This window comes from Myxine glutinosa, chromosome 5, assembly GCF_964187855.1.
Source record: "Myxine glutinosa chromosome 5, kmMyxGlut1.1, whole genome shotgun sequence".
Classification (NCBI taxonomy): Eukaryota; Metazoa; Chordata; class Myxini; order Myxiniformes; family Myxinidae; genus Myxine; species Myxine glutinosa.
Window position 1 is genome coordinate 139,375,636 of NC_136265.1, and position 144,179 is coordinate 139,519,814.

A 144,179-nucleotide genomic window follows, 5' to 3' on the forward strand; every position below is an offset into this window, starting at 1 on the left:
GGTGTTCCTGGACTCAGCTGCCATCATCAATTGAAAGTTGGAGAGACTCTTCCTGGAATCACCAGTGAAGAACGACTGTCATACCAACCTCAGAAAACGCAACACAGCTGTTTGCCTAATACACTCCTTTCGGCGAAATGGGAAATAGGGCCTGTCAGGGTCGAAAAGTTGAACCAGATATTCCACGAAAAGGTACTTGTACATATTATATGTACAACCATTATGGTGTAGAGGCCATTAGGGAGGTTGAGAATTGGTATTTGTGGACAAAGGGACATGCCAAGGAGTTTCCAAGAGATGGTACATTTGAACCAAGTCTATTGGATAGATTAGGACAAGAACTGAAAGCTAGGAAGAGACAGAACCTAACGGTAGACTGGCTGGCATTCCATCATTGGGATGTCGAATCCAGTAAATGGGAACAGCAAGAAAGGATAATGGACCTATAACTTAAACTAAAAAGGATACAGGATACACTGAAGGAGATAAATGCACAACTGCCCTCGAATGTAGGAATAAAAGTGACAGTTGTCCCACCTGATACTCATTTTTCTCCCCAAAAAGAACAGTACAGAGAATTCTTATGATCCAAGGGAAAATCAGAGACCTAATCGACAAGGAAGTAACAGGATAGGTAGCCCTGAAAGAACAGGCAATGACAAGGACAGGTGTTTTAATTGTGGAAATATGGGCCACTGGAGACGACGTTGTCCATATTCAAATAGGAGACTAGTTCATAGAGAAAAACCAAGATCAAGGGTACCAGTGTTTACCGGTACCTCAGACAACGATTAGGCCTTCATTGCTGCAGATCCCAAATGATGATTGGCCTCAACAGATTAGATCACTAGACCAACATGAGTAACTGTCGACGCTTCTTGTGTCTGAAAAGTTTTCGGAGCAAGAATTATTCATTTTTTGCTTATTAGCAAAATAAGAATTAATTGATCAAATGCCGAAATTGGACACTTTTTGGAACATAGAATTAAAAGATCAAGGATTAGAGTTCATTCTGGAAGCCTCATATTTGCCAATAATAAATGTGGTTTTAGGGAGCATTTTGGGCAAAACAATTTTTGAATTTACAGAGTTTGGAACAATTGCTTTGCAAATTCTTTTTTTGGGAACCAAGTGACGAGATTCACATGATGATCAGGTCGGAATTTTGGACGATTGTTTTGCATGATTGATAGGTCAGTGGTCGACTGACATGTACACGGGTGTGTTTTCAAATTTGGATGTTATTGTGGGAAACAAAAGGGTGATTTCAATGTGGACATTATAGGGCTTTTCTAAGAATTTTTTTTTTTGTCTGTGTATCTGCGTTTCTAAAAATTGAGGGACAAATTTTATGAAATTGGCACCCATCTTGATCTGCAAATAATGGTTCCAACGCAAACGAATATATATAATGCATGAGTTTGTGTATTTTTTTTCGCTTAAAAGATTGCTGAAACCGACAGTGTGCCTGTCTTGAAATAGATAGTTTGATGTGGATGGGATCAAATATCCAGAAAATCCAAAAAATAAACAATGTTATTTGATTAGGATGATTATCTCTTTTGTCAAGGCAGATGGAATACAAAGATTTGATGTGCTGAGTTACAAGCCGCCATTAATTAATAGTAAGAAATTGTGAGTAACCTTGGGATTCCATTTTTGATAAAACTTATATGAGGATAAAGCTATTTATGGATATGAGCTTAAAAAAAAAAAATGTGGGAGTACAAAATTAGCCAAATTTGTAAGAGATCTTACATGGATTTATCAGAATACTCTGTTCACGGATTTTTGATATATATATCAACTTGAATTTTATCAGCATATAAATTGTGTTGTATGTATGTGTATTAGGCGTAGATGATATGGGAAAAAAAGATTAGTAAAGAAAATCTTGCTGAAATTGATACCGAAAAATGTAGCACCAGATTTTAACGAATATTGATTTTCACAAAACAATGAATCTATAAATGAATGTGACAGGGATAATATCCTCAATTTGTATTAATTAATTAATTGTGGGTAAAGGAATTAATTTATCGCAGTGGATTGTTAACAGCAGCCTGAAATGTCCTGAGAGTGTGCATCCATATAATTAGAAATCCCAGATTTTAAAAATTTGGTGGAGGTCTTATGTGGAAGAATACTTGCTTGGTAGATAAAAAGGTATTGCATGTTGGCAGCCACTTCTGCGGCCATTCAGGCCAAACAAATTGGGAGAAACTAATTGAATACGTAATTTACAGATGAGTATTTGGAAAGTAAAAAGGGAATTTATTAATTTGGGAGACATTTTTCGAAGGTTTATTAAAGTGTTAGAATATGACAGTTGGCAAGGAAAACTATTGGATGAAAATTAGATCTGTTTATAAAATGAATTTGTTGACCCTTTGAAGTTAATTCTTCTAATTGTTGTTTAACTAGTATTTTGAGTTCAAATTGGAAATAGTTTGGTAGAGGCTTGGTTAAAACCCTTGGTTACAGTGTGTTGGAACAAATTGATAAATCATAGGATGTTGATGAGAATAGAAACAAATGTGGAACCAAGATAGAAAGACTTTTATGATGATATGAACACAGAGATAAAAAGATTGAATCAAGTGATGTTACAAATGAGTACAGTAGAGATAAAGATAATGCCATAACGAAAATGTTATGAATTGTGTCAGTTTTACAAAATCAGTGAACTCATATCACCACAAGCTACACACCATGAAAATTAAAGTGATGAAGGTACATGCTAGTAGTTAACACAATAAGATTAATTTTTCTTTTTTCTTTTTTAAAGGGGGGAGGAACTATGATAATGGATGCATTATGCGTAGTTTGCTTGTTTGCAAAATTTGATGGGAATTAGATATTCCTGTTTGTCATTGTAATAATATGTACTCATTATTAATGCATTTATTTTCTTTGAGTAGTGTTAAAAAAAAACTGCATGAGTTTAATTTTCAAACTATATTAACCTGAAAGCAATTGTAAATGCTATTCTTAGTTTAGTAGTGTAAAATACATACCTGATTTGTATATTATTCGTGTGAAGCATATAAATGAATATAACTTTTTGAATGTTTTGAGGAAAACAACAAATTGTCAAATGTGAAGCTGTTATAATATATACATGATTATGGTAATGTCATGTCAAGATGTACCCTATCTGATTCAGTGTGTGTGTAAAGCAGATATAGATGTGGCTGAGTGAAGAAAAAGGCCAGATCACATCTCAAATGGAGTGATAACGGCATTGGGAAGAAGTTCGGGAAAGAAAATTTGTGGCTAAAAATGAAGTTAATCTTGGCATACACCCTCTTTCTCAAAGAATGATGAAGGCATTCTCCTTTGCAAGATTGGAGATGGATGTTTAGCTTCACCAAGGAAAATTTATGTGACCATTTGCCTGGATCACACTGCAGCGTATGGAAGAAAGGCGATCACTTACTTTTGTTTGAATGCCTCGAACATTCATCACGTCAGCAGCAATTGCAGGACGACGACATTTTACCTGCAACTTCTACTGGATGCGGTGACGTGTGTCATTCCTCCACCAACTTCCAGGGAACCAGCGCGGAGCTGTAAGTGGATGGCTGTGTTTCTTCCTCGACAACGGCTGTGCACGATTCTGCTGGTTGCTACTGGTATGGACCATTAATAACTTGAACACCATGGTCCTAACATCGTTGTGGATGCATCTGGCATCTCTGTTCCACATCTTGCTGGTCAACCAACATCACATCAACACTTGCTGCCCACTCATGATGAGTGAGGAGGCAAGTCAACTACAACTGGACGAAGGCCTTGTTTAAGAACTACTATGGCTCACAGCAAGAGTGTCAAGGATGCTACATGCAGAGCAGGGTCAATTTATGACTCCGCCCAGTTATCACAACAGCGGAAAATCCGATGCGAAATAGTGTAGGTGCTATGAAGACATCAGAAGAAAATGTTTCATACTTGAATTTCAAACACAAGTGATCAGCCTCTTCTTTTCAAATGGAAAGTCAACATTTGTTCTGAAGCAAAACGTATTTTCGAAGAATAATTACCAAATGTTGCAGATGCTTTATTATTTTGGAAAGAAATGTTTTATGATCAGATTCTTCCAGGATGACGGTGTATGCCTTAGGTATTGAAAATTGGATTACGAAAATTTGTGGTTTGAGTATTTTGAAGGTAGTTGTTTAAATTAATTGTTTTAATTTAACAAGAGAAAAAAAATTGAGGAACTAGAGAAGATTTCTATATTTTTTAGGGTTGGCGAGTTATGCAGATAGTTAAATTGTACTTCAATGTGAATTTTGTTCTTAAAGCATGCAAGGAAATGTGCAAAGAACTTCGACCAAGCAGTCAACCATCTGTGAGATGACCCAGTGGCCTCCAAAGATGTAAACGCAGAGTTGGAATGTGTCCCTCCATTAGTGGGACTTGGGGAGGGATTTTATCAGTTCTTTGTGTCATCCGTAATGATAAACATATGGAGTTTGGTGCCGGAAAGGCTGGCGTTAAGTGACTTCGGAATTCCAATGGAGCGAGATCAAAACAGCTGAGATCGATTTAACGGAACACTCCGAGGCTTCGTGGGAGAATTCTCCCATGGAACGACGCGTCGTATTTTTGTCTGTAAAGTACAACTGTATTTTCGTGTAAATACTCTCTGCAAGATTAGTAATAAATCTCGATTTAAACTGAGTGAGTCTCGTGAAGTCTGATTGAGTTTTGTTAAGAAAGGTGTCCAAAAGATGCCACAACAATGTAAAAACAGAACCAAAAGGAGTGCCGGTTACCTGCAATTATCAAACGGGTCATTTTCCTTGAACCAAGTGTGGTTCACAATCTCCTGCAAAACAATGGATGTGTTGGAATCAAATATGAACACTATCAGGAAACACCTCCACTGGTGAGCAATTGCATTTTGATCCACAATAATAGGAGGTCAGTTACCCCAGCATGTGTGAACATTATTGTTCATGCAAATAAAACTGCAGATGAAAACTGCATCAATCCCTCACCGTCATAGTGAGCCTCTCCATTGGATCCTCCCGAAGCATCGCAGCCAGAAGGGAAACCAAAATTTCCCTTGCAAAGGTTGGTGGACTGTTTTCCACATTGGTCATTTTATAAAATCTCAGATCCGAATATTCACCAAAATTTGATCCTTGTCACACACTCAAACCCTCCACAAAATTTCTCCGAATCCATCCACAATTCTTTGAGATCCACAAAATGCAATTGCTGACATCCAGGCAGATGAAAGATAACATGAGACACGGCAGCGTTAGCTTCAATTTCCTTAAAGGAATACCATTTCTATTGTGATCAGAAGGGATATTTTTCTGAAGGGATATTTTCTCTTACTTACAAGGTATGCTATCCGTAAAGAATGGTTTACCATGGGAGTTGTTGTATGCAGATGATCTGGTGTTGATTGCGGAGAGTATGGATGGACTGAAGGAGAAGATGAACAAGTGGAAGGAATGCATGGAGGCGAAAGGTCTAAAGGTGAATATCGGAAAGACGAAGGTGATGGCAAGAGGTAAAGCATGTGGTGAGGTGGAAAGAACTGGAAAGTGGCCATGTGCTGTGTGCAGGAAAGGTGTCAGAGTGAACTCCATTCAATGTACAATGTGCGCTGAGTGGGTTCATCGAAAATGTTGTGGTCTGAGAAGGTCATTAGTGTGGCAGCTACATTGAAGTGTAAGGTGTGCACAGAGGGAGCTGCAGATGGAGGAAATGTTGAGTTGGATCTTGGAGACCGCATGAAGGTGGGAGGTGTGAAATCATTTTGCTATCTATGAGACATGCTGAATGGAGAAGGTGGATCAGACTCAGCGACAGTTGCGAGAGTGAGATGTGCATGGAAGAAGTTTCGGAAACTGAGTGGCGTGCTGACGAGGAGGGGAGTATCGTTGAAGCTGAAGAGAAAGGTGTATGCAGCATGTTTGAGAAGTATTATGATTTATGGGAGCGAGACATTGGTAATGAACGTAGAGCAGCAAAGAAGGCTGGAAAGGGTGGAAATGCGAATGGTTCGGTGGATGTGTGGAGTATAGTTGAGAGAGAGGAAGACAAATTATGAATTGTGAAAGATGATGGGAATAGAGCCTGTGATGGATGCTGTGAAGAGCAGCAGGTTGAGATGGTTTGGTCATGTGTTGAGGAAGGATGAAAGTGACTGGTTGAGGAGAGTGACGGAAATGAATGTGGAAGGAAGTAGAGGACGGGGAAGACCGAGAAAGACTTGGCTAAAGGTGGACAAAATGGAGAAGATTGTCATGGGTCCCGCAAGGCTAACCCCAGCCACAGCAGGGAAAATGGCCTTAAAATGCCTGTTGTTGTTTGTTGTACTTACAAGATATGCTCAGTGTCACGACAAGGCTTCTTCTTCTGATCATGTTTGATGAACCTGTGCCTAAGTTGAAAAGGATTGAAAAGTCAGTTTCTTCTGCATTTATTGCAGGGGATATATCCAAAAACAAGTTACAAAAAGTCAACAGGAAGAAAATAAAATTATTTACTTCAGACTTAATCCAAAGAGTAGGTTTCTTTGGTTTGGTAGATGGTGATGACTGGTACACATGCGAAAGCTGGTTTGGAATGTCTTGTGAAGCAGGAGACTCATTCATCTTTGGCTCCCTGAAAAAGAACAGAACACAGAAATCCACAACTGAATACAAATGTGCTGAACCAGATATCATATAATACATTCTCCATTTCAACAACTGACACCACACTGTCCCCTCCACTAAATATCACATAAAATAAACTAGAACGGCACTCAGTAGAGAGCATACCACAGCCAGGTGAACAGTTTACGTTTTGTATCCCTCCGGTAGGTTGTATCTGGATCCAGACCTGAACCAAAATATCATCAGCTTGTTCTCGTCACCCAACGAATTTATACACCTAGTTTTGTCATAACTCATCCACGTCAGAAATCATCCATAACTTTTTAAGATATCCTGCTCTGTATCGTTTTTGGCCATATCTCCCAATGGTGAAGAATCACTTTCAAAATTCTACTTGCCAGATCCGAATCCGGATCTTCACCAAAATTTAATAATTTCGTCATTCTCACAAACACTAGCTCTCCACAAAATTTCGTCCGCATCAATCAACAACTTTTTGAGATATCTTGTGCACAGACAGACATACAAACAGACAGACAGGAGTGAAAACAACCTCCATCCACTACAAAATGTGGTCTTCATTTCCTTTCGGAAATACCATTTATATCGGTAGTACGTTTGATGTCATGACATTTCAAAGGGATATTTTCTCTCACTCACATGTTATGTTCAAGAAAGCCACAAGGTGTCTTGTTCTTTTTATCACGTTTCAGATTTGGAAAAGACCCCGCAGAGTTACATCCAACACATAACATAACCCTAGAGTTCAGATATTTCCAGTTATTGCTTCGTTAGGTTACCCACCCTCGTACCAGGGGAAAGGGAGATACGTTGTGATTGTGGTTTGAACCTTCCCCATTGTTCTCTTCTGCATTCCCAATCCTTCATTTCCTTCAATCCTCTTTCCCAAACCTTCATTTACCTTCAATCCTCATTCCCAAACCTTCATTTTTCCTCTCCATATTCGAACCTCATTTCCAAACTCGAATTTACTGACACCTGTACTTGAACTGATGCCATTTTCAAACCAATATTTCCTGACACCTGGATTCGAACCCATGTGCCCAAAGGAATATTTTCTCTTACTTACACGCCATGTGCATTGTCACCACAACACTTGTTCTTCTTGTCATGTGTGGTAAACTTTTGCCTAAGTTGAAAAAGATTGAAAAGTCAGTTTATTGTACATTTGTTGTGGTAGATATATCCAAAAACAAATTCAAAAAGTCAAGAGGAGAAAATAAAATTATTTATCTTCAGACGCTTCCAACAACTAATTTTCTTTGTCGTGGATGGTAAAGACTTGTTCATCTTTGGTTCCCTGCAAAAGAACATAACTCTTCATCCACAACCGAGTATAAATGTGCGAAATCGGATATCATACACATTGTCATGGAAGTGAGATGTGCATGGAAGCAGTTTCGGCAACTGAGTGGCGGGCTGACGAGGAAGGCAGTGTCGTTGAAGCTGAAGAGAAAGGTGTATGCTACATGTGTGAGAAGTGTTATGATTTATGGGTGCGAGCCATGGGTAATGAATGTAGAGCAGCAACAAAGGCTGGAAAGGGTGGAAATGTGAATGGTTCGGTGGATGTGCGGAGTATCGTTGAGAGAGAGGAAGACAAATTATGAATTGCGAAAGATGATGGGAATGGAGCTTGTGATGGATTTTGTGAGGAGAAACAGGTTGAGATGGTTTTGTCATGTGTTGAGGAAGGATGAAAGTGACTGGTTGAGGAGAGTGATGGAAATGAATGTGGAAGGAAGTAGAGGACGGGGAAGACCGAGAAAGACTTGGCCAAAGGTGGTGGAAGAAGAAATGCGGGCAAGGGGGTCAACAAGGAGAGATGCAGAAAATAGGGCAAAATGGAGAAGATTGTCATGGGGCCCGCAAGGCTAACCCCCACTCTAGCAGGGAAAATGGCCTTAAAATGCCTGTTGTTGTTTGTTGTACTTACAAGGTATGCTCAGTGTTGCGACAAGGCTTCTTCTTCTGATCATGTTTGATGAACTTGTGCCTAAGTTGAAAAGAATTTAAAAGTCAGTTTCGTGTGCAGGAGATATATCCAAAAACAAGTTTTAAATAGTCAACAGGAGGAAAATTAAATTCTTTACTTCAGACTTTTCCAAAGAGTAGGTTTCTTTGGTTTGGTGGACGGTGATGACTGGTTCACATGCGAAAGCTGGATTGGAACGTACATACGTTTTGTATGTACGTTCCAAACCGAACGAACGTTTTGGAAGGATAAACATACATACAGACAGACAAACACTGTGCCAGACGACTTTGCCCTGCACCGTAAAAACTGGTGTGTTCGTGGGGACTCAGGTTTTCATTTTGTTAATGTTTAAAAGTTCCGTGTTTGAGGCCTCACGAAGCGAAAGCATTTTGGGCTCTTCCCAAAATGATTGTTATGATGTCATTGTTATGATGTCATTGTTTTGCGATATCATTTATGACTTCTGCTGACAAAGTACGAGACTCGACTCGATGAAATCCCGAGAAAATCGGAAAACGTTTGACTTTTTAAACAGAAATTAAGAAGAAAAAAAAAATCGCACCAGTCCGAAAGAAGCGGTTCAGCTTGGCATTTTTAATATGAAATTGGCAAAGCCGAGAAACGCCAAAATCCGTTAAAATTACTCTTAACCTGAAAGAACCAGCCTTTTGAACCCTTTAGAATTACCCTTTTGAATCTATTAGAATTATCCTTTGGATACCTTTTGAATTGCACCTTAGAACCAATTAAAATTACCCTTTGGAACCTCCAGAATGAAAAAGATTCTTCTTCTTCCTTTAGGCTTACGAACAGAGCCATCTATATTGAAGCAGCTTTACTGCTTAAAAACAGTGGTGACTTGATTTTGAAGCCCCTTACTGAACGGACAGACAAACAGACTGGCGGAGAATAGATAAATAGACTAGAAAGGGCATTGGGAAGAGCCAATACTTCTGCAAGGTTCAGCAGTTTATGTTTTGTATCCCAACAATCGGCCGGATCCCATTCCAGACGTGAACCAAAATCGAATTGGCTTGTGTTTGACACCTATGCAAATCATGCACCGAGTTTTGCTATAACTCGTCCACAATATCATGCAATATTTAGTTTTTCGCCCTGTTATGTATTGCATGGGATAACAGTTTCTGTTTCTCAAGTTCTGAATTCACTGAATTCACCCGCCTCAATGGTATAATTCACAAGTTTGTGAGCCCATACCATCAAGCTTCAAATGGACTATCTGAAAGCCCTGTGAGTTTTGTCAAGTCTGGTCTAAGTAAGATACCCGGCGGAAGCCTTCAGACCAGATTATCACGTGTGCTTTTTGCTCACCACATCACTCCCCACACAACGACAGGAGTGACACCGGCTGAGCTGCTGATGAAACGACGTTTGCGTACACGACTGGATTGTCTAAGACCAGATGTGGTGTTGGTTGTGTATCAAAATCAGTGGAAACAGAGACTTCACCATGACAAACATGCTGTACAGCACTCTATAAAGGTCGGGGACCCGGTGTTTGTGAGAAACTTTGGTCGCGGAATGGTTTGGTTACTAGGGCGGGTTCACAAAAATGAGGGACCGTTGTCCTACGTCATCAAACAAGAGGACAATCGAGTCGTCCAGAGGCACCTTGATCATGTCCGGTATCGGTCCTGTGATCCTGTCACTTTCACAAAGGATATCTCGCCACTTCCTGAACCTGTGCACAGCGACTTTGTTGCCGCAGCTAGTACTGCACTGCTCCCTGAGGCTGAACCCCATAACGCTGTTGCAGCACCACCAGTGGAGCCATGTGGCGGCTTTGAACCACTCCCTGAGGCTGAACCCCATAACGCTGTTGCAGCACCACCAGTGGAGCCGTGTGGCGGCTTTGCACCCCGACGATCATCCAGAGTTCGAAAGGCGCCTCCTCGCCTTGACTTGTAGCTAATATTCTTGTATGCATTTCGCATTCAATTTTGCATTTGCAATTTCGTATGTCTGTATTTTTGTATGCATTGGTATGGTTTTCACTGTTATTTTCACATTGGTATTTTCACTGTTAATGGGAGGGGGAGGGGGGGAGATGTTATGTATTGCATGTGATTAAACCGGAAGGCGGATATAAAAGAGGCGGGGCATATGGCTTGGCAGAGGAAGCTGGGCCTACGCTGGGCGCTTGTGGTTTTCCCGGCTGCGTCATAAACGACCGATGGTGCACTCAAACTGTCTTCCCAGCCTGATACTTTACACGCCTCATCACTCAATGGTAAGAAATCACTTGAACTTGAAAAATTCTCGTATTAGTATTCGGATATTCATCAAATTTGAATCAATTCTACAATATATATGATTTAGCACGAGCTGATCACTCAACGGTGAGGAATCACTTCATTTAATCTCAGATCCGAATCTTCACCAAAATTTCATCCTTGTCACCCACTCAAACCCTCCACCAAATTACTCCAAATCCATCCACAACTCTTTGAGATATCCAGTTCACAGACAAACAAAAAATATACAGACAGGAGTGAAATTCCATAACCTGTGCCCACCGATGATCGCAGAGATACAAGCATGGAGAGACAACGGATCTGGTCTGAACACCAAGCTTTAATAAACTTGAAGGACACATGGCACGATTCAAGCCATGAAGAGTGTGGTGATGCGTGACCTGGACGCAGACGTTCATGTTTATTTTGTTCAAGACTTGACCTGCTGCCCTATTATCAGTTCACACTCTCTCTCACCATGCTCTTCCATGATACTCCATGTTGCAGAGAAACAATGACAATGGAAGATGTAAAAACAGAACAAAAGGAGTGCCGGTTACCTGAAATAATTAATCGGGTCATTTTCGTTGAACCAAGTGTGGTTCACAATCTTCTGCGAAACAATGGATGTGTTGGAATCAAATATGAACACGATCAGGAAACACCTCCACTGGTGAGCAAATGCATTTTGATCCACAATAACAGGAGGTCAGTTACCCCAGCATGTGTGAACATTCTTGTTCATGCAAATAAAACACTGCAGATGACAACTGCATCAATCCCTCACCGTCATAGTGAGTCTCTCCATTGGAGCCTCCCAAAGCATCGCAGCCAGGAGGGAAACCAATGTTTCCCTTGCAAAGGTTGTTGGACTGTTTTCCACATTGAAGTCAGTTTCGCCATGTGACACCTGCAAAGAAGTAAAACAAATGTATTTTGACCGAATACCAAACAATCGTCGCAATCGAATACTAACATTTGCATAATAAGCACATTCCAAACAAGCACTCACTGATGCAATAACCAAGGTTTGACTCAAAACTAATAAAATACATTATCATTCATCAAATAAATTTAGGTGTTCAACACAAAAGTTTTTTTCTTTGCTGAAAAAGAAACCCTGTCAACTCAATAATTAGATATTAAGTATTAACAACAACTCGGGCTAACAACTAACAAACAACTCGGACTCGGACTAAGAATGTGTAAAACTGCTATTCGCGGCTCGGCTATTCGTGGAATCCGCGTATTCGTGGTTCCGTGATTGGTGGTTCTGCTATTCGCAGAATCCGCATATTCACGGTTGATAAAATGCGACCCGTTTCTCTATTCGTGGAAAAATGCAAATAGACGTTTTTTCTTTTAAATCGTGTCTGTGTTCTGTGAAATCGCAGTTTTTTCCCTCCCTATTCGCGACCGTGTTCCACGAATTCGCGGTTTTTCAGGGGCGCAAAAAACGAAAATTCACGAGCAGCCAGCTTGACTCATTTATAAAACCCACCTTTTACCAGCCATGCATACAGCAGCTGGACAAATGCAAAAAACGTATTCTACGAGCCGAGAACATGACCTGCTTATACTGTGCAGCAAGTACATTACTGTACATTCACTGCTGTGTACTTGGGGTTTTCATGGCTTTCACGGCGGCGAATTTTAGCCGCACTATAAGCAAGCTTCACGGGATATCCCACCAGATGTGTGAACAAGTCATCCTCCGCGAGTTATAGAATTCAAACGCTTCAATAAATCGATACAGTTTGCAACTTACGGTAAAGCATCCTCAGAGATGTTACACAATGAAAACGCTTCGGGGGAGGTTCCACCAGGTGTGTAAACAAGTCAACCTCTGCGAGTTACAGAATGCAATGCATAATTAAATCTATTCTTGAAATTACCAGATAGGTTCAATACCCACAATGCTCACAATCATACATATACATACAGATTGTGTCCTCGATCTCAATCATTGTTCTAGTCCCGTTACTTTGACCTTTTGACTGTCGTTCTGATCATCGTTCAATAATGGCTCCCAAACGAAAGACCAGTGCCAGAGATGAGTTGACTACCAAGAGGCAGAAGAAAGTCATGAGCCTTAGCCAGAAGGTGGAGCTGCTCGACCGCCTTTCGAGAGGAGAGTGCAGCCTTGGTGGGCAGGCATGATGTGAACGAATCTACCGTCCGCAACATACCGAAGAAGAAGAAGGCCTTTCATGAGAAACTTTCAGCAAGCACTGCATCAAATACCAAGGTGGTCACCCATGTCCAGAATGTCCACATGAAAAGGATGGAGAAGACTCTCAGAATATGGATCGAGGCCAACACGCAGACAAGGGAGTTCATGTTGAAAACCATGATGCTGAACCCTTTCCGAAACCCGCTCATGGAGGACGAGTTGGATGTCATTCCAAAGGTTTCCGAGGAGGAGGAGACGGAGGCGAGCAGTGATGAGGAAGAGGTGACGAGGTCCAACCTCACAGTCCAGTTCCAGGGTGTTGCATGAGATACGGCGATTGTCGAAGATGGTGCAAGAGGCTGACCCAGTCGTGGAGAGGTACCTCAAGTTCAAGAAGGCCTTGGATGATGCACTGCTCCCGTACAAAGAGCTGCATCAAAACGTGCAGCAATCTGCCAGGCAGCTCCCCATCACCCAATTCTTCAGCCCTGCTCCCTCCACCACAAGACCACCAGCACAATCTCCTGCCTTCCTCTCAGCGTCCTCACCTTCTCCAACCTTTCATGGATCTCCCTGAGTGCAGGATCTTTCCGCAACAGCCTTTGGATCGCCCTCAAAGTTCGAGTAATTCTTGGGATTTTAATTCATCCCCATCATCACCAACATCATCATTTGAAAGTTGCGTTTGTTTGTAAAAGAAAATTTCTAAACGGCACATGATGGTGTTGTATTTTTTTTTTACTTTCAGGGTACTGTATGGTTCAGCACATTTAATAAACTGCAAGAGCATTCCTTCAATAAATTGAAAATGGTACCTGGTTGTGGTGAAACTGATGAAGAAGAGTATCGTAGGCGTGGAGAATCTTATCTGCCTATTATGGGCGGATGGTTACCGATCGAGGGGGTTGAGTATTTGACCAGCTGAAGGAGTTACACTGCCACTGCTATGTGCTCTGGGTCATCTTGGTAAGATGAGGCTATGATTGTTGATTAGTGCCTTAGAATGCTTTTTAAATTTAATACATGTCTTGTTGTGTTTACTTGCTTTGCATGACTAATAAGATGATTGCCTTTCATGTAGGTAGACGCCAGATCGATTTCAATAAAGCCTCGTATCTTGGAGAGGTCTGCTTGAAGTATTCTTTCAATACACTGGTGTTGTCGTATTTTTTTAATTTCTAAGCATTTTTTGTAAAACTGTAATCATGTGCATTTGTGGTCGAAAACATTTTAAACTTAAAAAAATTTCCTCTATGAATCAGGAACTGTCGGGAACCTATAACCCATTGAACCTATACGTATAACCCATCCCCCTTTTCCCCATTGAAACAATGTCACAGCACATTCATGGGATTTTCATCGACATTCACGGCATTTTCATCCACCTTCGCGGATTTTCGTTGGCATTCGCGGATTTTGTCTCGGCATTTCCGGGACTTTCATCGACCTTCGCTGATTATTGTCGACATTTCTTTTTTTTGAAAATTGAATCGAGGCTCGTGAGAGAGCTAACATTTATTTCACAAACAAATCAACCAGACAAACAAAATATATAAAAAAGAGGGAGCGGAAAACAAGATGGGGAGAGAAGGGGAAGCATACAAACACAACATTTGAGAGCAGGGAGATGTGTGGGAGGGAGAGGGCTTGGCGGGAGGAGGCGTGGGGAAGGGGGGGGGGGGGGTGGGAGTAGTATAAAACACAGTCGAAGTATAAAACACAAGGACACCAAGAACTTCCAGGACAGAAGTTGGTATTTCAAAAAAGTAGATTTGGAGTGAAATTAGCAGGGGTAGATAAGATCAAGGTTTTGGATGGGGGAAGATAAGAGATGGTGGTGAACAGCTGTTTTAAAGACCTGGAGGGAGGAGTAGGATTGAAGGGAGTGGGGGAGTTTGCTCCAGAGGCAGGAGAAAAGGGGATTGAAAGAGTGAAGGTGAGCACAGAGCCCAGGATTTGGCAGTTTAACCATAAGAGGGTTGCAGGCAGATCTTTTGCGACCTGCAGGAATATTGGGGGGACAGAGCACAGAGGAGCTGGGGGAGCAAGGCCGGAGAGGAGTCTGTGAAAGACAGAAAGACCACCAACCTGCCTGCGGTGAGTGAGTGAAAGGCCCTCAGAATCAGCTACATAGCAGGAGATTCCAATGATTCTGAAAGCTTTGGTTTCAACAGCGTGAAGCCGAGCTAGGTGTGAGGCAGGAGCACCGGCCCAGAGGGGGGAACAATATTCCATTGAGCTGCGGATGAAAGCCTTGCATGTGGTGAGGAGCTCAGATGTGCCAAGGAAGGACTTCGCACGACGGACGATGCCCAGTCGGCGACTGGCTTTGGAGGTCAGCTTGGAAATCTGGTTTTCCCAAGAAAGATCATGGCAGATCGTGAGACCCCAAAGCTTGAGCGACAGAACTTCTTGGAGAGGATCGTTGAGAAAGTAGATGGGAGGGTTTTCCAGTCGGTCCTTTCGGAGAGACATTGTAAGAGTGTGAGATTTGTCAGGATTGAAAGACATGTTCCACTTGTTTGACCAGTCTGTGATTTTGTCCAGGTCTGCAGAGAGTGAGGAGGCTGCAGACTGCCGATCTGAGGGATGAGGAATGGAGCGGCAGATAGTGGAGTCATCAGCAAAGAGATAGAGAGGATTTTCCAGAGTCGGAGAGATCATTGATGAAGACCAGAAATAGCACAGGGCCCAGAACACTACCTTGGGGAACTCCAGCCAGAACAGGAAGGGGAGATGAGAGAAATCCATTCAGGGCCACACGATGCCTACGACCAGAGAGGAAGTCCTCAAGCCATGAGTGGAGATTTCCATTGATACCATAGGAGGAGAGTTTGGTGAGCAGAGCTGGGTACCAGACCGTATCGAAGGCACGTGATATGTCAAGTGAGACAGCTCTGATTTGATGTTTGGCATTGAGGACCTCCAGCCATTGTTGAGACAGCAGAAGCAACATGTCCAGAGTAGAATGACCTGGTCTAAATCCAAATTGATGATCAGAGATCAAGCCATTGGAGAAGAGGAAGGATTTGATATCCGAAGCAATGATGGATTCCATGACTTTGCTGATAATTGGAAGCAGGCTGATTGGTCTGTAGTTGCAAGGATCTGTTTTTGTACCTTTTTGTGTAAAGCGGTAATGTTTGCTGATTTCCAAGATGCTGGCAGATGACCTTGAGCAAAAGAGAGGGTGAAAAGAGCAGAGAGAGGGTGAGATAGAGCGGCAGAGCAGGATTTTAGGACCCATGGGCTGATGCCGTCTGGTCCAGTTGCATAATCAGAGTCGAGGTTTGACAAAAACTTCTCCACCTTGTCAGGAGAGAAGGACACAGAGTCCAGGAGCAGTTGGGTTCGACTGGGAAAGGTGGGAACAGAGAGAGATGGGTTTGGGAAACAAGATTTTGAGGCAAACACAGAGTTGAGGCATTCGGCTTTGTCACGTGCGGTGTCAACTGCGGAGCCATTTGAGGTAAGGGAGGGGATGGAGGGGGAACAAACACCAGAAACGGATTTGACCAGATGCCACCAGGATTTGGAGGAAGGAGACAGGTTTGAGAGTTCAATCTTGTGTGGAGAGGTAGTGCTTCCTCACACTCCTGAGGGCAGACACACACTTGTTCCGAGCTTGGTGGAAGGAACTGAGATTGCCTTCAGTTTGATTTGCCTTCCAAGAGGTAAAGGCAAGTTGTTTCAGGGCAAATGCCTCACCACAAGATTCAGTGTACCATGGACGGGAGGAAGGGTAAGACAACTGAAGACGAGATGGGATAAATCTGAGCATGAGAGAGAGCAGTTTACTTTGGAAGAATTTCCAGGAAGAATTGATGTCAGAGGCAGTAGAGATGGGAGACCGGTCCAGATGATTGATGGCTGCTTGCAGACCGTGCCAGTCAGCCTGAGTGAAATGCCACACTCGTCGGCGCTGAGGAGGCTCTCTGAGAATGGCCAGAGAGATGTCCACTTTAACAAGCACATGATCAGAAGAATCGATTGGAGCAGAAGAAAGCAGCAGACATTTGCAGGGAAGTTAGTCATAACCAAGTCCAGAAGAGAAGATACTCCATTGACTGAGATCCGGGTCGGCAAATTGACAGATTGTGTCAGTCCCAATGAGTCGCAGAAGTCCTTTGCCGAGGTGCCATGGCTGGTGAGAGAGGAACCCACACCCAGCCAGCTGGCATGATGACAGTTGAAGTCGCCACATATGAGGAAGAGAGAGTTTGGATGAGTTGATAGAAGTTGGTCCATGTTGTCCGACAGCGAAATGTAAATGGAGTCATCACTGTTTAGAGGACGGTACAGAAAACATATGAACAAAAGGTGGGAGCGGAGAGGAAGCCGTAGCCAGAGGTGGTCCTGTGGGTGGGGTGGAGAGAGGGCAGTTCAAGGAGGGTGAGGAAGAGAGTTTTTGATAAAGATAGCCACCCCACCACCAGGACCAGGCTCGGGTCTTTCATACCGGAGGAGGGAGTAACCAGGAAGATATATTAAGGAATCAGAGAACTCTTGAAGGAGGAAAGTTTCTGTTAAGCAGATCAAGTCTGGATTGTCAGAAGCAACCTGAATGGAGAGATCAATCAGGTTTGAGCGAAGGCCTCGGATGTTTGAGGTCCATACCGTTAATGAAGAGAGAGGGGGAGCATCGGGTGCAGGACAGGGGAGGGGAGTGGTTGAGTAAGATGAAGGATGAGAGGAGGAGGTAGGAAGAGCAGTTGATTGTGTGTCAGAGATTACAGAAGAGTTACAAGAGAGGCAAGGATGAGGAGGACGAAAGGTTTGATGGTGATGGGATGAGGAACAGTGAGGGGTTGTTTGAGGGGGGGGCAGAGGAAAGTAGAAGGTTGGGGGAGGTGGAGGTATGAGATAGAAGGGAGAGGAAGTGGGGAGGAGGCAGCTTTGAGGAGGTGGGAGGAGGGAGAATTTGGGAGGGATGGTTGGGGGGGAGATTTGAAGGGGAGGGGTTGGGGGGGAGCTTTGAATGGGAGGGGCAAGGGGGGAGTTTAGGAAGAGATGGGCAAGGGGGGAGATATGGAGGGGAGGGGCAAGGGGGGAGTTTAGAAAGTGGATGATTCATGAAAGATGAACATTGATAACAAATTGGGTTTACAGTATTGTGATTTTCAAGTTAGCGATCCGTTTAAGAATGATGGAGGAGGGGTAGAATGAATGAGAATTTGGAGCATGTAGTGAGAAAGAATTATAAGAGATCGAATATTTTTTTGAAATGGAATGAGTTAAAGAGGAAATTGAAAGGAGCCTTTTAAATATGAAGAAAAACAGCATGTTGTAAAAAACAACCACTGAATAAAACACTGCAGAGGAAAGTTTAAACATATTTAAACAGAACCGTGAAGAACAGTCTTATATTCACAAAGATACCAACGGGTAGAGGGCCTTGAGGGACAACCACGAGTCACTTGAACAGGGCAAAAGGTGGAAGGCAAGGAGATAATGGGGGCGGGCTGGACAGCACACGTGGACATAGGCACACGATGGGACAAAACACACGAGGAGAAAGGAAAATAAAAGTTTTTTTTGTTTGTTTTTTGTTTTTTTTGGGGTGGGGGTGAGGGTTGCAACGTCAGACAGAGAGTAGATGTTCGGGGAAGTTTGGGGGAGAAGGGAAAATAAAAAAACTGAGCAAAAACAGCGAAGGAAGGAACAAAATTTGACGTGGGAAGCCTGAGGCTGACAGGCCACACACGCGCGGCAAACAGAAACGATTAATTTATGAAAGATAAACACTGTGAAACTTCCAAGGGGCACACGATAGGTTCACACACCGAAAGATAAATACAGTTTCGACAAAATACAATTGTGAACAATGACTTAACTTTGAAAACGTGGAGACCGTGTGGAGCTTCAAAAATCCATGACGTCGTCTCCAAGATCTCGCGAGATCAAGGTTTGACTCAAAACAAATAAAATACATTTTCATTCATCAAATAAGTTAAGGTGTTAAGGCTATTCTTAGGCTAAGTATTAAGGCTAAATATTATATATTCTTCGGCTAAATATTAAGGCTAAGTTCAGGCTAATCGCGGTCCGGCTAATCGCGGTTGATAAAATGCGACCTGTTTCTCTATTCACCAAAAAATGTCGTGAATTCATGTTGTTTTTTCTTTTCGCAGCCAACTTCTGTGAAATCGTGGTTTTTCAGGGCCGCAAAAAAAAAAAAATTCGCGAGCTGCGAGCTTGACAAATTTATAAAACCCATCTTTTACAAGCCATGCAGAAAACAGCTGGACATACGCAAAATTCTACGAGCCAAGAGCATAACCTGATAAGACTGCACAGTAAGTACAGTACCGTACATTCACTGCTGTGTACTTTGCGTTTTCATGGCTTTCGCGGCTGAAAATTTTAGCCGCACTTTTCACGAGATATCCCACCAGATGTATAAACAAGTCACATCCTCCACAAATTATAGAAATCAAATGCTTCAATAAACCGATTACAGTTTGCAGTTTACGGTAAAGCATCCTCAGCGATGTTACACAATGAAAACGCTCCGGGGGAAGTTCCACCAGGTGTGCAAACAAGCCAACCTCTGCGAGTTACAGAATGCAAACGCATCATTAAATCTATTCTTGAAATTACCAGACAGGCTCAATACCCACAATCGTACAAATAAATACAGATTGTGTCATCGATCTCGATCATTGTTCACGTTCCGTTGCTTTGACCTTTTGACTGTCTCTCTGCTCATCGTTCAATAATGGCTCCCAAACGGAAGACCAGTGCCGGAGATGAGTCGACGACCAAGAGGCAGAAGAAAGTCATGAGCCTTAGCCAGAATGTGGAGCTGCTCGACCACCTTTCGAGAGAAGAGAGTGCAGCCTCTGTGGGCAGGCATGATGGCGTGAATGAATCCACCGTCCACAACATACCGAAGAAGAAGAAGGCCATTCATGAGAAACTTTCAGCGAGCACTGTATCGAATACCAAGGTGGTCACCCATGTCCGGAATGTCCACATGGAAAGGATGGAGAAGACTCTCAGAATATGGATCGAGGCCAACACGCAGACGAGGGACTTCATGCTGAAAACCATGATGCTGAACCCTTCCCTAAACATGCTCATGGAGGACGAGTTGGATGCCATTCCAAAGGTTTCCGAGGAGGAGGAGGTGGTATTTTAAACAGTATCAGCGTATTTTAAACCAGAAGACAGGGCAGCATGTAGAATTTTAATGCAAGAAGACCAGCATGTCGAATCACACAAACGTATTTAAAAAATCTACAAACAAACAAACCAAAAAAATACCGATTTTGGGGGGCAACACCCCGGCCCCACCAATGACCCATATACCTCCACTTCCATACACCGAAGGAACTTTGCCAAGGAGGATGATATTGGAGACCTCATGACCAGGCCGTCGTAGGCCGACATGTTAATGGCAGGCCATGAGCTGTCAATTTGGAGCCGGACACACATCTCCCAACATGTACCCGATGGCACAGCTGATAATACGACGCACTTCCTGGCCTACAACATCAAGCTTCACCGGGAGTATTAAAAAAAATTTGGAGGGTGAAAAACAGGGGTGCGGTTAATACACTCAGGGTTAATACACCAGAAAATACGATACCCCCATTAAACACCAAAGTGGATTTAAAACAATTAACAACTTTTTACAAAATAATTTAAAGTGAAATACAGAACTATCTCATATACATAAGGATTCAACCCCCTGAGTCCATACTTTGTAGAAGCACCTATGGCAGCGATTAAAGCTTTGAGTCTTCTTCGGTATGTATCGGCTTTGCACATCTGGATGTGAGACTTTCTCCCATTCTTCCTTGCAGATTTGCTCAAGCTCCGTCAAGTTGGACGGTGAACAGCATTCTTCAAGTCTTCCAAAAGATTCTCAATGCGATTAAAGTCTGGGCTTTGGCTGGGCCACTGAAGGACTTTCACGTTCTTGTTCTCAAGCCATTCCAGTGTTGCTTTGGCTGTGTGCTTGGGGTCATTGTCTTTGCCACAAGCAAAGGTCTTGCGCACTCTGAAGCAGGGTCTCCTCAAGGATTTGCCTGTATTTGGCTCCAATTATTCTTCCCTCGATCCTGGCAAGTCTCCCAGTCCCTGCCACGAAAAGGCAAGCCCATAGCATGATGCTGCCACCACCATGTTTCAAAGCAGTGATGGTGTTAGATGGGTGATGTGCTGTGCTTGGTTTTCTCCCAGATGTAGCGCTTTGCATTCAGACCAAAGAGGTCAAGTTTTGTCTAATCAGACCACAGAATAATTTGCCTAATGTTCTCAGAATCTTATGTGCCTTTTTGCAAACTCCAGGCATACTGTAGTGCCTATTTCTCAGGAATGGCTTCCACCTGGCCACTCTCCCATAAAGTCTATATTTGTGCAGTGCTGCAGGGACTGTTGTCTACCTGGCAGGTTCTCCCTTCTCAAGCAAGGAACTCTGTAGTTATGTCAGAGAGGTCATTGGGTTCTTGGTCACCTCTCTGACAAAGGTCCTTCTTGCCGGGTTGCTCAGTTTAGTCGAACAACATGGGACTATCCTGGAAGAGTCTGAGTAGTTCCATATTCTTTCCATTTCCTCATGATGGAGCTCACTGTGCACCTGGGAACTTTCAACACTCCGGAATTTGTTTTATACCCTTCTCCAGGTCTATGCCTCCTCACAATTCTATCTCGGAGTTCTACAGACAGTTCCTTGGACTTTATGGTCGCGTTTCTGCTATGACATGCACTGTCAACTGTGGAACCTCATATAGAAAGGTGTGTCTCTTCTTTTTAAATCATGCCCAATCAATTGAATTGCGCACAGGTGTACCCCAATAAAGTTGTGGAGACATCTGAAGGACGATCAAAGGAAATTGGATGCACATGAGCTCAATTTGTTAAAAAAAACATTTTTTTTAAATCCAATGACATTATGTGACATTGTGTGTAGATCAATAACAAAAAAAATGTGAATTTAATCCATTTCAAATTCAGGCTGAAGCACAAAGTATGAAAAAAGCCAAGTGGTATGAATACCTTCTCAAGACTGTGAAACACTCAAGACTCATTTCATGCAACACACCCTGAAAACCTGAATCTCATTTCACACCACATTCATAATCACGACACCTTCATAAACTAGAACGGCACTCAGTAAAGAGCATACCTCCCCAAGGTGAACAGTTTACGTTTTGTATCCCAGAGTAGACCAGAAAATCACAACACAGAATAACATTTAATCAAAATCATCCGTCCACAACTTTATGGGATATTCGGCTGTATATTGTTTTTGGTCCTGTCTTCCTATGGTGAGGAATCACTTAAAAAATTATCGTTGCTGGATCCGAACCCGGATTTTCACCAAAATCTAATCATTTCGTCCTTGTCACATACGCTACCTCTCTGCCAAAGTTCGTCCGAATCCGTCCACAACTTTTTGAGATATCTTGTTCACAAACAAACAAACAAACAAACAGACAGGGGTGAAAACATCACCTCCATCCACCTTTGGTGGTGGAGGTAACAATACTCACTTCAATAAAATTATGTCCATCAAATTGAAGTCCATCAAATAATTTCGTGAACAGGATGCCAAGTGCCCACACATCGACTGGGGGACCTTCGTAGCCATGCTCTGTGATCTCAGGTGCCATATAGCCAGGCCTGCCCCAGTGAGGATAAAAGTTTTTTACCATGTATGAAAGGTTTGGCTATGCTGAAGTCGATGACCTTGATGTTCCACTGAGATCTACAAAGCACGTTTTTTAGCTGGAGAACAAACAGAAATCAATATGTTAAAAAAACATTAAACCTTTAGTGAGAAATTATATTGAAGGAAAGATGTAAATTGAAATGTGAGGGAAGGTAGCGAAAAAGAAAATTCCAGAAAGAGAAAAGTTTAAAAAAAAAAATCCTCCGACAATTTCAGTCAGGAGTTTGCATAATATGGAGTAGGGGGAAGCGAGAGTAGAAAGTGAGGTTTACAAACGATATCCAAATGAGGAGTACAAAGTCGCAGGAAGTGAGACTTCTTGAGCTAAATGACAGGAATCGAAGGACACAAGATGTGGAGTTGTGAAAGGAAAGAGAAACTCAAAAAAGTTTTGCAATCTCGGTGAGGGACAATATCATATCAAGAGAAAAGGGCGACCTGAAGCAGGGATTTAATGAATAGTGTTCTGTGTGGATAGAGATTAGGGATGGAAGAGTAGTTAGTCATGTATAATCAGGCTCCTGGTGTAACGGAAGAGTAAGATTGAAAGGTTCATGAAGAATTCAGAAAGTATTGTGGTGAGGGAAGAGTGCTGATTATGGGTGATATTAATTTGCCAGGGATAGACCAAGTTCAGAAACAGGGAAAGGGCAGAAGAGGCATTTCATGATCAGGTCCACAATTGCTTTTTAATGGAGTGTGTCGATAATCCCATGAGAGGCGGAGTGTTCGACCCCTTATGAGGTAATAATCTGAATAAGGTGGAGAAGGTTAAGGAAGAACAGCATTTATGGACAAGAGACCATAACATAGTGTGTGTAAGTGGATTCTGGGACCACCGTGATTAGATATCAAAATTAAACACAAACTCCAACAGTGGGTGGCTGTCTTTTTCACAGATTACAACAGAGCTGGAATGGGTATATAATTTTGATTTCTTACTTTCTATTTATATTTGAAGTTCAAATCATTATATAACGAACACAAAAAGGGTCCATATGTGACGGATCCAGCCCTCTTTCCCTCCATTGTAGGTTTCACCCAACAACATGAATTTTGTTCTTTCCTGCCTCCTCCACTTCCCACTCCCATTCCTTCCTTTGCTGCACCAAAAATGGTTTCCATTGCAGTGTCAGGCAGAACGTATCACGGTCTGCACTGGTGCAGTTGGTTACCTTTATGTTCTTGTGCACAATGTTCTGGGCATGCAAGTACTCAAAAGCATCAGCCATCTGGAGGAAGGAGGAGATGAAATATTCAAACATGGATACAGATTGTGGTTGTTCAGATTTTACAATTTTGAGTTCAATTATTTCTGTCATATTTCAAACCACGACATAAACATCCCAATGAGGGTGCAATGAGGAATGGAATGGGTATTTCACCAACTTCTGCTCCAACCTCTGCTCCAAATGGTAACCAACTTCTGCTCACCGGTTTCATGGGAAACTACAGCTTTCTTTCTGAAAATTTCCTCAGAAAATGAATTTGGGAAGCGAGTGAACCTGTACACAGCAGACAGAAACATACAAGGGCAAGACAATAAGATAAAAAAATGTGTGTACAGAATCGAGGCACGTGTAGAGCAAACACATTAAACATGAAAACATGCACAGACACACAAAACATACAATGAAGGGAGCGGGAGACAAGAGGGAGAGAGGGAAGCACACAAGCACAAAAACAGCAGAGAACAAGGATGGCGGCAGATCTGTGGAAGGGAGAGGACTGGGGAAGGAGGGAGTCATGGGGGGGGGGGGGGCAGTGGAGAGGGGTGAGGGTACCGTGTATAACGCAAATGAACACGACTAGGAATTACAGGAAATAAGTTAGAGATTCAAAGAGTCCGATTTGGAGTGTTTTATCGGGGGTAGAGAAGGTCAAGGTTTTGGATGGGGTAAGATAAGATATGGTGGTGAACAGCTGTTTTGAAGACCTGGAGGGAAAAGTGGGATTGAATAGAGTGTGGGAGTTTGTTCCAGAGGTGAAAGAAAAGAGGAATGAAAGAGTGAAGGTGAGCACAGAGTCTTGATTTTGGTAGTTTCACCAAAAGAGGGTTGCTGGCAGATCTTGTGCCTCCTGCAGGAATATTTGGGGGGCAGAGCACCAACAGAGCTGGGTGTGCTAGGCCAGAGAAGAGTTGACAGAAGACAGAAAGACCACCAACCTGCCTGCGGTGAGCGAGTGATAGGCCCTCAGAATCAGCTTCATCATTGGAGATACCAATGATTCTGCAACATTTGGATTCAACAGCGTGAAGCCGAGATAGGTGTGAGGCAGGAGCACAGGCCAGAGGGGAGAGCAGTATTCCATTGAGCTGTGGATGAAAGCTTTGAACATGGTGAGGAGCTCAGAGGTACCCAAAAAGGACCTCTCACGACAGAGGATGCCCAGTCAGTGACTGGCTTTAGAGACCAGCTTGGAAATGTGGTTTGCCAAAAAAGATCTTGGCAGATAGTGAGACCCAAAAGCTTGAGTGACAGAACTTATTTGAGAGGATTGTTGAGCAAGTAGATGGGAGGATTGTGTAGCGGTATTTTTGGAGAGACAAAGTGAGAGCGTGAGATATGCCAGGATTGAAAGACATGTTCCACTTGTTTGACCAGTTTGTGGTTTTATCCAAGTCTGCAGAGTGAAGAATTTTGCATTTCTGAGAAAACAGAAGGAGAGGAAAAGTTATTTTGCTTTTGAAGATTTGAATGTTTCATTGATAAAATAAACACAAAATTATAAAGATAAAAATTTGCTTGCAAACTCAAAGGTCATTGAAGAGCAAGGTGATGGAGGGCCACAGCTGGATACGAGTCGGGGAATGAATGAACAGGAAGAGGGGTGGGTGAGGTAGAGAGAGAGAGAGAGAGAGAGAGAGAGAGGGGGGGTGGGGGGTGGAGGGGGTTTACACAAGACACTGGAAGTGAAGGATAGAATGGTAAGAGGGTTCATGGGCAAATACAAAATATTGAGGAAAGGATAGAGGGTGACATGAGATGTTGGTGCACCACCTGCAATAAGTCTTGGTGGGGAGAATGTGATTGAATAGCTTCCAGAGGGCAGTTACACAAATGGGAGAAAAGAGGAACCATCAAGTGTGTGTGGAAAGTGTGCACTTTGAGTTTAACCAGGAAGGGATTACTGGAGGAACTTGGGCATTGAAGGAGCGGGAGACTTATCAGTATCTTCCAAGACTCTCTATCTTTTGACAGGCCGCATAAATGAGATGAGACGCTCCGTCTGTCACGTGAGGAACTGTCAATGTGTTTCAGCCTCATCACATAACATGACAATAATGTTGAGAGCTTCTTATTTAACAGAAACCAAATCAGTTTGTGATGCTGCCATCTCTTCACCTAAATGAGAGGTTGCACAATCACAAACGGGTTTCCTGGATCCTGTGGAATATAAAGCTCTCACGACGTCTCCATTGACCAACACAGACACCTTGTCGGCTGTGAGTTTAAGGAATTATTTGGAATGATGGAAACCGCAGCTCAGTTTGGAAGACAGCTTTGATATGTGATCCACATCATGGCTGATGGTGAAGCCGATAAAGTCAAGAAACCGAACCACTTCCTGCGTCTGACCAGGAAAATAGATCAGTTTGTTGTTTTTGACAATTGTGCCGGAGTGACGGTGAAACTGAGATTTGTCAGAACTGAATGAGATGGTCCAACAATCATAACATCATAATTCATGTTTTCTAATGACTAAATCATTTAGCTGCCAAAGTAAAAGTTGAGTTGATAGACACAAACAGTGGATTTTCAGCAAAATGACATCAAAATCCTCACCTGCTTCCACATACTCCATAACGAGGACAATGCATTCATAGTGTGGATTTTTGTTGTGATGTCGATCAACTTCACTGAAAGGAAACAAGATGGTGGAGCACAAGTTAATATTGCATGAGAAACTCATCCAAAGTCAAACACCTTTAAACGACATGACAAACATGTACATTGCGTGTGATGACAAGTCGTCAACAGGTGAGCCTCAACATCCTCCTTTCGCCATCACCATTCATGATCTTGTGTGTAAACATTTGGGCAGAACCGCACCAATCATAAGTACATCGATTAAATAAGCACAGGTCAGTGCCGGAAGTGTTGAGACCAGTATACAAATGGGAACAGCAGGTGGAGGTGCGGGAGGGTGGGGGGTATCTGGGTAGTGTGTGTTCGGATCATAATCAGTATCGAGCAGATTTTGGTTCAGGCAAACAACTGATGAGAATTATTCCGATAACAAGACATTTGGCAAACACACAACTCAGATTCGGTTGGCAGAGAACATTTGATTTTCACTGTGTTGGAGTCTCATTATTAATAACACAAAAGCAAATGAAAGTGAAAAGCAAAGAACTGATAAGAGGATCCGGTTTCCAGCTACTCTTCTTTTCTTCGGTTGTTGACCACTTTTGTTCGTATCGTGGGCACATCACCACACAATTTGAGTGCCTGTTTTGTTTCTTTTACATCTTGCACTCAGCAGTTCGTTGTTCTTTTCTCACATGATCAATCACCATCATTGGACCTCATCAAGCCTGGTGTTGAAATTGAGCCCACATCATGCCCCTGAAATACCACCGGGAGGGTTGACTCACCCTGTTATCCTTCAGTAGTTGCGAAATGAGTACCGGCCTCCCAGTCACAGGTGCACTGCATCAGCGGCACAGCCTCACTTCTGGAAGATGATGCAACCAACAGCCACAGGCTGTATACGAATCAACAACGATTTCCATCCTCGCTAAAAACCATCCTTATTCAGCTTGTTCAGCGTCTGTGTCCTCTTCCCCCTTCTTTCGCTCAATATTCCTTCAAGCGTCATCCTCTTTCATCCATTACCCTGCTATCGGTAAAGTACAAGGATCTGCACCCAGACTCAATAGCACGTGTGCTTCCTGTTAATCCTATACATCATCCTGTCAAACCTCAAAGACAAATCTTGTCTTTCTTGGTATTTGAGGTAAATTTTAGAGGCATTTGAAGTAAATAGAATTGCATTTCAATCTCAATATGTATATTTATTCTCTAAAACTAGTTACTCAAGTCTCTCAAACACAGGAATTTTGATGGTGATCATTTTATGCAAGTAATTTTCATTTTTCTTCAGATGATAAAGAAGAACCATCCCATTTCGGCCTCAGAAAATTTCCTGGCATCAAAATCAATTTTTAATGTCACCATGGAGTGCAGGGGATGTTGCAGAGAAGAACGAGTGGTCACATGCACTTGCAGGATGCAAAATAAATGAAATACCTCAGCTGTGACATTTGTGCCAAGAAATACACAGTACAACAACTTGGCCTGCACGAGTGTGCATGTTCCGGTTCGGAGGTTGGAAAATCGAAACAGATAGCTTCTCGTCACCAAATTTGTCATCCGAGTCCTTTGTAACCAGAGCCAGGTCCAAAGCACAAGAAAAAAAGGACAGGAGTTGGACTCGGAATGCTTAGACTCGGACAGCTTGGACTCAGACTCAGATTCGGAATCAGACCAGGTGGACTTGACGACAACACTGAAAGTGGTGGGAGGAATCATCCGGCATAGGTCGCCACTACAACGCAGGATATGACAACGTGCAAGGGATATTTCTATTTAAGAACGAGCAATCTAAAAGGGGGCTGACACGATGGCCTGGAGCTCTGGATGTACGCAGACTCGCCTCGTGGCCGTCTCACCTCGTTGGAAACTCCGCCCAGCTATAAACTATGATAACGGTGTTTCACAGGCAGGGTGGTTCAATAATTGTGCCGTCCCACGGAGGGAGGTTAAACTAGCATCCCATCTACCCCCCTCTTGAGATGTGGATAAGTGTCCACCCCCCTGAGCTAATACTTGGTGGAAACACCTTTGACAGCAATTACAGCTGTGATGCTATTTATATATAAATAAATATTTTGCATATGGGGTTCATAGAAGTGATCAGAGAATTTGCTTATTGGAGTGATCATCATTGAATAAAGATCATTGATCATTGAATAAGGCCTTGCACATGCGCAAGATTGGAGGTCACACCTTTTCGAAGCTGTCCATGCGCTCACGCTTTCGAAGTTAAGTAATTTTTCACAATTGTGTTTTTGTCGAAACTGTATGCGTGTGTCTTTGTGTCTCAGTGTGTGTACCTATTATTTTTTTTATTTTTTTTTGTATACTGAATCGAGGCTCGTGAAAATTGAAATTGTGGGCTTTTGTGAAATTTTGGGCTTTTAGTAAGATTCTCGGTGTTAATTTTTCATACATGTGTACAAAATCGTCGGTTAATTTGTGTCGCGTATTTTGAGGCCTAGTAGGCTACCGGGTCCGAACTTGAGGCTTTGTTTTTCTCTCAGCGGTCCGTCGATTGCGCTGCAATTACTTTCGTTCTCTGTTTTTGTCCCAGTCTTTCACCCCATACTTCCTTGTTTAAAATCTCAACTCAAAAAATAAAAATAAAAAAAAAATAAAAATTATTTCCTTCTCTGTTCTTATTCGTTTATTCGTTGTTCTTCTTTGTTCGTTCGTTCTTCGATCACGTGTTTCACCCCCATTTCCATTTTCCATTTCCCCAGATAGTTTTCACTGCTCAATTTTAAAATGTTCAGACTTTCCCCTGAAGAACTGTATTCTGTCGTATATTATAACACCATTTTCTTCTTCTTCTATAAAAGGATGCTTTCGACTTGCTCACCAAATCTATTCATTCCAAAAAAAAATTCCATCTCTTGCAGTTCTTCTTTTCGACATTCCCGAAACTCTCCTGCACTCCAACCCTCCTTCAGCGTCCTCAAACGTATTTTTGACTCGAAGGTCACAAGAAACTCATTTTGCAATAAATGTTCGTTTCCCATTAATCGTACACTTTCTAAAATCCAATCTCACCCCTCCCCTCCAAATGTTCCCCATCACCCCTTCCTTCCAAAACTTCCCCATCACCCCTCCCCTCCAAAACTTCCCCATCACCGCTCCCCTCCAAATCTACCCCCTTGCCCCTCCCCTCCAAATCTTCCCCATCACCCATCTCTTTCAAATATTCCCCCTTGGCCCTCCCCTCCAAATCTTCCCCATCACCCATCCCTTTCAAATCTTCCCCCTTGCCTCTCCCCTCCAAATCTTCCACATCACCCCTTCCCTCCAAAACTTCCCCATCACCCCTCCCCTCCAAATCTTCCACATCACCCCTTCCCTCCAAAACTTCCCCATCACCCCTCCCCTCCAAAACCTCCCCATCACCCCTCCCCTCCAAATCTACCCCCTTGCCCCTCCCGTCCAAATCTTCCCCATCACCCATCCCTTTCAAATCTCCCCCCTTGCCCCTTCCCTCCTAAACACCCCCACACCCCTCCCCCCCCCCCCCCAAGACACTCCCTCACTCCTCCCCTCCTAGACTCCCCTCTCACCCCTCCTCCTCAAAGCATCCTCCCCGCTTCTTCCCCCTTCCAACTTTCACCTTCATCTCCCCCAACCTTCTGCCTCGCTCTCCCCCCTCCTCAAATAACACCTCACTGTGCCTCACCCAATCACCATCAAACCTTTTGTCCACCCCATTCTTCCCTTTCTCCAAGCTATTCTGAAATCTCTGACACACCTTCAACAGCTCTCCCTACCACTTCCTCCTCTTCCACATCTTACCCTACCCCTCCCCCCCCCCCCTGTTCTGTATCCGATGCTCCCCCTTCCTCTTCATTAACGGTATGGACCTCAAACATCCGGGGCCTTCGCTCAAACTTGACTGATCTCTCCATACAGGTTGCTTCTGACAAAGCAGACGTGATCTGCTTAACAGAAACTTTCCTCCTTCATGATGTCTCTGATTCCTTGGTATCTCTCCCAGGTTACTCCCTCCTCCGGTATGATAGACATGAGCCTCGTCCTGGAGGTGGGGTTGATATCTTTATAAAAAAAACTCTTCCTCACTCGCCCTGCACTGTACTCTCTCCACCTCACCCCCAGGAATACCTTTGGCTACGGCTTCCCCTTCGCTCCCACCTTTTGTTCATATGTGTGTTGTACCGTCCACCAAACAGTGATGACTCCATCTACATCTCTCTGTCTGATAATATGGACCAACTTCTATCTACCCATCCCAACTCTCTCTTCCTCATATGTGGTGATTTCAATTGTCATCATGCCAGCTGGCTGGGTGTGGGTTCCTCTCTCACCAGCCATGGCACTTCAGCAAAGGACTTCTGCGACTCACTGGGACTGACACAATCTGTCAATTTCCTGACCCGGATCTCAGTCAACAGAGCATCTTCTCTTCTGGACTTGGTTATGACCAACTTCCCTGAAAATGTCTGCTGCTCTTCTTCTGCTCCAATCGGCTCATCTGATCATGTGCTTGTTAAAGTGGACATCTCTCTGACCATTGTCAGAGAGCCTCCTCAGCGTAGACGAGTGTGGCATTTCACTCAGGCCAACTGGCACGGTCTTCAAGCAGCCATCAATCATCTGGACTGGTCTCCCATCTCTACCGCCTCCGACATCAACCCATCCTGGGAATTCTTCCAAAGTAAATTGCTCTCTATCATGCACAGATTTATCCCATTTCGTCTTCAGTTGTCATACCCTTCCTCCCGTCCATGGTACACGGATTCTTGTGGTGAGGCTGTTGCCCAGAAACAACATGTTTTCGTCTCGTGGAAAGCAAATCCAACGGAAGGAAATCTCATTTCCTTTCACAAAGCCCGAAACAAGTGTGTGTCCACCCTCAGGAGAGCCAGGAAACAATATCTCTCCATTCTCAAGACTGAACTCTCTTATCTGTCTCCCTCTTCCAAATCCTGGTGGCGTCTGGTCAAATCTGTTTCTGGTGTTTGTTCCCCTCCATCCCCCCCCCTCACCTCAAACGGCTACACGGCTGACTCCGCACGTGAAAAAGCTGAATGCCTCAACTCTGTGTTTGCCTCTACATCTTGTGTCCCAAACCCATCCCTCTCTGTACCCACCATACCCAGTCATACCCACCTGCTCCTGGACTATGTGTCCTTTCCTCCTGACAAGATGGGAAAGTTTCTGTCAACCCTCGACTCTGATTCTGCAACTGGACCTGACGGCATCAGCCCACGGGTCCTAAAATCCTGTTCTTCCGCTCTTTCACTCCCTCTCTCTGTTCTCGTCACCCTCTCTTTTGCTCAAGGTCATCTGCCATCTGCTTGGAAATCAGCCAACATCACCGCTTTGCACAAAAAGGTGCAAAAACAGATCCCAGCAACTACAGACCAATCAGCCTTCTCCCAATTATCAGCAAAGTCAAGGAATCCATCATTGCTTCGGATATGAAATCTTTCCTCTTCTCCAATGGCTTGATCTCTGATCATCAATTTGGTTTCAGACCTGGTCACTCTACTCTGGACATGCTGCTTCTGCTTTCTCAACAATGGATGGAGGTCCTCAATGCCAAACAGGAAATTAGAGCCGTCTCCCTTGACATATCACGTGCCTTCGATACGGTCTGGCACCCCGCTCTGCTCACCAATCTCGCCTCCTTTGGCATCCATGGAAATCTCCACGCATGGCTGGCGGACTTCCCCTCTAGACGTAGTCAACGTGTGGCCCTGAATGGGTTTCTCTCATCTCCTCTTCCTGTTCAGGCTGGAGTTCCCCAAGGCAGTGTTCTGGGCCCTGTGCTTTTTCTGGTCTTCATCAATGATCTCTATGACTCTCTTGAAAATCCTCTCTATCTCTTTGCTGATGACTCCACTCTCTGTCGCTCCATTCCTCATCCCTCAGATCGGCAGTCTGCAGCCTCCTCACTCTCTGCAGACCTGGACAAAATCACAGACTGGGCAAACAAGTGGAACATGTCTTTCAATCCAGACAAATCTCACACTCTGATGATGTCTCTCCGAAAAGACCGACTGGACAACCCTCCATTCCACTTTCTGAATAATCCTCTCCAAGGAGTTCTGTCACTCAAGCTTTTGGGTCTCACTATCTGCCATGATCTTTCCTGGGAAAACCACATTTCAAATCTGGCCTCCAAAGCCAGTCGCCGACTGGGCATCCTCCGTCATGCAAAGTCCTTCCTTGGCACACCTGAGCTCCTCACCACATACAAGGCTTTCATCCGCAGCTCAATGGAATACTGCTCTCCCCTCTGGGCTGGTGCTCCTGCCTCACACCTAGCTCGTCTTCACGCTGTTGAAACCAAAGCGTTCAGAATCATTGGAATCTCCCGCGATGAAGCCAACTCAAAGGGCCTTTCCCTCACTCACCACAGGCAGGTTGGTGGTCTTTCCGTCTTCTACCGACTCCTCTCTGGCCTTGCCCCCCCAGCTCTCTCTGGGCTCTGTCCCCCAAATATTCCGACAGGTCGCACAAGATCTGCCTGCAACCCTCTTATGGTTAAACTGCCAAAATCAAGACTCTCTGCTCACCTTCACTCCATCATTCCTCTTTTCTCCCGCCTCTGGAACAAACTCCCGCACTCTCTTCAATCCCACTCCACCCTCCAGGTCTTTAAAACAGCAGTTCCCCCACCATCTCTTATCTTCCCCCATCCAAAACCTTGATCTTTTCTACCCCCGCTAATTTCACCCCAAATCCACTTTTTAAAAATACCAACTTCTGTCCTGGAAGTCCTTGGTGTCCTTGTGTTTTATACTTCTCCCATGCCCCTCCCCCCTTCCCACGCCTCCTCTCCCCAAGCCCTCTCCCTCCCACACACCTCCCTGCTCTCAAATGTTGTGTTTGCGTGCTTCCCCTTCTCTCCCCATCTTGTCTTCCGCTCCCTCTTTTTATATATTTTGTTTGTCTGTTTGATTTGTTTGTGAAATAAATGTTAGGTCTTTCATGAGCCTCGATTCTGTATTAAAAAAAAAAAATCTTCTGTGGAATTCTTTAAGATTTCAGCATCTTTATTCGTTTATTCGTTTATTCGTTTATTCATTCTTATTATATTCGTTTATTCATTCTTATTCGTTCGTTCGTTCTTCGACCACGTGTTTCTCCCCCATTTCCCCAGATAGTTTTCACTCATTAACCTTCAATGTTTACACTTTCCCCTCAAGTTATGTATTCCGTCATATTTTATAACACCTTTTTCTTCTTCTTCTTTAAAAGGCTGCTTTCGACTTGCTCACCAAATCAATTCATCCCAAAAAAAATATCCATCTCCTATAGTGCCTTTTTTCTACATTCCCTAAACTCTCCTGCACTCCATCCTCCATCCAGCGTCCTTAAACGTATTTTTAACTCGAAGGTCACAAGAAACTCATTTTGCAATAAATGTTCGTTTCCCATAAATCGTACACTTTCAAAAATCCAATCTCACCCCTCCCCTCCAAATCTTCCCCATAACTCCTCCCCTCCAAATCTTCCCCATCACCCCTCCGCTCCAAATCTTCCCCATCACCCATCCCTTTCAAATCTCCCCCCTTGCCCCCTCCCTCCTAAACTACCCCCTCACCCCTCCCCGCCAAGACGCACCCTCGCCCCTCCCCTCCTAGACTCCTGCCTCACCCCTCCCCTCCAAATCTCCCCCATATCCCATCCCTTTCAAATCCCTCCCCTTGTCCCTTCCCTCCCAAACTCCCCCCTCACCCCTCCCCTTCAAATCTCCCCACCCTCATTGCTTCTCAATTTCCCCCCTCTCACTCCCCCTCCTCAAAGCGTCCTCCCCGCTTCTTCCCCCTTCAAACTCTCACCTCCATCTCCCCCAACCTTCTGCCTCGCTCTTCCCCCTCCTCAAATAACACCTCATTGTGGCTCACCCAATCACCATCAAACCTTTTGTCCGCCCCATCCTTCCCTTTCTCCAAGCTATTCTGAAATCTCTGACACACCTTCAACAGCTCTCCCTACCTCTTCCACCTCTTCCACATCTTACCCTACCCCTCCTCCCCCCTGTTCTGTATCTGATGCTCCCCCTTCCTCTTCATTAACGGTATGGACGTCAAACATCCGGGGCCTTCGTTCAAACTTAACTGATCTCTCCATACAGGTTGCTTCTGTCAAACCAGACGTGATCTGCTTAACAGAAACTTTCCTCCTTTATGATGTCTCTGATTCCATAGTATCTCTCCCGGGCTACTCCCTCCTCCAGTATGATAGACCTGAGCCTCGTCCTGGAGGCGGGGTTGCTATCTTTATCAAAAACTCTCTTCCTCACTCGCCCTGCACTGCACTCTCTCCACCTCACCCCCAGGAATACCTCTGGCTACGGCTTCCCCTTCGCTCCCACCTCTTGTTCATATGTGTGTTGTACCGTCCACCAAACAGTGATGACTCCATCTACATCTCGCTGTCTGATGATATGGACCAACTTCTATCTACTCATCCCAACTCTCTCTTCCTCATATGTGGTGATTTCAACTGTCATCATGCCAGTTGGCTGGGTGTGGGTACCTCTCTCACCAGCCATGGCTCCTCAGCAAAGGACTTCTGCGACTCACTGGGACTGACACAATCTGTCAATTTCCCGACCCGGATCTCAGTCAACGGAACATCTTCTCTTCTGGACTTGGTTATGACTAACTTCCCTGAAAATGTCTGCTGCTCTTCTTCTGCTCCGATCGGATCATCTGATCATGTCCTTGTTAAAGTGGACATCTCTCTGACCATCCTCAGGGAGCCTGCTCAGCGTCGACGAGTCTGGCATTTCACTCAGGCCAACTGGCACGGTCTTCAAGCAGCCATCAATCATCTGGACTGGTCTCCCATTTCTACCACCTCTGACATCAACTCATCCTGGGAATTCTTCCAAACTAAATTGCTCTCTCTCATGCACAGATTTATCCCATCTCGTCTTCAGTTGTCATACCCTTCCTCCCGTCCATGGTACACGGAATCTTGTGGTGAGGCTGTTGCCCAGAAACAACTTGCCTTCGTCTCCTGGAAAGCAAATCCAACGGAAGGAAATCTCATTTCCTTTCACAAAGCCCGAAACAAGTGTGTGTCCACCCTCAGGAGAGCCAGGAAACAATATCTCTCCGTTCTCAAGACCGAACTCTCTTATCTGTCTCCCTCTTCCAAATCCTGGTGGCGTCTGGTCAAATCCGTTTCTGGTGTTTGTTCCCCCTCCATCCCCTCCCTTACCTCAAACGGCTACACAGCTGACTCCGCACGTGAAAAAGCTGAATGCCTCAACTCTGTGTTTGCCTCTAAATCTTGTGTCCCAAACCCATCCCTCTCTGTACCCACCATACCCAGTCGTACCCTGCTGCTCCTGGACTCCGTGTCCTTTCCTCCTGACAAGGTGGAAAAGTTTCTGTCAACCCTCGACTCTGATTCTGCAACTGGACCCGACGGCATCAGCCCACGGGTCCTAAAATCCTGCTCTGCTGCTCTATCTCACCCTCTCTCTGTTCTCTTCACCCTCTCTTTTGCTCAAGGTCAACTGCCATCTGCTTGGAAATCAGCCAACATCACCGCTTTGCACAAAAAAGGTGCAAAAACAGATCCTAGCAACTACAGACCAATCAGCCTTCTCCCAATTATCAGCAAAGTCATGGAATCCATCATTGCTTCTGATATGAAATCTTTCCTCTTCTCCAATGGCTTGATCTCTGATCATCAATTTGGTTTCAGACCAGGTCACTCTACTCTGGACATGCTGCTTCTGCTGTCTCAACAATGGATGGAGGTCCTCAATGCCAAACAGGAAATTAGAGCTGTCTCCCTCGACATATCACGTGCCTTCGACACGGTCTGGCACCCCGCTCTGCTCACCAAACTCTCCTCCTTTGGTATCCATGGAAATCTCCACGCATGGCTGGCGGACTTCCTCTCTAGTCGTCGTCAACGTGTGGCCCTGAATGGGTTTCTCTCATCTCCTCTTCCTGTTCAGGCTGGAGTTCCCCAAGGCAGTGTTCTGGGCCCCGTGCTTTTTCTGGTCTTCATCAATGATCTCTCTGACTCTCTCGAAAATCCTCTCTATCTCTTTGCTGATGACTCCACTCTCTGCCGCTCCATTCCTCTTCCCTCAGATCGGCAGTCTGCTGCCTCCTCACTCTCTGAAGACCTGGAAAAAATCACAGACTGGTCAAACAAGTGGAACATGTCTTTCAATCCTGACAAATCTCACACTCTTACTATGTCTCTCCGAAAAGATCGACTGGACAACCCTCCCATCTACTTTCTCAACAATCCTCTCCAAGAAGTTCTGTCGCTCAAGATTTTGGGTCTCACTATCTGCCATGATCTTTCGTGGGAAAACCACATTTCCAAGCTGGCCTCCAAAGCCAGTCGCCGACTGGGCATCCTCCGTCGTGCGAAGTCCTTCCTCGGCACACCTGAGCTCCTCACCACATACAAGGCTTTCATCCGCAGCTCAATGGAATACTGTTCTCCCCTATGGGCCGGTGCTCCTGCCTCACACCTAGCTCGGCTTCACGCTGTTGAAACCAAAGCTTTCAGAATTATTGGAATCTCCCGCGATGAAGCTATCTCTGAGGGCCTTTCACTCACTCACCGCAGGCAGGTAGGTGGTCTTTCTGTCTTCTACCGACTCCTCTCCGGCCTTGCACCCCCAGCTCTCTCTGTGCTCTGTCCCCCAAATATTCCTACAGGTCGCACAAGATCTGCCAGCAACCCTCTGATGGTTAAACTGCCGAAATCTCGGCTCTCCGCTCACCTTCACTCTTTCATTCCTCTTTTCTCCCGCCTCTGGAACAAACTCCCTCACTCCCTTCAATCCCACTCCTCCCTCCAGGTCTTTAAAACAGCTGTTCACCACCATCTCTTATCTTCCCCCATCCAAAACCTTGATCTTTTCTACCCCCGCTAATTCACCCCAGATCCACCTTGTTTGAAATTCCAACTTCTTTCCTGGAAGTCCTGGCAGTGTCCATATGTTTTATACCTCTCCCACTGCCCCCTTCCCACGCCCCCCCCCCCCCCCAAAGCCCTCGCCCTCTCTCAGATCTCTCGATGTCTCCATGTCTCTCGGTCCCTGCTCTCAAATGTTGTGTTTGTGTCCTTCCCCCTCTCTCCCCATCTTGTCTACCGCTCCCTATGTTATATGTTTTATGTGTCGGTTTGTCTTTCTGTGTAATTAATGTTCGCTCTTTCACGAGCCTCGATCTTGTATACAAAAAAAATAAAAAAAATTTAAAAAAAATCTTCCACAGGCTTGCTCTATGAACACGATCGAATTCCTTCTTGAAGTCAATGAAGTTGATAGAAAGAGGTGTATTCCATTCTCAGCGTTTATATCATTATACTATGAATAAAATAATACTCAAACTTCATTAAGTTTGAGTGAAATCCACACTGACTAATGTTTGGGTGCTTTCGCGCCTTCATTATCGAAGCTTCACAACAGAGCTGTAAAAAAAAATATTTAAAAAAAGAAAGAGGGAGAAAAGGGAAAGAGTTACATTACAAATTCCTTCTATAAGTTGGATTAAGGTGAAGTCACACCATCAGAATAACCACAATATTGTAAATCACACACAGAGACACACACAGCTTCAGGGGCCAAGAGCCAAAGATGTATCACAGACAAAAGTTCTGCCAGGACAGTTCAGGGGTTAAACTGTGTTCTTACTTCAGCAGTTAAAACACCACCATCTCCACATAAACACAAACTTACTTCTCTTGAATATTTCAATGATTTTGCCTTCTTCAAAGCAACCTGAAAGAGGGGACAAGAGATCGTATTATCAACAGATACATCTGATAATTTAGACTCAGCATTCCAGCAGAAAATAAAGATTTTGTGAAGCTGTCATAAAATAAATGTCATAAATAAGAAACTATGTCACAATAAAAATGCAGTGGGGAAGGTGATCATCAGACTGCATCGGTTCATTGTGTTTTCTACATTCAGACAGCAAACCACACCCTGCACTGCACTACCCTCCCAAATATTTTCAAACACAGTTGACAATGAAGACAATAAATGTCACATGATAAAAAGGGGGGTGAAGATAACCAAAGAGTGCTTTATTTAAACACACTTTTTTCTTTCCCCTTTCATGTCCCAAGCTCCCACATTCACCTCCGAGCTGTCTTGCCTGGAATTGAATCCTCGAGAGTTCTAAAGTTCAAAAGGGTCATTCTACAGGCTTATAAAGGATAATTATACAGGGTTCCAAAGGGTAATTCTTATGGGTTTTGTTTTTTCTCTCCGTGTTGGTTCTCAGGCCTCAAAGGCCTCTGGTGTACATGAACCGCTGCAGGTTACAAGCATCGGTGCTGTGGTTACATGAGTGGGTGCACGTGTGGATATTTGGAGAGGCGATTATTTCCTGAGAAGAAGAAAACAAGATTGAAAGTCTCACAGCAGTGTCGCTGGACTTGTTGATACTTCAGTTGAAGAGGATAGTATGACCTGGATAGGGATACCAGTTAGCAAATAATGTTGGTGTTAAATTTTTATTGAAGTACTGCAAGTCTCCAAGCTGTTACCATGGAAGTAAAGAGACTGCACTGATACACTGGTTTATTTCATATGTTTTGAGTCATGAGTGAACCATGCAGCGCTTCAATCCAGTAACTTTGCAGTCACGACAAAGGGATTGCAGTTACAATTATATTTACTGTATCATTTTTATTTATGTTATTATTATTACGAAAATGATACTACTTTATGAAGAAACCTGGGCGAATTTGTCCGAAACGGCCTGAAGGCGAGCCATGAAGGGATGAAGCCTAAGGCGTAAACGTACTATCGTTTGAAGACCCGTAACACCTATGCTTTCGATATTTGATGGTCGTTTAAACAATCGGTTTGCTTGTGTTTCACAGAGAAAGAAAAATGTAAAGGTAGAGCATAGCGATTGTGATATATGACAGGTTCAAAAATATGTTCGTCTTGAATGGCATTTAAATCCAAGTGGCGGTCTGTGGAGTCAGCCGTCGTACACCATAATGACCATCACAGACATAATCACATCACATCATCGCTGTCATGTGACCAGATCCTCAGCTCTAATTGGTGTACTTTTGTGAAGGACATACATACATACGGACAGACAAACACTGTTCCAGACGGCTTTGCCCGACGCCGTAAAAACTGGTGTGTTTGTGGAGACTTAGGATTTCATTATATTAATGTTCAAAAATTCGTGCCTTGAGGCCTCACATAGCTAAAGCATTTTGGGCTCTTACACGATTTATTCTTATGATGTCATCATTTTGTGATATCATTTTTCACTGCTGCTGACAAAGTTTAAGACTTGACTCAAACAAATCCCGAGAAATCGGAAAACATTTGACTTTTTAAACAGAAAAATAAAAATAAAAATCGCACCAGTCCAAAGGAAGCGGTTCAGTTTGGCATTTTAAATATGAAATTGGCAAAGCAGAGAAACGCATGAAATCCGTTAAAATTACCCTTAATAAACCGATAGAACCAGCCTTTATAACCCTTTAGAATTACCCTTTTGAATCTATTAGAATTATCCTTTAGATACATTTATAATTGCCCCGCAGAACCAATTAAAATTACCCTTTGAAATCTTTGGAATTAAAAAGAGGTTCTTCTTCTTCATTTAGGCTTACGAACATAGCCATCTCTATTGAAGCGGCTTGACCACTTAAAAACAGTGGTGACTTGATTTTGAAGCCCCTTTCTGAACGGACAGACAAACAGACTGGCGGAGAATAGATAAATAGACTAGAAAGGGCATTCGGTAGAGCCAATACCTTATCAATGGTAATCACTCAAACTTAAAATTTTTTCGTATTGGTATTCGGATATTCATAAAATTTGAATCAATTCTTCAATATATCTGATTTAGCATGAGCTTATCACTCAACAGTGAGGAATCACTTTTTAAAATCTCAGATCCGAATCTTCACCGAAATTTCATCCTTGTCACACACTCAAACACTCCATCAAGTTCATCCGAATCCATCCACAACTCTGTGAGATATCCTGTTCACAGACAAACAAACAAATAAACAGACAGCAGTGAAATTCAATAACCTGTGCCCACTGATGGTCGCAGAGCTACAAACATGGAGAGACAACGGATATTGTAGTCTGAACACTAAGCTTTGATAAAATTGAAGGACACATGGCACGATTCAAGCCATTAAGAGTGTGGTGATGCATGACGTGGACGCGGAAGTTCATGTTTATTTTGTTCAAGACTTGACCTGCTGCCCTATTATCAGTGCACGCTCTCTCTCACCATGCTCTTCCATGATACTCAATGTTGCAGAGAAACAATGACAATGGAAGATGCAAAAAAGAGAAGAAAACGAGTGCCGGTTACCTGCAACAATCAAACGAGACATTTTCGTTGAACCAAGTGTGGTTCACAATCTCCTGCAAAACAATGGATGTGTTGGAATCAAATATTAACACGATCAGGAAACACCTCCACTGGTGAGCAATTGCATTTTGATCCACAATAACAGGAGGTCAGTTACCCCAGCATGTGTGAACATTCTTGTTCATGCAAATAAAACACTGCATATGAAAACTGCATCAATCCCTCACCGTCATACTGAGCCTCTCCTTTGGATCCTCCCGAAGCATCGCAGCCAGGAGGGAAACCAATGTTTCCCTTGCAAAGGTTGTTGGACTGTTTTCCACATTGAAGTCAGTCTCATCTTGTGACACCTGCAAAGAAGTAAAACAAATGTATTTTGACCGAATACCAAACAATCGTCGCAATTGAATACAAACATTTGCATAATAAGCACATTCCAAACAAGCACTCACTGATGCAATAACCAAGGTTTGACTCAAAACTAATAAAATACATTTTCATTCATCAAATAAGTTATGGTGCACAACACAAAAGTTTTTTTTTCTTTGCTGAAAAAGAAACCCTGTCAACTCAATAATTGGATATTAAGTATCAACAACAACTAACAAACAACTCGGACTCGGACCACCAACGTGTATAACTGCTATTAGCAGTTCTGCTATTTGCGGTTCCGTGATTGGTGGTCCGCTATTCGCAGAATCCGCATATTCACGGTTGATAAAATGCGACCCGTTTCTCTATTCGCAGGAAAATGCAAATACACAGTTTTGTTTTCTTTTCGTGTCTGTTTTCTGTGAAATCGCGGTTTTTTCCCTCCCTATTCGCGACCGTGTTCCACGAATTCACGGTTCTTCAGGGGCGCAAAAAACGAAAATTCATGAGCGCCAGCTTGACACATTTATAAAACCCACCTTTTACCAGCCATGCATACAGCAGCTGGACAAATGCAAAAAACTTATTCTACGAGCCGAGAACATGACCTGCTCATACTGTGCAGCAAGTACAGTACTGTACATTCACTGCTGTGTTGTTGGGGTTTTCATGGCTTTCGTGCCGCGAATTTTAGCCGCACTATAAGCAAGCTTCATGGGATATCCCACCAGATGTGTGAACAAGTCATCCTCCGCGAGTTATAGAATTCAAACGCTTCAATAAATCGATACAGTTTGCAGCTGATGGTAAAGCATCCTCAGAGATGTTACACAATGAAAACGCTTTGGGGGAGGTTCCACCAGGTGTGTAAACAAGTCAACCTCTGCGAGTTACAGAATGCAATGCATAATTAAATCTATTCTTGAAATTACCAGATGTGCTCAATACCCACAATGCTCGCATTCGTACATATACAGTGCATTCAGAAAGTATTCAGACCCCTTCACTTTTTCACATTTTGTTATGTTGCAGCCTTATGCTGAAATCGTTTAAATTCATCTTTTCCCTCATCAATCTACACTCAATACCCCATAATGACAAAGAGAAAACAGGATTTCAGAAAGTTTTGCAAATTTATTAAAAAGAAAAAACTGAAATATCACATCGACATAAGTATTCAGACCCTCAACTCAGTACTTAGTTGAAGCACCTTTGGCAGCGACTGCAGCCTCGAGTCTTCTTGGGCATGACGCGACAAGCTTTGCACACCTGGATTTGAGGATTTACTGCCACTCTTCTCTGTAGATCCTCTCAAGCTCTGTCAGGTTGGATGGGGACCGTCGGTGGACAGCCATTTTCATGCCTTTCCAGAGATGTTCGATTGGGTTCAAGTCAGGGCTCTGGCTGGGGCACTGAAGGACCTTCACAGAGTTGTCCCGAAGCCACTCCTGCGTTGTCTTGGCTGTGTGCTTAGGGTCATTGTCCTGTTGGAAGGTGAACCTTCGGCCCAGTCTGAGTTCCTGAGTGCTCTGTTTCAGGTTTTCATTAAGGATATCTCTGTACTTTGCTCTGCTAATTGTTCCCTCCACCTTGAGCAGTCCCCCAGTCCCTGCTGCTGAAAAACACCCCAACAGCATGATGCTGCCACCACCATGCTTCACCGTTTGGGTGGTATTGGGCAGGTGATGAGCGGTGCCTGGTTTCCTCCAGACATGATGCTTAGAATTTAGGCCAAACAGTTCAATCTTGGCTTCATCAGACCACAGAATCTTGTTTCTCACAGTCTGAGTCCTTTAGGTGCTTTTTTTTTTTGCAAACTCCAAGCGGGCTTTCATGTGTCTTTCACTGAAGAGAGGCTTCTGTCTGGCCACTCTGCCATAAAGCCCAGATCGGTGGAGTGTTGCAGTGATGGTTGTCCTTCTGGAAGTTTCTCCCATCTCCACACAGGATCTCTGGAGCTCAGCCAGAGTGACCGTCGGGTTCTTCAACAACTCATATCTCTTACCAAGGCTCTTCTCCCCCGATTGCTGTTTGGCCGGGCGGCCAGCTCGAGGAAGAGTCCTGGTTGTTCCAAACTTCTTCCATTTAAGAATTATGGAAGCCACTGTGCTCTTGGGAACCTTCAATGCAGCAGAATTTTTTTTTGAAGGCTTCCTCAGATCTGTGCCTCGACACAATCCTGTCTCTGAGCTCTGCAGGCAGTTCCTTCAACCTCATGGCTTGGTTTTTGCTCTGATATGCATTGTCAGCTGTGAGGCCTTATATAGACAAGTGTGTGCCTTTCCAAATCATGTCCAATCAATTGAATTTACCACAGGTGGACTCCAATCAAGCTGTAGAAACATCTCAAAGATGATCAAGAGAAATGGGAGGCACCTGAGATAAATTTCAAATGTCAAAGCAAAGGGTCTGAATACTTATGTCAATGTGATATTTCAGTATTTTATTTTCAATAAATTTGCAAAACTTTCTAAAATCCTGTTTTCTCTTGGTCATTATGGGGTATTGAGTGTAGATTAATGAGGGAAAAAATGAATTTAAACGATTTCAGCCTCGGGCTGCAACATAACAAAATGTGAAAAAAGTGAAGGGGTCTGAATACTTTCTGAATGCACTGTAAATACAGATTGTGTCCTCGATCTCCATCATTGTTCTCGTCCCGTTGCTTTGACCTTTTGACTGTCGCTCTGCTCATCGTTCAATAATGGCTCCCAAACAGAGGACCAGTGCCAGAGATGAGTCGACTACCAAGAGGCAGAAGAAAGTCATGAGCCTTAGCCAGAAGGTGGAGCTGCTCGAACACCTTTCAAGAGGAGAGAGTGCAGCCTTTGTGGGCAGGCATGATGTCGTGAACGAATCTACCGTCCGCAACATACCGAAGAAGAAGAAGAAGGCCATTCATGAGAAACTTTCAGCAAGATGATATGAATATCGAGATTAAAAGATTGAATCAAGTAATGTTGCAAATGAGTACAGTAAAGTTAAGTAATGGCATAACGAAAATGTTATGAATTGTGTCAGTTTTACAAGATCAGTGAACTCATATCACCACAAGTTACACTGTTAAATGGGGGGAAAAAAAAAGTGGGGAGGACTATGATAATGATACATTATGCATAGTTTGTTTGTTAGCATAATTTGTTGGGAATTAGACATTCCTGTTTTTGATTTTAATCATATACATTCATTTATAAATGCATTTATTTTCTTTGAGTAGTGTTAAAATAACTGCATGAGTTTAATTTTTAAACTATATTGATTTGAAAGCAATTTTAAATGCTATTCTTAGTTTAGTAGTCAAATACATACCTGATTTGAATATTATTTGTGTGAAGCATATAAATGAATATAACTTTTTTGAATGTTTTAAGGAAAACAACAAATTGTTGAATGTGAAACTGTTATAAGAAATATATGATTAGTTAAAAGATGGTGATTTTATGATAATATGTACTATATCTGATTCAGTGTGTGTGGAAAGCAGATTCAGATGTGGCTGAGTAAAAGGATAAGACCAGATCACATCTCAAAGGGAGTGCTAACGGAATTGGGAAGAAGTTCGAGAAAGAAAATTTGTGGCTAAAAATGAAGTTAATCTTGGCATACACCCTCCTTCTTAAAGAATGATGAAGATATTCTCCTTTGTAAAATTGGAGACGGATGCTTACTTTCACCAAGAAAAATTTATGTGACCATTTGCCTGGATCACACTGCAACATATGGAAGAAAGGTGATCACTTATTTTTGTTCAAATGCCTCAAACATTAATCAAGTCAGCAATTGCGGGACGGCGGCATCTTGCCTGCGATTTCTACTGGATGCGGTGACGTGTGTCATTACTCCACCAACATCCGGAGAGCCAGCGTGGAGCTGTAAGTGGATGGCTGTGCTTTTCCTCCACAACAGCTGTGTACGATTCTGCTGGAGGCTCCTGGTATGAACCATGGACAACTTGAACACCATGGTCCTAACATCGTTGTGGATGCATCTGGCATCTCTGTTCCACATCTTGCTGGTCAACCAACATCACATCAACACTTGCTCCACGCTCATGATGAGGGAGCAGGCAAGTCGACTACAACTGGACGAAGGCCTTGTTTAAATCTACTATGTCTCACAGCAAGAGTGGCAAGGATGCTACATGCAGAGCAGGGTCAGTTTATGACTCCGCCCAGCTATCACAACAGCGGAAAATCCTACGCGAAATAGTGTAGGTGCTATGAAGACACCAGAAGAAAATGTTTCATACTTGAATGTCAAACAAGTGATCGGCCTCTTCTCTTCTTTTCAAACACAAAGTCAATTTTTGTTTTGAAGCAAAATGTATTACCAAATGTTGCAGATGCTTTATTGTTTTTAAATGGTGAATTGAAATTGTTGTGGTAAAGGTGAAGTGTTGTATGCTTCATGCAAATGAAATGAATTGCATTATCAATATGGAAAGAGTCAATGAACAAAAATGTTTTGTGATCAAATTCTTCCAGGATGACGGTGTATGCCTTATGTATGGGAAAAATTGGATTACCAAATTTGTGGTTTGAATATTTAATAGGTTGATGTTTAGATTAATGGTTAATATAAACAAAAATTAAAAAATGAGGGATTGTAGGATAATATATATATTCATATATATTATCAGTATATGTTAATATTGCTAAAAACAGTTAAATTGCATCTCAATGTGATCTTGTGTAAAATGGGTTTTCAAACCGTGCAGTCTGGCAAAGCCTTGGAACCGAAGAGATAACCTTTGTCCTTTAGTGAAAAGGTTCGGGGAAGTGTTGACTCACCCTGGGTTAAATGCCAGAGTCAACTGACAGATTAAATTGTCAGAGAGTGTTGACCTTTTCGGCCCAAACAGTGACCCTGTTCCCTTGATATCCATCTTTTGTATGCCTTGAGTGACTGATAATGAAGAGCAGATGGGTTTTGGCGCCAGCCGCTGAGTTCTGTGTTGATCTCTGAATTGCAATCACACCACATCAAAGGAGCGAAGGTCTATTTAAACACCATGCTCCGAGGGCAGAAGTACTGGTCATCAGAAGAAGCAGGGCGAGAGGGGAGAAGATTTCTTTAACCAAGCGACGCGTTATATCTTAGTTCGATTTTGTATAACAAGTTTCCCTCTAACTTCGGAATAAACCTTGGCTCGGTGAGCGTGACCAAGCTCTTTGAATCTGAGTTTCGTCTCAAGTTATTACCTTCAGGGTTCAGTAAAAAGTTCCCTGCCAGCTCCAAGATGTCTGCAATCCCTATCGCTTGTACGTGACACAACATTTGGTTGACTGCGGCATAATTCAAAACATTACAACCTCTGTGGCCTTGATGATGAGATAATCGGCCATGCTCGAGAGTATAAAATTGAGACCACTGAGAGAGGGAGGGTGAGAGAGGTCCTGGCCTAAATGTTGTTGCTGTTCTGTATTTGATGTTATTTTAATGTACTTTTGAAGGTACTCCAAGTACCTCTGTATCTTTGGTATGTTCTTTGTGCCAGACCCCCTCTCCCGAGTGTGATGAAATGAAGGAGAACATCCTCATTGTAATTCCCTCTCCAGTGGTGGGGCTTCCCTATAAGAGGGATGGCTTTGGGAGTGAGGGATTACTGCACCAATTACATGTGACTGGACTTGAGTTGGTAAGTTGAATAATGTTGCTTATGGGCTTGCTTGAGATGTGCTCGGGAATTATGTGAAGAGTTCTAATGTATTGCTTATTCCTTGTTGTAGATGATGTGGAGATTGATTTCAATAAAGCTATATATCTTGAGAGAGGTTGTGGATTAAAATTCTAACACACCGAGAATTTTAAAATATTCTTCATTGTAATCCCACGCAGAGGACAATCGATTATTTCATTGCAATTGTGTTGACCTAATACAACAACAACACAACATGCATTTTAAAGGCCATTTTCCCTGCTAGAGCGGGGGTTAGCCTTGCGGTCCCCATGACAATCTTCTCCATTTTGCCCTATTTTCTGCATCTCTCCTTGTTAACCCCCTTGCCCGCATTTCTTCTTCCACCATCTTCAGCCAAGTCTTTCTCGGTCTTCCCCGTCCTCTGCTTCCTTCTACATTCATTTCCATCACTCTTCTCAACCAGTCACTTTCATCCTTCCTCAACACATGACCAAACCATCTCAACCTGTTCCTCTTCACAGCATCAATCACAGGCTCTATTCCCATCATCTTTCGCAATTCATCATTTGTCTTCCTCTCTCTCAACGATACTCCGCACATCCGTCGAACCATTCGCATTTCCACCCTTTCCAACCTTCGTTGCTGCTCTACGTTCATTACCCATGTCTCGCTCCCATAAATCATAACACTTCTCACACATGCAGCATACACCTTTCCCTTCAGCTTCAACGACACTCCCCTCATCATCAGCACGCCACTCAGTTCCCGAAACTTCTTCCATGCACATCTCACTCGAGCAACCGTTGCCGAGTCTGATCCACCTTCTCCATTCAGCATGTCTCCGAGGTAGCAAAATGTTTTCACACCTTCCAGCTTCACGCCGTCTCCAAGATCCAACTCAACATCTCCTCCATCTGCAGCTCCCTCTGTGCACACCTTACACTTGAATGTAGCTGCCACACTGGTTAATGACCCTCTCAGACCACTACATTTTTGATGAACCCACTCAGCGCACATTGTACATTGAATGGAGTTCACTCCGACACCCTTCCTACACACAGCACAGGGCCACTTCCCAGTTCTTTCCACCTCACCACATGCTTTACCACTTGCCATCACCTTCGTCTTTCCGATATTCACCTTCAGACCTTTTGTCTCCATACATTCCTTCCATGTGTTCATCTTTTCCTTCAGTCCATCCATACTTTCCGCAATCAACACCAGATCATCTGCATACAACAACTCCCACGGTAAACCCTCTTTTACGTTCTGAGTCAGCACCTCCATCACAGCTACAAATAGTAGTGGACTTAGTACCGACCCCTGATGCACTCCCACCTTCACCTCAAACTCACCACTGTTCCCGTCCTTCGTCCTTGCAGCTGTGCGCGCTCTTTTGTACATTGCCATCAATACTCTGATCAACCATTTCTCCACTCCTAACTTCCTCAATGCCCATGTCAATACTTTGCGTGGTACCCTATCGAATGCTTTCTCCAGATCAACAAACCCAAGAAACAACTTCTTCCTCTTCTCCATGTACTTCTCCTGCAACTGCCTCACAATGAAAAGCGCGTCTGTCGTTCCTCTTCCTGGCATGAATCCAAACTGCATTTCGTCGATCTTCACTTTCTTCCTTATCCTCCTCTCCAACACCCTTTCCAATACCTTCATTCCATGCTCCAATAACGTTATCGCTCGGTACGAGCCACACTCCAGAGGGTCACCTTTCCCCTTGTATAGAGGGACGAGGGTACTTAGTTCCCAATCCACTGGAATGCGGCCTTCTTTCACCACCAGATTACAGATCTCTGTCATTCTCTTCACACCCCAACTTCCTGCTGCCTTCAACATATCTCCCACAACTCCCGTCGGCCCTCCCGCCTTTCTACCCTTCATTGCTTTTATCGCTTCCTCAACTTCCTTCTCAGTTATCTTCTCTGCCGGTCCTAAAACTGGGTTACTCTCTATGTTGCCATCCCATTCATTGTCTGTATTCAACAGCATTTCCATATATCTTTTCCATCTTCCTTTAATTCCATCTGGGTCGACAACGATTTGTCCCACTTCATCCTTCAAGCAACTCACCCCCATCACATCACACCTCTCTTTCGCTATCTGCTTTGCAATCCTGAATACCGCTCTCTGACCCTCTTCTGGCTCCAAGCGTTCTCCGAACATTTTCCTACATTCCTCCTGCGCCTTTGCTACCTCTTTCTTTGCAGCCTTCCTGGCTGCCTTATAACTTTCATGCTCTGCTGTTTCTGCGCCCGTACCCTTCGCCTTCTGCCACTCCTTGAACTTCTTCCTCTTCACGTCAATCCTCTTTCCAACTTCATCATCCCACCACCATGTTTCCGAGTGCCTCGGTGGTCCTTTTGTCCATCCACATACCTCAGCAACGGCTCCCAACAGACTAGCTTTCATTGACATCCAACCACTTTCAAGCTCAACCACATCATCCTCGACCCTACTCAGCCTCTCTTTTAATGCCTCCCTTACTGTCACCTCTTTCAACCTCCACACCTTCATTCTCGGTTGGTACTTCACCCGCCGAGCTCTCCTCACACCTTTCACCCTTACGTCGCAGACAACCAAGTGGTGCTGTGAAACAGCCTCCTCCCCCGGGATCACCTTTGTGTCCCGGAGGTGCCCCCTATCTCGCCTACGCACCATCAGGTCGTCAACGGTTGTCGTCGACCCACCTGACGTGTATGTAACAAGCTTATTATCCTCTTTCTGGAACTGAGTATTACAAATCAACAAATCAGCTCCATCAGCAAACTCCAAAATCCTTTCACCTTCTCCATTTCTCACACCATATCCGTAACCCCCATGAACTCCCTCAAAACCATCAATACTCCTTCCCACATGTCCATTTAGGTCTCCTCCTACCACAACAACTTCCTCATCTTTCACGTTTTCCATCAGCTTCTCTAACGCACACCAGAACTTGTCCTTTTCCTCATCGCTTCGACCAACCTGCGGAGCATATCCCGAGATGACGTTCACCAAGGGCTTTCCAATCATCATTTTCACCATCATCAACCTATCACTCACTCTAGTCACACTCACCACACTGTCTACAAACTCCTCAGAAAACAGGACACCAACACCATTCACGCCCTCCGGGCACCCTTGCCACACAAACTTGTATTTCTGTCCCTGCCTACCCTTCACCATTCTCACACCACTTCCCTTCCATCTCCTCTCTTGCACACAACATATGTCTACTCTTCTTCTGACCAATACTTCCACCACTTCTCCTGATCTCCCTGTCATTGTCCCTACATTCCATGTCCCAAACCTCAGAAACCGATCTCCACTTCGGGCTGTACCCTGCCCATATGTAGTTGTAATTGTCATGGTTCTCTTTTTGAGGCAATGTTTTTATGGCCGGATGCCCTTCCTGACGCCAACCCTCTTAGTCGTCTTTTACGACACGCAGGGATACGGTGTACCTATTCTTATCCAGGGTAACCCATCCAGGGTTATGTTGACCTAATAATGATCTAAATTAATCCTCGTTAGACCAAAGTGTTGGAGGCTGGAAAAAATTGATAGGTAATCAGGACACAGCCTTCAAATGGCTATGGTGGTGACGGCGCCAATATTGGGATGCGGTGTTGTGAGGATAGAGTTAGGCAGTCTGGAGGTCAATGTGGTGGTATGGGTGGCCGAGGTGTGCGACCATGTCTTCTGGAATTGAGTTTCTTGGTTGAACACGACTGTCAACTAGACCTTTGGCGAGGTCAAATGTGGTTGGGCACTCGGGGCTGCACATTTGGTCGAACTGGGGACTGAGAGGAGGTGCAGGGGACATGATGGGGATGCCACGCACTACGACAGTGCTCCTCAGGTCTGAGGCCTTGGTAATGGTGGAACTTGCAGGTGCTCACCACGTGTTGGCCAGCTTGTGCTAGTGGAGCCGTGGTCCTCACAGGGGGCTGAAGGATGGATGGTGGGTCACGCCCTTGTGGACACTCGTGGGCCATGTTGGCGGTCCGGTTGTTCAAGTTATCCCGATAGCCCTCGCACGGTGGAGGGGCAGAGCTGTCGTAGCCAAGTTTAGTCGTGTAATAAAGGTCACAGGAGAAGGGGGGTCCACATGCTTGCCAGTACAGTCGGATAAAAGGAAATTTTTAGGAAATTGGTTGGCCCCATGGGTAAATTTGGGAATACGGCAGGGTGGATGGCACTCTTGGACCCGACCAACCTGTGACTACCTGCACTTGAGGCAAGGCCTTGATATTTACTGTCCCAAGTGTTTGGTGCTTCCTCACAAATTGGAAAATGAGTCATTTGGAATGGGGAGGACGAGAGTGACAACATGGTCGGTGGGGAATCGGTTTGAGCACCACAAAGTGTCTTTTGGGTGGCAATTGTGTGCGCGTAAACGTTTTGGTGTTTTTGTGTTGTCGTGAGAATGGAAATTGAATTGTGTTTGGAAGAGAGAATGTGGGAAATACAACATGTAAGCAGGCCAAGGCAGTGCACCAACAAATACCAACATCTTTATTGCATGACCGTGTTGAGAATTGAATGGCAGCAGGGGAATGAATGTCATTTTGGATTTTGTGGGTGGGGAAGGTATGTGTGTCCATTGGAATGGATCAAGCTCCAGAGGAGCGGTGACTGCGCCCCCTGCCCCTCCCCCCCCCCCACTCCGAGGTAATTTGTCCCTGGCAGCCGGTGGTGTCGTTAATCGGAAACCCGTCGGACGGTGGTCTGGTTGGGCCACCAGCGGGTATTGAGACCCCTGGCGACCCAGAGGCTATGAGAGCCTGAGGCCAAGGGATACCCTCCCTGCCTGGTGTGGATACCCTCCCTGACAGGACGACAGATAAGGAGCTGTTTGGCTGAAGGGGCCGAGAGTTGAAAGGGGGGGAGGGGGTGAAGAAGTCAGCCAAAATGTATGCCGTTTGGACTGCGGGCACCAAAGCCTGAAGTTCCCCCACCATATTGCGTGTACGTTGACTCCCCACAATGTAATTGAGGTTCACACTCGTGGGTAATGACACGGAAGCCATGGTCTTTCAGGGGGGTTGGAAGAAGTGTTGTGATTATTGAAATGTGTATGATTGATTATCGTGGGTTTATGTGAGTGAATGGGGGAAGATCCACCGCGTCATGTCACTCACCTGTACTACCAGGACAGGGCCCGTGGAAATTTGCGTACATTGGGATGGCTCCGTAAGTAATGTTGGGCAATGTGGCATCCACCATGGAACGTGGTCTTTGGAGAGATACAGGGGTTGTACAAATGTTCATGGTTTTTGATTAAGGTGTGTGTTCAAGAAAGAGTGGTTTTGTGTGGTGACATTTTTCTTCCTGCCCAAGAGTTAGGAGCGAGGACTCAACAGTGAAAATATTTGAATGGTTGTGAAGGGGTGTAGAGCGATAAGGAGTACAGGTAAGTCAGCTACGGCTCGTTTCCCACAGCTCCTCCTAATTTATTTCATTGGCTAATAAAGTGTGAATCGGTAAGTGTTAAGGCTGGAACAGTAACGCCTGCATTGAACCTTGCAGGAGCTACAGTTCCTGGAGGGGGTGGGGGGGGGGGGGCAGAGGCTGTGTTACTTATGTGGATGTCGGCATGACACACCTTATTTGATATCTAAATTGTGTCGGCTAGCGTGCTCCGAATGTCGTGTAGAACCACCTCTGTATCGAAGTAGGCCAAATGTCTGGGGTACATTGTACAGTCACTTGAAAAAGAAAGTACACCCCATGTAAAGTTTTGACTTTTTCAACATATTTCAACATATTTCAACATACAGCTATTTGATCATTTCAACAATATCGATAGATAAAGGTGATATAATATAACAAATATCATGAAACATTTACATTTTGTCATCCATTGTATAATTTAAATAGACATAAATGCAAATTTTGCATGTGGAAAAAGTAAGTACACCCTGACATTTATCACCACTTCAAATATAGTCAGGGCCCTGAGGGATATTTTGGTTCAAATTCTTCCAAAAGCATCAAATTTGGCGCAGATGTTGCCCATGCCATACTCTTTCGATTTTTGACGGGCGCCAAGGGCGGTATGATCCGGGGACCATACTGGTCCTTCCGGCCATGTCACCTGACCTATGACGTCATAATTAGGATATGCATCCAATCACATGGTGGACTATAAGTGGTCAAAGTTCAAAATGAATCGATCGAAAAATGAAGGCAGGGACCCATTTGTAAGGTTTTCATAAAATCCAATATGGCCGCCAGGTCACATGACCTATGACGTCATATTTATGACATGTATACAATCATGTATACATGAACCCGGATCATGATCGCACAAAAATTAAACACAAGGATATGGCATACAGTTCATAAAACATCAAAATCCGTACCTTCGTAATTAGACTGATGAACTGCATATGCCTGAAAATTAGGAAATAGACATGTAAATATTTCCTCTAATTGTCAAAAATAAGGTCAGAGTTCGATTACCCAACCCAGAAACATAAAATGGTGAACCTCGCGTAAATCTTGACAAAAAACTCAAAAAACGACATGTTTGACTCAAAAATGACCTTTAAGATGACCTTGAGGGTTGACCTTGACCTCGAATCATCAAAATAATATCATAATTGGATTCCTCGACCTCGAAAACCCCTGAAAAGTGGTATCATACATGATTCCAACCCTTTTGGTTATTTAACCGATTTTCCTCTAATCCGGGTGGCGGCCATTTAGTATTTCGCCAATATGGGGCCCCCGGGGGTGGGGGGGCACCCGTCTTGGCGCCCGTCAAAAATCGAAAGAGTATGGCATGGGAAACATCTGGGCCAAATTTGGTGCTTTTGGAAGAATTTGAACCAAACGGCCCCAAAATATCCCTAAGGGCCCTGACGAATACCTAAAATTAGAATCATGTGCACCAGCTCAGGTGCAAATGATTAGAACATCGTTGGAGAGAATCTTGGAGGAACCTGTCTTATTTAAACCTCAGACATTTCGTTTGGTTTGCTCTTTGTTGTTGAAGTGTGCGGCATCACCATGCCCAGATCAAAAGAGCTCTCGGAGGCCTTCAGAAAGAAGGTTATAGATGCCCACGAGTCTGGGAAGGGATTTAAAAAGATCTACAAAAAATTTGAAATCAATCATTCGACTGTCCAGAAGATCATCTACAAGTGGAGAAGATTCCAAACAAATACCAACTTGTTCAGGCCAGGCCGCTCGAGCAAGTTCAGCCCGAGAGCAGACCGCAAGATGCTGAAAGAAGTCTCGAAGAACCCCAGAATGTCATCACGGGACCTAAAGGTAGCTCTTGCCACTGTTGATGTCAAAGTGCACGAGTCTACCATTAGAAAGAGGCTGCACAAATTTGATCTGCATTGGAGGTGTCCCAGGAGGAAACCTTTGCTGTCCAGAAAGAACATCAGGGCAAGACCAAAGTTTGCCAATGAACACCGAGGCAAAGACCAGCACTTCTGGAACAATGTGCTCTGGACAAATGAGTCAAAGGCAGAGCTATTTGGCCACAGTACCAGAAGACATGTTTGGCAAAAACCAAAGACAGCATTTGACCACAAGAACCTAATACCAACTGGAAAGCATGGTGGTGGAAATATTATGGTTAGGGGCAGCTTTGCTGCATCAGGGCCTGGGCAGCTTACCAACATAGAATCCACTATTAATTCTTCATTGTACCAGAGGGTGCTTGAGGATAATGTGAGTCCATCTGTCGGAAAGTTGAAGCTCAACCGAAGGTGGACCTTGCAACTTGACAATGACCCTAAACATACCAGAGGCCATGCCCCAAGCTTTGCGACGGGGCATGCGTCTGGCAGAGGGTGATGTCAGGGAGACGCGCAACAAACCTTGAAAGAGAGACTGGCCATCTTGTCGTCTTCGCGGTGCTGGGCAGTGAGCGGTCGCATTCTTGCTTCTCTCCTGCTGAATGGGCCACGGAGGTCGCTTTCGCTCGTGGTTGGAGTGATTTGTGGGTCGAAAACGTTTGCGTTTGATACGTCGTGTGCTGAGACGCTGGTTTCAAAACAGCTGGAGCTTGGAACGGCTGAGGAAGGAGAAAAAGGGCTGAGGTGATACGCGCCATCTTGGGTACCTCCCTGTGCATGGCTTTGGGTCGCTGTGAACCCCGATTGGAATTCGACACCATCGTTTGGACATAGAGCTGAGTTCGGCCGACAATAAAACATGTATTTTCTTTACTTTTTTATTCCCCATTGTTCGTCGTGTGCATCAGAGTGTGGAGACATCTCGTTTAGTTTTATGAGTTACCTCATGTTTTCCTTTGTTCATTATTAATGTAAATAAATTTCTTTGCACATTTTATTCTCTGTGTCTGTGGAATCGGATAACCACGTGTGTTTCCGATCAGATAAGACCTCAAGGCTTTCCGACGAGTGCCAAAGACAATTCCGCCAGAAATTGGAGTCCACGCCTCAGAGTGTGAAACTTGTTTTTGGCCATCTGTCACCCTGAGGTGGTCACGACAGGGTCGACACGACAATACCTTGTCAAGACACTGTGTGTGAAATACTCAAGACTCCCTTCGCGCAACACACTCTCAGCATCAGCATTTCCTTTCACACCACATTCATAATCATAACACCAATATAAACTAGAATGGCACTCAGTAGAGAGCATACCACCGCCAGGTGAACAGTTTACGTTTTTTTTTTTTTTTTGTATACAAGATCGAGGCTCGTGAAAGAGCGAACATTAATCACACAGAAAGACAAACCGACACATAAAACATAACATAGGGAGCAGTAGACAAGATGGGGAGAGAGGGGGAAGGACACAAACACAACATTTGAGAGCAGGGACCGAGAGACATGGAGACATCGAGAGATCTGAGAGAGGGTGAGGGCTTTGGGGGGGGGGGCGTGGGAAGGGGGCAGTGGGAGAGGTATAAAACATATGGACACTGCCAGGACTTCCAGGAAAGAAGTTGGAATTTCAAACAAGGTGGATCTGGGGTGAATTAGCGGGGGTAGAAAAGATCAAGGTTTTGGATGGGGGAAGATAAGAGATGGTGGTGAACAGCTGTTTTAAAGACCTGGAGGGAGGAGTGGGATTGAAGGGAGTGAGGGAGTTTGTTCCAGAGGCGGGAGAAAAGAGGAATGAAAGAGTGAAGGTGAGCGGAGAGCCGAGATTTCGGCAGTTTAACCATCAGAGGGTTGCTGGCAGATCTTGTGCGACCTGTAGGAATATTTGGGGGACAGAGCACAGAGAGAGCTGGGGGTGCAAGGCCGGAGAGGAGTCGGTAGAAGACAGAAAGACCACCTACCTGCCTGCGGTGAGTGAGTGAAAGGCCCTCAGAGATAGCTTCATCGCGGGAGATTCCAATAATTCTGAAAGCTTTGGTTTCAACAGCGTGAAGCCGAGCTAGGTGTGAGGCAGGAGCACCAGCCCATAGGGGAGAACAGTATTCCATTGAGCTGCGGATGAAAGCCTTGTATGTGGTGAGGAGCTCAGGTGTGCCGAGGAAGGACTTCGCACGACGGAGGATGCCCAGTCGGCGACTGGCTTTGGAGGCCAGCTTGGAAATGTGGTTTTCCCAAGAAAGATCATGGCAGATAGTGAGACCCAAAATCTTGAGCGACAGAACTTCTTGGAGAGGATTGTTGAGAAAGTAGATGGGAGGGTTGTCCAGTCGATCTTTTCGGAGAGACATAGTAAGAGTGTGAGATTTGTCAGGATTGAAAGACATGTTCCACTTGTTTGACCAGTCTGTGATTTTGTCCAGGTCTTCAGAGAGTGAGGAGGCAGCAGACTGCCGATCTGAGGGAAGAGGAATGGAGCGGCAGAGAGTGGAGTCATCAGCAAAGAGATAGAGAGGATTTTCGAGAGAGTCAGAGAGATCATTGATGAAGACCAGAAAAAGCACGGGGCCCAGAACACTGCCTTGGGGAACTCCAGCCTGAACAGGAAGAGGAGATGAGAGAAACCCATTCAGGGCCACACGTTGACGACGACTAGAGAGGAAGTCCGCCAGCCATGCGTGGAGATTTCCATGGATACCAAAGGAGGAGAGTTTGGTGAGCAGAGCGGGGTGCCAGACCGTGTCGAAGGCACGTGATATGTCGAGGGAGACAGCTCTAATTTCCTGTTTGGCATTGAGGACCTCCATCCATTGTTGAGACAGCAGAAGCAGCATGTCCAGAGTAGAATGACCTGGTCTGAAACCAAATTGATGATCAGAGATCAAGCCATTGGAGAAGAGGAAAGATTTCATATCAGAAGCAATGATGGATTCCATGACTTTGCTGATAATTGGGAGAAGGCTGATTGGTCTGTAGTTGCTAGGATCTGTTTTTGCACCTTTTTTGTGCAAAGCGGTGATGTTGGCTGATTTCCAAGCAGATGGCAGTTGACCTTGAGCAAAAGAGAGGGTGAAGAGAACAGAGAGAGGGTGAGATAGAGCAGCAGAGCAGGATTTTAGGACCCGTGGGCTGATGCCGTCGGGTCCAGTTGCAGAATCAGAGTCGAGGGTTGACAGAAACTTTTCCACCTTGTCAGGAGGAAAGGACACGGAGTCCAGGAGCAGCAGGGTACGACTGGGTATGGTGGGTACAGAGAGGGATGGGTTTGGGACACAAGATTTAGAGGCAAACACAGAGTTGAGGCATTCAGCTTTTTCACGTGCGGAGTCAGCTGTGTAGCCGTTTGAGGTAAGGGAGGGGATGGAGGGGGAACAAACACCAGAAACGGATTTGACCAGACGCCACCAGGATTTGGAAGAGGGAGACAGATAAGAGAGTTCGGTCTTGAGAACGGAGAGATATTGTTTCCTGGCTCTCCTGAGGGTGGACACACACTTGTTTCGGGCTTTGTGAAAGGAAATGAGATTTCCTTCCGTTGGATTTGCTTTCCAGGAGACGAAGGCAAGTTGTTTCTGGGCAACAGCCTCACCACAAGATTCCGTGTACCATGGACGGGAGGAAGGGTATGACAACTGAAGACGAGATGGGACAAATCTGTGCATGAGAGAGAGCAATTTACTTTGGAAGAATTCCCAGGATGAGTTGATGTCAGAGGTGGTAGAGATGGGAGACCAGTCCAGATGATTGATGGCTGCTTGAAGACCGTGCCAGTTGGCCTGAGTGAAATGCCAGACTCGTCGACGCTGAGCAGGCTCCCTGAGGATGGTCAGAGAGATGTCCACTTTAACAAGGACATGATCAGATGATCCGATCGGAGCAGAAGAAGAGCAGCAGACATTTTCAGGGAAGTTAGTCATAACCAAGTCCAGAAGAGAAGATGTTCCGTTGACTGAGATCCGGGTCGGGAAATTGACAGATTGTGTCAGTCCCAGTGAGTCGCAGAAGTCCTTTGCTGAGGAGCCATGGCTGGTGAGAGAGGTACCCACACCCAGCCAACTGGCATGATGACAGTTGAAATCACCACATATGAGGAAGAGAGAGTTGGGATGAGTAGATAGAAGTTGGTCCATATCATCAGACAGCGAGATGTAGATGGAGTCATCACTGTTTGGTGGACGGTACAACACACATATGAACAAGAGGTGGGAGCGAAGGGGAAGCCGTAGCCAGAGGTATTCCTGGGGGTGAGGTGGAGAGAGTGCAGTGCAGGGCGAGTGAGGAAGAGAGTTTTTGATAAAGATAGCAACCCCGCCTCCAGGACGAGGCTCAGGTCTATCATACCGGAGGAGGGAGTAGCCCGGGAGAGATACTATGGAATCAGAGACATCATAAAGGAGGAAAGTTTCTGTTAAGCAGATCACGTCTGGTTTGACAGAAGCAACCTGTATGGAGAGATCAGTTAAGTTTGAACGAAGGCCCCGGATGTTTGAGGTCCATACCGTTAATGAAGAGGAAGGGGGAGCATCAGATACAGAACAGGGGGGAGGAGGGGTAGGGTAAGATGTGGAAGAGGTGGAAGAGGTAGGGAGAGCTGTTGAAGGTGTGTCAGAGATTTCAGAATAGCTCGGAGAAAGGGAAGGATGGGGCGGACAAAAGGTTTGATGGTGATTGGGTGAGCCACAATGAGGTGTTATTTGAGGAGGGGGAAGAGCGAGGCAGAAGGTTGGGGGAGATGGAGGTGAGAGTTTGAAAGGGGAAGAAGCGGGGAGGATGCTTTGAAGAGGGGGAGTGAGAGGGGGGAAATTGAGAAGCAATGAGGGTGGGGAGATTTGAAGGGGAGGGGTGAGGGGGGAGTTTGGGAGGGAAGGGACAAGGGGAGGGATTTGAAAGGGATGGGATATGGGGGAGATTTGGAGGGGAGGGGTGAGGCAGGAGTCTAGGAGGGGAGGGGCGAGGGGGCGCCTTGGTGGGGAGGGGTGAGGGGGTAGTTTAGGAGGGAGGGGGCAAGGGGGGAGATTTGAAAGGGATGGGTGATGGGGAAGATTTGGAGGGGAGGGGTGATGGGGAAGATTTGGAGGGGAGGAGTTATGGGGAAGATTTGGAGGGGAGGGGTGAGATTGGATTTTTGAAAGTGTACGATTTATGGGAAACGAACATTTATTGCAAAATGAGTTTCTTGTGACCTTCGAGTTAAAAATACGTTTAAGGACGCTGGATGGAAGATGGAGTGCAGGAGAGTTTAGGGAATGTAGAAAAAAGGCACTATAGGAGATGGATATTTTTTTTGGGATGAATTGATTTGGTGAGCAAGTCGAAAGCAGCCTTTTAAAGAAGAAGAAGAAAAAGGTGTTATAAAATATGACGGAATACATAACTTGAGGGGAAAGTGTAAACATTGAAGGTTGATGAGTGAAAACAATCTGGGGAAATGGGGGAGAAACACGTGGTCGAAGAACGAACGAACGAATAAGAATGAATAAACGAATGAGAACAGAGAAGGAAATGTGTTTTTTTTTTTTTTCTCTGGGATACATCTGGGATACATCTGGGATACAATGTGGGATACAAACGTTTTGTATCCCAGATTAGACCAGAAAATCACAATACAGAATCACATTTAATCAAAATCATCCGTCAAAAACTTTTTTGAGATATTCTGCTGCATATAGTTTTTGGTCAAATCAAATCAAATCAAATCAATCAATCAAATCAAATCAAATCAATCAAATCAATCAAATCAAATATCTCCCAATGGTGAAGAATCGCTGAAAAAATTATACTTGCCGGATCCGAATCTGGACCTTCACCAAAATCTCATCATTTCGTCCTTGTCACAAAGTCAACATCTCTGCCAAATTTCGTCCGAATCCGTCCACAACTTTTTTGAGATATTCTGCTGCATATAGTTTTTGGTCAAATCAAATCAAATCAAATCAATCAATCAAATCAAATCAAATCAATCAAATCAATCAAATCAAATATCTCCCAATGGTGAAGAATCGCTGAAAAAATTATACTTGCCGGATCCGAATCTGGACCTTCACCAAAATCTCATCATTTCGTCCTTGTCACAAAGTCAACATCTCTGCCAAATTTCGTCCGAATCCGTCCACAACTTTTTGAGATTTTTTGTTCACAAACAAACAAACAGACAGATAGACAGCGGTGAAAACATAACCTCCATCCACCTTTGGTGGTGGAGGTAACAATACTCACTTCAATAATATTATGTCCATCAAATTGAAGTCCATCAAATAGGTTGGTGAACAGGATGCCAAGTGCCCACACATCGACTGGGGGACCTTCGTAGCCATGCTCTGTGATCTCTGGTGCCATATAGCCAGGTGTGCCACAGAATTCGTACAATTTTTTACCATGTATGAAAGGTGTGGCCGTGTCGAAGTCAATGACCTTGACATGCCACTGAGAGCTATAAAGCACGTTTTGTAGCTGGAGAATAAACAGAAATCAATATGTTAAAAAAACATTTAACCTTTGGTGATAAATTATATTGAAGGAAAGATGTAAATCTGAATGTGAAGGGAAGGCAGGAAAAATTTTTCCAGAAAGAGAAAAGTTTAAAAAAAACATCTATCAATTTCAGTCACGAGTTTGCATAATATGGAGGCGGATGAAGCGAGTCTAGAAAGTGAGGTTTACAAACGATATACAAATGAGGAGTACAAAGTCACAGGAAGTGAGACTTTGTTGAGCTGAATGACAGGAATCAAAGGACACAAGATGTGGAGGTGTGAAAGGAAAGAGAAACTCAGAAGAAGTTTCGCAATCTCGGTAAGGAACAATATTACATCAAGAGAAAAGGGCAAACTGAAGCAGGGAATTAATGAAGAGTGTTCTGTGTGGATCGAGATTAGGGATGGTAGAGTTGTTAGTCATGTATAATCAGGCTCCTGGTGTGACGGAAGAGTAATATTGAAAGGTTCATGAAGAATTCAAAATGTATTGCCATGTGGCTCGCTCAGTTAACACCGAGGGTATGCCACAGATGGATAATCAAGCTTAACGAAGTGTTTCCCAATTGATGGCGGATCATAAACGAGAAGGGCATTGGAGGATTATGCCGCTTACCTTCATGGTCCCAAGTCTTCTCCCTGTGGAAATTAACTCATGAACGAACACGGAATTTATGGTACAAAGGGAAATATTTATCAAACGGAACCGAGAACAATGAAACGCAACGAAAGATAAATGTTCTAAATCGGGACGTCCTCACACCTCACTTCAAATATACGGATGAAGGAATATTCAAATAAAAGAATCGTCATGTTGTGTTCTGTGGTGCGTCTTATCTGTCTGCAGCGTCGGTCGATCAGGCTCCGTCCGACGCGGCTCTGGTCAGCGCAAAACGCTCGGTCCCATCTGCTGGTGTTCCACCCCCTCCCCCCACCCCTGGTTCACCAGGCCTCTAACGCCAAGTGAGCAAGCGTGCAATGGTCTCCCGGCTGCTGCAGCTCGTACGCTCGCCGTTCGCATGTGAACGCAGGGGAAGAGAAACGTCGGCACTCCAACGTCTTTCGAAGCGAAATTCCAAAACGGGAACGAAAAGCAAGGGCAGAAGGGAGGTCCAACAGGAAGACAGCCAACACGAGAAGGAGAAAGGGAAGAGCTCAATCGGACAGTCCAGAGCAAAAGGGCCAGGGGAAGAGCTCAAATGTTGATCTCTGACCACTTGCTTTCACACCCAGAACAAGAGAGAGAAAAATGTCAGCTTCCCAGTTGTTTTTAACCGATCGTCTCTGACGTCAGCTCTCTTCTCGAAGCTTCCGATCGAGGTGGTCGCCTCACATTGGCTGAGCGCTTGGCAACCTGCTCCCATGCCATTGGTCAGTGGCCAATCACAAGTCCTTCTTTTCTCTCCAATCGGTGCTCTTGGTGTCGTTCGCCCCTCCCCCTCCTGTCAATCAAGAGTCCTTCTGAGTGTGGCTATTGACTGCCTTGCACGATGTCTGCCTGCCATTGCGCCGTGGTACGCGACCACTTCCTGCTTGTCTTTCCGGTCAGTCCTTATGGCGGCGGGGAATTAATTAATGTGCGCACTAATGGGGCTATCTAATGTCTAAGAGTGCATTGCCATAAGGGACACAGCGATGATCACCAGGTCTGACACACAGGGGAATTAGCTTAGTCCTTATTCTACCTATCACTGGATCATCCTCGTATGATCACAGGTACACACTTAATCCGACAAACCGCCTAAACACAGAAATTACATCGAGATTCTCCAGCATGACAGACGAAGCATGATACCTATGCAGATCTACCGAAATCTATATATGCCGACAACAAAATTCATAACAGTATTGTGGTGAGGGAAGAGTGCTGATTGTGGGTGATATTAATTTGACAGGGACAGACTGGGTTCAGAAACAGGGAAAGGGCAGAGGGGGAATTTCATGATCAGGTCGATGATTGCTTTTTAATGGAGTTTGTTTTTGTTTGTTTGTTTGTTTTTGTATACAAGATCGAGGCTCGTGAAAGAGCGAACATTAATCACACAAAAAGTCAAACCAACCCATAAAACACAAAATAAGGGGAGCGGTAGACAAGATGGGGAGAGAGGGGGAAGGACACAAACACAACATTTGAGAGCAGGGACGTCGAGAGAAATGTGGGAGGGAGCGGGCTTGAGGGAAGGTGGGAGAGGTAGAAGACATATGAACACTGCAAGGACTTCCAGGAAAGAATTTGGAATTTAAAAAAAGTGTATCTGGGGTTAATTAGCGGGGGTAGAAAAGATCAAGGTTTTGGATGGGGGAAGATAAGAGATGGTGGTGAACAGCTGTTTTAAAGACCTGAAGGGAGGAATGGGATTGAAGGGAGTGGGGGAGTTTGTTCCAGAGGCGGGAGAAAAGGGGAATGAAAGAGTGAAGGTGAGCAGAGAGCCCAGATTTTGGCAGTTTAACCATTAGAGGTTTGATGGCAGATCTTGTGCGACCTGTAGGAATATTAGGGGGACAGAGCACAGAGAGAGCTGGGGGAGCAAGGCCGGAGAGGAGTCGGTAGAAGACAAAGACCACCAACCTGCCTGCGGTGAGTGAGTGAAAGGCCCTTGGAGTTAGCTTCATCGCAGGAGATTCCATTGATTCTGAAAGCTTTGGTTTCAACAGCATGAAACCGAGCAAGGTGTGAGGCAGGAGCCCAGAGAGGGGAACAGTATTCCATTGAGCTGCGGATGAAAGCCTTGTATGTGGTGAAGTCGGCGACTGGCTTTGGAGGCCAGCTTGGAAATGTAATTTTCCCGAGAAAGGTCATGGCAGACAGTGAGACCCAAAAGCTTGAGTGACAGAACTTCTTGGAGAGGATTGTTGAGAAAGTAGATGGGAGGTTTTTCCAGTCGATCTTTTCGGAGAGACATAGTAAGAGTGTGAGATTTGTCAGGATTGAAAGATATGTTCCACTTGTTTGACCAGTCGGTGATTTTGTCCAGGTCTGCAGAGAGTGAGGAGGCTGCAGACTGCCGATGTGATGGATGAGGAATGAAGCGGCAGATGGTTGAGTCATCAGCAAAGAGACAGAGAGGATTTTTCAGAGAGTCGGAGAGATCATTCATGAAGACCAGAAACAGCACAGGGCCCAGAACACTACCTTGGGGAACTCCAGCCAGAACAGGAAGGGGAGATGAGAGAAATCCTTTCAGGGCCACACGTTACCTACGACCAAAGAGGAAGTCCGCAAGCCATGAGTGGAGATTTCCATGGATGACATAGGAGGAGAGTTTGGTGAGCAGAGTTGGGTGCCAGACCGTATCGAAGGCACGTGATATGTCAAGGGAGACAGCTCTGATTTCCTGTTTGGCATTGAGGACCTCCATCCATTGTTGAGACAGCAGAAGCAAAATGTCCAGAGTAGAATGACCTGGTCTGAATCTAAATTGATGATCAGAGATCAAGCCATTGGAGAAGAGGAAGGATTTGATATCCGAAGCAATGATGGATTCCATGACTTTGGTGATAATTGGGAGCAGGCTGATTGTTCTGTAGTTGCAAGGATCTGTGTTTGCACCTTTTTGTGTAAAGCGTTAATGTTTGCTGATTTCCAAGAAGCTGGCAGATGACCTTGAGCAAAAGAGAGGGTGAAAAGAACAGAGAGAGGGTGAGATAGAGCGGCAGAGCAGAATTTTAGGACCCGTGGGCTGATGCAGTCTGGTCCAGTTTGTCGATAATCCCATGAGAAGCAGAGTGTTAGACCTCTTATGAGGTAATAATCTGAATAGGGTGGAGAAGGTTCAGCTAGAACAGCATTTATGGACAAGAGACCACAACATAGTGTGTGTAAGTGGATTCTTAGACCACCGTGAATAGATATCAAAATTAAACACAAATTCCAACAGTGGGTGGCTGTCTTTTTCACAGACCACAACCGAGCTGAAATGGGTACATAATTTTGATTTCTTACTTTCTATTTATATTTGAAGTTCAAATCATTATATAATGAACACAAAAAGGGTCCATATGTGACAGATCCCACCCGCTTTCCCTCCATTGAAGGTTTCACCCAACAATATGAATTTTGTTCTTTCCTGCCCCCTCCACTTCCCACTCCCATTCCTTCCTTTGCTGCACCAAAAATGGTTTTCATTGCAGTGTCAGGCAGAACGTATCACGGTCTGCACTGGTGCAGTTGGTTACCTTTATATCCCTGTGCACAATGTTCTGGGCGTGCAAGTACTCAAAAGCATCAGCCATCTAGAGGAAGGAAGAGATGAAATATTCAAGCATGGATACAGATTGTGGTTGTTCAGATTTTACAATTTTGAGTTCAATTATTTCTGTCATATTTCAAACCACGACATAAACATCCCAATGAGGGTGAAATGAGGAATGGAATGGGTATTTTACCAACTTCTGCTCCAACCTCTGCTCCAAATGGTAACCAGCTTCTGCTCACCTGTTTCATGGGAAACCACAACGTTCCTTCTGTACATGTCCTCAGAAAATGAACTTGGGAAGCGAGTGAACCTGCACACAGCAGACAGAAACATACAAGGGCAAGACAATGAGATAAAAAAAAGTGTGTGTACAGAATCGAGGCTCGTGTAGAGCAAACACATTAAACATGAAAACATGCACAGACACATAAAACATACAATGAAGGGAGCGGGAGACAAGAGGGGGAGAGGGAAGCACACAAGCGCAAAAACAGCAGAGAACAGGGATGCCGGCAGATCTGTGGAAGGGAGAGGACTAGGGGAGGAGGGAGTCATGGGGGGGGGGGGGGGGGGGAGAGGGGTGAGGGTATCGTGTATAACGCAAATGAACACGACTAGGAATTACAGGAAATATGTTAGAGAGTCAAAGAGTCAGATTTGGAGTGTTTTATTGGGGGTAGAAAAGATCAAGGTTTTGGATGGGGTAAGATTAGAGATGGTGGTGAACACCTGTTTTGAAGACCTGGAGGTATAAGTGGGATTGAATTGAGTGTGGGAGATTATTCCAGAGGTGAGAGAAAAGAGGAATGAAAGAGTGAAGGTGAGCAGAGAGTCTTGATTTTGGTCATTTCACCAGAAGAGGGTTGCTGGCAGATCTTGTGCCTCCTACAGGAATATTTGGGGGACAGAGCACAGACAGAGCTGGGTGAGCAAGGCCGGAGAGGAGTTGACAGAAGACAGAAAGCCCACCAACCTGCCTGCGGTGAGCGAGTGATAGGCCCTCAGAATCAGCTTCATCACTGGAGATACCGATGATTCTGAAACATTTGGATTCAACAGCGTGAAGCCGATATAGGTGTGAGGCAGGAGCACAGGCCAGAGGGGAGAGCAGTATTCGATTGAGCTGCGGATGAAAGCTTTGTACATGGTGAGGAGCTCAGGGGTGCCCAAAAAGGACCTCTCACGACGGAGGATGCCCAGTGGGTGACTGGCTTTAGAGACCAGCTTGGAAATGTGGTTTTGCCAAAAAAGATCTTGGCAGATAGTGAAACCCAAAAGCTTGAGTACAACAAACAACATGCATTTTAAAAGGCCATTTTCCCTGCTAGAGCGGGGGTTGGCCTTGCGGTCCCCATGACAATCTTCTCCATTCTGCCCTATTTTCTGCATCTCTCCTTGTTAACCCCCTTGCCCGCATTTCTTCTTCCACCATCTTTAGCCAAGTCTTTCTCGGTCTTCCCCGTCTTCTACTTCCTTCTACATTCATTTCCATCACTCTTCTCAACCAGTCACTTTCATCCTTCCTCAACACATGACCAAACCATCTCAACCTGTTCCTCTTCACAGCATCAATCACAGGCTCTATTCCCATCATCTTTCGCAATTCATCATTTGTCTTCCTCTCTCTCAACGATACTCCGCACATCCGTCGAACCATTCGCATTTCCACCCTTTCCAACCTTCGTTGCTGCTCTACGTTCATTACCCATGTCTCGCTCCCATAAATCATAACACTTCTCACACATGCAGCATACACCTTTCCCTTCAGCTTCAACGACACTCCCCTCATCATCAGCACGCCACTCAATTCCTAAAACTTCTTCCATGCACATCTCACTCGAGCAACCGTTGCCGAGTCTGATCCACCTTCTCCATTCAGCATGTCTCCGAGGTAACAAAATGTTTTCACACCTTCCAGCTTCACACCGTCTCCAAGATCCAACTCAACATTTCCTCCATCTGCAGCTCCCTCTGTGCACACCTTACATTTGAATGTAGCTGCCACACTGGTTAATGACCCTCTCAGACCACTACATTTTTGATGAACCCACTCAGCGCACATTGTACACTGAATGGAGTTCACTCCGACACCCTTCCTACACACAGCACAGGGCCACTTCCCAGTTCTTTCCACCTCACCACATGCTTTACCACTTGCCATCACCTTCGTCTTTCCGATATTCACCTTCAGACCTTTTGTCTCCAGACATTCCTTCCACGTGTTCATCTTTTCCTTCAGTCCATCCATACTTTCCGCAATCAACACCAGATCATCTGCATACAACAACTCCCACGGTAAACCCTCCTTTACGTTCTGAGCCAGCACCTCCATCACAGCTACAAATAGTAGTGGACTTAGTACCGACCCCTGATGCACTCCCACCTTCACCTCAAACTCACCACTGTTCCCGTCCTTCATCCTTACAGCTGTGCGCGCTCTTTTATACATTGCCATCACTACTCTGATCAACCATTCCTCCACTCCTAACTTCCTCAATGCCCATGTCAATACTTAGCGTGGAACCCGATCGAATGCTTTCGCCAGATCAACAAACCCAAGAAACAACTTCTTCCTCTTCTCCATGTACTTCTCCTGCAACTGCCTCACAATGAAAAGCGCGTCTGTCGTTCCTCTTCCTGGCATAAATCCAAACTGCATTTCGTCGATCTTCACTTTCTTCCTTATCCTCCTCTTCAACACCCTTTCCAATACCTTCATTCCATGCTCCAATAACTTTATCGCTCGGTACGAGCCACACTCCAGAGGGTCACCTTTCCCCTTGTATAGAGGGACGAGGGTACTCAGTTCCCAATCCACTGGAATGCGGCCTTCTTTCACCACCAGATTACAGATCTCTGTCATTCTCTTAACACCCCAACTTCCTGCTGCCTTCAACATATCTCCCACAACTCCCGTTGGCCCTCGCGCTTTTCTACCCCTCATTGCTTTTATCGCTTCCTCAACTTCCTTCTCAGTTATCTTCTCTGCCGGTCCTAAAACTGGGTTACTCTCTATGTTGCCATCCCATTCATTCTCTGTATTCAACAGCATTTCCATATATCTTTTCCATCTTCCTTTAATTCCATCTGGGTCGTCAACGATTTGTCCCACTTCATCCTTCAAGCAGCTCACCCCCATCACATCACACCTCTCTTTCGCTATCTGCTTTGCAATCCTAAATACCGCTCTCTGACCCTCTTCCGAATCCAAGCGTTCTCCGAACATTTTCCTACATGCCTCCTGCGCCTTTGCTACCTCTTTCTTTGCAGCCTTCCTGGCTGCCTTATAACTTTCATGCTCTGCTGTTTCTGCTCCCGTACCCTTCACCTTCTGCCACTCCTTGAACTTCTTCCTCTTCTCGTCAATCCTCTTTCCAACTTCATCATCCCACCACCATGTTTCCGAGTGCCTCGGTGGTCCTTTTGTCCATCCACATACCTCACCAACGGCTCCCAACAGACTAGCTTTCATTGCCATCCAACCACTTTAAAGCTCAACCACATCATCCTCGACCCTACTCAGCCTCTCTTTTAATGCCCCCCTTACTGTCCCCTCTTTCAACCTCCACACCTTCATTCTCGGTTGGTACTACACCCGCCGAGCTCTCCTCGCACCTTTCACCCTTACGTCGCAGACAACCAAGTGGTGCTGTGAAACAGCCTCCTCCCCCGGGATCACCTTTGTGTCTCGGAGGTGCCCCCTATCTCGCCTACGCACCATCAGGTAGTCAACGGTTGTCGTCGACCCACCTGACGTGGATGTAACAAGCTTATTATCCTCTTTCTGGAACTGAGTATTACAAATCAACAAATCAGCTCCATCAGCAAACTCCAAAATCCTTTCACCTTCTCCATTTCTCACACCATATCCGTAACCCCCATGAACTCCGTCAAAACCATCCATACTCCTTCCCACATGTCCATTTAGGTCTCCTCCGACCACAACAACTTCCTCATCTTTCACGTTTTCCATCAGCTTCTCTATCGCACACCAGAACTTATCCTTCTCTTCATCGCTCCGACCAACCTGCGGAGCATATCCCGAGATGACGTTCACCAAGAGCTTTCCAATCATCATTTTCACCATCATCAACCTATCACTCACTCTAGTCACACTCACCACTGTCTACAAACTCCTCAGAAAACAGGACACCAACACCATTCACGCCCTCCAGGCACCCTTGCCACACAAACTTGTATTTCTGTCCCTGCCTACCCTTCACCATTCTCACACCACTTCCCTTCCATCTCGTCTCTTGCACACAACATATGTCCACTCTTCTTCTGACCAATACTTCCACCACTTCTCCTGATCTCCCTGTCATTGTCCCTACATTCCATGTCCCAAACCTCAGAAACCGATCTCCACTTTGGGCTGTACACTGCCCACATGTAGTTGTAATTGTCATGGTTCTCTTTTTGAGGCAATGTTTTTTATAGCCGGATGCCCTTCCTGATGCCAACCCTCTTAGTCGCCTCCTACGACACGCAGGGATACGGCATACCTATTCTTATCCAGGGTAGACACTGGGAAACGTTTAAAACATGGAAATCCTGGGGCGGGGGGGGGGGGGGGGGGATCACCGTTGCGGTTTAAACATATTTAAATAAATATTTAAACAAAACCATGAAAACAATCTGGGAAAAGTCTCTAAGTGAGAACGTGGATTTGAGAAAGCAGGAGCAGAGGTGAAAGAACAAACGAGAATATAGGGGGCGGGGCACAAGTCGAGACGAGGAGGCCGCATGAGACACCAGGCCGCACGAGGCGCGGACAAAGAAACGACTAATTACACACAAATTTGCAACAACTACAAAACCAAAACCAAATAGAAACACACAATAACACATACACAACAAAATATGCAGCGGAAATTTGACAAAGAAACGAACGGGAAAACACTCAAACTTTGCCAAAAAAAAGAAAAAAAAAAAGCTTGAGTGACAGAACGTATTTGAGAGGATTGTTGAGCAAGTAGATGGGAGGATTGTGTAGCGGTATTTTTGGAGAGAAAGTGAGAGTGTGAGATATGCCAGGATTGAAAGACATGTTCCACTTGTTTGACCAGTTTGTGATTTTATCCAGGTCTGCAGAGTGAAGAATTTTGCATTTCTGAGTTTACAAGAGGAGAGGAAAAGTTCTTTTGTTTTTGAAGATTTGAATGTTTCATTGATAAAATAAACACAAAATGATAAAGATAAAAATTTGCTTGCAAACTCAAAGGTCATTGAAGAGCAAGGTGATGGAGGGCCACAGCTGGATACAAGTAGGGGAATGAATGAACAGGAAGAGGGGTGGGTGAGGTAGAGAGAGAGAGAGAGAGAGAGAGAGAGAGAGAGAGAGAGAGAGAGAGAGAGAGAGAGAGCTAGCGAGAGAGAGGTAGAGAGGTAGAGAGGTAGAGAGGTAGAGAGGTAGAGAGGTAGAGAGGTAGAGAGAGAGAGAGAGAGAGAGAGAGAGAGAGGGAGAGAGAGAGGGAGAGAGAGGGAGAGAGAGAGAGAGAGAGAGAGAGGGGGGGGGTGGGGGAGGGGTTGGAGGGGGTTAGCACAAGACACTGGAAGTGAAGGATAGAATGATAAGAGGGTTCATGGGCAAAGACAAAATATTGAGGAAAGGATAGAGGGTGACATGAGATGTTGGTGCACCACCTGCAATAAGTCTTGGAGGGGAGAATGTGATTGAACAGCTTCCAGAGGGCAGTTACACAAATGGGAGAAAAGAGGAACTATAAAGTGTGTGTGGAAAGTGTGCACTTTGAGTTTAACCAGGAAGGGATTACTGAGGAACTTGTGTAGTGAAGGAGCAGGAGACTTATCAGTATCTTCCAAGACTCTCTATCTTTTGACAGGCCGCATAAATGAGATGAGCCGCTCCGTCTGTCACGTGAGGAACTGGCAATGTGTTTCAGCCTCATCACATAACATGACAATAATGTTGAGAGCTTCTTATTTAACAGAAACCAAATCAGTTTGTGATGCTGCCATCTCTTCCCCGAAATGAGAGGTTGCACAATCACAAACGGGTTTACTGGATCCTGTGGAATACAAGCTCTCACGACGTCTCCATTGACCAACACAGACACCTTGTCGGCTGTGAGTTCAAGGAATTATTTGGAATGATGGAAACCGCAGCTCAGTTTGGAAGACAGCTTTGATATGTGATCCATATCATGGCTGATGGTAAGGCCGATAAAGTCAAGAAACCGAACCACTTCCTGTGTCTGACCAGGAAAATAGATCAGTTGGTTGTTTTTGACAATTGTGCCGGAGTGACGGTGAAACTGAGATTTGTCAGAACTGAATGAGATGGTCCAACAATCAGAACATCATAATTCATGTTTTCTAATGACTAAATCATTTAGCTGCCAAAGTAAAACTTGACTTGACAGACACAAACAGTGGATTTTCAGCAAAATGACATCAAAATCCTCACCTTCTTCTACATACTCCATAACGAGGACCATGCGTTCATTGAATGGATCTTTCGTTGGGATGTCGATCAACTTCACTGAAAGGAAACAAGATGGTGGAGCACAAGTTAATATGGCATGAGAAACCCTCTTTTCACCTCAACATCCTCCTTTCACCATCACCATTCATGATCTTGTCTGTAAACATTTGGGCAGAACTGCACCAATCATAACTACATCGATTAAATAAGCACAGGTCAGTGCAGGAAGTGTCGAGACCAGTATACAAATGGGAACAGCAGGTGGAGGTGGAGGAGGGGGGGGGGGGGAGTTATCTGGGTCGTGTTTGTATGGATCACAATTCGTATCGAGCAGATTTAGGTTCAGGCAAAGAGCTGATTATAATTATTCTGACAACAAGACATTTGGCAAACACACAACTCACATTCGGTTGGCAGATAACATTTGATTTTCAGTGTGTTTGAGTCTCATGATCAATTAAACAAAAGCAAATGAAAGTGAAAAGCAAAGAACTGACAAGAGGATCCGGTTTCCAGCGACTCTTTTTCTCTTCGGTTGTTGACCACTTTTGTTCGTATCGTGGGCACATCACCACACAATTTGAGTGCCTGTTTTGTTACTTTTACATCTTGCGCTCAGCAGTTCGTTGTTCTTTTCACACATGATCAATCACCATCATTGGAACACATGAAGCCTGGTGTTGAAATTGAGCGCACATCATGCCCCTGAAATACCACCAGGACGGTTGACTCACCCTGTTATCCTTCCGTAGTTGCGAAATGAGTACCGGCCTGCTGGTAACAGGGGCACCGCATCAGCAGCACAGCTTCACTTCTGGAAGATGATGCAACCAACAGCCACAGGCTGTATAAGAAACAACAACGATTCCCATCCTCGCTAAAAACCATCCTTATTCGGCTTGTTCAGCGTCTGTGTCCTCTTCCCCCTTCTCTCGCTCATTATTCCTTCAACCGTCGTCCTCTTTCATCCATTACTCTGCTATCGGTGAAGTACAAGGTTCTGCACCCAGACTCAATGGCTCAAGTGTGCTTCTTGGTATTTGAGGTAAATTTTAGAGGCCTTTGAAGTAAATAGAATTGCATTTCAATCTCAATATGTATATTTATTTTCTAAAACGAGTTATTCAACTTTCGATGAGACAGGAATTTTAATGGTGATCATTTTATTGCAAGTAATTTTCAATTTTCTTCAGATGATAAAGAAGAACCATCCCATTTCGGCTTCAGAAATTTCCTGGCATCAAAATCTATTTTTAATGTCACCACGGAGTGCAGGTGATGTTGCAGAGAAGAACGAGTGGTCACATGCACTTGCAGGATGCACTTGCAGGATGCAAAATAAATGAAATCCCTCAGCTGGGACATTTGTGCGAAGAAATACACAACAACATGCATTTTAAGGCCATTTTCCCTGCTAGAGTGGGGGTTCGCCTTGCGGTCCCCATGACAATCTTCTCCATTTTGCCCTATTTTCTGCATCTCCCCTTATTAACCCCCTTGCCCGCATTTCTTCTTCGACCATCTTTAACCAAGTCTTTCTCGGTCTTCCCCGTCCTCTTCTTCCTTCTACATTCATTTCCATCACTCTTTTCAACCAGTCACTTTCATCCTTCATCAACACATGACCAAACCATCTCAAACTGTTTCTCTTCACAGAATCCATCACAGGCTCTATTCCCATCATCTTTCACAATTCATCATTTGTATTACTCTCTCTCAACGATACTCCACTCATCCAGCGAACCATTCACATTTCCACCCTTTCCAGGCTTCGTTCCTGCTCTACGTTCACGACCCATGTCTCACTCCCATAAATCATAACACTTCTCACACATGCAGCATACACCTTTCCCTTCAGCTTCAACGACACTCCCCTCCTCGTCAGCACGCCACTCAGTTCCCAAAACTTCTTCCATGCACATCTCACTCCAGCAACCGTTGCCGAGTCTGATCCACCTTCTCATTCACCATGTCTCCGAGGCAACAAAATGTTTTCACACCTTCTAGCTTCACGCCGTCTCCAAGATCCAACTCAACATTTCCTCCATCTGCAGCTCCCTCTGTGCACACCTTACACTTGAATGTAGCTGCCACACTGGTTAATGACCCTCTCAAACAACTACATTTTTGATGAACCCACTCAGCGCACATTGTACATTGAATGGAATTCACTCCGACACCCTTCCTGCACACAGCACACGGCCACTTCCCAGTTCTTTCCACCTCACCACATGCTTTACCACTTGCCATCACCTTCGTTTTTCCGATATTCACCTTCAGACTTTTTGTCTCCATACATTCCTTCCACTTGTTCATCTTCTCCTTCAGTCCATCCATACTTTCGGCAATAAACACCAGATCATCTGCATACAACAACTCCCACGGTAAGCCCTCCTTTACGTTCCGAGCCAGCACCTCCATCACAGCTACAAATAGTAGTGGACTTGGTACCGACCCCTGATGCACTCCCACCTTCACCTCAAACTCACCACTGTTCCCGTCCTTCCTCCTTACAGCTGTGCGTGCTCTTTTGTACATTGCCATCACTACTCTGATCAACCATTCCTCCACTCCTAACTTCCTCAATGCCCATGTCACTACTTCACGTGGAACCCGATCGAATGCTTTCTCCAGATCAACAAACCCAAGAAACAACTTCTTCCTCTTCTCCATGTACCTCTCCTGCAATTGCCTCACAATAAAAAGCGCGTCTGTCTTGCCTCTTCCTGGCATAAATCCAAACTGCATTTCGTCAATCTTCACTTTCTTCCTTATCCTCCTCTCCAACACCCTTTCCAATACCTTCATTCCATGCTCCAATAACTTTATCGCTCGATACGAGCCATAGTCCATAGGGTCACCTTTCCCCTTGAATGGAGGGACGAGGGTACTCAGTTCCCAATCCACTGGAATGCGGCCTTCTTTCACCACCAGATTGCAGATCTCTGTCAATCTCTTCACGCCCCAATTTCCCGCTGCCTTCAACATATCTCCCACAATTCCCATCGGCCCTCCCGCTTTTCTTCTCTTCATTGCTTTTATCGCTTCCTCAACTTCTTTCTCGGGTTATCTTCTCTGCCGGTCCTAAAACTGGGTTACTCTCTATGTTGCCATCGCATTCATTCTCTGCATTCAACAGTATTTCCATATATCTCTTCCATCTTCCTTTAATTCTATCTGGGTCCACAAAGATTTGTCCCACTTCATCCTTCAAGCAGCTCACCCCCATCACATCACACCTCTCTTTCGCTATCTGCTTTGCAATGCTGAATTCCGCTCTCTGACCCTCTTCCAAATCCAAGCGTTCTCCGAACATTTTCCTTCATGCCTCCTGCGACATTGCTATCTCTTTCTTTGCTGCCTTCTTGGCTGCCTTATAACTTTCATGCTCTACCTTTTCTGCCCCCACACCCTTCGCCTTCTGCCACTCCTTGAACTTCTTCCTCTTCTCATCAATCTTCTTTCCAAGTTCATCATCCCACCACCATGTTTCCGAGTCCCTCAGTGGTCCTTTTGTCCATCCACATACCTCACCAACAGTTCCCAACAGACTATCTTTCATTGACATCCAACCACTTTCAAGCTCAACCACATCATCCTCTACCATACTCAGCCTCTCTTTCAATGCTTCCCTCACTGTCACCTGTTTCAACCTCCACACCTTCATTCTCAGTTGGTACTTCACCCGCCGAGCTCTCCTCACACCTTTCACCCTTATGTCGCAGACAACCAAGTGGTGCTGTGAAACAGCCTCCTCCTCCGGGATCACCTTTGTGTCCCGGAGGTGCCCCCTATCTCGCCTACACACCATCAGGTAGTCAACGGTTGTCGTCGAGCCACTTGACGTGTATGTAACAAGCTTATTATCCTCTTTCTGGAACTGAGTATTACAAATCAACAAATCAGCTCCATCAGCAAACTCCAAAATCCTTTCACCTTCTCCATTTCTCACACCATATCTGTAACCCCCATGAACTCCCTCAAAACCGTCCATACTCCTTCCCACATGTCCAATAAGGTCTCCTCCGACCACAACAACTTCCTTATCTTTCACGTTTTCCATCAGCTTCTCTATCGCACACCAGAACTTGTCCTCTTCATCGCTCCGACCAGCCTGCGGAGCATATCCCGGGATGACGTTCACCAAGAGCTTTCCAATCATCATTTTCACCATCATCAACCTATCACTCACTCTAGTCACACTCACCACACTGTCTACAAACTCCTCAGAAAACAGGACACCAACACCATTCACACCTTCTGGGCACCCATGCCACACAAACTTGTATTTTTGTCCCTGCCTACCCTTCACCATTGTCACACCACTTACCTTCCATCTCGTCTCCTGCACACAACATATGTCCACTCTTCTTCTGACCAATACTTCCACCACTTCTCCTGATCTCCCTGTCATTGTCCCTACATTCCATGTCCCAAACCTCAGAAACCTCGGGCATCAGAACATTTCGTCGTCATAAATGGAGTGATTTCCACCCTTGCTTCGATCGGGTTCCCCACCTTGAGTTTTGACGACAGGGAGTGGGGTCCCCCAGGGGTACTTCGGGCTCTACCTTGCCCATATGTAGTTGTAATTGTCATGGTTCTCTTTTTGAGGCAATGTTTTTATGGCCGGATGCCCTTCCTGACGCCAACCCTTTTAGTCGCCTCTTACGACATGCAGGGATACGGTGTTCCTATTCTAAACCGGGGTACACACCGGGTGCCAAGAAATACACAGCAGAACAATTTTACCGGCACGAGTGTGCATCTTCCGGTTTGAAGATTGGAAAATCGAAACAGAGCTTCTCATCACCAAATTTGTCATCCGAGACCTCAGTAACCATAGGCAGGTCCAAAGCACAAGAAAAAAAGAACAGGACTTGGACTCGGAATTGCTTAGACTCAGACAGCTTGGACTCAGACTGAGATTTGGAATCAGACCAGGTGGACTCGACTACAACACTGAAGGTGGTGGGAGGAATCAACCTGGATAGGTTGCCACGACAACGCAGGATATGACAGCGTGCACGCGATATTTTTATTTAAGAAGGAGCAATCCAAAAGGGGGCTGACACGATGGCCTGGAGCTCTCGATGTACGCAGACTCGCCTCGTGGCCGTCTCGCCGAGTTGGAAACTCCGCCCAGCTATAAACTATGATCCCGGTGTTTCACAGGCAGGGTGGTTCAATAATTGTGCCGTCCCACGGAGGGAGGTGAAACTTGCATCCCATCTACCACCCTCTTGAGATGTGGATAAGTGTCCACCCCCCTGAGCTAATACTTGGTGGAAACACCTTTAACAGCAGTTACAGCTGTGAGGCTATTTATATGTAAATTAATATTTTGCATATGGAGTTCATAGAAGTGATCAGATAATATGTTTATTGGAGTGATCATCTTCTGTGGAATTCTATAAGATCTCAGCATCTTCCACAGGCTTGCTCGATGAACACGATCGAATTCCTTCTTGAAGTCAATGAAGTTGATAGAAAGAGGTGTATTCCATTCTAAGCATATATATCATTATACTTTTGATAATATAACACTCAAACTTCATTAAGTTCGAGTGAAATCCACACTTACTAATGTTTGGGTGATTTAGCACGTTCAATATTGAAGCTTCACGGCAGAGCTGCAAAAAAAATATAAAAATTAAAAAAGAAGGAGAAAAGAGAAAGAGAAAATCATACAAATTCCTTCTACAAGCTGGATAAAAGTTAAGTTACATCATCACAATAACCACAAGATTGTAACTCGCACACAGAGACGCACAGCCTCAGGGGCCAAGAGACAAAGATGTATCACAGACAAAAGTTCTGCCAGGACAGTTCAGGGGTTAAACTGTGTTCTTACTTCAGCAGTTAAAACACCACCATCTCCACATAAACACAAACTTACTTCTCTTGAATATTTCAAAGATCTTGCCTTCTTCAAAGCAACCTGAAAGAGGGGACAAGAGATCGTATTATAAAATCTCAGCTACAATGCAGGAAAATGAGTCGAACAAATGATGTTGGTGTGTCGTGATGTACAATTATTATTTCTGTTTATACTGAAGTGAACGTTGGAGCTAAATGAGAGAAAGGAACAACTTCACACAGACGGGAAATAAAAAGGGGAAGAGGTAAACGATTACATCAACACACCACAAGTGAATCTAATCGAGTGGTAGAAATTGGAAGAAGAACAAAACATTGAGGTGCAAAAGAAAAAGCATTGTTAATCTCATCAGAAAGAGAGAAGACACATTCAGATGCAGGAGAATTTCCTGATCCCTTAGCTCTCATCCTTCCTTCTTCCATGTGTCTCTCGGTCATGTCCCTCCACACTGCCATCTGTGTTTTCCACCATGTTCTGTTCTGTGTTCTATCTCGCTCTCCCGTGTGCTGTTCCCTCTCCCAAAAAGTGAAATGAAGACAGAGTACGTATACCACAAGCTCGTACCTCTTCTTCTGAGTTGACATTCTTTGCTTTGTAAACAAATCCAGTTCTTCCTTCTCCAATTTTGTAGATAACCTCCCACATCCTGAACTGAAAACAAAAGCACAAACAGAGCTTCACAACAATGCTTCTGAAATAAAACAGAAATAACAAAGCCATGTTTAAATGATTATTTCACATCAACTCGATAATTATCAGCATCATCATATTCATGTTCCATAGCCTCGTCAGAGCAGATGCTTGGCCACAATGCTGGTAATGTCACCACTCCGGCTCAGGAAGCTCGGGCACGAATTTGAAATGTGCTTAGGGTGCCAGCGATAGTTTGCCTCCTCTTTGTGAAGGACACCATGGGATCTTTAATGTCCACCAACTAATTCCGGCATAAGGATGAAAAGTTTTACGTCCATCCGAGGGACGGCACCACACATTGATGAATCACACGGCCAATGAAACACCGGAATGACAGTTCATAGCTGGGTTGGGATTCAAACCCAGGATAGGCAGCTCACATCAACGACTGTAAGATATCTCATGGGAACAAAAAAGGAAGAAATAATTGGTATAATAAATTAATATAGCAATACCACCAATTATGTCGTAACGTAATTACACCACTACCAAACTTGCGTCGCCTCAACTCACACTTAGATCGCTTTATAAACCATACCTTTTATTCTCGAACGTTTTCAGAACTGCCAAGACTGATAGAAACGCCATAATACATCGCAAAGTACAAAATTGGGAGATTGCAAAATCGTAGATAGAACAACTGTATGTTTGTGCACTTGAATACAGCTGTCATTAATCAAAATAAGAGGAATATCACCGGTAAAAAGTGAAATACAATCCAGGAAGTGGCGACGTCAGGAACGCGTCCCACGCTTGTCTTGTTAATGCTAATGTCAACTAGAACGACATTCTTCGACGTCATGACTCGACTGATGCCTCCACACACATTATTGCAACATAATACATACTTGTACCAAGTTTGATTTAAATTTATTCTGCTGCTCTCAAGTATCACATTTTTACCTAACATGACCTTTGACCTCACCAAAATCACAAAATCACCTCACTTCTCACATTTGATGCCAAAATATAATCAGTTCATCTTTGCATCATAATGTGCACAAATACCAAGTTTAGGCAAAATCCCATCACTGATTCACACGTCAGAACAGTGACAGATTCTTTTTACCTGACATGCCCTCTGACCTTTGGACAGTCCATGGAAGCATAAAAAATTGTTTTGATTGAGGACGTTTTGATAATCATCACACTTTTGAGAACGCATCCCCGATGCAAAGCGAACTATTACTGCAAAAAGGTAATCGAATGTCTTGCTTACCACGACCTGCCCCACATCGTACTCTTCATCCACAACACTGTGAGTACTGTATTCACTGCAAGGACTCTCATCATTGCAAGTACTGTAATCACTGCAAGCACTCTCATCATCTTCACCATGATGGAGAGAAGCTCCTGGAAAGAAGAGGCAAAATTAACATAAAACATATATTGTGACAGAAAAAGATCAATGGACAGAATATCACGTGTTCAGACATGTGTGCACTGTTCAAATTAGACATCAATTTCACAAATTAGTCTTCATCTTCTTCTTTGCCAGCCAGGTGTTCACATACCATATCCTCTCATAAGAGGTCAAGGGCTGAGAACATGCAGAATTGGCCCAAGTCTTTCAGGAACTGGTTGGCTTGGCCTGACATGATTGTCGTGGATAATGTCAGAAATTTGTAGTTTGCTCAGGGTGCCGGCGTTGACTTGAGAACTCTTCATGAAAGACACCAAGAGATGTTTAATGTCTCCAAACTAATGCTACCAGACAGAATACCCAGCACAAGGTCCATCTGAGGGACCACACATTTGTGACCAAACACACAACCTGTGAAGCACCAATTGATTTTATGAAACGGATGGAATCACCAGGAAGTACATTGATCAGGATATGCTTTCCACAGTTGGAAGTGAGGAGAAGCTGACATTTCTGGCATTAACCCTTCGTCGGACCAAAAAAGCCAAATATAGTCTAACACAGGGCCTTACGAGCAAGACTAGCTCTTTATTCGACAGTGCATGGTCAGGATGAGAAGTAAATCAGACCGGACAGATCAGAGGTAAATTCGCTACGTCTGTACAGCCATGTTGGACACAGTACAACATATAAATGGGGGGGGGGGGGGGGGGGATTCTCTTCAGGAAAAGAATAAACGAATAATGGTGGAGAAAAAACACACACAGACGCATCTGAAACAGTGTTGGACAACAACGAAGAAGGAAAATTTAGGTTTGTAGATGGATATTGAAGGGATATATATTTTAGAACCAGACAAAGCAGTCTTCTTCCACGTTCATATTTAGCACAAGACTGTGGAGTAGCAAGCATCATTGGCTGAGAAGAAGGATATACCGCTGATGCCCTCTGCTGGTCATGGCAAGAATTTGGAATTTGTCCAGGGTGCCAGAGATAGCTCGCGTACTCTTCGCGAAGGACACCATGTGACCTTTAACACTCACCACCAAATGTGGGCAGATGGGACACCCAGTTTATCCACCATCTCCCGTCATCCATCCTCCTGACCATGATCTCTATGAACCGCATTAACCCTTCGCAACCGTAACCTATTACTTGCTTCTTTCCTCCAACTCATTTATCATGTCGTTTTACATTTTCATTGAAATAGATTTGCTCTCTCAACATCATCTGGTACCATCTACGATCCAGAGGTTGCCTCTTACGGACACCATTCAAAAGTTTATTCTTCATTTTTAACTTCCTCATCTATTCTTGTCTGTTCATTTTAATGCTTGCCTTCCTCCTTTTCCATCAATATTACCAATCAGTATTTTTTGTATTGGTTGAGGTGATGCTCAGCTCAGCTTGGCCAACTATTACACATCAGATGCCTCTGCACTACAGTTACACCTGTGACCGAGTTAAGCTGATGAAACACCGCCATGGCGTTTCTGGAGGGTCAAAACAAAAAGTTTGGACCATGGACGGGAAAGATTACTGTGATGAGAGGAAAGTTGTTTGTGTCACTGTCATGAGGAACAAGCAGCCACCACCGACAAATTGGAAAAGTGAAAATATTAACTCTCAAAACTCACCAGTTGGCGTCTCTTCCTCAACAGATTCATCTGATAATTTAGACTCAGCATTCCTGCAGAAAACAAAGATTTTGTGAAGCTGTCCTTAAATAAATGTCACAAATAAGAAACAATGTCAAAATAAAAATGCAGTCGGGAAGGTGATAATCAGACTGCATCAGTTCATTGTGTTTTCTACATTCAGACAGCAAACAACACCCTGCACTGCGCTGCCCTCGCAAGTATCTTCAAACACAGTTGACAATGAAGCCAATAAATGTCACATGGTAAAGAGGGGGGGTGAAGATCACCAAAGAGTATATTTTTTTAACCACATTTTTTCTTTCCCCTTTCATGTCCCAAGCTCCCACACTCACCTCTGAACTCTCCAGACTGTGTTTAATCCCCGAGAGTTCTAAAGTTCCAAAGAGTCATTCTGCAGGCTTATAAAGGATACTTCTACAGGGTTCTAAAGGGTAATTCTTATGGGTTTTGTTTTTTCTCTTTGTGTTGGTTCTCAGGCCTCACAGGCCTTTGGTGTAGGTTACCAGCATCGGTGCTGTGGTTACATGAGTGGGTGCATGTGTGGATATTTGGAGAAGCATTTCCTGAGAAGAAGAGAACAAGATCGAAAGTCTACCAGCGGCATAGCCGGACTTGTTTGATACTTCAGGTGAAGAGGATCGTATACCTGGATAGCGATACCAGTTAGCAAATAATGTTCGTGTTAATTTTTTTTTGAAGTACTAAGTCTCTAAGCTGTCTGTTACCATGGAAGTAAAGAGACTGTACTGATACACTGATTTATTCCATAAGTTTTGAGTCATCAGTGAACCATACAGCGCTTCAATCCAGTAACATTGCAGTCACGACAAAGGGATTGCCGTGTTACAATAATATTTACTGTATCATTTTGTTACAACAACATTTACTGTGTTACTATAATAATATTACGAATATTATTATAATAATAAATAATAATCATCTATCTATAATTCCAGTAATCTCTGTCTGTCTGTACGTTTGTCTGTGACCGCTGTTTCTCGACAACCACGGGTCCGATATACTTTTAACTTGCCAGGTATATTGCTGGGGACCCGAGGATGTGCCTTTTCAAGGTTTCATATTAATCGGACAATTACTTACCGAGCTATGTCCAAAAAACGATTCAACCAATCAGAGAGCAGCGAACGATCGCGTGTGCCGAACGTGGCGGGCACACTCTGCCTCGGATGGCACATTTGAGAGCGTATTCATTTATTTCACGTTTGCAAACTATGTTGGCGTTAAACTATGTTTTACAACTAATAAAAACGAATTTGCGATTCATTCGCTTTCCTGCGCGTTTGTGCACGCGATGGCGATTTCTTTACCAAACTCCGGAAGCCGTTCGCTTTGGACCAAACCATTGCATGTAAATAGAGGGGGGGGATTGTCACCACTCGCAAGCCGTTCGCTTTGGACCAAACCATTTCATGTAAATAGAGGGGGGGGATATAATTTTCGATATAGATATAGTACGGGCAATGCCCTAGTAATAATAATAATAATAATAATAATATTGTGTTACAATAATATTTACTGCATCATTTTTATTTATGTTATTATTATTATTACGAAAGCTAAGGCCTATACGTACTGTCGTTGGAAGACCTGCAAAGCCTATGCATTCGATATTTGATGGTCGTTTAAACAATCGGTTTGTTTGTGTTTCACACAGAAAGAAAAATGTAAAGTTAGAGCATAGCGATTGTGATATATGACAGGTTCAAAAATATGTTCGTCTTGAATGGCATTTAAATCAAAATGGCGTTGTGTGGAGTCAGCCGTCATACACCGCAATGACATCACAGACATAATCACATCACAGACATAATCACATCACAGACAGAATCACATCACAGACATAATCACATCACATCATCCCTGTCATGTGACCAGATCCTCAGCTCTGATTGGTGTACTTTTGTGAAGGACATACATACATACTGACAGACAAACACTGTTCCAGACGGCTTTGCCCCACAGGATACGCCGTAAAAGTGGTGTGTTTGTGGGGACTCAGGTGTTGATTATATTAATGTATAAAAGTTCCTTGCTTTGAGACCTCACAAAGCTAAAGCATTTTGGGGTGTTCCACGATATATTCTTTTGATGTGATTGTTTTGTGATATAATTTTTGACTGCCACTGACAAAGCTTAAGACTCGCCGACAACAAATCCCTAGAAAATCGGAAAACGTTTGACTTTTTCAAAAAAAAATATATATATATCACACCAGTCCAAAGGAAGCGGTTCAGTTGGCCATTTTAAATATGAAATTGGCAAAGCCGAGAAACGCACAAAATCCGTAAAAATTACCCTTAATAACCTGGTAGAACAAGCCTTTATAACCCATTAGAATTACCCTTTTGAACCTATCGGAATTATCCTTTGGATACCTTTACAATTGCACCTTAGAACCAATTAAAATTACCCTTTTGAACCTTTAGAATTAAGAGAGGTTCTTCTTATTCATTTTTGACAGACGAACATAGCCATATATATTGAAGCGGCTTCACCACTTAAAAACGGCTGTGAGTTGATTTGAAGCCCCTTACTGAACGGACAGACAAACAGACTGGCGGAGAATAGATAAATAGACTAGAAAGGGCATTCGGAAGAGCCAATACCTCTGCAAGATTCAGCAGTTTACGTTTTGTATCCCACCAAGAGGCCGGATCCGATTCCGGACGTGAACCAAAACCGAATTGGCTTGTTTTTGTCACCTGTGCAAATCATGCACCTAGTTTTGTTGCAACTCGTCTGGAATATCATGAGATGTATCGTTTTTGGCCTAAACACTCATTGGACAAAAACAAATCACTGAAACTTTAAAAAAAATATTGTATTGGGATTCGGATATTCAACAAATTTGAATCAATTCTGCTACATATTGGTTTTAGCCTGAGCTTATTACTCAATGGTGAGGAATCACTTTTTAAAATCTCAGATCCGAATCTTCACCAAAATGTCATCATTTCAACCTTGTCACACACTCAACACCTCTCCACCAAATTTCTTTGTATCCCTCAACAACTCTTTGAGATTTCTGGCACACAAACAAACAAATAGACAGGCAGGAGTGAAACAACATAACCTGTGCCCACCGATGGTGGAAGAGCTGAAAACGTAGAGAGACAATCCGAACATTTAGTTTTGATAAACTGGAAAGACATGGCACGATTCAAGCAATTAAGAGTGTGGCGATGCGTGACCTGGACGGAAGATCATGTTTATTTTGTTCAAGACTTGACCTGCTGCCCTATTATCAGTTCATGCTCTCTCTCGCCATGCTCTTCCATGAGACTCCACGTTGCAGAGAAACAATGACAATGGAAGATGTAAAAACAGAACAAAAAGAGTGCCGGTTACCTGAAATAATTAATCGGGTCATTTTCCTTGAACCAAGTGTGGTTCACAATCTCCTGCAAAACAATGGATGTGTTGGAATCAAATATGAACACGATCAGGAAACACCTCCACTGGTGAGCAATTGCATTTTGATCCACAATAACAGGAGGTCAGTTACCCCAGCATGTGTGAACATACTTGTTCATGCAAACAAAACACTGCAGATGAAAACTGCATCAATCCCTCACCGTCATAGTGAGCCTCTCCATTGGATCTTTCTGAAGCATCGCAGCCAGAAGGGAAACCAATGTTTCCCTTGTTGCAAAGGTTGGTGGAATGTTTTCCACATTGAAGTCACTCTCATCTTGTGACATCTGCAAAGAAGCAAAACAAGTGTATTTGTGACCGAATCCAAAACAATCGTCGTAATCTAATACTTACATTTAATAATAATAATAATAATGATAATAAAGGAGTCTTATATAGCCCCATCAAGCAGAGTAAACTACCCTCATGGCGCTTTACATTATCATGCGAACGCACACACACCACACACACACACACAAACATACACACACACAGACACACCTTCACTCTTGCCCTATTCCTCTCCCTCCCCATTCAAAACCCACAGATGTGTACTCCCCCTCCTCCTCCCCTCCCTCCCCCGCACATGTACACAGACATACTCTCGATCTCTGTCCCATCTCAAACCAAAGGGAAAACATGACTTAGACTTTGAAAGACTTGTGAAACAGATAGGTTTTGAGGGAGGTTTTAAAGGCAGGAAGAGAGTCAACATGTCAAACAGAGGAAGGCAAGTCATTCCAGAGCAGAGGTGCAGCAAAGGAAAAGGATTTCTCGCCAAACGACTTGGTGCTGGTGCGCGGCGGCCCTAAGGTCATAGAGTCGTCGCTTGAACGAAGCCGTCGCCGAGGTTCATAGAGAGTGAGCAAATCGGAGAGATAGTGAGGTCCCGTTCCACACAATAATTTATAACATAGTGTGCAAATTTTGCATTGCACACGAGCAGAGACAGGCAGCCAGTGTAAAGATTCAAGAAGCGGAGTAACATGGTCAGACTTCTTCGCCTTACAGACAAGACGAGCGGCAGAGTTTTGAACCTTTTGTAACTTATCCAAGAGAAACTGAGGGCAGCCAGCATACAAAGAATTACAATAGTCTAGCCTTGAGAGGGGACAAGGGCACAGACCAGAGTTAGGGCAGCTTGAGGAGTAAGAAAGTGGCGAATGGATGCGATCTTTCGCAGCTGAAAGTATGCTGATTTGCAAGTTTGAAGTACTTGCTTGGAAAATGTCATGTTGCAGTCGAAAACCACACCAAGGTTCTTGGCCGACGAAACAAAGTTTACATCGGTTTCGCCAACATGAATAGTGGTAGGAAGTGAACATTGTAGAGGACATCTGTGCGATCTTACAATCAGAGACTCTGTTTTAGCATCGTTCAGCTGAAGTTTGTTTTGGGTCATCCACGCCTTCACGTTGGCAATACAGCCTTCTAACACTTCAACAGTGGGCACGATTTGTTGAATCGTGCTTCCTTTGTACAGCTTATTGTCGTCCGCAAAGGCGTGGTGATCAACTGAATGTCTGGCAACAAGATCAAATAGAGGCTGAGTGTACAAAAGAAAGAGGATAGGTCCCAGGACTGAGCCCTGGGGAACACCAAAGGAAAGCGGAGAAGCGGCTGATTTCTGGCCATTGACAACAACTGTTTGCACTCTATCAGTAAGATAGGACATCAGCCAAGAAAGGGGAGTACCAGTTATACCAAATGTGATTTCAAGACGACGAATTAAGACACTATGGTCAATCGTGTCAAAGGCGGCAGACAAGTCCAAAAGAGCAAGAACCGAAACCTTACCACAGTCAAGAGAGGTCAGATCATTGGTTATTCTTAGGAGAGCGGTCTCGGTGCTATGGCCTGGTCTATATGCTGACTGGCGGGAATTGAAAAGATTATTTGAAACTAGATGGTCATTCATCTGTGATAGCACAATTCTTTCTGTGATCTTTGACAGGAAAGACAGGTTGGAGATAGGACGGTAATTTTTCATGTCGTTAAGGTCAAGGGTGGGCTTTTTAAGAAGTGGTTTAACAAGAGCTTGTTTAAAGAGAAGCGGAAATGAACCCGTAGTCAGAGAATCATTGATAACTGCAGTAATAAATGGGAGGAGGGTGTCCAAACACTCGATAAACAAATCGGTGGGAAGGGGGTCAAGATCACATGTTTTTGTGTTTGACTTGAGGATTGTACATTTGACAATTTCCTCAGTAACAGGAGTAAACAAACTAAGAGGTCATCCGTGAAAGCAGTGTTCAGCATCATCGAAGGAAAGGAGTGACTGCTTGTCAAGATTGTTTCTTATTGACTGAATTTTATTGTGAAAAATGCAGGAAGCGTTGGGGTAGTTCGTTTTGAGGAAACACAGTGGGAAGAACGGATTTATTTTTGGTGGAAAACAGGTGGTTGGTAATGCTGAACAGTTGCTTGCAGGAGGAGCTCCTAGTAATCCGATCAGAAATATATGACGTTTTTGCTTTCAGAATGATTTTTATGACGAGTCTTTTAGCTATGTTATACAACTGTTTATGGACTGTGAGGCCAGTCTTCAGCCACTGTCTCTCGGCACGTCGTCGTTCCTTTTTGGCAGCCCTTACTTCGTTGCTGACTGCGCTGAACCACGGAGTACTCCTGCGTCTGGGAATGGCGCGCCTTGTCGCTGGAGCATGACAGTCCAACGCTGTGCGGAGGTAACAGTCGACATTTGCGTAATAAGCACATTCCAAACAAGTACTCACGAGTGCAACAACCAAGGTTTTTTTTTTTTTTTTGTATATAACATCGAGGCTCATGAAAGAGCTGATATTAATCACACGAAAAGTCAAACCAACACATAAAACACAAAAAATAAGGGGAGCAGTAGACAAGATGGGGAGAGAGGGGGAAGGACACAAGTACAACATTTGAGAGCAGGGACATCGGGAGAAATGTGGGAGGGAGAGAGGTATAAAACATATGAACACTGCAAGGACTTCCAGGAAAGAAGTTGGAATTTCCAAAAAAAAAAAGTGTATCTGAGGTGAATTAGGGGGGGTAGAAAAGATCAATGTTTTGGATGGGGGAAGATAAGAGATGGTGGTGAACAGCTGTTTTAAAGACCTGGAGAGAGGAGTGGGATTGAAGGGAGTGGGGGAGTTTGTTCCAGAGGCAGGAGAAAAGGGGATTGAAAGAGTGAAGGTGAGCAGAGAGCCTAGAATTTGGCAGTTTAACCATAAGAGGGTTGCAGGCAGATCTTTTGCGACCTGAAGGAATATTGGGGGGACAGAGCACAGAGAGCTGGGGGAGCAAGGCCGGAGAGGAGTCGGTGAAAGACAGAAAGACCACCAACCTGCCTGCGGTGAGTGAGTGAAAGGCCCTCAGAATCAGCTACATCGCAGGAGATTCCAATGATTCTGAAAGCTTTGATTTCAACAGCGTGAAGCCGAGCTAGGTGTGAGGCAGAAGCACCGGCCCAGAGGGAGGGAACAATATTCCATTGAGCTGCAGATGAAAGCAGCTTGGAGATCTCGCGAGATCTCGGAGACGGTGGGAGGGATTTTCGAAGCTCCACACGGTCTCCACGTTTTTCGAAGTGAAGTCTGTTCACAATTGTATTTTGTCGAAACTGTATTTATCTTTCGGTGTGTGAAGTTATTGTGTGCAACTTTGGTTGTTTCTCGGTGTTTATCTTTCATAAATTGATCGTCTGTTTGCCATGTCGCGAGCAAGGCCTTTGCCGCGTCGCGAACGATTTGAAATCGAAGTTAAGTGATTGTTCCCATTTGTATTTTCGTTAAAACTGTATTTATTTATGGTGTTGTACGTATATTGTGTCTCGACGAAGATTTTTCGGTGCAAATCTTTCATACCTGTATTGAAAATCGTGTTAATTCGTGTCGTGTCTTGAGGCCTTGTACAGTGTACACTGTACAACCTTGAGGCTTTGTTTTTCTCTCAGCGGTCCGTCGTTTGTGATCCAATAACTTTCGTTCTCTGTATTCCCAGTCTTTTCACCCATAGCCTACTTCCTTGTGTAAATCTCAACTAAAAAAAACAAACAAAAAAAAAAACATTTCCTTCTCTGTTCTCATTCGTTTATTCATTCTTATTCGTTCGTTCGTTCTTCGACCACGTGTTTCTCCCCCATTTCCCCAGATAGTTTTCACTGTGAGTAACCTTCAATGTTTACACTTTCCCCTCAAGTTATGTATTCCGTCATATTATTATAACACCTTTTTCTTCTTCTTCTTTAAAAGGCTGCTTTCGACTTGCTCACCAAATCAATTCATCCCAAAAAAAATATCCATCTCCTATAGTGCCTTTTTTCTACATTCCCTAAACTCTCCTGCACTCCATCCTCCATCCAGCGTCCTTAAACATATTTTTAACTCGAAGGTCACAAGAAACTCATTTTGCAATAAATGTTCGTTTCCCATAAATCGTACACTTTCTAAAATCTAATCTCACCCCTCCCCTCCAAATCTTCCCCATAACCCCTCCCCTCCAAATCTTCCCCATCACCCCGCCCCTCCAAATCTTCCCCATCACCCATCCCTTTCAAATCTCCCCCCTTGCCCCCTCCCTCCTAAACAACCCCCTCACCCCTCCCCGCCAAGACGCCCCCTCGCCCCTCTCCTCCTAGACTCCTCCCTCACCCCTCCCCTCCTAGACTCCTCCCTCACCCCTCCCCTCCAAATCTCCCCCATAATCCCATCCCTTTCAAATCCCTCCCCTTGTCCCTTCCCTCCCAAACTCCCCCCTCACCCCTCCCCTTCAAATCTCCCCACCCTCATTGCTTCTCAATTTCCCCCCCTCTCACTCCCCCTCCTCAAAGCGTCCTCCCCGCTTCTTCCCCCTTCCAACTCTCACCTCCATCTCCCCCAACCTTCTGCCTCGCTCTTCCCCCTCCTCAAATAACACCTCATTGTGCCTCACCCAATCACCATCAAACTTTTGTCCGCCCCATCCTTCCCTTTCTCCGAGCTATTCTGAAATCTCTGACACACCTTCAACAGCTCTCCCTACCTCTTCCACCTCTTCCACATCTTACCCTACCCCTCCTCCCCCCTGTTCTGTATCTGATGCTCCCCCTTCCTCTTCATTAACGGTATGGACCTCAAACATCCGGGGCCTTCGTTCAAACTTAACTGATCCCTCCATACAGGTTGCTTCTGTCAAACCAGACGTGATCTGCTTAACAGAAACTTTCCTCCTTTATGATGTCTCTGATTCCTTAGTATCTCTCCCGGGCTACTCCCTCCTCCGGTATGATAGACCTGAGCCTCGTCCTGGAGGTGGGGTTGCTATCTTTATCAAAAACTCTCTTCCTCACTCGCCCTGCACTGCACTCTCTCCACCTCACCCCCAGGAATACCTCTGGCTACGGCTTCCCCTTCGCTCCCACCTCATGTGTGTTGTACCGTCCACCAAACAGTGATGACTCCATCTACATCTCTCTGTCTGATAATATGGACCAACTTCTATCTACTCATCCCAACTCTCTCTTCCTCATATGTGGTGATTTAAACTGTCATCATGCCAGTTGGCTGGGTGTGGGTACCTCTCTCACCAGCCATGGCTCCTCAGCAAAGGACTTCTGCGACTCACTGGGACTGACACAATCTGTCAATTTCCCGACCCGGATCTCAGTCAACGGAACATCTTCTCTTCTGGACTTGGTTATGACTAACTTCCCTGAAAATGTCTGCTGCTCTTCTTCTGCTCCAATCGGATCATCTGATCATGTCCTTGTTAAAGTGGACATCTCTCTGACCATCCTCAGGGAGCCTGCTCAGCGTCGACGAGTCTGGCCTTTCACTCAGGCCAACTGGCACGGTCTTCAAGCAGCCATCAATCATCTGGACTGGTCTCCCATCTCTACCACCTCTGACATCAACTCATCCTGGGAATTCTTCCAAAGTAAATTGCTCTCTCTCATGCACAGATTTATCCCATCTCGTCTTCAGTTGTCATACCCTTCCTCCCGTCCATGGTACACGGAATCTTGTGGTGAGGCTGTTGCCCAGAAACAACTTGCCTTCGTCTCCTGGAAAGCAAATCCAACGGAAGGAAATCTCATTTCCTTTCACAAAGCCTGAAACAAGTGTGTGTCCACCCTCAGGAGAGCCAGGAAACAATATCTCTCCGTTCTCAAGACCGAACTCTCTTATCTGTCTCCCTCTTCCAAATCCTGGTAGCGTCTGGTCAAATCCGTTTCTGGTGTTTGTTCCCCCTCCATCCCCTCCCTTACCTCAAACGGCGACACAGCTGACTCCGCACGTGAAAAAGCTGAATGCCTCAACTCTGTGTTTGCCTCTAAATCTTGTGTCCCAAACCCATCCCTCTCTGTACCCACCATACCCAGTCATACCCTGCTGCTCCTGGACTCCGTGTCCTTTCCTCCTGACAAGGTGGAAAAGTTTCTGTCAACCCTCGACTCTGATTCTGCAACTGGACCCGACGGCATCAGCCCACGGGTCCTAAAATCCTGCTCTGCCGCTCTATCTCACCCTCTCTCTGCTCTCTTCACCCTCTCTTTTGCTCAAGGTCAACTGCCATCTGCTTGGAAATCAGCCAACATCACCGCTATGCACAAAAAAGGTGCAAAAACAGATCCCAGCAACTACAGACCAATCAGCCTTCTCCCAATTATCAGCAAAGTCATGGAATCCATCATTGCTTCGGATATGAAATCTTTCCTCTTCTCCAATGGCTTGATCTCTGATCATCAATTTGGTTTCAGACCAGGTCACTCTACTCTGGACATGCTGCTTCTGCTGTCTCAACAATGGATGGAGGTCCTCAATGCCAAACAGGAAATTAAAGCTGTCTCCCTCGACATATCACGTGCCTTCGACATGGTCTGGCACCCCGCTCTGCTCACCAAACTCTCCTCCTTTGGTATCCATGGAAATCTCCACGCATGGCTGGCGGACTTCCTCTCTAGTCGTCGTCAACGTGTGGCCCTGAATGGGTTTCTCTCATCTCCTCTTCCTGTTCAGGCTGGAGTTCCCCAAGGCAGTGTTCTGGGCCCCGTGCTTTTTCTGGTCTTCATCAATGATCTCTCTGACTCTCTTGAACATCCTCTCTATCTCTTTGCTGATGACTCCACTCTCTGCCGCGCCATTCCTCTTCCCTCAGATCGGCAGTCTGCAGCCTCCTCACTCTCTGAAGACTTGGACAAAATCACAGACTGGTCAAACAAGTGGAACATGTCTTTCAATCCTGACAAATCTCACACTCTTACTACGTCTCTCCGAAAAGATCGACTGGACAACCCTCCCATCTACTTTCTCAACAATCCTCTCCAAGAAGTTCTGTCGCTCAAGCTTTTGGGTCTCACTATCTGCCTTGATCTTTCTTGGGAAAACCACATTTCCAAGCTGGCCTCCAAAGCCAGTCGCCGACTGGGCATCCTCCGTCGTGCGAAGTCCTTCCTCGGCACACCTGAGCTCCTCACCACATACAAGGCTTTCATCCGCAGCTCAATGGAATACTGTTCTCCCCTATGGGCCGGTGCTCCTGCCTCACACCTAGCTCAGCTTCACGCTGTTGAAACCAAAGCTTTCAGAATTATTGGAATCTTCCGCGATGAAGCTATCTCTGAGGGCCTTTCACTCACTCACCGCAGCCAGGTAGGTGGTCTTTCTGTCTTCTACCGACTCCTCTCCGGCCTTGCACCCCCAGCTCTCTCTGTGCTCTGTCCCCCAAATATTCCTACAGGTCGCACAAGATCTGCCAGCAACCCTCTGATGGTTAAACTGCCGAAATCTCGGCTCTCTGCTCACCTTCACTCTTTTATTCCTCTTTTCTCCCGCCTCTGGAACAAACTCCCTCACTCCCTTCAATCCCACTCCTCCCTCCAGGTCTTTAAAACAGCTGTTCACCACCATCTCTTATCTTCCCCCATCCAAAACCTTGATCTTTTCTACCCCCGCAAATTCACCCCAGATCCACCTTGTTTGAAATTCCAACTTCTTTCCTGGAAGTCCTGGCAGTGTCCATATGTTTTATACCTCTCCCACCGCCCCCTTCCCATGCCCCCCCCCCCCCCCAAAGCCCTCGCCCTCTCTCAGATCTCTCGATGTCTCCATGTCTCTCGGTCCCTGCTCTCAAATGTTGTGTTTGTGTCCTTCCCCCTCTCTCCCCATCTTGTCTACCGCTCCCGATGTTATATGTTTTATGTGTCGGTTTGTCTTTTTGTGCGATTAATGTTCGCTCTTTCACGAGCCTCGATCTTGTATCCCCCCCCAAAAAAAAAAAGCCTTGCATGTGGTGAGGAGCTCAGGTATGCCAAGGAAGGACTTCGCACAACGGGCGATGCCCAGTCGGCGACTGGCTTTGGAGGCCAGCCTTGGAAATGTGGTTTTTCCCAAGAAAGATCATGGCAGATAGTGATACCCAAAAGCTTGAGCGACAGAACTTCTTGGAGAGGATCGTTGAGAAAGTAGATGGGAGGGTTTTCCAGTCGGTCCTTTCGGAGAGACATTGTAAGAGTGTGAGATTTGTCAGGATTGAAAGACATGTTCCACTTGTTTGACCAGTCTGTGATTTTGTCCAGGTCTGCAGAGAGTGAGGAGGCTGCAGACTGCCGATCTGAGGGATGAGGAATGGAGCGGCAGATAGTGGAGTCATCAGCAAAGAGATAGAGAGGATTTTCCAGAGAGTCGGAGAGATCATTGATGAAGACCAGAAATAGCACAGGGCCCAGAACACTACCTTGGGGAACTCCAGCCAGAACAGAAAAGGGGAGATGAGAGAAATCCATTCAGGGCCACACGATGCCTACGACCAGAGAGGAAGTCCGCAAGCCATGAGTGGAGATTTCCATGGATACCATAGGAGGAGAGTTTGGTTAGCAGAGCTGGGTGCCAGACCGTATCGAAGGCACGTGATATGCCAAGTGAGACAGCTCTGATTTGCTGTTTGGCATTGAGACCTCCATCCATTGTTGATACAGCAGAAGCAACATGTCCAGAGTAGAATGACCTGGTCTAAATCCAAATTGATGATCAGAGATCAAGCCATTGCAGAAGAGGAAGGATTTGATATCCGAAGCAATGATGGATTCCATGACTTTTATTATTATTTGTTTGCTGATATTGCTGATAATTCTCCTGATGTTTGCTGATATTGCTGATGTTTGCTGATGCTGATATTGCTGATAAGATAAAAAAAAAAAAAAAAAAAAACACATTTAGAGGCCATTTTTCCCCGCAAAGCGGGGGTTGGCCTTTTTCGGGAACCGTGGTTGTTGTTGTTTTTTGGTCCCCTTTTTGAAGCAATGTTTTACGGCCGGATGCCCTTCCTGACGCCAACCCTTTTTGCCGCCTTTAACGACAAACAGGGAATTACGAGTGAACTGGTACTCAATTTGCCGACCTCGGAAGGATGACAGGCTGAGTCAACCCCCCTGGCATTAATTCAGCGATCGACCGGGATTCGAACCCAGGATCCTAGGATCCTAAGCCGGCACCCTAGCCGCTAGCCCAACACCAGGGTCCAATGAAAAGATATTAAAGATAATTATTTGCTGATAATTGGAAGCAGGCTGATTGGTCTGTAGTTGCAAGGATCTGTTTTTGCACCTTTTTGTGTAAAGCGGTAATGTTTGCTGATTTCCAAGATGCTGGCAGATGACCTTGAGCAAAAGAGAGGGCGAAAAGAACAGAGAGAGGGTGAGATAGAGCGGCAGAGCAGGATTTTAGGACCCGTGGGCTGATGCCGTCTGGTCCAGGTGCAGAATCAGAGTCGAGGTTTGACAAAAACTTATCCACCTTGTCAGGAGAGAAGGACACATAGTCCAGGAGCGGTTGGGTTCGACTGGGAAAGGTGGGAACAGAGAGAGATGGGTTTGGGATGCAAGATTTTGAGGCAAACACAGAGTTGAGGCATTCGGCTTTGTCACGTGCGGTGTCAACTGTGGAGCCATTTGAGGTAAGGGAGGGGATGGGGGGGGAACAAACACCAGAAACGGATTTGACCAGACGCCACCAGGATTTGGAGGAAGGAGACTGGTTTGAGAGTTCAATCTTGAGTGTGGAGAGATAGTGCTTCCTGGCACTCCTGAGGGCAGACACACACTTGTTCCGAGCTTGGTGGAAGGAACTGAGATTGCCTTCAGTTTGATTTGCCTTCCAAGAGGTAAAGGCAAGTTGTTTCAGGGCAACTGCCTCACAACAAGATTCAGTGTACCATGGACGGGGGGAAGGGTAAGACAACTGAAGACGAGATGGGATAAATCTGAGCATGAGAGAGAGCAGTTTGCTTTGGAAGAATTCCCAGGAAGAATTGATGTCAGAGGCAGTAGAGATGGGAGACCGATCCAGATGATTGATGCCTGCTTGCAGACCGTGCCAGTCAGCCTGAGTGAAATGCCACACTCGTCGGCGCTGAGGAGGCTCTCTGAGAATGGCCAGAGAGATGTCCACTTTAACAAGCACATGATCAGAAGAATCGATTGGAGCAGAAGAAGAGCAGCAGACATTTGCAGGGAAGTTAGTCATAACCAAGTCCAGAAGAGAAGATACTCCATTGACTGAGATCCGGGTTGGGAAATTGACAGATTGTGTCAGTCCCAATGAGTCGCAGAAGTCCTTTGCTGATGTGCCATGGCTGGTGAGAGAGGAACCCACACCCAGCCACACCCAGGCATGATGACAGTTGAAGTCACCACATCTGAGGAAGAGAGAGTTTGGATGAGTTGATAGAAGTTGGTCCATGTTGTCCGACAGCGAAATGTAAATTGAGTCATCACTGTTTGGAGGACGGTACAGAACACATATGAACAAAAGGTGGGAGCGGAGAGGAAGCCGAAGCCAGAGGTGGTCCTGGGGTTGGGGTGGAGAGAGGGCAGTGCAAGGAGGATTAGGAAGAGAGTTTTTGATAAAGATAGCCACCCCACCACCAGGACGAGGCTCAGGTCTATCATACCGGAGGAGGGAGTAACCAGGAAGAGATATTAAGGAATCAGAGAACTCTTGAAGGAGGAAAGTTTCTGTTAAGCAGATCAAGTCTGGATTGTCAGAAGCAACCTGAATGGAGAGATCAATCAGGTTTGAGCGAAGGCCTCGGATGTTTGAGGTCCATACCGTTAATGAAGAGAGAGGGGGAGCATCGGGTGCAGGACAGGGGAGGGGAGTGGTTGGGTAAGATGAAGGATGAGAGGAGGAGGTAGGAAGAGCAGTTGATAGTGTGTCAGAGATTACAGAAGAGTTACAAGAGAGGGAAGGATGAGGAGGACAGTGAGGGGTTGTTTGAGGGGGGGGGGCAGAGGAAAGTAGAAGGTTGGGGGAGGTGGAGGTATGAGATAGAAGGGAGAGGAAGTGGGGAGAAGGCAGTTTGAAAGGAGGTGGGAGGAGGGAGAATTTGGGAGGGATGGTTGGGGTGGAGATTTGAAGGGGAGGGGTTGGGGGGGAGTTTTGAATGGGAGGGCAAGGGGGGAGTTTAGGAATGGATGGGTAAGGGGGGAGTTTAGGAGGGAGGGGCAAGGGGGGGACTTTAGGAGGGGAGGGGCAAGGGGGGAGATTTGGAGGGAAGGGGCAAGGGGGGAGTTTAGGAGGGGAGGGGCAAGGGGGGAGATTTGGAGGGAAGGGGAAAGGGGGAAGTTTAGGAGGGGAGGGGCAAGGGGGGAGATTTGGAGGGGAGGGGCAAGGGGTGAGTTTAGAAAGTGGATGATTAATGAAAGATGAACATTGATCACAAATTGGGTTTATTGTGATTTTCAAGTTAGCAATCCATTTAAGAACGATGGAGGAGGGGTGGAATGAATGAGAATTTAGAGCATGTAGTGAGAAAGAATTATAAGAGATTGAATATTTTTTTGAAATGGAATGAGTTGAAGAGGAAATTGAAAGGAGCCTTTTAAATATGAAGAAAAACAGCATGTTGTAAAAAAACGACTGAATAAAACACTGCAGGGGAAAGTTTAAACATATTTAAACTGAACCGTGAATAAGTCTTATATTCACAAAGATACCAACGGGGAGAGGGCCTTGAGGGACAACCACGAGTCACTTGAACAAGGCAAAAGGTGGAAGGCAAGGAGATAATGGGGGCGGGCTGGACAGCGCACGTGGACATAGGCACACTATGGGACAGGAAAATAAAAGTTGTATTTTTTGTTCTTTGTTTTTTTTTGAGGGGGGGAGGGGGGGGGGTGATGGAAGTTTGGGGGAGAAGGGAAAATCAAAAAACCGAGCAAAGACAGCGAAGGAAGGAACAAAGTTCGACGGGGGAAGCCTGAGGCTGAAAGGCCGCACACGGGCGGCAAACAGAAACGATTAATTTATGAAAGATAAACACTGATAAACTTCCAAGGGGCACACCATAGGTTCACACACCGAAAGATAAATACAGTTTCGACAAAATACAATTGTGAACAATGACTTAACTTTGAAAACGTGGAGACCGTGTGGAGCTTCGAAAATCCGTGACGCCGTCTCCAGGATCTCGCGAGATCAAGGTTTGACTCAAAACAAATAAAATACATTTTCATTCATCAAATAAGTTAAGGTGTTAAGGCTATTCATAGGCTAAGTTAAGGCTATTCGCGGTCCCGCTATTCGCGGTCCCGCTAATCGCGGTCCCGCTAATCGCGTTCCCGCTAATCGCGTTCCCGCTAATCGCGTTCCCGCTAATCGCGTTCCCGCTAATCGCGTTCCCGCTAATCGCGGTCCCGCTAATCGCGGTCCCGCTAATCGCGGTCCCGCTAATCGCGGTCCCGCTAATCGCGTTCCCGCTAATCGCGTTCCCGCTAATCGCGTTCCCGCTAATCGCGTTCCCGCTAATCGCGTTCCCGCTAATCGCGGTCCCGCTAATCGCGGTCCCGCTAATCGCGGTTGATAAAATGCGACCTGTTTCTCAATTCACAAAAAAATGTCCAGTGAATTCATGTTGTTGTTTTTTCTTTTCGCATCCAAGTTCTGTGAAATCGCGGTTTTTCAGGGGCGCAAAACAAAAAAAATTGCGAGCTGCGAGCTTGACACATTTATGAAACCCATCTTTTACAAGCCATGCAGAAAACAGCTGGACATACGCAAAATTCTACGAGCCGAGAGCATAACCTGATAAGATTGCACAGTAAGTACAGTACCGTACATTCACTGCTGTGTACTTTGCGTTTTCATGGCTTTCGCGGCTGAAAATTTTAGCCGCACTTTTCACGTGATATCCCACCAGATGTAAAAAACAAGTCACATCCTCCACAAATTATAGAAATCAAATGCTTCAATAAACCGATTACAGTTTGCAGTTTATGGTAAAGCATCCTCAGAGATGTTACACAATGAAAACGCTCCGGGGGAAGTTCCACCAGGTGTGCAAACAAGTCAACCTCTGCGAGTTACAGAATGCAAACGCATCATTAAATCTATTCTTGAAATTACCAGATAGGCTCAATACCCAAAATGCTCACAATCGTACAAATAAATACAGATTGTGTCCTCGATCTCGATCATTGTTCACGTTCCGTTGCTTTGACCTTTTGACTGTCTCTCTGCTCATCGTTCAATAATGGCTCCCAAACGGAAGACCAGTGCCGGAGATGAGTCGACGACCAAGAGGCAGAAGAAAGTCATGAGCCTTAGCCAGAATGTGGAGCTGCTCGACCACCTTTCGAGAGAAGAGAGTGCAGCCTCTGTGGGCAGGCATGATGGCGTGAATGAATCCACCGTCCACAACATACCGAAGAAGAAGAAGGCCATTCATGAGAAACTTTCAGCGAGCACTGTGTCGAATACCAAGGTGGTCACCCATGTCCGGAATGTCCACATGGAAAGGATGGAGAAGACTCTCAGAATATGGATCGAGGCCAACACGCAGACGAGGGACTTCATGCTGAAAACCATGATGCTGAACCCTTCCCTAAACATGCTCATGGAGGACGAGTTGGATGCCATTCCAAAGGTTTCCGAGGAGGAGGAGGTATTTTAAACCAGAAGACAGGGCAGCATGTAGAATTTTAATGCAAGAAGACAGGGCAGCATGTCGAATCACACAAACGTAATAAAAAATCTACAAACAAACAAACCAAAAAAACACCTATTTTGGGGGGCAACACCCCAGCCCCACCAATGACCCATATACCTCCACTTCCATACACCTGAGGAACTTTGCCAAGGAGGATGATATTCGAGACTTCATGACCAGCCTGTCGTAGGCCGACATGTTAATAGCAGGCCATGATCTGTCGGTTTGGAGCCAGACACACATCTCCCAACATGTACCTGATGGCACAGCTGATAATACGACGCACTTCCAGGCCTACATCATCAAGCTTCACCGGGAGTATTTAAAAAAATTTGGAGGGTGAAAACAGGGGTGCGGTTAATACACTGTCAGGGTTAATACACCAGAAAATACGGTACCCCCATAAGACCAAAGTGGGTTTAAAATAATAAACAACTTTCTACAAAATAATTTAAAGTGAAATACAGAACTAGCTTATATACAAAAGTATTCAACCCCCTGAGTCCATACTTTGTAGAAGCACCTTTGGCAGCGATTAAAGCTTTGAGTCTTCTTCGGTATGTATCGGCTTTGCACATCTGGATGTGAGACTTTCTCCCATTCTTCCTTGCAGATTTGCTCCGTCACGTCAAGGCTTTGGCTGGGGCACTGGTGGTCAAGCTCCGTCAAGTTGGACGGTGAACAGCATTCTTCAAGTCTTCCAACAGATTGTCAATGCGATTAAAGTCTGGGCTTTGGCTGGGCCACTGAAGGACTTTCACGTTGTTGTTCTCAAGCCATTCCAGTGTTGCTTTGGCTGTGTGCTTGGGGTCACAAGCTTCAAAGCAGTGATGGTGTTAGATGGGTGATGTGCTGTGCTTGGTTTTCTACCAGATGTAGCGCTTTGCATTCAGACCAAAGAGTGCAAGTTTTGTCTCATCAGACCACAGAATAATTTGCCTAATGTTCTCAGTATCTTTAATGTGCCTTTTTGCAAACTCCAGGCATACCGTAGTGCCTATTTCTCAGGAATGGCTTCCATCTGGCCACTCTCCCATAAAGGCTAGATTTGTGCAGTGCTGCAGGGATGGTTGTCCACCTGGAAGGTTCTCCCTTCTCAACCAAGGAACTCTGTAGTTATGTCAGAGAGGTCATTGGGTTCTTGGTCACCTCTCTGACAAAGGTCCTTCTTGCCGGGTTGCTCAGTTTAGTCGGACAACATGGGACTACCCTGGAAGAGTCTGGGTAGTTCCATATTCTTTCCATTTCCTCATGATGGAGCTCACTGTGCACCTGGGAACTTTCAACACTCCGGAATTTGTTTTATACCCTTCTCCAGATCTATGCCACCTCACAATTATATCTCGGAGTTCTACATACAGTTCCTTGGACTTTGTGGTTGCGTTTCTGCTATGAAATGCACTGTCAACTGTGTAACCTCATATAGAAAGGTGTGTCTCTTCTTTTTAAATCATGCCCAATCAATTGAATTGCGCACAGGTGTACCCCAATAAAGTTGTGGAGACATCTCAAGGACGATCAAAGGAAATTGGATGCACACGAGCTCAATTTGTTTAAAAAAAACTTTTTTTTTTAATCCACTGACATTATGTGACATTGTGTGTAGATCAATAACAACAAAAATGTGAATTTAATCCATTTCAAATTCAGGCTGAAGCACAACAAAATATGAAAAAAGCCAAGTGGTATGAATAACTTCTCAAGACTGTGAAACACTCAAGACTCATTTCGTGCAACACACCCTGAAAATCAGAATCACATTTCACACCACATTCATAATCATGACACCTTCATAAACTAGAACGGCACTCAGTAGAGAGCATACCTCCCCAAGGTGAACAGTTTACGTTTTGTATCCCAGAGTAGACCAGAAAATCACAACACAGAATAACATTTAATTAAAATCATCCGTCCACAACTTTATGAGATATTCTGCTGTATATAGTTTTTGGCGCTGTCATTCCAATGGTGAAGAATCACTTTAAAAATTCTCGTTGCTGAATCCGAACCCGGATCTTCACCAAAATCTAATCATTTCGTTCTTGTCACATACGCTACCTCTCTGCCAAAGTTCGTCCGAATCCGTCCACAACTTTTTGCGATATCTTGTTCACAAACAAACAAACAAACAAACAGACAGGGGTGAAAACATAACCTCCATCCACCTTTGGTGGTGGAGGTAACAATACTCACTTCAATAATATTATGTCCATCAAATTGAAGTCCATCAAATAATTTCGTGAACAGGATGCCAAGTGCCCACACATCGACTGGGGGACCTTCGTAGCCATGCTCTGTGATCTCTGGTGCCATATAGCCAGGCCTGCCCCAGTGAGGATACATTTTTTTACCATGTATGAAAGGTTTGGCCATGCTGAAGTCGATGACCTTGATGTTCCACTGAGAGCTACAAAGCACGTTTTTTAGCTGGAGAACAAACAGAAATCAATATGTTAAAAAACATTAAACCTTTGGTGATAAATTATATTGAAGGATAGATGTAAATTTAATTGTGAAGGGAAGGAAGGAAAAAAATTCCAGAAAGAGAAAAGTAAAAAAAATAAAAATCCTCCAACAATTTAAATCAGGAGTTTGCATAATATGGAGTCGGGGGAAGCGAGAGTAGAAAGTGAGGTTTACAAACGATATCCAAATGAGGAGTACAAAGTGGCAGGAAGTGAGACTTCTTGAGCCACATGACAGGAATCGAAGGCCACAAGATGTGGAGTTGTGAAAGGAAAGAGAAATTCAAAAAGGTTTCGCAATCTCGGTGAGGGACAATATCATATCAAGAGAAAAGGGCGACCTGAAGCAGGGATTTAATGAATAGTGTTCTGTGTGGATAGAGATTAGGGATGGAAGAGTAGTTAGTCATGTATAATCAGGCTCCTGGTGTAACGGAAGAGTAAGATTGAAAGGTTCATGAAGAATTCAGAAAGTATTGTGGTGAAGGAAGAGTGCTGATTGTGGGTGATATTAATTTTCCAGGGATAGACCAAGTTCAGAAACAGGGAAAGGGCAGAAGAGGCATTTCATGATCAGGTCCACAATTGCTTTTTAATGGAGTGTGTCGATAATCCCATGAGAAGCGGAGTGTTCGACCCCTTATGAGGTAATACTCTGAATAAGGTGGAGAAGGTTAAGGAAGAACAGCATTTATGGACAAGAGACCATAACATAGTGTGTGTAAGTGGATTCTGGGACCACCGTGATTAGATATCAAAATTAAACACAAACTCCAACAGTGGGTGGCTGTCTTTTTCACAGACCACAACCGAGCTGGAATGGGTATATAATTTTGATTTCTTACTTTCTATTTATATTTGAAGTTCAAATCATTATACAATGAACACAAAAAGGGTCCATATGTGACGGATCCCACCCTCTTTCACTCCATTGTAGGTTTTACCCAACAACATGAATTTAGTTCTTTCCTGCCCCCTCCACTTCCCACTCCCATTCCTTCCTTTGCTGCACCAAAAATGGTTTTCATTGCAGTGTCAGGCAGAACGTATCACGGTCTGCACTGGTGCAGTTGGTTACCTTTATGTTCCTGTGCACAATGTTCTGGGCATGCAAGTACTCAAAAGCATCAGCCATCTGGAGGAAGGAGGAGATGAAATATTCAAACATGGATACAGATTCTGGTTGTTCAGATTTTACAATTTTTCAGTTCAATTATTTCTGTCATATTTCAAACCACGACATAAACATCACAATGAGGGTGGAATGAGGAATGGAATGGGTATTTCACCAACTTCTGCTCCAAATGGTAACCAACTTCTGCTCACCTGTTTCATGGGAAACCACAGCTTTCTTTCTGTACATGTCCTCAGAAAATGAATTTGGGAAGCGAGTGAACCTGTACACAGCAGACAGAAACATACAAGGGCAAAACAATGAAATAAAAAAAATGTGTGTACAGAATCGAGGCTCGTGTAGAGCAAACACATCAAACATGAAAACATGCACAGACACATAAAACATACAATGAAGGGAGCGTGAGACAAGAGGGGGAGAGAGGGAAGCACACAAGCGCAAAAACAGCAGAGAACAAGGACGGCAGTAGATCTGTGGAAGGGAGAGGACTGGGGGAGGAGGGAGGCATGGGGGTGGGGGGGGAGAGGGGTGAGGGTACCGTGTATAACGCAAATGAACACTACTAGGAATTACAGGAAACAAGTTAGAGATTCAAAGAGTCAGATTTGGAGTGTTTTATCGGGGGTAGAAAAGATCAAGGTATTGGATGGGGTAAGATAAGAGATGGTGGTGAACAGCTGTTTTGAAGACCTGGAGGGATAAGTGGGATTGAATAGAGGGTGGGAGTTTGTTCCAGAGGTGAAAGAAAAGAGGAATGAAAGAGTGAAGGTGAGCAGAGGCTCTTGATTTTGGTAGTTTCACCAAAATGAAACCAGAGGCAAAAGCCGAATGCCTCAACTCTGTGTTTGCCTCAAAATCCTTAGTCCCAAACCCATCTCTCTCTGTTCCCACCTTTCCCAGTCGAACAAAACTGCTCCTGGACTCTGTGACCTTCTCTCCTGACAAGGTGGAGGAGTTTTTGTCAAACCTCGACTCTGATTCTGCAACTGGACCAGATGGCATCAGCCCACGGGTCCTAAAATACTGCTCTGCCGCTCTATCTCACCCTCTCTCTGTTCTTTTCACCCTATCCTTTGCTCAAGGTCATCTGCCAGCATCCTGGAAATCAGCAAACATTACCGCTTTACACAAAAAAGGTGCAAAAACAGATCCTTGCAACTACAGACCAATCAGCCTGCTCCCAATTATCAGCAAAGTCATGGAATCCATCATTGCTTCGGATATGAAATCTTTCCTCTTCTCCAATGGCTTGATCTCTGATCATCAATTTGGTTTCAGACCAGGTCACTCTACTCTGGACATGCTGCTTCTGCTGTCTCAACAATGGATGGAGGTCCTCAATGCCAAACAGGAAATCAGAGCTGTCTCCCTTGACATATCACGTGCCTTCGATACGGTCTGGCACCCAGCTCTGCTCACCAAACTCTCCTCCTATGGTATCCATGGAAATCTCCATGCATGGCTTGCGGACTTCCTCTCTGGTCATAGTCAACGTGTGGCCCTGAATGGATTTCTCTCATCTCCCCTTCCCGTTCAGGCTGGAGTTCCCCAAGGCAGTGTGCTGGGCCCTGTGCTTTTTCTGGTCTTTATCAATGATCTCTTCGACTCTCTGGAAAATCCTCTGTATCTCTTTGCTGATGACTCCACTCTCTGCCGCTCCATTCCTCTTCCCTCAGATCGGCAGTCTGCAGCCTCCTCACTCTCTGAAGACCTGGACAAAATCACAGACTGGTCAAACATGTGGAACATGTCTTTCAATCCTGACAAATCTCACACTCTTACTATGTCTCTCCGAAAAGATCGACTGGACAACCCTCCCATCTAATTTCTCAACAATCCTCTCCAAGAAGTTCTGTCGCTCAAGCTTTTGGGTCTCACCATCTGCCATGATCTTTCTTGGGAAAACCACATTTCCAAGCTGGCCTCCAAAGCCAGTCACCGACTGGGCATCCTCCGTCGTGCGAAGTCCTTCCTAGGCACACCTGAGCTCCTCACCACATACAAGGCTTTCATCCGCAGCTCAATGGAATACTGTTCTCCCCTATGGGCTGGTGCTCCTGCCTCACACCTGGCTCGGCTTCACGCTGTTGAATCCAAAGCTTTCAGAATCATTGGAATCTCCCGCGATGAAGCTATCTCTGAGGGCCTTTCACTCACTCACCGCAGGCAGGTAGGTGGTCTTTCTGTCTTCTACCGACTCCTCTCCGGCCTTGCTCCCCCAGCTCTCTCTGTGCTCTGTCCCCCAAATATTCCTACAGGTCGCACAAGATCTGCCAGCCACCCTCTGATGGTTAAACTGCCGAAATCTCGGCTCTCTGCTCACCTTCACTCTTTCATTCCTCTTTTCTCCCGCCTCTGGAACAAACTCCCACACTCACTTCAATCACACTCCTCCCTCCAGGTCTTCAAAACAGCTGTTCACCACCATCTCTTATCTTCCCCCATCCAAAACCTTGATCTTTTTTACCCCCACTAATTCACCCCAGATCCATCTTGTTTGAAATTCCAACTTCTTTCCTGGAAGTCTTGGCAGTGTCCATATGTTTTATACCTCTCCCACCCCCCCCCCCCCCTTCCCATGCCTCCCCCCAAAGCCCTCTCCCTCCCACAGTTCTCTCGATGTCTCCATGTCTCTCGGTCCCTGCTCTCAAATGTTGTGTTTGTGTCCTTCCCCCTCTCTCCCCATCTTGTCTACCGCTCCCGATGTTATTTGTTTTGTGTGTCTGTTTGTCATTCTGTGTGATTAATGTTCGCTCTTTCACGAGCCTCGATCTTGCATACAAAAAAAAAAAAAGAAAAAAAAAAAAAAAAGAAAGAAGAGGGTTGCTGGCAGATCTTGTGCCTCCTGCAGGAATATTTGGGGGACGAGCACCGACAGAGCTGGGTGAGCAAGGCCGGAGAGGAGTTGACAGAAGACAGAAAGACCACCAACCTGCCTGCGGTGAGCGAGTGATAGGCCCTCAGAATCAGCTTCATCATTGGAGATACCAATGATTCTGCAACATTTGGATTCAACAGCGTGAAGCCGAGATAGGTGTGAGGCAGGAGCACAGGCCAGAGGGGAGAGCAGTATTCCATTGAGCTGCGGATGAAAGCTTTGAACATGGTGAGGAGCTCAGAGGTGCCCAAAAAGGACCTCTCACGACAGAGGATGCCCAGTCAGTGACTGGCTTTAGAGACCAGCTTGGAAATGTGGTTTTGCCAAAAAAGATCTTGGCAGATAGTGAGACCCAAAAGCTTGAGTGACAGAACTTATTTGAGAGGATTGCTCGGCAAGTAGATGGGAGGATTGTGTAGCGGTATTTTTGGAGAGACAAAGTGAGAGTGTGAGATATGCCAGGATTGAAAGACATGTTCGACTTGTTTGACCAGTTTGTGGTTTTATCCAGGTCTGCAGAGTGAAGAATTTTGCATTTCTGAGAAAACAGGAGGAGAGGAAAAGTTATTTTGCTTTTGAAGATTTGAATGTTTCATTGATAAAATAAACACAAAATGACAAAGATAAAAATTTGCTTGCAAACTCAAAGGTCATTGAAGAGCAAGGTGATGGAGGGCCACAGCTGGATACAAGTCGGGGAATGAATGAACAGGAAGAGGGGTGGGTGAGGTAGAGAGAGAGTGAGAGAGAGAGTGGGGGTGGGGGGTGGAGGGGGTTAACACAAGACACTGGAAGTGAAGGATAGAATGATAAGAGGGTTAATGGGCATTGGGCAAAGACAAAATATTGAGGAAAGGATAGAGGGTGACATGAGATGTTGATGCACCACCTGCAATAACTCTTGGAGGGGAGAATGTGATTGAATAGTTTCCAGAGGGCAGTTACACAAATGGGAGAAAAGAGGAACTATAAAGTGTGTGTGGAAAGTGTGCACTTTGAGTTTAACCAGGAGGGGATTACTGGAGGAACTTGGGCAGTGAAGGAGCAGGAGATTTATCAGTATCTTCCAAGACTCTCTATCTTTTGACAGGCCGCATAAATGAGATGAGCCGCTCCGTCTGTCACGTGAGGAACTGGCAATGTGTTTCAGCCTCATCACATAACATGACAATAATGTTGAGAGCTTCTTATTTAACAGAAACCAAATCAGTTTGTGATGCTGCCATCTCTTCCCCGAAATGAGAGGTTGCACAATCACAAACGGGTTTACTGGATCCTGTGGAATATAAGCTCTCACGACGTCTCCATTGACCAACACAGACACCTTGTCGGCTGTGAGTTCAAGGAATTATTTGGAATGATGGAAACCGCAGCTCAGTTTGGAAGACAGCTTTGATATGTGACCCACATCATGGCTGATGGTGAAGCCGATAAAGTCAAGAAACCGAACCACTTCCTGTGTCTGACCAGGAAAATAGATCAGTTGGTTGTTTTTGACAATTGTGCCGGAGTGACGGTGAAACTGAGATTTGTCAGAACTGAATGAGATGGTCCAACAATCAGAACATCACAATTCATGTTTTCTAATGACTAAATCATTTAGCTGCCAAAGTAAAAGTTGACTTCATAGACACACAGTGGATTTTCAGCAAAATGACGTCAAAATCCTCACCTGCTTCTACATACTCCATAACGAGGACCATGCGTTCATTGTATGGATCTTTCGTTGGGATGTCGATCAACTTCACTGAAAGGAAACAAGATGGTGGAGCACAAGTTAATATGGCATGAGAAACTCGTCCAAAGTCAAACACCTTTAAACAACATGACAGACATGTACATTGCGTGTGATGACAAGTAGTCAACAGGTGAGCCTCAACATCCTCCTTTCGCCAACACCATTCATGATCTTGTCTGTAAACATTTGGGCAGAACTGCACCAATCATAAGTACATCGATTAAATAAGCACAGGTCAGTGCAGGAAATGTTGAGACCGGTATACAAATGGGAAAATCAGGTGGAGGTGCGGGAGGGTGGGGGAGGGGGGGGGAGGTTAGCTGGGTAGTGTGTGTGTTCGGATCGATCACAATCGGTATCGAGCAGATTTTGGTTCAGGCAAACAACTGATGAGAATTATTCCGATAACAAGACATTTGGCAAACACACAACTCACATTCGGTTGGCAGAGAACATTTGATTTCCAGTGTGTTGGAATCTCATTATTAATTACACAAAAGCAAATGAAAGAGAAAAGCAAAGAACTGACAAGAGGATCCGGTTTCCAGCGACTCTTTTTCTCTTCGGTTGTTGACCACTTTTGTTCGTATCGTGGGCACATCACCACACAATTTGAGTGCCTGTTTTGTTACTTTTACATCTTGCGCTCAGCAGTTCGTTGTTCTTTTCACACATGGTCAATCACCATCATTGGACCTCATGAAGCCTGGTGTTGAAATTGAGCGCACATCATGCCCCTGAAATACCACCAGGACGGTTGACTCACCCTGTTATCCTTCCGTCATTGCGAAATGAGTACCGGCCTGCTGGTAACAGGGGCACCGCATCGGCAGCACAGCTTCACTTCTGGAAGATGATGCAACCAACAGCCACAGGCTGTATACGAAACAACGATTCCCATCCTCGCTAAAAACCATCCTTATTCGGCTTGTTCAGCGTCTGTGTCCTCTTCCCCCTTCTCTCACTCATTATTCCTTCAACCGTCGTCCTCTTTCATCCATTACCCTGCTATCGGTGAAGTACAAGGTTCTGCACCCAGACTCAATGGCTCAAGTGTGCTTCTTGGTATTTGAGGTAAATTTTGGAGGCCTTTGAAGTAAATAGAATTGCATTTCAATCTCAATTTGTATATTTATTCTCTAAAACGAGTTATTCAACTCTCTCTGAGATAGGAATTTTAATGGTGATCATTTTATTGCAAGTAATTTTCAATTTTCTTCAGATGATAAAGAAGAACCATCCCATTTCGGCCTCAGAAATTTCCTGGCATCAAAATCTATTTTTAATGTCACCACGGAGTGCAGAGAAGAACGAGTGGTTACATGCACTTGCAGGATGCAAAATAAATGAAATACCTCAGCTGGGACATTTGTGCCAAGAAATGCACAGTACAACAACTTTACCTGCACGAGTGTGCATGGTCCAGTTCGGAGGTTGGAAAATCGAAACAGATAGCTTCTAGTCACCAAATTTGTCATCCGAGTCCTTTGTAACCAGAGCCAGGTCCAAAGCACAAGAAAAAAAGAACAGGAATTGGACTCGGATTGCTTAGACTCGGACAGCTTGGACTCAGACTCAGATTCGGAATCAGACCAGGTGGACTCGACTACAACACTGAAGGTGGTGGGAGGAATCATCCTGGATAGGTCGCCCAAACAATGCAGGATATGATAGCGTGCAAGCGATATTTCTATTTAAGAACGAGCAATCCAAAAGGGGGCTGACACGATGGCCTGGAGCTCTCGATGTACACAGACTCGCCTCGTGGCCGTCTCGCCCATTTGGAAACTCGGCCCAGCTATAAACTATGATAACGGTGTTTCACAGGCAGGGTGGTTCAATAATTGTGCCGTCCCACGGAGGGAGGTTAAACTAGCATCCCATCTACCACCCTCTTGAGATGTGGATAAGTGTCCACCCCCCTGAGCTAATACTTGGTGGAAACACCTTTAACAGCAATTACAGCTGTGAGGCTATTTATATATAAATAAATATTTTGCATATGGAGTTCATCGAAGTGATCAGAGAATTTGCTTATTGGAGTGATCATCTTCTGTGGAATTCTATAAGATCTCAGCATCTTCCACAGGCTTGCTCGATGAACACGATCGAATTCCTTCTTGAAGTCAATGAAGTTGATAGAAAGAGGTGTATTCCATTCTAAGCATTTATATCATTATACTTTTGATAATATAACACTCAAACTTCATTAAGTTTGAGTGAAATCCACACTTACTAATGTTTGGGTGATTTAGCACGTTCAATATCGAAGCTTCACGCCAGAGCTGCAAAAAATATATAAAAATTAAAAAAGAAGAAAAGAGAAAGAGAAAATCATACAAATTCCTTCTACCAGCTGGATAAAAGTTAAGTTACATCATCACAATAACCACAAGATTGTAACTCACACACAGAGACGCACAGCCTCAGGGGCCAAGAGACAAAGATGTATCACAGACAAAACTTCTGCCAGGACAGTTCAGGGGTTTAACTGTGTTCTTACTTCAGCAGTTAAAACACCACCATCTCCACATAAACACAAACTTACATGCATTGAATATTTCAAAGATCTTGCCTTCTTCAAAGCAACCTGAAAGAGGGGACAAGAGATCGTATTATAAAATCTCAGCTACAATGCAGGAAAATGAGTCGAACAAATGATGTTGGTGTGTCGTGATGTACAATTATTATTTCTGTTTATACTGAAGTGAACGTTGGAGCTAAATGAGAGAAAGGAACAACTTCACACAGACGGGAAATAAAAAGGGGAAGAGGTAAACGATTACATCAACACACCACAAGTGAATCTAGTCGAGTGGTAGAAATTGGAAGTGTCATGTATGCAGTGCAAATGTTCACCGTTGTATCCCTACACCGGGACCGGGTTGGATCCCTACGCCAGAGCTCGGATGGCGCTGCTGTGAATCGGGCCTTGATCGGCAGAGTGAATAAACGCGTACGACAATTGATCGCAGTTTGTCGAGATACTTTACATGGCGACGAAGGTAAACATCTAGACCATGACATCTTTCGGCCATATCGATGAATTCGACCCTCATGAGGGGGATTTTGACACGTATTCTGAGCGTTTGTCTTTCTACTTCGAGGCGAACGGCATTGCGACCGAAGGCCTGATGAAGGCCGTCTTCCTGTCCGTTTGCGGAGGTGAGACGTTCACACTCGTTAAAAACCTGATTCGGCCTCGGTCAATCCAGGAGCTCACGTATGCAGAGCTCAAGGCCGCTTTGAAGGAACATTGCAACCCATCTCCTTCAGTCATCCTGTGTCGGTTTAATTTTTACATGTGCAGACAGCAGCAAGGTCAGTCGATCGCAGACTTCATTGCACACCTCAAAAAACTGTCACATCTGTGTGAGTTTGGGGACACGATTGATGACATGCTTCGTGATTTGCTGGTGGTTGGCATGTCCGATGACCGCACTCGTAGACGCCTGCTTGCTGAGAGAAGACTGACGTTCCAAAATGCCAGAGACACCGCAATTTCCATGGAAAGTGCTGAACGCAACGCTACAAGCATCGGTGCCACTCGCTCATCTGGTACCAGCCCTGCTGTGAATCGGTTGGATCATGTTCAGCCACAACGTTGGAACAAGGCTCCTCGTCAGAAGCCAGTGCAGTCTCAAACCCACAACAACTGTTTTCGGTGCAACGGAAAGCACCCTCCGGAGACGTGTCGGTTCAAAGATGCCACCTGCCATTTCTGTTCGAAAACTGGCCATATTGCTCCAGCTTGCATCACTCGCAAATCGGGAAAAGGAAAAGCTGCTGACAAGATTCATCAGTTTATCGGTTCGGAGGAACCCGAGCTTGACCAGGTGAGCTCTGTTTCCGACAACTCAGAATCGTATGACCTGCTTCATATTGATTCTCACCATAGGCGGGACCCTCTTCTTGCCAATGTTGTCGTCAACAATCGACCATTGCAAATGGAGGTCGACACTGGTGCGGCCGTCTCGCTCATCAGCCATGCTGTTTTCACAAACCTGTGGAGTGATGCTGACCGACCCCATCTGAAACCTACTACCTATGGACTCTCCACCTATACAGGTGAGAAGATTGTTCCCTGCGGTACATGTGATGTCACGGTGGGCTACGATAACCGTGAGTTTCACCTACCCCTGATCGTCATTCCTGGAAAGGGCCCTTCCTTACTCAGCAGGAACTGGTTGAGCATAATTCGACTGAAGTGGGAAAGCATTCATCAACTCCGGGCAGCCAATGTTTCTCCTACCGCAGCATACACACTCAAAAATGTGCTGGATACGTACCCGGATGTCTTCAAGGATGAGCTTGGAACCTTGAAAGGACATACGGCTAAACTCAGGGTTGACCGGGATGCCAATCCTATATTTTGCAGGGCTCGCCCAGTCCCTTTCGCCCTGCGTGAGCGGATTGACAAGGAACTGGATCATCTTGAAAATCTGGGGATCATCGAGCAAATCCAGTATGCCGAATGGGCGGCGCCCATCGTTCCAGTCATAAAATCGGACCAGTCCATCCGCATATGTGGAGATTATAAAATGACCGTGAACAGGTGTTCTTCATTGGATAAATATCCAATCCCGAGGATCGAAGACCTCTATGCTCGTCTCACGGGAGGCAAGACTTTTACGAAACTCGATCTCAAATCCGCCTATCTACAGCTCTGCTTGGACGAGAATTCGAAACAGTATCTTACCATCAACACGCATCGTGGGTTGTATAGGTACCACCGACTTAGTTTTGGAGTGAAATCTGCACCTGGAATTTATCAGCGTGTCATGGACAGTTTGTTTGCCGCCGAACGCAACGTCGTTTGTTACCAGGATGATATTCTGGTTACTGGTCGTACGGACGCGGAACATCTACAGAACCTGGAGAGAGTTCTGAAGAAGATTTCGGACTCTGGCCTACGTTTGCGTCGAGACAAGTGCAAGTTTATGGTGCCATCAGTCACGTACCTGGGTCATACGATTGATGCCGAGGGTCTACACCCGACAGATGAGAAAGTCCGAGCTATCAAGGATGCTCCTTCTCCACGAGATGTGACCGAATTGAAGTCATACCTCGGTTTGCTTCAGTTCTATGGTCGTTACATCCCGAATGTGACCGACGTTTTGGGCCCCCTTTATCGGCTTTTGAGGAAAGGAGTCTCCTGGAGCTGGGGGTCTAGTGAACAATCAGCATTCCAGACCTCTAAGGATCTGCTCAAATCGTCCAATGTTCTCGTTCATTTTGATCCAGAGAAGGATCTTGTGCTGACATGCGATGCCTGTCGGTATGGAGTGGGGAGTGTATTATCGCACGTGATGCCTGATGGTACAGAAAGACCGGTTGCATTTGCATCCAGAACGTTGACCCCGGCAGAGAAAAACTATTCCCAACTTGACAAGGAAGGATTGGGAATCGTTTTCGGCGTTGGCAAATTTCGCCAGTACCTTCTTGGACATCATTTCACGATTCGCACTGATCACAAGCCGCTGATCAGTCTGTTTGGTCCAACTAAGGCGACATCTGACACACTACCGCCCAGGATCATCCGCTGGTCCCTGTTTCTCGCTGCTTATGACTACACCATATGTTATAAGCCCGGTTCGTCTATCACAAATGCAGATGCCATGAGTCGGTTACCCCTTCCAGAATCCGTTGATGATTCGCCTACACCAGGATCCATTATCGCACTGATGGATCATCTGGAAGATTGTGCTGTCGATTCTGGCCAGATCCGCACTCATACTCGACGAGACCCCGTTCTGTCCAGAACTGTCCAGGCTGTACAGCTTGGATGGCATTTGCTACCTGAGGGTGACCCAGATTTTGCGGCTTTTAAAGCACGTAAAAACGAACTCAGCGTGGAAAATGGTTGCCTACTCTGGGGATGTCGTGTCGTGATCCCGAAAAATCTGCGTTCCAGGGTCATGGATGAAATCCATGACTGTCACCCCGGGATTGTGAAGATGAAGTCACTCGCCAGAAACTATGTGTGGTGGCCGAATCTTGATGCTGATATCGAACATCATGTTCGACATTGTTACCCCTGCCAGAGCACCCGGAATACACCTGCGAAAGCGCCACTGCATCCCTGGGAATGGCCCAGCGAACCGTGGCATCGCCTACATCTCGATTATGCCGGGCCTATTAACGGCAGCATGATTCTAATAATTACGGACGCGCACACAAAATGGATTGATGCCTATGTGACGCGTGGTACTACGTCAGCCATTGTCATCGAAAGACTCAGACGCTGTTTCGCCACTCATGGTCTGCCCAGGATGATCGTGAGTGATAACGGTTCGTGTTTTTCCAGTACCGAGTTTGCCAAGTTCACACGTCGGAACGGCATCAAACATAAGTTTGTCAGCCCACATCACCAGGCTTCAAATGGCTTGGCCGAACGATCCGTGGGAATCATCAAATCCGGATTGCAGAAACTTCAGGAGGGAACCCTGGAAACAAAGCTGTCTCGTCTCCTGTTCAAATACCGCATCACGCCACAATCAACAACCGGTGCAGCTCCGTCTGAGTTATTGATGAAACGACACTTGAGATCGACACTTGACAATCTCAAACCAGACATATCATCAAATGTTTATCAGAGCCAGCTTAATCAAAAGTTGGTGCACGATAAGACGTCCAACAGTCGATGTATCAACATTGGAGATCCAGTGTTTGCCCGAAATTTTGGTGCAGGTGCGACGTGGCTACCGGGAGACATCATCGAGAAGCCAGGTCCACTGTCCAGTGTGATTCGCCTGCAGGACGGCCGCGAAATTCGTCGACATCAGGACCACATAACCTACCGTCACTGTGAGTTGATGGAGCCTGTAGCATCGTCACAGTCAGGACAACAGTTCGACCCGCCACTGCCGGAGATCGTCGTGGCCGCTCCAGCCAGCTCGGATGCCCCGAAAACCTCTGCAAACGCTACACCCTTCGTGGAGACCAAAGGAATCACCTCGGACTCTGTATCCACTGGTACACCGCGACCCAAAGGAATCACCTCGGACTCTGTATCCACTGGTACACCGCGACGCTCAATGCGTGAGAGAAAAGCACCCGACCGGTTGAATCTTTGAAGATGTTTTTTTTCACGTTGACACATGTTCTATTTTCACGTATTTTCATTATTCTCATAACCGTTTGCACACATATTTTCACATGTTTTGGAAATGTTGCTTTTGAAATGTCAATTCTGGAAATCTAGCACGTATATTGCTCTTGGTAATTTTGGACTTAAAGGGGAGGATGTCATGTATGCAGTGCAAATGTTCACCGTTGTATCCCTACACCGGGACCGGGTTGGATCCCTACGCCAGAGCTCGGATGGCGCGGCTGTGAATCGGGCCTTGATCGGCAGAGTGAATAAACGCGTACGACAATTGATCGCAGTTTGTCGAGATACTTTACAGGAAGAAGAACAAAACATTGAGGTGCAAGGCATGAGGGAGTAGAAGAGGATGGGGGCAGTGATGGGCATAAAAGTGTTCATTTGGGGGAGGGGGGGTGGGGGTGGAGGAAGAAAAGAAAAAGCAATGGTCGGAATGAAGAAGCCCCCTCAACTTTTATGTTTGGTGAGATTTCTGACACATAACCATCATCTGTCACAGATTACACATTATTTGTTCATTGTAATCACATCTGTGATGTAATCTTCGACAGGAGTGATGTGAGGCCTGCAAGTCAAAAGAAAAAGCATCGTTCATCTCATCAGAAAGAGAGAAGACACAATCAGATGCAGGAGAATTTCCTGATCCCTCAGCTCTCATCCTTCCTTCTTCCATGTGTCTCTCGAGCATGTCCCTCCACACTGCCATCTGTGTTCTATATCGCTCTCCCATGTGCTGTTCCCTCTCCCAAAAAGTGAAATGAAGACAGAGTACGTATACCACAAGCTCGTACCACTTCTGCTGAGTTGACTTTCTTTGCTTTGTAAACAAATCCAGTACTTCCTTCTCCAATTTTGTAGATAACCTCCCACTTCCTGAACTGAAAACAAAAGCAAAAACAGAGCTTCACAACAGTGCTTCTGAAATAAAACAGAAATAACAGCCATGTTTAAATGATTATTTCACATCAACTCGATAATTATAATCATCATCATATTCATGTTCCATAGCCTCGTCAGAGGAGATGCTTGGCCACAATGCTGGTCACGTCACCACTCCGGCTCAGGAAGCTCGGGCACGAATTTGAAATGTGCTTTGGGTGCCAGCGATAGTTTGCCTCCTCTTTGTGAAGGACACCATGGGATCTTTAATGTCCACCAACTAATTCCGGCATAAGGATGAAAAGTTTTACGTCCACCCGAGGGACGGCACACACATTGATGAATCACACGGCCAATGAAACACCGGAATGACAGTTCATAGCTGGGTTGGGATTCAAACCCAGGCTAGGCAGCTCACATCAACGACTGTAAGATATCTCATGGGAACTGTTGAATAAAATTAATTGTTTGCAAACGTAATTTGTGTAAGTGAATGGATTTACTTGAGCCTCGACCTGTTGTTGCAAACACTGAAGTTTTAATTGCATGTTTGAGCTCCATTAATACAAATAGTAATCAGCTTTAATTGTGTTCTATCGAACTTTCTAGCCGAGCAACTATTTACTCAGTGCTTTCGAACTGACAGGTCATAAATTAGTCTAAAGGCAAATGGTTGTTGGGGCAACCTGCCTGCTCGGATCAGTTCCAGAGTTTGGCTTAAGTTTCGACTCGACAACTTCTCAAACTTATCACTGAACACTTGTCAAGGTCAGACCAGCCTCCCTAACTTTGTCCACACCTGGTGAGCTGATAATTAAAATTACAAAACATTTTTTCTCCAAAGGACCATCTCGGATTTCATGATACTTTTGAAAAGGATTGAAAACGTTAACTCACATATCAAATGATTTAGTCCATAGAACAAACATTTAATAATTAGCAAGCGTATAAGCCTGTAAGAGTAGTTCTGAAGCTATTATTTATAAGTGTTGAGTTTGTACAAGGTTGTGCACGTCGCATCCCACAGGAAAAACTAGATTATCACTTGGCAATGACACTGAAGGAATGCTGTTCCCGAGGGAAATCTAATGAATGTACACTTTCTTTCTTTTTTTGACACTGGAATCAATCCTATTTGATTCAGTACACATATGCTTTATGATATAACTGTATTCTCCACAATCACTGAGAATTGTACTCTCTGTGATCCTGTGGAAGTATAGATAAATCTATGTCATATTTGTTCAGGTAGTTGGATTGTACTGCAATGTAAAAGGATTCTCAAGTCATGCAAGGAGGGTGTGCGGGGAGCTTGGAGCAAGCGGTCGACCATCTGGGGAATAACCTTGTGACCTCGAACAATGCGAGAAGAGGTACAGTGTTGACTTGGCTCAGATTGTGGATAAGAGTTAATTGTTCCAGATGTCCGAATGGCGCCGGGAAGGCTGACTTCGGAATTCCACTGGAGCGAGATGAAAGGAGCGAAGATCTATTTAACCACCATGCTCCGAGAAGAAAAGGAACTGATCATCCGAGGAGCAGAAGGAAGAAGGGAGACGACGCGTCATGTTTTATTTTAAAGTATAACTATATTTTCGTGTAAATATTCGTTGCAAGATTTAAATAAATCTATATTAAATTAGAAGAAAAGAAAAAAAAAGAAAAGTGGAGCGAGATGAAAGGAGCGAAGATCTATTTAACCACCATGCTCCGAGAAGAAAAGGAACTGATCATCCGAGGAGCAGAAGGAAGAAGGGAGACGACGCGTCATGTTTTATTTTAAAGTATAACTATATTTTCGTGTAAATATTCGTTGCAAGATTTAAATAAATCTATATTAAATTGAGTGAGTCTCATTGGTGTTTTGGCTGAGATGTGTCCAAAAATGTCACAACAAAGTTCCCTGACAGTGACAATCCAAATCCTCCTTCCCAAGCTGATTGGTGTGGGCCACGATCTGGTCTTCATCACGAACCCAGTTTTTATCTTAAAAGTCACAGAACTTGTTTATACTGAATTGCAAGGCCACATTTTCCACATTTCAAATCTGGCCTCCAAAGCCAGTCGCCGACTGGGCATCCTCCGTCGTGCCAAGTCCTTCCTTGGCACACCTGAGCTCCTCACCACATACAAGGCTTTCATTCGCAGCTCAATGGAATACTGCTCTCCTCCAGGCCGGTGCTCCTGCCTCTCACCTCGATCAGCTTCACGATGTTGAAACCAAAGCTTTCAGAATCTTGGAATCTCCCGCGATGAAGCTAACTCCGAGGGCCTTTCACTTACTCACCGCAGGCAGGTTTGGTGGTCTTTCTGTCTTCTACCGACTCCTCTAAGGTCTTGCTCCCCCAGCTCTCTCTGGGCTCTGTCCCCCAAATATTCCTACAGGTCGCACAAGATCTGCCTGCAACCCTCTTATGGTTAAACTGCCAAAATCACGACTCTCTGCTCACTTTCACTCCTTCATTCCTCTTTCCTCCCGCCTCTGGAACAAACTCCCTCACTCTCTTCAATCCCACTCCCCCCTCCAGGTCTTTAAAACAGCTGTTCACCACCATCTCTTATCTTCCTCCATCCTAAACCTTGATCTTTTCGACCCCTGCTAATTCACCCCAGATACACTTCTTTTTTTTTTTTTTTTGGAAATTCCAACTTCTTTCCTGGAAGTCCTTGCAGTGTCCATATGTTGTCTACCTCTTCCACCTCTCCCCAAGCCCTCTGCCTCCCACAGTTATCTCGATGTCCCTGCTCTCAAATGTTGTTTGGTGTCCTTCCCTCTCTCTCCCCATCTTGTCTACCGCTCCCCTTATTTTGTGTTTTATGTGTCAGTTTGTCTTTGTGTGATTAATGTTAGCTCTTTCACGAGCCTCGATCTTGTATACAAAAAAAAGAAGAAAAAAAGTAGCGACGTTCGGAACGCGTCCCACGCTTATCTTATTCATGCTTATGACAACTAGAACGACACTCTTCGCCATCATGACATCGACCGATTTGCCTCCACCCATATTATTGCAACATAATACATACATGTACAAAGTTTGATTTAAATCCATTCAGCTGCTCTCAAGTCCTAGTGTTGGCTTAGTGGTTAGGGTGCCGGCTTGGGATCCTAGGATCCTGGGTTAGAATCCCGGTCGATGGGTGAATTAACGCCAAGGGGGTTGACTCAGCCAGTCATCCTTCCGAGGTCGGCAAAATGAGTACAAGTTCACTGGTAATTCCCTGTGTGTCACAAGAGTCGACTAACAGGGTTGGTGGCAGGAAGGGCATCCGGCCGTAAAACATCACTTCAAAAATGGGACCATGGTGCCCGAAAAAGGCCAACCCCTGCTCTGCAGGGGAAAATGGCCTCGGTAGGTGGTTCTTCAGCTGCTCTCAAGTATCACATTTTTACCTTACATGACCTCTGCCCTCACCAAAATCACAAAATCACCTCACATCTGACATTTGATGCTAAAATAGAATCAGTTCATCTTTGCATCATAATATACACTTATACCAAGTTTAGGCAAAATCCCATCACTGATTCACACGTTAGAACAGTGACAGATTTTTGCGGCGCAGCCAATAGGGCAAAGCCATTGAGAACAATGTTTGTCCGTCCGTATGTATTTCCCCTCAAACGTATACCAATCAGAGCTGAGGATCTGATCACATGACAGGGTGAAGTGATTACGTCTGATGTCATTAAGGCGATACAGTGGCTGACTCTCCACACTCTGGCATTTTGATTCCAATTTCGGTCAGGCCAAACATATCGTCGAACCTGCCATATATCACAATCACCATGCTTTACCTTTACATTTTACATTCAGTGTGAAACACAAACAAACCGATTGTTAAAATGATCATCAAATATCAAAAGCATAGGCGTTACGTCTCTTCCAACAAAACGGTACGTATAGGCCTTAGGCTTTATGCCTCACCTTCGGTTCGCTTCAGACAAATTAAGCCCAGGTTTCTTAATACAGTGGTGTGTCGTTTCAGTAGTATTGTTTTCGTAATAGCAACAATAATAATATAGTAAATATGACCATAACACTTTAATCCCAATGTCGTGAATACATAGTTAATGGATGAAACGGTGTATGGTTCATTAATCGATGATAAGCGGTGTACGGTATGAACAACCGCGGAAGTAGGGAATTCGCCTCGGTTTTTTGATAGCATGTTATTAACCCAACCCTTGTGGGGTATATAGATTACAGTAGATCTTCCCTCAGTTCTGGAAGTAAAACTTATCTCACGGATGTCGGGATTCCTCTAAATCTCTTTGTTTAATGTTATAAACAGCATTAGAGACTGTTTAAAAAGCTAATCAAATGTGTTTGTCGTCCATAATATTTTACAAGCAGGGCTACGCCGCTGTTAGATTTTCGGTCTTCTTTACTGAAGGGACCCTCTGACCTTTGACCTCTTGACCCCAAAAATTTAAATCAGTTCATGTTTACATCATGATAATACCTGTACCAAGTTTGATTTAATCCCTTCAGCTGTTCTCAAGTTATGACATTGTTACCTGACATGACCTCTGAACATTGATCTGTTGATGCCACAATCCAAGCAGTTCATGTTAGCATCATCTATACCAATACCAAATTTGTTCAAAATCCCATTACTGGTTCACGAGTTGGTGCAGCAACATAATTTTTACTTAACATGATCTCTGAACTTTAACCTCTTGACTCGAAAATCGAATCAGTATATCTTTAAATCATTAAACATACCTGTGCCAAGATTCAATTAGATCGCTTCAGTCGTTCTCAAGCTATAGACTCATCACAGACTTTGACCTTTGACCTCTTGACACTAAAATCAAATAAGTTCATATTTGCATCACAATACATATTTGTACCAACTTTGGTCAGAATCCCATCACTGGTTCACAAGTTATCGCAGTTACAGGATTTTTACCCAACATGCCCTTTGACCTTTGGTATTTGACCTCATGACCCCAAAATCAAATCAATTCATCTTTAACTCATTATACATACCTGCACCAAGTTTGACCAAGATCCGTTCAGACCTTCTCAAATTAACGCGGAAACGAAATTCTATCTTGGACGAATGCACGGACGAACGGATGGTCATACGGACGGATGGACGGACAGCCGGACGGACAACATGAAAACATCCGCGGAGGCATAAAAATTGTTTTGATTTACGTCGTTTTGATAATCGTCGCACTTTTCAGAACGCATCCCCAATGCAAACTGAACTATTACTGTAAAAAGGGAATAGAATGTCTTGCTTACCACGACCTGCCCCCAATTGTACTCATGCCCCTCACTGGAAGTATTGTAATCATTATGAGGACTCTCATCATCTTCACCATGATGGAGAGAAGATCCTGGAAAGAAGAGGCAAAATTAACATCAAAACAGATATTGTGACAGAAAAAGGTCAATGGACAGAATATCACGTGTTCAGACGTGAGTGCACTGTGCAAATTAGACATCAATTTCACAAATTAGTCTTCGTCTTCTTCTTTGCCAGCCAGGTGGTCACATACCATATGCTCTCGTAAGAGGTCAAGGGCTGAGAACATGCAGAATTGGCCCAAGTCTTTCAGGAACTGGTTGGCTTGGCCTGACATGATTGTCGTGGGTAAAGTCAGGAACTTGTAGTTTACTCAGGGTGCCGGCGTTGACTTGACAACTCTTCATGAAAGACACCAAGAGATGTTTAATGTCTCCAAACTAATGCTGCCAGACAGAATACCCAGCACAAGGTCCTTCTGAGGTACCACACATTTGTGACCAAATACACGACCTGTGAAGCACCATTTGATTTTATGAAACGGATGCAATCACCAGGAAGGACATTGATCAGTTTATGCTTTCCACAGTTGGCAGTGGGGGGAAGCTGACATTTCTGGCATTAACCCTTCGTCGGACCAAAAAAGCCAAATATAGTCTTACACAGGGCCTCACGAGCAAGACTAACTCTTTATTCGACAGTGCATGGTCAGGATGAGAAGTAAATCAGACCTGACAGATCAGAGGTAAATTTACTACATCTGTAAAGCCCTGTTGGACACAGCACAACATATAAATGGAGGATTCTCTTCAGGAAAAGAATAAACGAATAATGGTGGAAAAACACACACAGATGCATCTGAAACAGTGTTGGACAACAATGAAGAAGGAAAATTTAGGTTTGTAGATGGATATTAAAGGGATTTATATTTTAGAATCAGACAAAGCAGTCTTCTTCCACATTCATATTTAGCACAAGACTGTGGAGTAGCAAGCATCATTGGCTGAGAAGGAGAATATACCGCTGATGCCCTCTGCTGGTCATGGCAGGAATTTGGAATTTGTACATGGTGCCAGAGATATTTCGCCTACTCTTCACAAAGGACACCATGTGATCTTTAACACTCACCACCTAATGTTGGCAGACGGGACACCCAGTTTAACCACCATCTCACGTCATCCATCCTCCTGACCATGATCTTTATGAACCGCATTAATCCTTCCCAACCCAAACCTATTACTTGCTTCTTTCCTCCATCTCATTTATTACGTCGTTTACATTTTCATTGAAATTGATTTGTTCTCTCAGCATCATCTGGTACCATCTACGATCCAGAGGTTGCCTCTTACGGACACCATTCAAAAGTTGATTCTGCATTTTTAACTTCCTCATCTATTCTTGTCTGTTCATTTTAATGCTTGCCTTCCTCCTCTTCCATCAATATTACCAATCAGTATTTTTTTGTATTGGTTGAGGTGATGCTCAGCTCAGCTTGGCCAACTATTACACATTGGATGCCTCTGCACTACAGTTACACCTGTGACCGAGTGAAGCTGTTGAAACACTCCCATGGCGTTACTGGAAGATCAAAACAAAAAGTTTGGACCATGGACGGGAAAGATTACTGTGATGAGAGTAAAGTAGTTTGTGTCACTGTCATGAGGAACAAGCAGCCACCACCGACAAATTGAAAAACAAACAAAACAACAAGAAACATTTTCAGGTCTCTCTTCTTGTACTCGCAAATGAGATAATAATTTATTTTGTGAAAATATGAACTCTCAAAACTCACCAGTTAGCGTCTCTTCGTCAACAGATACATCTGATAATTTAGACTCAGCATTCCTGCAGAAAATAAAGATTTTGTGAAGCTGTCGTTAAATAAATGTCATAAATAAGAAACAATGTAACAATAAAAATGCAGTGGGGAAGGTGACAATCAGACTGCATCGGTTGATTGCGTTTTCTACATTCAGACAGCAAACCATACCCTGCACTGTGCTGCCCCACCAAGTATCTTCAAACACAGTTGACAATGAAGCCAAGAAATGTCACATGGGTGAAGATAACCAAAGAGTATTTTTTTTTAACCACACTTTTTTCTTTACCCTTTCATGTCCCAAGCTCCCACACTCCCCTCTGGGCTGTCCAGCCTGGGATATAATCCCGGCTCAGCAATATGCTGTCATCTTACGATAATTCACCAATTGTCCGTCCGTCCGTCCATTCAAAGGTACCGCAAAAACGGCTCAACCGATCGCAACGAAATTTTGGGTGGGTATTCCTGGGACACCTGGGAGTAAAATAGGCTGTATTGTTTTTCCAAGTTTTCCAAGTTTTCCAATTTTCCAGTTTTTCCAAACACGATGGAATAATATTTACCGATATGAACAGTGATGTGGCTTTTGTTGAAATTCTACAAATACTATTTATTCTATGTACCAGGAGAGAGTAGTCCGACTCCTGACAAACTCTTCCTATATAAAAGTGCGGCTCCGAAGTAACACAGCAGCGTGTGCAAAGTGACTGAGAAATAGGTGCAGTGGCCGCTTCTGTGTTAGACTCAGCACGCACTCTTCACACATAAACGTGCGACTGAGAAAGGCGTGCAGTGGTCGCTTTCGTTTTGCAGTATTCAATCCTTTTTCAAAATGGACGCCATGTCCTGTTTAGATTTTGATGATTTGTGTGTGATATGATTCAACGGGTGTTTATATGAATCGTTTAAAATAAAAAAAGCATTCAATTTCTGATATTTTGCCTTTTCATTTGGGCTTCCCAATTGAAGCCCCGCCCATAGGGCGGGTACCGTTGCTCGTCCTGGTAATTCACAGACAGCGTGATTCATCAATGTGAGTGCCAATCTTCGGATGTACGTTAAACCTGCCTGCAAATGATGTTTTCCACAGGCACGTGCAGTATACTAAAGAAGATTCATCTGCACCTCAAAGAGGCAAGTGTTTTCATGGAGTGTGGAAACAACCCAACATTTCATCAAAATGCCTATTTCAAATACAGTACTCACTTCCAGCAATCCTCCACATTAGCAATCACTGACTTTGAAAGTCCAGATTGGATGCATTAGGGAAGTGCAATGCATGTTGTGCATCTGAACTTTCAGAAGATTAAACAAAGAACTAACTGAATGAGTCATCGGAACCCAAGAGTGGCTGTGAATGGGAAGGTGTCTGCCTGGAAGGATGCAAGTAATGGAGAACCTGAGGGATCAGCACAAGGACCGTCATAATTAGTGACTAAACTGACACCAATCACTGGCTTTACAAGTGGGGAGGGTGACTGTGACACCCTGCCAGGACTAAAAACAACACCTGACAAAGGGTGGATGAGCTCCCTTCAGGAGCCAACGCCATTCCAGTAAGGAGATGGGGTCTCTTGAAAGACACCCATTGGGGGTAGGAAAATTAATTTTTCCATTGGCCGAGACACTCCCTCCCTTCTGCACAGTGGTCCTGTGAAGAGGTTTCCTTATTTCAGGATGAGGTGAAGGTTTTGCCAGTTTTCCCTCTTCTTTTTCCTTGTAGCTCTTTTCATGTTGTGGCTTTCAGCCTTGTTTTAGGAAAATAGTTTTTTTAATACATATTCTCCAAAAACGAAAAAAAATACTCAAAGTTTGCATGTTGCCTAAGGGTACCCCAAGTGTGGTTTCTGTCTGGGTAGCATATCTGTGGGAGTGGGTTCAGGGTGGGGAGGACACCCCAATTTTTTCTCTGAAAATGTGTATCGTATAGTCCCACCCGGTGGTATCGGTATCCGGTATGACAAACAATCTTCTTCTTGTATGAAGAAAGTTTAAACAACTTGATAATGCGCATTCTAGTATGTTGAAATCTGAGTGAGAATCATTCAAAGTGTTGATTGTTCATTTTAAGTGGGAGTTGTTTACCGTTTTACCGTAGTTAAGTTGTTTCCCGTAGTTGTTTTCCGAATCGTTTACCGTGGGAGTTGTTGTATGCAGATGATCTGGTGTTGATTGCGGAGAGTATGGATGGACTGAAGGAGAAGATGAACAAGTGGAAGGAATGTATGGAGGCGAAAGGTCTTGAGGTGAATATCGGAAAGACGAAGGTGATGGCAAGTGGTAAAGCATGTGGTGAGGTGGAAAGAACTGGGAAGTGGCCATGTGCTGTGTCCAGGAAGGGTGTCGGAGTGAACTCCATTCAATGTACAATGTGCGCTGAGTGGGTTCATCGAAAATGTAGTGGTCTGAGAAGGTCATTAGTGTGGCAGCTCCATTCAAGTGTGAGGTTGGCACAGAGGGAGCTGCAGATGGAGGAAATGTTGAGTTGGATATTGGAGACCGCATGAAGGTGGAAGGTGTGAAAACATTTTGCTACCTATGAGACATGCTGAATGGAGAAGGTGGATCGGACTCAGCGACAGTTGCGAGAATGAGATGTGCATGGAAGAAGTTTCGGGAACTGAGTGACGTGCTGACGAGGAGGGGAGTATTGTTGAAGCTGGAGAGAAAGGTGTATGCTGCATGTGTGAGAATTGTTATGATTTATGGGAGCGAGACATCGGTAATGAACGTAGAGCAGCAACGAAGGCTGGAAAGGCGAATGGTTCGGTGGATGTGGGGAGTATCGTTGAGAGAGAGGAAGACAAATCATGAATTGCGAAAGATGATGGGAATAGAGCCTGTGATGGATGCTGTGAAGAGAAACAGGTTGATATGGTTTGGTCATGTGTTGAGGGAGGATGAAGGTGACTGGTTGAGAAGAGTGACGGAAATGAATATGGAAGGAAGTAGAGGATGGGGAAGACCGAGAAAGGCTTGGCAAAAGGTGGGCAAAATGGAGAAGATCGTCATGGGGCCCGCAAGGCTCACCCCCGCTCTAGCAGGGAAAATGGCCTTAAAATGCCTGCTGTTGTTTGATGTACTTACAAGATATGCTCAGTGTCACGACAAGGCTTCTTCTTCTGATCATGTTTGATGAACTTGTGCCTAAGTTGAAAAGGATTGAAAAGTCAGTTTATTCTGCATTTATTTATTTATCCAAAAACAAGTTTTAAAAAGTCAACAGGAAGAAAAAAAATTCATTGACTTCAGACTTTTCCAAAGACTAGGTTTCTTTGGTTTGGTGGACGGTGATGACTGGTACACATGCGAAGGCTGGTTTGGAATGTCTTGTGAAGCAGGAGACACATTCACCTTTGGCTCCCTGAAAAAGAACAGAACACTTAAATCCACAACTGAGTACAAATGTGCTGAACCAGATATCATATAATACATTCTACATTTCAACAACTGACACCACACTGTCCCCTCCGCTAAACATCACATAAAATAAACCAGAACGGCACTCATTAGAGAGCATACCACCACCAGGTGAACAGTTTACGTTTTGTATCCCACCGGTAGGTTGTATCTGGATCCAGACCTGAATAAAAATATCAGCTTGTTCTTGTCACCCAACCAATTTATGCACCTAGTTTTGTCATAACTCATCCATGTCAGAAATCATCCATAACTTTTTAAGATATCTTGCGATGTATCGTTTTTGGCCATATCTCCCAATGGTGAAGATTCACTTTCAAAATTCTACTTGCCAGATCCGAAGCCGGATCTTCATCAAAATTTAATAATTTCGTCATGCTCACAAACCCAAGCTCTCCACAAAATTTCGTCCCATCAGTCCACAACGTTTTGAGATATCTTGTTCACAGATAGGCATACAAACAGACAGACAGGAGTGAAAACATACAGTCATGTGAAAAAGTAAGTACACCCCATGTAAAGTTTTGACTTTTTCAACATATTTCAACATACAGCTATTTGATCTTCATTTCAACAATATTGATAGATAAAGGTGATATAATATAACAAATATCATGAAACATTTACATTTTGTAGTCCATTGTATAATTTAAATAAACATAAATGCAAATTTCGCATGTGGAAAAAGTAAGTACACCCTTGGCTCTAATAGATGGTATTGCCCCCTTTGGCAGAAACAACCTCAAGTAGGCGTTTCTTATAACTGTCAACCAGTCTCTGACAACGACTGGGAGAAATTTGTGCCCACTCCATGCAGAATTCTTTCAGCTGTGCGATGTTTGAGGGGTTTCTTGCATGCACAGCTCGTTTCAAATCCCCCCACAACATCTCGATGGGATTTAGATCCGGGCTTTGACTTGGCCATTCCAGAACCCTCCATTTCTTTCTTTTCAGCCATTCCTTGGTGGATTTACTGGTATGCCTAGGGTCATTGTCATGTTGCAAGGTCCACCTACGGTTGAGCTTTAACTTTCCGCCAGATGGCCTCACAGTATCCTCAAGCACCCTCTGGTACAATTAAGAATTCATGGTCGATTCTACGATGGTGAGATGCCCAGGCCCTGATGCAGCAAAGCTGCCCCAAACCAGAATATTTCCACCACCATGCTTTACAGTTGGTATCAGGTTCTTGTGATCAAATGCTGTCTTTGGTTTTTACCAAACATGTCTTCTGGTACTGTGGCCAAATAGCTCTACCTTTGACTCATCTGTCCAGAGCACATTGTTCCAGAAGTGCTGGTCTTTGCCGAGGTGTTCATTGGCAAACTTTAGTTTTGCCCTGATGTTCTTTCTGGACAGCAACGGTTTCCTCCTGGCACACCTCCCATGTAGATCAAATTTGTGCAGCCTCTTTCTAATGGTAGACTCGTGCACTTTGACATAAACAGTGGCAAGGGCTACCTGTAGGTCCCGTGATGACATTCTGGGGTTCTTAGAGACTTCTATCAGCATCTTGCGGTCTGCTCTCGGGCTGAACCTGCTGGGGTGACCTGGCCTGAACAAGTTGGCAGTTGTTTGGAATCTTCTCCACTTGTCGATGATCTTCCAGACAGTCGAATGATCAATTTCAAATTGTTTGGAGATCTCTTTAAATCCCTTCCCAGACTCGTAGGCATCTATAACCTTCTTTCTGAAGGCCTCAGAGAGCTCTTTTGATCTAGGAAGGTGACGCCGCACACTTCAACAACAAAGAGGAAACCAAACTAAATGTCTGAGGATTAAATAAGACAGGTTCCTCCCACATCCTCTCTCATGATGTTCTAATCATTTTCACCTGAGCTGGTGCACCTGATTCTAATTTTAGGTATTTGAAGTAGTGATAAATGTAGGGGTGTACTTACTTTTTCCACATGCGAAATTTGGATTTATGTTTATTTTTTTATTTTTTATTTTTTTTGTATACAAGATCGAGGCTCGTGAAAGAGCGAACATTAATCACACAGAAAGACAAACAGACACATAAAACAAATAACATCGGGAGCGGTAGACAAGATGGGGAGAGAGGGGGAAGGACACAAACACAACATTGGAGAGCAGGGACCGAGAGACATGGAGACATCGAGAGATCTGTGGGAGGGAGAGGGCTTTGGGGGGGAGGCATGTGAAGGGGGGAGGGGGGGTGGGAGAGGTATAAACATATGGACACTGCCAGGATTTCCAGGAAAGAAGTTGGAATTTCAAACAAGGTGGATCTGGGGTGAATTAGTGGGGGTAGAAAAGATCAAGGTTATGGATGGGGGAAGATAAGAGATGGTGGTGAACAGCTGTTTTAAAGACCTGGAGGGAGGAGAGGGATTGAAGGGAGTGTGGGAGTTTGTTCCACAGGCGGGAGAAAAGAGGAATGAAAGAGTGAAGGTGAGCAGAGAGCCGAGATTTCGGCAGTTTAACCATCAGAGGGTTGCTGGCAGATCTTGTGCGACCTGTAGGAATATTTGGGGGACAGAGCACAGAGAGAGCTAGGGGAGCAAGGCCGGAGAGGAGTCGGTAGAAGAAATTCGGTAGAAGTCGGTAGAAGAAAATTTGAATTATACAATGGACTACAAAATGTAAATGTTTCATGATATTTGTTATACTAGGGCATGCCCGTACTATATCTATATCTAAAATTATATCCCCCCCTCTATTTACATGAAATGGTTTGGTCCATGAAATGTTTTGGTCCATTCGCAACGCCAAAGCGAACGGCGAACGCTTTACATGAAATGGTTTGGTTCATGAAATGTTTTGGTCCATTCGCAACGCCAAAGCGAACGGCGAACGGCTTGCGAGTACAGTGACAATCCCCCCCCCCCCCCCCTCTATTTACATGAAACATGACATGAAATTTGTCCGTTTAATTAGTTTTAAAACATAGTTTAACGCCAACATATGGCATGCACGTACCCGTACTATCCGTAATGGCGCACGCTCTCACAGGAGCTCCGGAAGGTCGTATATCGCAGTTACGATGAATCGCAAATTAGTTTTTATTAGTTTTATTATTAGTTTTAAAACATAGTTTAACGCCAACATAGCGCCAACATAGTTTGCAAACGTGAAATAAATGAATACGCTCTCAAATGTGCCATCCGAGGCAGAGTGTGTTCGCCACGTTCGGCACACGCGATAGCTCGCTGCTCTCTGATTGGTTGAATCGTTTTTTGGACATAGCTCGGTAAGTAATTGTCCGATTAATATGAAACCTTGAAAAGGCACATCCTCGGGTCCCCAGCAATATACCTGGCAAGTTTAAAGTATATCGGACCCGTGGTTGTCGAGAAACAGCGGTCACAGACAAACAAACATACACACAGAGATTACTGGCATTATAGATAGATTATATCACCTTTATCTCAGGAAGGGCATCCGGCCATAAAAACATTGCCTCAAACAGGGAACCATGATTGTCATGGGGCCCGCAAGGCTAACCCCTGCTCTAGCGGGGAAAATGGCCTTAAAACGATCATTCATATTCATATCACCTTTATCTATCAATATTGTTGAAATGAAGATCAAATAGCTGTATGTTGAAATATGTTGAAAAAGTCAAAACTTTACATGGGGTGTACTTACTTTTTCACGTGACTGTAACCTCCATCCACTACAAAATGTGGTCTTCATTTCCTTTCGGAAATACCATTTATATCGGTAGTACGTTTGATGTCATGACATTCCAAAGGGATATTTTCTCTTCCTCACATGTGATGTTCAAGAAAGCCACAAGGTGTCTTGTTCTTTTTATCACGTTTCAGATTTGGAAAAGACCCCGCAGAGTTACATCCAACACATAACATAACCCCAGGGTTCAGATATTTCCACAGTTATTGCTCCGTTAGGTTACCCACCCTCGTACCAGGGGAAAGGGAGATACGTTGTGATTGTGGTTTGAACCTTCCCCAATGTTCTCTTCCGCATTCCCAATCCTTCATTTCCTTCAATCCTCTTTCCCAAACCTTCATTTACCTTCAATCCTCATTTTTCCTCTCCATATTCGAACCTCATTTCCAAACTCGAATTTACTGACAGCTGCACTTGAACTGATGCCATTTTCAAGCACCCATTCTCAAACCAATATTTCCTGACACCTGGATTCGAACCCACGTGCCCAAAGGAATATTTTCTCTTACTTACACGCCATGTGCATTGTCACCACAACACTTGTTCTTCTTGTCATGTGTGGTAAACTTTTGCCTAAGTTGAAAAAGATTGAAAAGTCAGTTTATTGTACATTTGTTGCGGTAGATATATCCAAAAACAAGTTCAAAAAACCATAGTCCCCCTTTCGCTCAGCTGTGCGACGGGGGACAAAAAAGTCAAGAGGAAAATAAAATTATTTACCTCAGACGCTTCCAACAACTAATTTTCTTTGTCTTGGATGGTAAAGACTTGTTCATCTTTGGTTCCCTGAAAAAGAACATAACTCTTCATCCACAACTGAGTACAAATGTGCTAAATCGGATATCATATACATTCGCATGGAAGTGAGATGTGCATGGAAGAAGTTTCGGGAACTGGGTGGCGTGCTGACGAGGAGGGGGGTATCGTTGAAGCTGAAGAGAAAGGTGGATGCTGCATGTGTGAGAAGTGTTGTGATTTATGGGAGTGAGACATGGGTAATGAACGTAGAGCAGCAACGAAGGCTGGAAAGGGTGGAAATGCAAATGGTTCGGTGGATGTGTAGAGTATCGTTGAGAGAGAGGAAGACAAATATTATGAATTGCGAAAGATGATGGGAATAGAGCCTGTGATGGATGCTGTGAAGAGAAACAGGTTGAGATGGTTTGGTCATGTGTTGAGGAAGGATGAAAGTGACTGGTTGAGAAGAGTGATGGAAATGAATGTGGAAGGAAGTAGAGGACGGGGAAGACCGAGAAAGACTTGGCTAAAGATGGTCGAAGAAGAAATGCGGGCCAGGGGGTTAACAAGGGGAGATGCAGAAAATAGGGCAAAATGGAGAAGATTGTCATGGGGCCCGCAAGGCTAACCCCCACTCTAGCAGGGAAAATGGCCTCAAAATGCCTGTTGTTGTTTGTTGTACTTACAAGCTATGCTCAGTGTCGTGACGAGGCTTCTTCTTCTGATCATGTTTGATGAACTTGTGCCTAAGTTGAAAACGATTGAAAAGTCAGTTTCGTGTGCAGTAGATATATCCAAAAACAAGTTTTAAAAAGTCAACAGGAGGAAAATTAAATTATTTACTTCAGACTTTTCCAAAGAGGTTTCTTTGGTTTGGTGGACGGTGATGACTGGTCCACATGCGAAAGCTGGTTTGGAATGTCTTGTGAAGCAGGAGACTCATTCATGTTTGGTTCCCTGAAAAATAACAGAACACTTAAATCCACAACTGAGTACAAATGTGCTGAACCAGATATCATATGATACATTCGACATTTTAACAACTGACCCCACACTGTCCCCTCCACGAAACATCACATAAAATAAACTATAACGGCACTCAGTAGAGAGCATACCACCGCCAGGTGAACAGTTTACTTTTTGTATCCCACCGGTAGGTTGTATCTGGATCGAGACCTGAACCAAAATCTAATCAGCTTGTTCTTGTCACCCAACGAATTTATGCACCGAGTTTTGTCATAACTCGTCCATGTCAGAAATCGTCCATAACTTTTTAAGATATCCTGCTATGTATCGTTTTTGGCCATATCTCTCAATGGTGAAGATTCACTTTCAAAATTCACCTTGCCGGATCCGAATCCGGATCTTCACCAAAATCTAATAATTTCGTCATCCTCACACACACTGGCTCTCCACAAAATTTCGTTCGCATCAATCCACAACTTTTTGGGATATTTCAAATATCTTGAAATATCTTGAAAAAGATTGACATGTTAGCTTGATGAACAGGATTAAATAATAAAATTGATATAGGTGGGAAAATTACATGCCGAGAACGGAAATCGAACCCAGGTCCTCTGGAAAACCGTACCAGTGCTCTGCCATCTGAGCGACCCTGATTGAGCATGCAAGTTTCCCGCATACGATTGCCACTCCCTTTCCATCAATGCTTCCGGGGCACTCGCTGCCAAACATAGGACCACCAACAGCCTGAACACTGAAGGTATTCCTCCACATATGGTGTTTATAATGGCGGACATGGATTTGTCCCCACCATATATCGTGTTTATGATTGTGTTTGTTTATGATTATTTAACACGTTTAATTCATCATTTGTGCCTGGTGTTTGTGATTTTTATGAGGTTACTAAAACAAGAAGTTTCATGTTTGAAATGATTTTCAATTTAATTCTCCTGACAGACAGGCAGACAGACTAACACAATTACCTTACTCCTCTGTGCGCTCCGGACGAGATTCCGTACCAATTCCAGAGTCAAACTTCTGCTAATCTGCCGTTTCATGTTCCCATTCGTGTCGTCGTGTTCAAAATATCAAATGATATTGAAATCAAGTTTTCTCCTCGATCATAGACAGACATGGTGAACCAACTCATTAACTGTGCTTTGCACTTTGCTCATGGGTTAATAAACTGATAAATTCACCGAAATGATGGCGTGAAGTATGCAACATCTATACCTCACCGTCGACAACATATAACAAGCGGATATGGATGTACACGTCACTTCCAGGTTGGCGGGACCGGGAAGCGGCGTTGTGCTTGCTGCTCGCACAATAAGCCACTCTGAATTGAGCTGAATTTGTGTTATTTTGGTGGAACAACAGAGATGGGGCTGTGGCGACTAGCAAGAGTGGGGGGGGTGGGGGTGGGGTGGGGAGGATTGCGGGATCGTGCGGCGACGGGGAGAAACGTGCGAAGAGGGATGAGGGGCGGACGACAATTGTCAATGCCCAAGAAGAGCCACGTATTTCTCATCATACTAAAATAGGACATTTGGTGTCTGTCTGTCTCCCTGATAAATTTTTGACCCCTATACATCCCATCGTTACTTATCCAATCTCAACCAAACTTGACAGGATGACGAAGGGTTACACAATGAAGGTTGTAGCACATTAATTTGCCCCCTCCCCAAGGGGTTTTCTCCCCCGAGCAGGTTTTCCCCATCATTGCAGTCAATAGGGTTGCATGTTGAGGTGTATATCCAAATTAAGTTAGCTTTATCGTGGCATTTTTCCAAGGCCACTTCGAATAACAAAACTAACAATAATAGCATCGTATTAATGATATTAAAAAACAATATTCATACCATTAATACCCCACATCGCCAAGGTGTTTTTCCTCCTTCATAAAAATTGTCAAGTCAACGTTTATAAATACCTTATCATGGCGTTTTCGTGTGAGCAACGGCCTCTTCAAGCTATAACAATATCATAAACCACAAACACGTATGATTTGCTTTTTTAAACAGTCACTAATGCTGTTTATAACACTAAATTAAGAAATTTGGAGGAATCCCGACATCCATGAGGTAAGTTTTACTGATAGAACTGAGCGAAGATCTACTGTGCTCTATATACCCCACAGTTAATAACGAGTCTTTCTGCCGATACCGTGGCGTTTTTTGTCGTGAACTTTTGAAACTCGCTCCTGCTGTTAGATACGAAACTGAAAGAGAGGAAGCCATTTACCAAGCAGCGAGCTAGTGTTCCTTGCCAAGCCACCCGTTCCTTAATGGTTTTGAATGGAGTGCTTGCTCGAATGCTTGAACCACTTGGCGATCTCTCCGCAAGGAACTTGGTAAATGACCACACACCCAATGTTCTTGAGACCCGACCATCGATCGACTGTAATCTAAATACCCCAAAGAGGAAGGACCCTGTCTGCCCCTCCCGCAGTGAGCAGGTGTACTCGTCCTTTTAAATGCTGAACGACAAGTGAGGAGGAAGCAGCACGTACCATCTTTAAAGTCTTGGGTATGACTCGGCCGGGGTTTGATCCCACGACGTCCCCACACACGCGGCGGACGTTCTCACCAAAACACCACCGACTTTGCTTTTTTCCCCGATTGGGATTACGAGGGTTTCTGATGAGGGATTGAAAAATCGGATTCTTCGATGGATTGCAGGGTTTGGAAAGAGGTTTGTGGTTAATTCGCTTAAACCACGTTACGTACCGAAAATCCCACACAACTTCCAATGACTCGGAGAAGTAACTTCGTATTTAGTGCGAACACAATCAAGGTGTCTCATCCTCGAGCACCTCACAGAGATCATCATTAATAAATAATAAACTACACGAACGAGGTGAGGACGTGTTTTTCCTGAGGAGGTGAGTTCGTACATTCATGATTAGCACACAATATTCGACATGAAAAGATAAAATTCACTTAATGTTGTGAAAACCCGTGTCCGGTACCTTCGTCGCGATGTCTTCTTGAACGCTCACGCGAGCTCACGAAAATGCGTTAACCACCGCGAGTTATCCGCATTTAAATGATTGTTCGCGAACAATACCCGAGAGTTCCGTTGTTACACGTCATACATTTGTGACGTCAGCCTTCCTCGTCCTTAAATAATGAGAAGTTGAAGAGCGATCAGATTGGTACATTCTAAGTCTTCATTATAATTATTTATTAATTTTTAAATAAATTAATCGTTTTATATTTATTTTGGGGAAGAGTTGCTTTCGGGGTGGTTTGAGACACCGGAAGTGCCTTGATCGTATTTCTATTTTAATCATAATAATAGTAATGTCAATTTAAAAACCCGTTCTTGAATTAATGCATTGTAATTGATTTAATAGAAGATTAAAATTTTGACCCGGATAAAGTTTCCTCAACCTCCTTGCACGATACCGCTCCCCCGATAATCTGCATGTGACGTCACTGTATTTGCGATCCGCCATGTTGGATTGCCACGGACAGCAAACTCAAGGAAACCACGTGGATTGTATCATCGTTTCTACTTTTGTTAAAATGGTGAATTTTGCGTTGTATTTTGTTGTGTTAATTGTGCCAATAGGTCAGATTGGTTGTCATGTTATAGACTGCTATTTATATGTGTGTTATATGTGTTATATGTTATGGACCGTTCCTCCCACGAAAACGCCATGATAAGCTATTTAATATGAAAATACGCATTGCGTGGAGTGAAAGCTTCGTCGACAATGGTCAGTCGATCGAGTACGCAGCCCTCGCAAACATCTGTCGGCCTCGGTTGTTTTGATCTTGGGCTTAGAATTATAAATGAAGTCGGTGTAGCTGGCGGAAAACTGAAGCCGGTGTAGCGAAGCCACTGATCTCGAAACGAAATGGATTGGGGGTCATGCAACAGTAAACGTAGTCAATGAGCCGCCATCTTGGGACCATCAACAAAACCACTTTGTTGTGTGTGCTGTGTTATAATCAAAGTATTGATTGTTTTTGTTGTTAAATCTTCAATTTTTAGATTCGTTTTTAGATTTAGTGTAATTTGCTTAATTTTATTTATATGAATGATGAAGTACAATTGAATCTATGATTTATTTGGGGTCGGCCTACATTAAGGTTATCCTTTTTTGGCCGCCTCCCTCCCATGCATGCATATTGTACTTCAAATTTGTTAATTCCCTTGTTCTATTTCATGTATTTAGATTTCATCTATTTTGATTTAGTGTAAGTTTAATCGCTTTTGTACATTTCATCTGCTTCATCACAGCAGGAGACTTCATCGTAGCCCATATATATATATACACACACACACACACACACACACACACACACACGTATATACAAACACAGACACACACACACATACACACACACTCATACACACACACATACATACACATACATGTATTTAGATAGAGCATGTATCTAGATTTCGTTTTATTAGCTTTTTCATGGTCCCAAGATGGCCGCCGCTTCGCATTGGCGGCTTCACTCCAGATTGTACAAACAGTGCACAGCACCCAATCCAGTTAGTATAGAGATCAGTGGGTGTAGCTGGTGGAAAAAAGAAGTCGGTGTAGCTGGCGTAAAGGATGAGCCGTTTTGAATTCAAAATCCGTTCTGGACAGCACTGTATTGTAATTTATTGATTTTAATCACCAGATGAAAATAATTTATCGGTCGCGCCAGACCAAAGCAAGATCACGTGAGCAAGATGGCGGATCATGGATGGGACAAGATGGCGGATCATGGAAGGGACATTTGAAATGACAACATGAAATTTTGTTCCTAAGGGAATGGGGAATGACAGTGAAATTTTGAATGGATTTATATATACATGCAATTGCCATAGAGGTTCGCTTACGAAGCTCTCTATAAACGTTGACTCGGTTTGTTCAAGGAAGGAAACCCCCTTGGGAGGTGGGACATTATCTTACTTGAATTCACCAAATATCCGTCTGTCTGTCTGTGCGTCCGTTCGAAGGTACCGCAAAAACGGCTGAAACGATCGCAACGATATTTTGGGTGGGTAATCCTGGGACCCCTGGAGTAATATAGGCTATATTATTTTTTCCAATTTCAGCTTTGGGCTCCAGCATTTTCAGGTTTGGACTCCCACATTACGTTATTTTCCCGGGTGCCGCACAAACGGCTGCACCGATCGCAACCTGACGAATGAAAACACAATTAAAAATAATGACCTCAGACAAAGACCTTTTATAAGGACATGGGTTGAATCCCTGCTTGAGAGAATGCCAACCCCCTCCCCGCCATCACGGTTGTCTCTCCAGCTCACAATCCCAAGAGATATGCGGAAAGGACGACCCAAAACCAATTATCTTCTTTTTGATTCGTATGTAAACATCATTAAAAGTAAATAATGACCTCGGCCAAAGTTCAAACAACGTGGGTTTAATCTCGACATGAGAGAATTCCACATAGCTATTTGGGCGGTGTTTAAGCTAACAGATCGCTGTCTCCATCTATCTTGCCAAGGCCGTAACACCTATCGGTCAAAATCATTTTAACTGTTGACTTGGTCGTTTTTACAATGAAGGAAACATAAACAATGTTAAAAGTTTATTTTTTACATTAATGCTATTTAATTTGTGATTGCAGTTATGCTGTTTCAAATGAAAAAAGAGATATCGAGTTCAAGTGAATGACAACATGCCATGATGGTTTCTACTTTCTAAATGTGAAATTCGTGGATCGCCATATGTAGATTCGCCACGGACCGACGATCGATGTTTCCATACGTGAACGTACCCGTTTGTTTGCGAATGGGTACGTTTTCCATGGAAGTCCTTCACGAACTTGCTGTCCATGTCTGACGTGCGACTGAGGTGCTACAGGAATGTGGAATTTATTGGTTTCATGCTTTAGCATTCGCTGTTTCTGCATTGTTTGTTTGCTCCTGGCCTCCCACCCGTGCATAGCACGGGTACCTCACTAGTTAGTATTAATATTGTTTTGTAATAACATTAATATTATGCTATTATCATCTGTTTTGTTATTAGAAGCGGCCTTGGAAAAACGCCACAATAAAGCTAACTTAACATGGTGTTGCGGTTTTGAGAACCCACACAGATGGCATCATTAAAGGTTAACGGTTGCACCCCATAGATCGGCCATATGCAACACGTAGGTCACCTTAGACAACAACAACAACATGCATTTTAAGGCCATTTTCCCTGCTAGAGCGGGGGTTAGCCTTGCGGTCCCCACGACAATCTTCTCCATTTTGCCCTATTTTCTGCATCTCTCCTTGTTAACCCCCTTGCCCGCATTTCTTCTTCCACCATCTTTAGCCAAGTCTTTCTCGGTCTTCCCCGTCCTCTACTTCCTTCTACATTAACTTCCATCACTCTTCTCAACCAGTCACTTTCATCCTTCCTCAACACATGACCAAACCATCTCAACCTGTTCCTCTTCACAGCATCAATCACAGGCAATATTCCCATCATCTTTCGCAGTTCATCATTTGTCTTCCTCTCTCTCAACGATACTCCGCACATCCATCGAACCATTCGCATTTCCACCCTTTCCAGCCTTCGTTGCTGCTCTACGTTCATTACTCATGTCTCGCTCCCATAAATCATAACACTTCTCACACATGCAACATACACCTTTCCCTTCAGCTTCAGCAACACTCTCCTCCTCATCAGCACGCCACTCAGTTCCCGAAACTTCTTCCATGCACATCTCACTCGAGCAACCGTTGCCGAGTCTGATCCACCTTCTCCATTCAGCATGTCTCCGATGTAGCAAAATGTTTTCACACCTTCCAGCTTCACGGCGTCTCCCCGATCCAACTCAACATTTCCTCCATCTGCAGCTCCCTCTGTGCACACCTTACATTTGAATGTAGCTGCCACACTGGTAAATGACCCTCTCAGACCACTACATTTTTGATGAACCCACTCAGCGCACATTGTACATTGAATGGAGTTCACTCCGACACCCTTCCTGCACACAGCACACGGCCACTTCCCAGTTCTTTCCACCTCACCACATGCTTTACCACTTGCCGTCACCTTCGTCTTTCCGATATTCACCTTCAGACCTTTTGTCTCCATACATTCCTTCCACTTGTTCATCTTTTCCTTCAGTCCATCCATACTTTCCGCAATCAACACCAGATCATCTGCATACAACAACTCCCACGGTAAACCCTCCTTTACGTTCTGAGCCAGCACCTCCATCACAGCTACAAATAGTAGTGGACTTAGTACCGACCCCTGATGCACTCCCACCTTCACCTCAAACTCACCACTGTTCCCGTCCTTCGTCCTTACAGCAGTGCGCGCTCTTTTGTACATTGCCATCACTACTCTGATCAACCATTCCTCCACTCCTAACTTCCTCAATGCCCATGTCAATACTTTGCGTGGAACCCTATCGAATGCTTTCTCCAGATCAACAAACCCAAAAAACAACTTCTTCCTCTTATCCATGTACTTCTCCTGCAACTGCCTCACAATGAAAAGCGCATCTGTCGTTCCTCTTCCTGTCATAAATTCAAACTGCATTTCGTCGATCTTCACTTTCTTCCTTATCCTCCTCTCCAACACCCTTTCCAATACCTTCATTCCATGCTCCAATAACTTTATCGCTCGGTACGAGCCACACTCCAGAGGGTCACCTTTCCCCTTGTATAGAGGGACGAGGGTACTCAGTTCCCAAACCACTGGAATGCGGCCTTCTTTCACCACCAGATTACAGATCTCTGTCATTCTCTTTACACCCCAACTTCCTGCTGCCTTCAACATATCTCCCACAACTCCCGTCGTCACCTTAGGACGTAGGTCACCTTAGGACGTCAGTTATTTCTTAGTATGTGTTTAGATAAGGTCCTGTCCAGTAGTTGCATCTGCGTTATGTCAAACAAATAAGAGCAGGTCCCCATCCATTCATTTGGACAGCCTCCCTTCCAAGCGACGCCATTAAGCGCTCTCCCGTCTGTGCCCCATGGCCCCTCCCAATTTGTTACGCTCCTTGGCCAGCAGCCTTCGCTGCCCTTGGGCTCGCTCAACCCAGCCATAAGCCACGAGGTGAAGCCTGGAAAAAGGGGGCGGAGCGCCAGGATGGAGGTGTGGCCACATCAACCAGCCATCAAGGCGGAGCCGGTAAACCAACACCAGCCAACCAGGGCTGAGGTGAGGTCGCCTGACAGGGCGTGGTTTTGGGCTCCGAGAGCGTTCGCTGGCTTGGTTATAAAAGCGCGCGCGCAAAGCCCTCAAAAGGACTTGTTGGAAGGTTGGCTTATGATCAGGACTTACGGAGCAGCGCTCATTCCGAAAGGACTGAAGCCAAAGATTGGTATTGAAAGGGAATTGCGCTTTACGAGACGGAGAGACGCGCTGTGGCAACCAGCTTTACAATGGACGAGCGCGCGGCACGCATTGCCGAGAACTGCAGCGTGCCGAAAGACATTGGGGAAGGGGCGCTTGGGGCGAGTAAGACCGGGAGCGAGTTATAGAAGCGCCGGTCCACATATTACGCAAGCCCAGCTTACCTTTTCCCGTCACGATAATTGCCCGCTCGTGCTACACTACGTGGAGAGCTGCCTGCCGGGTTTCGTCTGCTGGTACGGGTCGAGGACCGAAGCCGGACCGGAGCCTGGACGCCATCGCCGGACCTTCCACCCTACCATCTACACCCCCCGCGTGAGTCTGAAGTCTGAGAGCGATCGGGCCCGTGTCCAGGGAATAGAATAAGACTGTTTAAGACTGCCCTGTGTACTTTTCCTTCCTCTTTCTTTCTTGTACATTCTTTCGTTTCCTCTTCTTATTAATTGTACAAATTGTGAATAAATCACCGTGTTCTTCCTGGTTTTCCTCTTAATCCGATCGTATCAGTCTTTTCTCAATTGGGTAAGCGTGGCACGATTAGGAAGCGCTGTAATCGGGTCTAGTCCTTGTTAACGGCCCGAATCGCGGCTTGCTTCGCTTGACGTGTCCACTAATGCCGTGGTTCTGGCGGGAGTTATTTCCTTGCTTCATGGTCGGTGTTAGTAATTATAATTAAAACCATTTCATGTAAATAGAGGGCGGGGGATTGTCACTGTACTCGCAAGCCGTTCGCCGTTCGCTTTGGCGTTGCGAATGGACCAAAACATTTCATGGACCAAACCATTTCATGTAAAGCGTTCGCCGTTCGCTTTGGCGTTGCGAATGGACCAAAACATTTCATGGACCAAACCATTTCATGTAAATAGAGGGGGGGGATTGTCACCGTACTCGCACCCACGTACCCACGTACGGGCATTGCACCCACGTACGGGCATGCCCTAGTAGGACTAATTCGACCAACAACCCTATTTAATACCGACCGGAAGGAACGTGATAACCCCCAGGATCGCGTCGGCCAGATAAGAGACAAGGGGATTAACCCCCTCTTGATAAGGGGAGAGCCGACGTCGGAGATCCGTAACAATGGATCTACACCTCAACACGCAACCCCATTGGCGGCAATGGTGGGGAAAAACCCGCTCGTGGGAGAAATCCCCCTTGGGGAGGGGGGCATATTAATGCGCTACAACCTTCAATGTGCAACCCTTAGTCTTCCTGTCAAGTTTGGTTGAGATTGGATAAGTGGCAACGCAATGTATCGTGGTCAAAAAATCATCAGACAGACAGACAGACAGACAGACAGACAACAAATTGCGTATTTTAGTATGTTAACTCTGTCCACTATAGATTCCTGAGCATTTTGTGAGCACAATCAAAAAAAATTCTCTCTGCAACCGCTTGTCCTATCGATGCAAAAGTTTAAACATAAAGAGGGACTCCTCTTTGAGAGTATTTCATTGATAACTCTGACATCATAGGTCACATGGTATGTGACCTGACATATATGTCTGACATCATAGGTCACATCTCTGCTAGTTTGTGCTCTTCTGCCAGGAGAATCCACCCACTCCCCACACCTCCCCCTCCCTCCCACATACTCAGATTTCCCCAGCGTAGAACGGGTACCTCATCTAGTATATATATATACCGTATTGCCGTTGGGATTCTCCATTTTGGGAGAATTGGCACAGCCAACCAATAAATAGAAGTAAACTCTATTTCACCATTTTGGAACACCGAAGAAAGAGCAGATTTAGCCTGAAGCAAAATCTAATTTATCAAAGCTTGTGCTTCAAAAATGAAAGCACAAACATTTAACATTCCACCTCTGTGTTGAATCATTTGTAGGTTGTTGCAGCTTATTCTTTCTCTTCCACGAGCCTTGACTTTATAAACAAAAAAACCCAAAATAAGTGCAACGATGCTTGTTTTTCCGTCACTGTCGTTTACATATGAGCTTGTGCAGACCATTATTTTTGAAAGATGTGTGCATTAGGACATACTTGATTGATTAATTTGCAGTACATCACAGCATTGGACCTTTCCATTCCACCAGACCTGATACCAGTGATATAACTGTGAAATATTCTGTCATTTTCAAAAAGTGTAAGCCAACATTGCATGAGATATTCTGAAACGTGGAAGCAATTTTCATGCTATTGATCACTCTGTCAGGATAATTAAATGTGTCTGGCTCATCGTCCTACACAAATTGTTGTAGCCTTTCTGAAAGCTGTTTGAAAGGAGTGGAATGTAAAACTACCATACTTGCAAATTGTTTTTACACAGGGTTGTGGTGCAGATAAAGGTGAATAATCATCCACGATGGAAAAAAAATCAATTGCTTTCGTAAAAGGAATATGCTGTTTGGATATGCGGCTCACACATGTATTGACTGTCCAAAGGTAATTATGCGTCTGCCAACAATCGACAGAGGCATTATGTTTTCGGATTGTGCGTCCGTGCGTCCGTCCGTGATAGGTTTTCGTTACCGTGATAACTTAAGTACGGCTGAAGGGAACTACGTCAAACTTGGTCCATGTATAATGATGTAAAGATAAACAGATTGGATTATGGGGTCAAGAGGTCAAAGGTCAGAGGTAAAAGGTCTATGAGGGCGCTAACTTACGAATCAGTGATGCGATTTTGATCAAACTTGGTGTCAGTATTTATTATGATTCAAAGATGAACTGATAAGATTTTGGCATCAAAGGTTAGAGGTCATGTCAGTTATAGATCTGATACTTGAGAATAGCAGAAGGGATTCAAATCAAACTTTGTACCCGTATGTATAATTATGTTATTATGTGGCAGAGACATATCGGTCGATGTCACAACGTCGAAGATTTCCGTTCTAGTTTTATACAGACTTGGCATTTAATATGGAATATTTTTTTTGTGGGGGTGAACTTACTTTTCAAGATGTCTTAGAACCAAAAGTTCATTGGAATTATGTTGAAATTATTCTAGATTTTGTTAATGTGACCTTTAAAAGAAACAAAAACCACATTTGACATTTCGAAACAAATCAATTGATCCTTGAAAGTGATGTAAACTGATATCGGACTCAATTCATGGACAGTACTGTGTTAAGCTTCTGTACGTTTTCCAGAAGTATCTCTTTATTTTGCACATTAGCCCAATTTTTTTTTAACAAAAACAAAAGTTAAATTACGACTGGGATTACGGACAGTAAAATTACAGTTCAGTACTTCGTGTAACCCCCACGAGCATTCAGGAGAGCACGTACACGTTGAGGCATGCTGTTCACGAGATTTGCCAAGGTTTGGACAGGAATCGCTTGCCATGCAGTGACAATAGCTTGCTGCAATTCACGCACAGAGGTCGGCTGCTGGTCCAAGTGGTCGATTTGACACGTTAATTCTGCCCACAAGTTCTCTATCGGATTCATATCCGGGGACATGGCAGGCCACTCCATATGCTCTACACCACGGTCAGCAAGAAAGTGTTGGATCATGCGAGCACGATGAGGCCGTGCATTGTCATCTTGGAAGACAAAGTTTCCTCGAAAGGCTGCACGAACAAATGGAAGCAATGTTTTTTCCAGAATGGCCCTGTACCTGAACTGGTTCAGGTTTCCATTCAGAACAACCAGGTCAGTTTTTCCCCCTGCATGAAAAGCAGCCCAAACGGGTAGCCCACCACCTCCAGCTTGGACTCTTGGCACTATACAATCTTTGTTGTAGGCTTCATGCACTTGTCTGCGCACTCGGACGTGGCCATCTTGATGATAGACCAGAAATCAAGACTCGTCACTGAAGATCACGTGATTCCAGTGTCCTGGCTGCCATTGACGGTGCTCTCTGGCCCACTGCAATCGGTGCTGGCGGTGTTGTCTGGTCAGACGTGGCTTTCTCAGGGGACGCCTGGCACGATAACCTGCTTGAACCAGTCGTTGGTTGACTAGCCTTCTGGATACAGGCACATTTGTCAGTTGCTGCCACTCAGCCCGAAGCCGATTAGCTGACTTGGTACGGCCATTGCGGACTAACCGGTGCAGCTGGTGATCATCCCTCCTTGTGGTTCTTTGGGGACGTCCTGACCTCGGCATTGGGGTAGGGACACCCCTCTGAGCATTTCGTTTCAGGATATTTGACACCTGACCTTGAGTGATGCCATACTGCCGAGCAATAGCACGCTGTTTCATGCCGGAATTTCGTAAAACCACCACTAAATGACAAACAGCATTGTCGAGTTGACGGACCATCTCCAGGGGAAGCGGCAATAACTGTTGTAGACATGCAGCAGTTGTTTTCCACTAATACAGAACGCAACAGCCCTTATATACCCGATTGTGAAGCCAATCGTCAAATGTACCTGTCCGTACATTTTGTCATGCCACCTGTGATATAATCCTGTTATTGACTTCTTGCTGCGACAAACAATCAGTGACATGGTGCTTTTAACAAAGAAATCACCGAAGCGTAAAAGAAACTCACCAGATTGATATACCGAGTTCAGAAAGTAAACCCAAGTCAAGAAAAAAAAAATTCCATATTAAATGCCATGTCTGTAAATGCTTCTCATTAATTCCACCACCAAAGGTGACCAGTGGTTATGTTTTCACCCTCGTCTGTCTGTATGTTTCTCTGTGAAGAGGATATCTCAAAAAATTTGTGGACGGATTCAGACAAAAACTTGGTGGACAGGTTGGGAATATGACAAGGAAGGATTAATTCCATTTTGATGAAGATATGAAGCCAGATACGATCATTCTTAAGTGTTTCTTCATCATTGAAAGGTGGGACTAAAAATTATACATCCCATTATATTTCAAAAAGTTGTGGATGATTTGCAGCAAAACTAGGTGGATGATTTGGTTTGGTGACAATAACAGGTCGATTAGATTTTGATTTAGGTGGAATACAAAATGTAAACTGTTCAGCCTGGGGGAGGTATGTGCTCTACGGAGTTCCGTTCTAGTTTACTCTGAAAAGGGGAATACGACTCCAGCACGTGTACAGTGGCCTACAAAAGTAGTCACCCCCCTCTAAAGTTTTCACCTTTTGATGCCATCTGGGCTTATTTCATGATGCTTTCAAATCAAACTTAATATATACAAACTACTTCACAAACTACTCCAAAGTGATGAACATAAATAAATGCAGATAAAATGTGAATAAGTTAGATTAACAAAAAAAAAATCAGATGATTCTTAGTTACACACACAAGTATTCAAACCCTTTGTCTAATTAACCCTGAATCACTTCCGGAGGAAATTATTTGTTTGAAAGGTTGCAAAATAAGTGCAGTAGATTTCACCTGTATATAATCAGTGGTTTATCTTAAAATTAAGCTCCTCACTAATCTAAGGAGTTTTAAGGTGCAACTCACTTGGTCAACCAACAAGGCAAACATGAAGACCGAGGAGCTTTCCAAAGAAATCAGACATAAAGTGGTGGAGAAGCACCGTCCAGGAGAGGGTTAGAAGAAGATTTCAAAGTCGCTCATTATCCCTTTGAGTACGGAGAAATCC

At 44.5% G+C, this 144,179-nt stretch overlaps 2 protein-coding genes across 2 annotated transcripts; both read right to left on the reverse strand.

Moving 5' to 3' along the window:
* Positions 1-22,550: 22,550 nt before the first annotated feature.
* Positions 22,551-77,861, reverse strand: LOC144892386 (putative serine/threonine-protein kinase MARK-C). The gene is made up of 14 exons (XM_078778798.1): positions 77,757-77,861; positions 77,211-77,252; positions 76,896-76,944; positions 71,294-71,368; positions 65,103-65,173; positions 64,844-64,900; positions 60,411-60,644; positions 41,099-41,221; positions 40,872-40,924; positions 38,240-38,281; positions 26,518-26,591; positions 24,164-24,234; positions 23,905-23,961; positions 22,551-22,785 (listed from the first exon to the last, which is right to left on the reverse strand). Exons 1-10 carry the CDS (start codon positions 77,835-77,837, stop codon positions 38,272-38,274), a joined length of 795 nt encoding a protein of 264 aa, XP_078634924.1. The 5' UTR covers positions 77,838-77,861; the 3' UTR covers positions 22,551-22,785; positions 23,905-23,961; positions 24,164-24,234; positions 26,518-26,591; positions 38,240-38,271.
* Positions 77,862-78,858: 997 nt separating this feature from the next.
* LOC144892164 (putative serine/threonine-protein kinase MARK-C) lies at positions 78,859-109,199 on the reverse strand. The gene is made up of 11 exons (XM_078777418.1): positions 109,053-109,199; positions 108,741-108,789; positions 106,439-106,513; positions 102,080-102,150; positions 101,832-101,888; positions 100,482-100,715; positions 84,506-84,631; positions 84,279-84,331; positions 80,886-80,938; positions 79,105-79,238; positions 78,859-78,867 (listed from the first exon to the last, which is right to left on the reverse strand). Exons 1-11 carry the CDS (start codon positions 109,056-109,058, stop codon positions 78,859-78,861), a joined length of 867 nt encoding a protein of 288 aa, XP_078633544.1. The 5' UTR covers positions 109,059-109,199.
* Between the last annotated feature and the right edge of the window lie 34,980 nt (positions 109,200-144,179).

Bases quoted from the DNA above. Each gene is read 5' to 3' on its own strand.
- LOC144892164 (XM_078777418.1), bottom strand. The intron at 101,889-102,079 runs GTGAGCAGAAGT...TCCTTCCTCCAG, and splicing joins TGTGGTTTCCCATGAAACAG to ATGGCTGATGCTTTTGAGTA. The intron at 84,332-84,505 runs GTGAGGGATTGA...ATTGTTTTGCAG, and splicing joins TGGAGAGGCTCACTATGACG to GAGATTGTGAACCACACTTG.
- LOC144892386 (XM_078778798.1), bottom strand. From the start codon at position 77,837: ATGTGGGAGGTTATCTACAAAATTGGAGAAGGAAGAACTGGATTTGTT. The intron at 65,174-71,293 runs GTGAGGATTTTG...TGCTGTGTGCAG, and splicing joins TATGGAGTATGTAGAAGAAG to GTTCACTCGCTTCCCAAGTT. The intron at 64,901-65,102 runs GTGAGCAGAAGC...TCCTTCCTCTAG, and splicing joins TGTGGTTTCCCATGAAACAG to ATGGCTGATGCTTTTGAGTA.